At 50.2% G+C, this 138,799-nt stretch overlaps 7 protein-coding genes, 1 long non-coding RNA gene and 3 pseudogenes across 20 annotated transcripts; 8 read left to right on the plus strand and 3 right to left on the minus strand.

Annotated features, from left to right (window-relative positions):
• Positions 1–7,691: 7,691 nt before the first annotated feature.
• Positions 7,692–8,261, plus strand: LOC308521530 (rRNA-processing protein FCF1 homolog; annotated as a pseudogene). Its single transcript has one exon. The product of its transcript is annotated as an rRNA-processing protein FCF1 homolog (transcript).
• A 12,424-nt stretch (positions 8,262–20,685) lies between these two features.
• Positions 20,686–21,354, plus strand: LOC308521531 (high mobility group protein B1-like; annotated as a pseudogene). The gene has a single exon. The product of its transcript is annotated as a high mobility group protein B1-like (transcript).
• A 2,741-nt stretch (positions 21,355–24,095) lies between these two features.
• Positions 24,096–25,761, plus strand: LOC308521411 (protein FAM136A; the record flags this gene model as incomplete). Its single annotated transcript, XM_081094432.1, has 1 exon — positions 24,096–25,761. One exon carries the CDS (start codon positions 24,096–24,098, stop codon positions 24,510–24,512), a length of 417 nt encoding a protein of 138 aa, XP_080950558.1. The 3' UTR covers positions 24,513–25,761.
• A 6,014-nt stretch (positions 25,762–31,775) lies between these two features.
• On the minus strand, positions 31,776–33,039 carry LOC308521611 (glyceraldehyde-3-phosphate dehydrogenase-like). Its single transcript, XM_081094667.1, has one exon. It carries the CDS (start codon positions 32,863–32,865, stop codon positions 31,984–31,986), a length of 882 nt encoding a protein of 293 aa, XP_080950793.1. The 5' UTR covers positions 32,866–33,039; the 3' UTR covers positions 31,776–31,983.
• Positions 33,040–35,614: 2,575 nt separating this feature from the next.
• Positions 35,615–48,486, plus strand: KIFC1 (kinesin family member C1). Of its 2 annotated transcripts, none has more exons than XM_081094679.1 (11): positions 35,615–35,822; positions 41,198–41,335; positions 41,482–41,581; positions 42,091–42,144; positions 42,256–42,306; positions 42,501–42,901; positions 43,913–44,692; positions 45,307–45,597; positions 45,686–45,759; positions 45,904–45,979; positions 48,289–48,486. In XM_081094679.1, the coding sequence occupies exons 2-11, from the start codon at positions 41,309–41,311 to the stop codon at positions 48,331–48,333; spliced, it is 1,899 nt and encodes a 632-aa protein (XP_080950805.1). In that variant the 5' UTR covers positions 35,615–35,822; positions 41,198–41,308; the 3' UTR covers positions 48,334–48,486. The 2 variants fall into 2 exon arrangements, with proteins under 2 accessions (XP_080950805.1, XP_080950804.1); XM_081094678.1 differs by lacking the exon at positions 35,615–35,822 and adding an exon at positions 35,855–36,014.
• A 1,021-nt stretch (positions 48,487–49,507) lies between these two features.
• On the plus strand, positions 49,508–54,520 carry PHF1 (PHD finger protein 1). 3 transcript variants are annotated; one of them, XM_081094730.1, is made up of 15 exons: positions 49,514–49,681; positions 50,376–50,550; positions 50,642–50,723; positions 50,812–50,907; positions 51,334–51,434; positions 51,532–51,680; positions 51,855–51,950; positions 52,158–52,226; positions 52,342–52,465; positions 52,567–52,634; positions 52,793–52,897; positions 53,024–53,210; positions 53,296–53,390; positions 53,639–53,719; positions 53,881–54,520. In XM_081094730.1, exons 2-15 carry the CDS (start codon positions 50,392–50,394, stop codon positions 54,167–54,169), a joined length of 1,701 nt encoding a protein of 566 aa, XP_080950856.1. In that variant the 5' UTR covers positions 49,514–49,681; positions 50,376–50,391; the 3' UTR covers positions 54,170–54,520. The 3 variants fall into 3 exon arrangements, with proteins under 3 accessions (XP_080950858.1, XP_080950856.1, XP_080950857.1); XM_081094732.1 differs by lacking the exon at positions 53,024–53,210 and having other exon boundaries at positions 49,508–49,681; XM_081094731.1 differs by lacking the exons at positions 49,514–49,681; positions 51,532–51,680 and having other exon boundaries at positions 50,388–50,550.
• An 83-nt stretch (positions 54,521–54,603) lies between these two features.
• CUTA (cutA divalent cation tolerance homolog) lies at positions 54,604–56,753 on the minus strand. 4 transcript variants are annotated; one of them, XM_081094080.1, is made up of 7 exons: positions 56,046–56,753; positions 55,912–55,963; positions 55,449–55,783; positions 55,236–55,295; positions 55,089–55,134; positions 54,919–54,968; positions 54,604–54,816 (listed from the first exon to the last, which is right to left on the minus strand). In XM_081094080.1, exons 1-7 carry the CDS (start codon positions 56,132–56,134, stop codon positions 54,690–54,692), a joined length of 759 nt encoding a protein of 252 aa, XP_080950206.1. In that variant the 5' UTR covers positions 56,135–56,753; the 3' UTR covers positions 54,604–54,689. The 4 variants fall into 4 exon arrangements, with proteins under 4 accessions (XP_080950206.1, XP_080950208.1, XP_080950209.1 ...); XM_081094082.1 differs by having other exon boundaries at positions 55,449–55,657; positions 56,046–56,102; XM_081094083.1 differs by having other exon boundaries at positions 55,449–55,657; positions 55,848–55,963; positions 56,046–56,093.
• Positions 56,754–58,127: 1,374 nt separating this feature from the next.
• SYNGAP1 (synaptic Ras GTPase activating protein 1) lies at positions 58,128–88,472 on the plus strand (the record flags this gene model as incomplete). Of its 4 annotated transcripts, none has more annotated exons than XM_081094076.1 (19): positions 58,128–58,194; positions 61,291–61,412; positions 63,536–63,641; positions 69,574–69,665; positions 70,034–70,155; positions 71,873–72,026; positions 72,225–72,323; positions 73,950–74,576; positions 74,680–74,824; positions 75,050–75,194; positions 76,608–76,844; positions 76,956–77,157; positions 77,310–77,488; positions 78,059–78,100; positions 78,460–79,534; positions 79,902–80,075; positions 81,667–81,878; positions 82,812–82,902; positions 86,566–88,472. In XM_081094076.1, the coding sequence occupies 19 exons, from the start codon at positions 58,128–58,130 to the stop codon at positions 86,710–86,712; spliced, it is 4,038 nt and encodes a 1,345-aa protein (XP_080950202.1). In that variant the 3' UTR covers positions 86,713–88,472. The 4 variants fall into 4 exon arrangements, with proteins under 4 accessions (XP_080950202.1, XP_080950203.1, XP_080950204.1 ...); XM_081094077.1 differs by having other exon boundaries at positions 81,673–81,878; XM_081094078.1 differs by lacking the exon at positions 78,059–78,100 and having other exon boundaries at positions 81,673–81,878; positions 86,567–88,472.
• Positions 88,473–88,693: 221 nt separating this feature from the next.
• On the minus strand, positions 88,694–89,650 carry LOC308521195. Its single transcript, XR_013996146.1, has 3 exons — positions 89,453–89,650; positions 89,147–89,307; positions 88,694–88,752 (listed from the first exon to the last, which is right to left on the minus strand). It is a non-coding gene; the product is annotated as an uncharacterized lncRNA (long non-coding RNA).
• Positions 89,651–89,772: 122 nt separating this feature from the next.
• On the plus strand, positions 89,773–92,477 carry ZBTB9 (zinc finger and BTB domain containing 9). The gene is made up of 2 exons (XM_081094933.1): positions 89,773–89,921; positions 90,071–92,477. The coding sequence occupies exon 2, from the start codon at positions 90,148–90,150 to the stop codon at positions 91,546–91,548; it is 1,401 nt and encodes a 466-aa protein (XP_080951059.1). The 5' UTR covers positions 89,773–89,921; positions 90,071–90,147; the 3' UTR covers positions 91,549–92,477.
• A 16,623-nt stretch (positions 92,478–109,100) lies between these two features.
• Positions 109,101–130,997, plus strand: LOC308521532 (septin-10-like; annotated as a pseudogene). The gene is made up of 4 exons: positions 109,101–109,236; positions 124,185–124,512; positions 124,745–125,103; positions 130,908–130,997. The product of its transcript is annotated as a septin-10-like (transcript).
• The last annotated feature ends 7,802 nt before the right edge of the window (positions 130,998–138,799 follow it).

Raw genomic sequence — 138,799 nt, forward strand, 5'->3', positions numbered from 1 at the left:
TGGGAATCCTTTTGGTGCAGGGGACCACACTCCAACCAAAGAAGCCACTTGGCCAGGACTGGAGGACTTAATTTCTTTCTTAAACTAAATTTTGTTGTTGTTGTTAATCCTCACCCGAGGATATTTTTTCCATTGATTTTTAGAGAGATACGGAGAGAAGGTGGGAAGGAGGGAGGGAGGGAGGAAAAGATGCTAAGAGAGAAAGAGAGAGAGAAATATGGATGAGAGACATGTTGATTAGTTGCCTCCTGCACGCGCCCTGATTGGACTGGGATGGAACCTGCAACTGGGGTACGTGCCCTTGACCAGGAATTGAACCCTTGACCCTTCAGTGTGCAGGCTCTAACCACTAGCATACTGGCCAGGGCAAAACTAAATACTTTCATTCTTTCCTGGAAGACTCTTTATACCAGAGATTGCAGATAACACTCTGAGACCTTCCTGTGTGCATGAGAGGCTAAAGAACTACTTGTAGCCCATTGGGCTGATTCCAGGGGAAATTGGGGGAAAGGAGAACGCTGTTAGCCGATTACAATCTACAGGTCCATAGAGTCAATGTATTGCTTCAGACATAAAGAATGACAGATATGAAAAATGAGTGATATGAAACAGCAGGAGAGAGAAAGATACAACGGGTAGGAGGACAGTGAGCTGCTTGGTGGAATGGCCTGGAAAGGGCTCCGGGAGGCGGGAAAGTAGGAAAATAAACCAAAGCATTTCAGGCAGAGGGAGCGGTGGAAAGTCCCAAGGCAGAATTTTTCTTATTGTGTCTGTCTAGAACAGTGGTTCTCAACCTTCCTAATGCCACAACCCTTTAATATAGTTCCTCATGTTGTGGTGACCCCCAATTTCATTGTTACAAATTGAACATAATTAAAGCATAGTGATTAATCACAAAACAATATGTAATTATATATGTGTTTTCCGATGATCTTAGGCGACCCCTGTGAAAGGGTCGTTCGACCCCCAAAGGGGTCATGACCCACAGGTTGAGAACCGCTGGTCTAGAGGTTTATTTATTTTAATGGTGTTTTTTAAAACAAAACCTGTTCTTGGTTTCACTGGTGTTTCTCTACTGATTTTGTTCTGAACTTCATAGTTTTCTGCTCGAATTGTTCTTATTTCCTTCCTTGTTTGCTTTGGATTTAATTTGTCCTTTATTTCTGGTTTCTTAAGGTTCAGGATGAGATTACTGATTTAAATTTTTTCTTGTTTTCTAGTGTGGACGAACAGGGCCACATGCTAACCAGTCAAGCTCAGGGAAGACCTGCATGGCGGTCTTGCAAACTCAAAGACCTAAAGTAACCACAAAAGATGGTCTAAAATTAAACTTTAACTAAAACCAGTTATGGTGGGTAGTTACTTCCTAGGCTGGTGTCCTCCCTGACAAGGTCAATCTTTACCTTAACTGAGCTTATTGTCTTTTTGCATCTATGATAACACATTGAAATGTCAGGGTAACGTGTAACTTCCCTTTTTCCCAGACCCTGAGGGCACAACCAAATTCCTTTGCTTTCTCCCACCTCTCTAATCTATCACCAATGGATTTCATGTAACCCTCCTACGTCTCCGTTGATTGCAATATATAAAAATAGATGAAAAACCACCATTCTCTGGAGCACTATCCCAATCCATTGAGATTCTGCTTCCTGGCAATTGTTGACAGTTTGGCTCAAACTCACAAAAATTCTTTACAGGTTTGAATGTTTTTACGTTAACACTAATTAAATGTTCAAATTTTCATTTAAGCACAGCTTTGGCTGTGTTCCACAATTTTAAAAAAGGTTTTTTAAAAATATGTTTTTATTGATTTTAGAGAGAGAGAAGGGGAGAGATAGAAACATGGTTGAGAAACAGCAACTTTGCATGGATTAACACTCAACCACTGAGCCATACTGGCTGGACTTTAAATATTTTTAAAGTATATATATATATTGATTTCAGAGAGGAAGGAAGAGGGAGAGAGAGATAGAAACATCCATGATGAGAGAGAATCATGGACCGGCTGCTTCCTGCAAGTCCCCTACTGGGGATCGAGCCCACAACCAGGGCATGTGCCCTTGACTGGAATCAAACCTGGGACTTTTCAATTCGCAGGCTGACACTCTACCCACTGAGCCAAACTGGCTAGGGCTAAATATTTTTAAAATTGATTTTTAGAGAGAGAGGAAGGAAGCAAGAAATAATGGATGAGAGAGAAAAACATCTATTGACTGCCTCCTGCATGCTCCCTGCCAGGGATACAGTCTTAACCCAGACATGTGCCTTGACCGAGAATGGAACCAGAAACCTTTCAGTGCACAGAACAATGCCCAACCAACGAAGCCACACCGGCCAGGGCTGTGACCCACAAATTTTGATATGTGGTGTTTTTATTTTTATTCAATTAAAAGTATTTTCTAATTTCCCTTGTGATTTCCTCTTTGACCCTGTGTTATTTAGAATAATGTTGTTTAATTTGCAAATATTTGGGAGATATTTCAGATCTTGTTCCATTATTGATTTCTAATTATTTTTAGTTGTGGCTGGAGAACATACTTTTGATGATGTCAATTATTTTAACTTTGTTGACGCTTGTTTTATGGCCCAGAATATAATCTACCTTTTTTTCCCCCCTAGTCCCATTTATTCCAGCTCTGCCACCTGATCTATCTTTTTAAAAATATATAAAGGGTGTCCCAAAATTCACGCAAGAAGTAATTTTTTTTAATCTTATTTTTTTAAATATATTTTTATTGATTTTTTACAGAGTGGAAGGGAGAGGGATAGAGAGTTAGAAACATCAATGAGAGAGAAACATCGACCAGCTGCCTCCTGCACACCTCCTACTGGGGATGTGCCTGCAACCAAGGTATATGCCCTTGACTGGTATCGAACCTGGGACCCTTCAGTCCACAGGCCCATGCTCTATCCACCGAGCCAAACCAGTTTTGGCAAGAAGTAATTTTGATAGAAAACACAGGTTTATAATTAAAAATTGTAAATTTTTTTATTGATTTATAAAGTATACAGTATAGGGTAATGTATGGAATAGCATATCGGGTAAATGGCCTCCACGGCTTTGCTGGCACATATGCACTCTTTTGTTGAAATTTTCCATGACCGAAATGCAGGCAATAACAGTAATGGTGCTCGCTATCACAACATGATAATCCAGTTTTTTGTGCCTAAATTGCAAGATATGGATGTGGACGACATGTACTTTCAACAAGACAGTGCCACATGCCATACAGCCCAAGAAACAAATCAATTACTGCATGAGTCATTTCCTGGTTGTATAATTTCCCATTTTGGTGATCAGAATTGGCCGCCCAGATCATGCAAGTTAACGCTGTTGGACTTTTTTCTTTGGGGTTTTTTGAAGTCTAAGGTTTATGCCAACAAGCCCATGACCACCCAAGCCTTGAAGGAGGAAATTGAGCGCTGTATCAATGAAATTCAGCCACATTTATGCAAAAACGGTCATGGAAAATTTCAACAAAAGAGTGCGTATGTGCCAGCAAAGCCGTGGAGGCCATTTACTCGATATGCTATTCCATACATTACCCTATACTATATACTTTATGAATCAATAAAAAATTTACAATTTTTAAGACAAAACCAAGAAGGCGGCATAGGTAAACACCGGAGTTTGCTGCCTCGCACAACCACTTCAAAAATACAACTAAAAGATGAAACGGACATCACCCAGAACCACAGGAAGGCTGGCTGAGGGGAAATTCTTCAACTAGAAGGAAAGAGAACAGCATACTGAGGCTCAGAGCAGGCGCAGTGTGGAAAACACAAAGGTGCGGAGGTGCGCTCGGAGCGGGCTGGTGGCTGAGAGCTCGGTTGTCGTTTTCAATCGGGAGGGAGGCTCAGACTCTGAGCTCCAGATCCGGGCGAGTCTCTAGGGACCCGGACTCAAACGGGAGAAGCGGGACTGTCTGGCATCGGTCGGAATTCAAGGGCAGCTTTCTCTCCGAGGTTTGCAGCGGTTGCTGGGACTCTGAGAGGCAGAGTCTCTGGGGACGGGACTGAGAGCAGCCATAACTGCTCCCTCTGCTTGCCCTGTTGATCCTGTGCGACCCACCCCGCCCAAGCCCTGTGCAGAGCCATTTGCTGGATAGCCTCAGGCAAAGGCTAGATTAGCACCTCCACAGAGGACAGAAGTTTTCCCACTGCAGACACAGCTGATTCTCACAGCCAGTTGGCCTGGAGGTCAAATCCCTCTAGAATTAATTACAACAATCAAGGCTTAACTACAACAAGACTGCCCACAAAGACCACTAGGGGGTGCACCAGGAAAGCATAAAAAATGCGGAGACAAAGAAACAGGACAAAACTATCAAGGGAGAATATTGAGTTCAGAACCACACTTTTAAGGTCTCTCAAGAACTGTCTAGAAGCTGCCGATAAACTTATTGAGATCTACAAGAAATCTAATGAGACCCTTGATGTTGTGATAAAGAACCAACTAGAAATTAAGCATACACAGATTGAAATAAAGAATATTATACAGACTCCCAACAGCAGACCAGAGGAGCGCAAGAATCAAGTCAAAGATTTGAAATGCGAAGAAGCAAAAAACACCCAACCGGAAAAGCAAAATGAAAAAAGAATCCGAAAATACAAAGATAGTGTAAGGAGCCTCTGGGACAGCTTCAAGCGTACCAACATCAGAATTATAGGGGTGCCAGAAGATGAGAGAGAGCAAGATATTGAAAACCTATTTGAAGAAATAATGACAGAAAACTTCCCCCACCTGGTGAAAGAAATAGACTTACAGGTCCAGGAAGCGCAGAGAACCCCAAATGAAAGGAATCCAAAGAGGACCACACCAAGACACATCATAATTAAAATGCCAAGAGCAAAAGACAAAGAGAGAATCTTAAAAGCAGCAAGAGAAAGAAACTCAGTTACCTACAAGGGAATACCCATACGACTGTCAGCTGATTTCTCAACAGAAACTTTGCAGGCCAGAAGGGAGTGGCAAGAAATATTCAAAGTGATGAATGACAAGAACCTACAACCAAGATTACTTTATCCAGCAAAGCTATCATTCAGAATTGAAGGTCAGATAAAGAGCTTCACAGATAAGGAAAAGCTAAAGGAGTACATCACCACCAAACCAGGATTATATGAAATGCTGAAAGGTATCCTTTAAGAAGAGGAAGAAGAAAAAGGTAAAGATACAAATTATGAACAACAAATATGCATCTATCAACAAGTGAATCTAAGAATCAAGTGAATAAATAATCTGATGAACAGAATGAACTGTTGATTATAATAGAATCAGGGACATAGAAAGGGAATGGACTGACTATTCTTCGGGGGGGAAGGGGTGTGGGAGATACGGGAAGAGACTGCACAAAAATCGTGCACCTATGGATGAGGACAGTGGGTGGGGAGTGAGGGCGGAGGGTGGGGTGGGAACTGGGAGGAGGGGAGTTATGGGGGGGGGGAAGAGGAACAAATGTAATAATCTGAACAATAAAGATTTAATTTAAAAAAATTTACAATTTTTAATTATAAACCTGTGTTTTCTATCAAAATTACTTCTTGCCTGAATTTTGGGACACCCTTTGTTTTTATTGATTTCAGAGAGGAACGGAAAGGAAGAGATAAACATCAGTGATGAGAGAATCATTAATTGGCTGCCTCCTGTATGCCCCATACTGGAAATTGAACCTGCAACCAGGGTGTGAGCCCCGACCGGGAATCAAACTCAACATAGGTCAACACTCAACCATGAGCCACACGGGCTGGCCTGATGAATGTTCCATGTATCCTTGAAAAGAATGTTGGTTTCCTCTGGCCAGGTAGCTCAATAGGTTAGAGCAGTGGTCTGCAAACCGCGGCTCGAGAGCCACATGCGGCTTTTTGGCCCTTTGAGTGTGGCTCTTCCACAAAATACCACGTGCTGGTGCGCAAATACAGTGCGGTTGAAACTTCGTGGCCCATGCGCAGAAGTTGGTTTTCGGAAAGGAGATAGACGAAACAAGTATACAAGACGAGTGTGGATGGGAGAGTTGGGAGGGGTCGACCTCAGTGATCGTACCTCAATCAGACTGAGGACGTTTTTAGCAAAGGCCAGCCTAGGAGTACCCTAATTAGGTTAATAACAATGTACCTACCTATATAGTTTAAGTTTAAAAAATTTGGCTCTCAAAAGAAATTTCAATTGTTGTACTGTTGATATTTGGCTCTGTTGACTAATGAGTTTGCCAACCACTGGGTTACAGCATCATCCCAATGGGCAAAAGTTGCAGGTTCGATCCTTGGTCAGGGCACATACAAGACGCAACTAATGAATACATAAATAAGTGAAACAACACATCTCTTTCTCTCTTTCTTCCTCTCTAAAATTAATAAAATTTAAAAAAAGGAATGTTGGTCTTTCGTTGTTGGGTGGAATGTTCTAAAATGTCAATTAGGTCAAATTTGTTGACAGTGTGATCGGGTCTTTATATCTTTGTTAATTTTCTATACACTTGTTTTATCAATTACTGAGACAGGAATGTTGAAATCTCTAAATGATAATTGTGAATTTACCTATTTTGCCTTTTTGTTCTGTAAGTTTTGTTATATGATTTTGAAGCTGTGTTCGATGCAAGAATATTCAGGACTATTATATCTTCTTACTTAGTTGATTTCTTTGTTCTATTTTTTTCTTTTAATCCTCACCTGAGGATATTTTTCCATTGATTTTAGAGAGATTGGAAGAGAGAGGGAAAGACAGAGAAACATCGATGTGAGAGAAACACATCAATTGGTTGCCTCCTACCCGCGCCCGGACCAAGGCCTGGGCAGGGGAGTAGCCTGCAACCAAGGTACATGGCTTTGATGGGAATCAAACCTGGGACCTTTCGGTCTGCAGGCTGAGGCTCTATCCACTAAGCCAAACTGGCTAGGGCCATGAGTTGATTTCTTTATCATTATGTCCCTCTTTATCCCTGATAATATTCCTTATTGTCAAGTCTAATTTGTCCGATATTAACATAGCTAGCTCCTCTGCTTTCTTTTTATTAGTGTTCTCATAGTTTGTCTTCTTGCATCCTTTATTTTTAACTTAAATATGGCTTTATATTTGATGTGTTTATTATAGAGGGTTTATATTTTGATTCTTGCTTTTATCTGTGTAATATAGTTTGAAAGTAAATTAGGTAAACCATAGAGTGGGGAAAAATATTCACAAAATGTATAGACAACAAAAGACCAATATGAAAATAGGTGAATAATTTCTACAAATCAATTAAAGAAAACACAGTGGAAAAATGAGCAAACGATTCTGAGAGACAGTTCATGAAAGATGATATTCGAATGGCCAATAAACCTATGAAAAAGTACTCAACTTCAGTAGTCATCAGAGAAATTTTATTTAAAACCACAATGCAGCCCTAGGCAGTTTGGCTTAGTGGACAGAGCGTTGGCCTGTGGAGCGAAGGGTCCTGAGTTTGATTCCAGTCAAGGGCACATGTCCGGGTTGCGGGCTCGGTCCCCAGTAGGGGGCGTACAGGAGGCAGCCAATCAACAATTCTCTCTCATCATTGATGTTTCTATCTCCTCCCTTTTTCTCTGAAAGCAATAAAAATATGTTTTAAAAAACCCCGCAATACAATAACACTACTTCTCTCCAGAATGACTAAAGGAAAAAGGCAACAAGAGCAAAATGGAGGAAGAAACAGGAGTGCGGCATGAACATAGGGAAGCAAAAGAAAACAAGGAAGTATGTCACCATGAAGCAAATGCTTAGTCTCAGAGATCAGAGGCTTAAAGAAAAGGATAGATTAAAACCTAAAGAGGAAGAAAAGAGAGATCCCAGTGCACTCAAAGAAAGAAAACTCCCCCCTCCTGTGTATTCTTCACCTGTGCCCACCTTACCACATCCTGCTGGATACCAACTTTATCATCTTTTCCAGTAAGACCAAACTGGACTCAGTGCAATCAATGATGGATGTCTCTATGCCAGGTGTATCCCTTGTATAACTGACTGTAATGGCTGAAATTGAGAAATTGGGGCAGAAGTATCGAGTGGCTCTAAGGATCGCCAAGGATCCAAGATTTGAACGATTACCATGCCCACACAAAGGAACCTACGCAGGTGACAGCTTAGTACAGAGAGTAACTCAGCATGAGTGTTATATTGTGGCCACAGTTGATGGGGACCTTAAACAAAGATTCAGGAAGATCCCTGGAGTTCCCATCATGTCATGTCTAACCATAGGTGCAACACTGAGCAGATGCAGATGCTTATGGAGGCCCCGGGTTCTAATACTTAAAAGACAAAGTTTCTCTGCTTTTTTAACCAACTTTCTCTGTTGCAGGTTTATTAAACATGCTACAACATGCGTTACTGCTCCCTCATGCACTTGCTGTTATGAGCTGAGAATGGTTAAATACGTTCACTTTTTGGTGTTTTGAAAATGATATTTTGTATCATTTAAGATTTTGTTACATCTTTTTATAAATCAGATGACTGCTCACCAAAAAATAGCAAAAGTTGGCAAGGATGTGGATGAACTGGAGCTCTCATACACAGATGATGGGAATGGAAATTGGTACAACAACTTTGGACAATTTTCTGGCAGTACATAATTTTTTTAAATATATATTTTTATTGATTTCAGAGAGAGATAGAAACATCAATGATGAGAGAGAATCATTGATTGGCTGCTTCCTGCATGCCCCACAATGGGGATCGAGACTGCAACCCAGGTATATGCTCTTGACCGGGAATCAAACCATGACCTTCTAGTTTATAGGTCGACACTCAACCACTGAACCATGTCAGGCAGACTGGCAGTACGTAAATTTGAGCCTACATATATCCCTTGACCAAGCAATTCCAGTTTTAGGTGTGTATACCCAACAAAAATCCTATATAATAAAAGGCTAATATGCAAATCGACCTAACAGTGGAACTACCTGGCGCTATGATGTGCATTGACCACCAGGGGGCAGACGCTCAACACAGGAGCTGCCCCCTGGTGGTCAGTGGCCTCTCACAGGGGGAGTGCTGCTCAGCCAGAAGTTGGGCTCACAGCTGGTAAGCGCAGCAGTGGTGGTGGAAGCCTCTCCTGTTTCCACGGCAGTTGGACATCCCCCTGAGGGCTCCCAGACTGTGAGAAGGTGTAGGCTGTGCTGAAGGACACCCCTCCTCCCCTGAGTTCATGAATTTCCTGCACCGGGCCTCTAGTATGTATATAATGTCTACCAAAAAATTTACTGAAGTGTTCTTAGTAGCACTATTCATAGTAGCTCCAGACTGGAAACTACACAGATGCAATTAACAGTCGAATAGATAAATTGGGGTATATTCTCATAAAGGAATATTACAGAAATGAGAGTGGGTGAACTACAACAGCACACAACAACTGGATAAGTCTCCTTAACATGGAAAAGTCAGACACGAAATATGACATATGGTGTGAATCCATTTACATAAAATGCAAAATAATCAACCCTAATCTCTAATGTTAGAGTCAGGAGGGGATTACTCTGGTGGGTAGTGATTGGAAAGGAGTAATGGGGCTGGCCAATAAGGGGAATATTCCTTGAAAAAAATCAAGTTATGTATTTATGATATGTACGCTTTAGGTATACATGCTATCCATCAATAAAAGATTTCAATGAAGAAACTGAAAAGCAAAGAATCATAATTTTTCAGGTTTTTTAACAAAGAACAGGTCACTGATCCTAACTCACCTCCATTTCTGCTTAGAGGTCCAGCCTCTATTTTACTTAGCTGTTTATTTTCCTATTAATCTCACAATTTTATTATTTTTATCAAAGTTACTTATGCACATAGTCTAAAGACTCAAATAATTCTGTGGGGCTGATTATGGAAAACAACACAGCCCTCTCCCCACTGCCTCATCTGCCCACTTCTCATCCCCCTAATCAGTCCAACAAAATGCATTTTGGTCAGATGGATATTCGCTGTTTACCTATTATGATTATACAAATGTTACTGCATAAGCTCTCACTTTGCCTGGACCTAATGATTGCCTATTTGTGTATTGTTTCTATGTTTGAGCATTAATTCAACCCCACATATCCCCTAGTATGCACCTCTTTTCAGTTTGCTCAAACACATTCAGTTTGCCTGTCACATCTGAATGAAATTCCCTCTCAAAGCCTCTGACCAGCTGCAGTGGGGACTGGCAGCCCTCGGGCCTGCTGAGCAGCAGTGGTCTTTGGGGTCTCCCTTCACTGTCTTCCTGGGAATTCTCTCTCTACTCTCTAGTGCTGTTTCATGCATATCAAGGCATCTTCTTCTTTATCTCCTCGTTGTGGTGGAGGGCACTCTTTACAAGTTTCCTGAGAGAGGCACGTAGGAGGAGAATTGGATCCACATGCTCTCAGTGTGTCTTTTGTCTCCTTTGTTTAGGGGTCAATATATACTTGGTCACATTCACCTTGGTGGCCTTTGGCTAAAGTCAGCACATAGAGTATCTCTTGGCTGGATTTGATCTCACCTGTACTCCTGGCTGACTCAACCTCCCTCTGGCTCCAAAAAGCCCAGTGGACCCATGTTCCCCATCTAGCCTCTGACCTAAGATGTCCAAGCCACATGACTCTGTTGTTTGTTTACTGTCTTCTGACTGCACCATGCCCACGGATCGCCTGCCTATGGTTCTCAATCAATCATTGGAGAAGAACTGGAAGTGCAAACCAGACCCTGTCCCCCTGCTGGCTCACCTGTATCTGCCCACTTATCTATGTTGGGCACAAGTTTGTACCTTTAGGTGCCTGGGATGATGCTCAACTAACTGAGCCAAACTGACCAGGGCTCATTCTTACTTTTTAATGATGAGGAAGCATAAATGAAAGAGGTGGAATAATTTCTCCAAAGCCTCATAGCTAAACCCTAAAGAAGGTGGGATTCAAACCCCCCTATACCCTGTGACTACCGGCCTCACCATCCTCTCCCTACATTAAGGTGCCTCTTTAGAGAATGCCAGTACTACGTGGGGAGGACTCTATAAAGATGAGTATTTCCTTCCTTTTGGAGTTTACTTTTTAAAACAAGCTTAAATGAAAGGGATCAGATTTAAGTCCTTCCCAAGAAATGTTGTTACTGGTGGAGAGGGAGGCCCCAGCTCCCCTGCCAGGTGTTAGCAGCAGCTCACCCTGGGATGGGTCAAGAAGCCAATCTGGAGGCACTAGTTGGGGATCTCCCACTCTACTCTTTAAATTTAGGCTTTTGAAGGCTAGAGCAATGTGTGAAGAAAACAATGCCTATGGTTTGAACTGTGTCCAGCACAGACAAGGGTTGAACCTGAGGAGGGGCGGTGAAGGATTAAAAGAAGACAAGAGAATACAGCTGGGGCTAGGTGGATCTCTTGTACCTGGTTGAGGACACAGAGAGACCCAGCCTGCAAGCCAAGGCTTTATTTTATAGTCAGAGCATACAAAGCAAAACAAGGGAAGAGGTCAACATGTTTACAATGTTCTTGTGAGTTTCGTCTTGTTTTGGCAGCACTTGCTGCACCTCCCACAGCCCATTAGCTACCTAGGAAAGAACTAGGGAGGACTATAAGGTCAAGCTTAATTATGCTAGAAGGGCTCTGCCCTCCAAGCTGGGACTTGTTTGTGGCCCTGCCACAGGTCAGTCCGGGGCTTGACTCTACAGCCCAGTGATGGCGAACCTATGACATGCGTGTCAGAGGTGACACGTGAACTCATTTTTTTTAGTTGATTTTTCTTTGTTAAGTGGCATTTAAATATATAAAATAAATATCAAAAATATAAATCTTTGTTTTACTATGGTTGCAAATATCAAAAAATTTCTATATGTGACACGGCACCAGAGTTAAGTTAGGGTTTTTCAAAATGCTGACACGCTGAGCTCAAAAGGTTCACCATCACTGCTATAGCCACTCCCTACAATGGTTCATATTTTTTAAAGATTTTTTAAAATTCTAAAATGCACATTTTCTTTCAGACCAGTATATTCTTTTTTTTTTTAAATATATCTGTATTGATTTCATAGCATAGAAGAAGAAAGAGGGTAAGAGATAGAAACATCAATGATGAGAGTGAATCACCGATTGGCTGCCTATTGGCAGGGCTGGCCATCCCCCAGCGCCCCCCCCCCCACCCCCACCCCTGAGCTCCTGGGAGCTGGGTGGCAGCCTTGCCCCCGCTGCTGCTGCTGGTCACATTTTTCAGGGTGATTGGCAGGGCAATTGGCCCGGTCACAACTGCCTTGGCCTGGAAGTGCCCACTCACCTACTCCACCATCCCACCACAGTCCCTGTTCTTGTAGGGGCTCATTGGGGCTGACAGTGCCTCTACTGCTGCCTGCTGCCAGCACTGTGTCCCTGATGCCCGCCATGTTCTGCACCACCTCCTGGTGGTCAGCGCACATCATAGCAAGCAGTCGAACTCCTGGTCAAATGACCACCTGAGGGGACAATTTGCATATTATGCTTTTATTATATAGGGTAGTATTCCACGGTGTAAATGTATCACAGCTTTTTTATTCACTCATCTACTGATGGGCATGAAATTGGGCTGTTTCCAGATATTAGCTAATGTAAATTTTGCTGCTATGAACATAGGGGTGTATACATTCTTTCTGACTGGTGTTTCTGGCTTCTTAGGATATATTCCTAAAAGTGGGACCACTGGGTCAAATGGCAGGTCCATATTAAATTTTTTGAGGAAACTCCATACTGTTTTCCACAGTGGCTGCACCAATCTGCATTCCCACCAGCAGTGCACGAGGGTTCCCTATTCTCCACATCCTCGCCAGCACTTTTCATCTGTTGATTTATTGATTTGTTGGTGGTAGTTATTTTGACAGGTGTGAAGTGATAACTCATTGTCGGTTGTTTTTTGTTTGTTTTTTATAAATATATTTTTATTGGTTTCAGAGAAGAAGAGAGAGAGAAAGAGACAGAAACATCAATGATGAGAGAGAATCATTGATTGGCTGACTCCTGCACATTTCCCACTGGGGACCGTGCAACCCCAGCATGTGTCCTGACCTGGAATTGAACCCCGAACTCCTGGTTCATAGGTTGATGCTCAACCACTGAACCACACCAGTCGGGCTTTCATTGTCGTTTTAATTTGTATCTCTCAGATGATCTGTGACTTGGAGCATTTTTCATATGACTCTTGACCTTCTGTATGTCTGCTTTGGAGAAGTCTCTATTTAGGTCCTTTGCCCATTTTTAATTGAATTGTTTGTCTTCCTTCTCTTAAGTTGTATGAGTTCCTTATATGTTTTGGATACTAACCCTTTATCAGATGTATCATTGCCAAATATGTTCTCCATACAGTGGGCTCCCTTTTCGTTTTGTTGTACCTGGTATGAGGTACAGGGACTGCAGCAGTGGGTGACTTTCCTGTCACCAGAGGAGCCTGGGGAGCAGCACCAACTGCCAGGGAGACACAGGGTGAAGGACATTTTTAACCACTTGCCACGCTCTCCAGCCTCATCTCCCCACACTGTTCTGTGCTCCAGCCCTTTCTCACTCCCTCCCCGTGAAGATCCTGCCTCTGGCCTTCCTGCCCTGCTGAGTGAGATTCAGGAATGTACCCTATTTAAAATACATACATATCTACACTAATAAAAGAGAAAAATGGTAAGTGGCGTAGGACGCTACCCTTTTCATTGGCTAATCAGGGCTATATGCAAATTAACTGCCAACTAAGATTGGCAGTTAACTGCCAACAAGATGGCGGCTAATTTGCATATGTAGGCACAATGCAGGGAGGCAAAAGGGAAAGCAGGAAGAAGCCCCCTGCCACTGACAGTGATCGGAAACCCAAGGGGAGCTAAGAGCTGGGGGGCAGGGCAAAGGCAGCCCTGGGGCCGCCTTTGCCCTACCCCCCAGCCATGATCGGAGAATCAGGTGCCTTTGCCGCCCTGGACAGTGATAGCAGGCAGTAGGGGTGGAGCCAGCGATGGGAGCTGGGCACGGTCGAAGCTGGCAGTCCCGGGAGCTAGGGGTCCCTTGCCTGGGCCTAAAGCGGAGCCCACGCAGCTGCGGGTCCCCGCTGCCCGGGCCAGACACCTAGGCCAGAGGCGTCCTTCAGGGGCAGGGGCGGAGCCTGCGCAATCGCGGCCCCCCCGCCCCCCCCGCTGCCACTGCGGGTCCCCGCTGCCGGGGCTGGACGCCTAGGCCAGAGGCATTAGGCCTGGGCAGGGGCGGAGCCTGCAACCGCGGGGAGCTGGGGGTCCCCTGCCCAGGCCTGACACCTCTGCCGGAGGCCTCAGGCCTGGTCAAGGGGCCGATCCGGTGATTGGTGATCGGAGGGTGATGAGGATCAACTCCTCTGGCTGAGGCATCAGGCCTGGGCGGGGGGCGGAGCCGGGGATTGGGGGGATATGATGGTCCCCTTGCCCAGGCCTGAAGCCTGGGTCAGAGGCATCAGGCTTGGGCAGGGGGTGGAGCAAGCGATCAGAGGGAGATGGGGGTCCCCTGCCTAGGCATGATTCCTGGGCCAGAGGCCTCAGGCCTGGGCGGGGGCCAGAGCCAGTGATTGGGGGGAGATGGGGGTCCCCTGTCCAAGCCTGACACCTCTGGCTGAGGCGTCAGGCCTGGGCAAGGGGCCGATCCTGTGATTGGAGGGTGATGGGGGTCAACGCCTGAGGGCTCCCAGTATGTGAGAGGGGGCAGGCTGGGCTGAGGGACACGAATTTTGTGCACCGGGCCCCTAGTAGTTAAATATATTTCTATTCATTTCAGAGAGGAACAGAGAGAGAGATAGATAGAAACATCAATGATGAGAGAGACTCATTGGTCAGCTGCCTCCTTCATGCCCCACACCAGGGTTCAGGCCCACAACCTGGGCGTGTGCCCTGACTGGGAATCAAACCATGACCTTCTGGTTCATTGATTGACACTCAACCGCTGGCCGGGCTGTAATGGACACTATTGTACGTGCAGAGCTAAGTGTCACATCCATGATCTCTTTTACTTTTCGCCATTGCTGCTCTGTCTGCTCATCTAACTCTACGCCTCACTCGGCAAAAACTTCAGGAACAGCAGGCGCCAGGTCTGTCCTGTCCGGGCGGTCTTCCCAGCACCCAGCATGGTGGGGCACGTTTGAATTGCACTGGGCTCCATCCACATTGGCTCACAATACATGTTTTTACACTGAATTTGCATCTTCCATAAAAAGGAAGCATAAGGTTATTAAGTGCAATAACACCTTTTCTACCTACGTTTTTCTGAGGAGCAGCTGCCAAAGAAGGGAAGGTGTTTCCTAGACCAACTTTAAGGGGCGTATCTTCCCTGGATCTGACATTGCTTTTTGGAGAAGCAACGGGCCTTGTGGGAGGAGTGGCTGTCTCCTGGGAGGCCAAGCTACGCAGATGCTGGGTGTGGTGGTGGTGAGTGATGTCCCTGGCTACGGACTGGGACTGGAGCCCGGAGAGGGAAGTCTTTCGGTCTCAGGCAGGGATCTGGGAGAAGGGGAGTGTGTGCACAGACTCCCTTTAACTTATCACCTTCCATGTCCCAGCAAAGAAAAATAGAAAATATAGTAAAATACAGAAAGACACATCTATTTCTTCCGACCCAATCTCTAGTCCACTTAACTGTCCAGTTATTTCCAAGTCTGGAATGTGGCGTTTTCCTTTAGGAAACACTCCAGGACTGTGGGAAGCCACCTATTGTCTTCACTAGCAGAGAGGTGTGGACAAGGAACCCGGAAGGCTGGTGACTCTCGAAGGCCTGGCAAAAGTCAGGGCTGTGCACCCACTGTTAGTCCAGACAATGGCAGCTGAAGCAACTTTCCTATTTATTATTATGTAAATCCTTGCTGATGGGGTAGTCTGCCTGTTACTGGAAATTGCCTGCCTAAGGGCCATGGGTGGATCCCAAACCAATAAAAGGCTGTCCAGGCCTGAGCACCAGCGGAAGTCCTTCCCCTTGAGTTGGACTTGCCCGCCTGGCCCCCCTGTATTTCCAAATTATCTCTTGTCTCTTCTCTTTCATTTGTGTGCGGCTCCTCTTCCAGATCCTGAACCCCGAACCACGCGGGACGTGGGGGAACAAACTTTACACACAGGACCTCCATGTGGACCCTCGTGGCGGAAGCACAGCTGTGTGAGCAGGCACACAGCTGGAAAGGGCATTCCTGTGGCATTTGAACTGACACGTCGATGCTCCTGGCCCCTGAAAGCGCCCTGAAGCCCAATCTTGCTTCCCCTCCTCTCTCAGGTCTGTGCCTTTCGCTGTCTGGGATAAAGGGAGGGCAGGCAGAGCAAGCACAGATGATGGCAAAAGAGACCCCAGCCATCTGTTTGGCGTTAAAGTCAGGAGCTCTTTTATCTTTCTGAGAACTGAAAACTCACTGGGGAAATAATTACCAAATGGACCAAAAGTCTCAGTCAGTGTTTGGGCAGAAAAATGCAAACAGGAATTTTCCAGTGTTCCTCATCTGACCTTCATGTTCTCAAAAACACTTCAATTGATATTTTTTGGGAGGGTGATTTACTCCTTGGTCTCAAGACAACCTTTTTGAAGTAATATTTTCAAACCTAGGTATGATAACCACGTTACAGGCATTTGAAAACAGTGAAAGTTTTGCACTTTGCTTGTTTTTTTGTACTTGTTTTCTTACGCACCTGTTTCCCCCAAAACATGATTTTTAAAAAATATATATTTTATTGATTTTTTTACAGAGAGGAAGGGAGAGGGATAGAGAGTTAGAAACATCGATGAGAGAGAAACATCGATCAGCTGCCTCCTGCACACTCCCTACTGGGGATGTGCCCGCAACCAAGGTACATGCCCTTGACCGGAATCGAACCTGAGACCCGTTAGTCCACAGGCCGACGCTCTGTCCACTGAGCCAAACCGGTTATGGCCCAAACATACTTTTGAATGTACAAAAGGTGGTGGTCTTGTTCACTCACCTCACATCATAGACTTTCCTTAGTGAAGAATCCAGATAAAATAACGTTTTTAAAAATAATTTTTTAAATTTTTCAATTACAGTTGAAATACAGTATTGTATTAGTTCCAGGTGTACAATCCAGTGATTAGACATTTATATAACTAATGAAGTGATTTTTTAAAAAACTAGTACCAGGAGAACCAAGATGGCGGCATAGGTTAACGCTGGAGTTTGCTGCTTTGAACAACTATTTCAAAAGTGAAACTAAAAGACGGAACGGACATCACCCAAAACCACTGGAACGCTGGCTGAGTGGAAGTCCTACAACTAGGAGGAAAGAGAAATGCATACGGACACTCAGAGGAGGCGCAGTGCTGAAGTCAAATTCTGAGGTGCGGAGTGTGCGGAGCGGGCTGGCGGCGGAGGGCGTGGTTGGCGTTTTCAATCGGGAGGGAGTCGCAGACTCTGAGCTCCAGATCCGGGCGAGTCTTTAGGGACCCAGACTCAAACGGGAGAAGCGGGACTGCCTAGCTTCGGTCAGAGCGAGTGCAGCTTTCTCTCCGAGCTTTGCAGCGGGTGCTGGGACTCAGAGAGGCAGAGCCCCTGGGGACAGGACTGAGAGCCACCATAACTGCTCTCTCCGGCCCACCCTATTGATCCTGTGGGACCTGCCCCGCCCAAGCCCTGCACAGAGGCATTTGCCGGATAGCCTCAGGCAAACGCCAGATTAGCACCTCCCTAGAGGACAGAAGTTCTCTCACTGCTGACACAGCTGATTCTCATAGCCACTTGGCCTGGAGGTCAAACCCTCCCTGGAATTAGCTACAACAATCAAGATTTAACTATAAGACCACGAACAAAGACCACTAGGGGGTGCACCAAGGAAGCATAACAAAATGCAGAGACAAAGAAACAGGACAAAATTGTCAGTGGAAGATATAGAGTTCAGAACCACACTTTTAAGGTCTCTCAAGAACTGTTTAGAAGCCGCCGATAAACTTAATGAGATCTACAAGAAAACTAATGAGACCCTCAATGTTATATTGGGGAACCAACTAGAAATTAAGCATACACTGACTGAAATAAAGAATATTATACAGACTCCCGACAGCAGAACAGAGGAGCGCAAGAATCAAGTCAATGATTTGAAATGCGAGGAAGCAAAAAACACCCAACCGGAAAAGCAAAATGAAAAAAGAATCCAAAAATGCGAGGATAGTGTAAGGAGCCTCTGGGACAGCTTCAGGCGTACCAACATCAGAATTATAGGGGTGCCAGAAGATGAGAGAGAGCAAGATATTGAAAACCTATTTGAAGAAATAATGACAGAAAACTTCCCTCACCTGGTGAAAGAAATGGACTTACAGGTCCAAGAAGCGTGGAGAACCCCAAACAAAAGGAATCCAAAGAGGACCACACCAAGACACATCATAATTAAAATGCCAAGAGCAAAAGATAAAGAGAGAATCTTAAAAGCAGCAAGAGAAAGAAACTCAGTTACCTACAAGGGAATACCCATACGACTGTCAGCTGATTTCTCAACAGAAACTTTGCAGGCCAGAAGGGAGTGGCAAGAAATATTCAAAGTGATGAATACCAAGAACCTACAACCAAGATTACTTTATCCAGCAAAGCTATCATTCAGAATTGAAGGTCAGATAAAGAGCTTCACAGATAAGGAAAAGCTGAAGGAGTTCATCACCACCAAACCAGGATTATATGAAATGCTGAAAGGTATCCTTTAAGAAGAGGAAGAGGAAGAAAAGGGTAAAGATACAAATTATGAACAACAAATATGCATCTATCAACAAGTGAATCTAAGAATCAAGTGAATAAATAATCCGATGAACAGAATGAACTGGTGATTATAATAGAATCAGGGACATAGAAAGGGAATGGACTGACTATTCTTGGGGGGGAAAGGGGTGTGGGAGATGCGGGAAGAGACTGGACAAAAATCGTGCACCTATGGATGAGGACAGTGGGTGGGGAGTGAGGGCGGATGGTGGGGCGGGAACTGGGAGGAGGGGAGTTATGGGGGGAAAAAAGAGGAACAAATGTAATAATCTGAACAATAAAGATTTAATTAAAAAAAAAAAAAACTAGTACCCATCTGACACCATACATAGTTATTACAATATTACTGACTATATTCCCCATGCTGTGCTTTTTATCCCATGACTATTCTGTAACTATCAATTTGTACTTTTAAAAATATATATATTTTTATTGATTTCAGAGAGGAAAGGAGAGGGACAGAGAGATAGGAACATCAATGATGAGAGAGGATCATTGATTGGCTACCTCCTGCACACCCTCTATTGGGGATCGAGCCTGCAACCTGGGCATGTGCCCTTGATCAGAATTGAACCCAGGACCCTTCAATCTGCGGGCTGATACTCTATTCACTGAGCCTAACCGGCTAGGGCCCAATTTGTACTTCTTAATCCCTTCACCTTTTTTACCCACTCACCTACCCCTAAACTCCCTCCTATCTGGCAACTCAAAATGTTCTCTGTATCTATGACTGGGTTTCTGGTCTACTTGTTTGTTGTATAGATTCCACATTTAAGTGAAATCATGTGGTATTTGTCTTTCTCTGACTTATTTCCCTCAGCACAATACCTTCTAAGTCAGTTTATGTTGTTGCAAATGGCAAGATATCATCCTTTATTCGGTTGAGTAATATTCCATTGTATATGTGCACCACTTCTTTATCCATTCATCTATTGATGGACACTTAGATTGGTCCCATACCTTGGCTATTGTAAATAATGCTGCAATGAACATATGGGCGCATGTCTTTTTTATTCAGTGTTTTGGGTTTCTTGGAATAAATACCCAGAAGTAGAATTGCTGGATTCTCCTCCATCTCCTGTTATAGCCTTTGTTTAAAAGTATATTTTGTCTGGTATAAGTATTGTTTACCGGAGCTTACTTTCTTTTTTCCATTTCCATTTTCATGAAATATCTTTACCATCTCTTTACTTTCAGTTTGTGTCTTTTTAAAAATATATATATTTTTATTGATTTCAGAGAGGAAGAGAGAGGGAGAAAAAGATAGAAACATCAATGATGGGAGAAAACCATCAATCGGCTGCCTCCTGCACTGGTGATCGAGCCTGAAACCCAGGCATGTGCTCCGACTGGGAATCAACCGTGACCTCCTGGTTCATAGGTAGATGCTCAACCACTGAGCAACACTGGCCAAGGTAGTTTGTGTCTTTTGATCTGAAATGTGTCTCTATATTTCCATGTATAAGAGTATTGTTTTGTTATCCATTCAGTCAAGGTATGTCTTTTGATTTAATTATTTAACCATTTGCATTTGAAGTAATTGTTGATAGATATGTATTTACTGCCACATTATTATTATTATTACTATTATTAAAGACTACCCTTTAACATTTCTTGTAATACAGGTTTGGTGGTGATGAACTCCTTTAGTTTTTTCTTGTCTGGAAAGCTCTTTTTTTGTCCTTTGATTCTAAATGATAGTTTTGCTGGGTAGAATAATCTTGGTTGTGTGTCCTTGCTTTCATAACTTGAATGATTCCTGTCAATCCCTTCTGGCCTGCAAAATTTCTTTTGAAAAATCAGCTGACAGTCTTATGGGAGCTCCCCTGTAGGTAATTAACTGCTTTACTCTTGCTGCTTTTAAGATTCTCTCTTTCCCCTGACCAGGTTGCTCAGTTGGTTGGAGCATCATCCCATACACCAAAAGATTGTGGGTTCGACAATCATTGCAGTACATTGAGCTCCATAGAGACAGGGCCGGGGCAAGTGCGAGCCGGCCGGGCACTGGGTGACTGTGTGCTCGCTGAGGGAAAGTAATTAAACATGGGCAAAGGAGATCCTAACAAGCCGAGAGGCAAAATGTCATCGTATGCCTTCTTTGTGCAAATTGCCGGGAGGAACACAAGAAGAAGCACCCAGATGCTTCAGTCAACTTCTCAGAGTTTTCTAAGAACTGCTCAGAGAGGTGGAAGACCACGTCTGCTAAGGAGAAAGGAAAATTTGAAGACATGGCAAAGGCGGACAAGGCTCGTTATGAGAGAAATGAAAACTTATATTCCTTCTAAAGGGGAAACAAAAAAGAAATTCAAGGATCCCAATGCACCCGAGGCCTCCTTCAGCCTTTTTCTTGTTTTGTTCTGAGTATCGCCCCAAAATCAAAGGAGAGCATCCTGGCCTATCCATTGGTGATGTTGCAAAAAAGCTGGGGGAGATGTGGAACAATACTGCTGCAGATGACAAGCAGCCTCATGAAAAGAAGGCTGCTAAGCTGAAGGAGAAATGTGAAAATGACATTGCTGCAGATCGAGCTAAAGGAAAGCCTGATGCTGCCAAAAAGGGAGCTGGCAAGGCTGAAAAAAGAAGGAAGAGGAAGAAGATGAGGAAGATGATGATGATGAGGAGGAGGAAGACGAAGAAGAAGATGATGAAGAAGAAGATGATGATGATGAATACGTTGGTTCTAGCAGAGTTTTTTTTTTTCCTTGTCTATAAAGCATTTAACCTCCCTGTACACAACTCACTCCTTTTAAAGAAAAAAAATTGAAATGTAAGGCTGTGTAAGATTTGTTTTTAAACTGTACAGTGTCTTTTTTTGTATAGTTAACACACTACCGAACGTGTCTTTAGATAGCCCTGTCCTGGTGGTATTTTCAATAGCCACTAACCTTGCCTGGTACAGTATGGGGGTTGTAAATTGGCATGGAAATTTAAAGCAGGTTCTTGTTGGTGCACAGCACAAATTACTTATATATGGGGATGGTAGTGTTCCATCTTCAGTTGTCTCTGATGCAGCTTATACGAAATAATTGTTGTTCTGTTAACTGAATACCACTCTGTAATTGCAAAAAAAAAAAAGTTGCAGATGTTTTGTTGACATTCTGAATGCTTCTAAGTAAGTAAATACAATTTAAAAAAAAAAAAGATTGTGGGTTCAATCCCTGGTTGGAGTGTGTATGGGGAAAGCTGGCCCTTCAGTCCCTCATCCCGAGGCCAGACAATTCAGTTCTTTCCCTTATCCCTGGCATCTTTGGAGCTCCTGCCCCAGCACTGGAGCTCAGAACGAGTGAATCTGAGTAAGTTTGTGTGTGGGCCCTTTAAGAGGAATGTCTGGTTATCACAATATCATTGACTATATTCCCTATACTGTACTTGATATTCCCAGTTCTATTCTGTAACTATCAATTTATACTTCTTAATCCCTTCACCTCTTTCACCCAGTCCTCCAAACCTCCTCTCCTCTGCCAATCACCAGTCTGGTCTCTGTGTCTATGAGTCTTGTTTCAATTTAGTTTGTTCATTTATTTTGTCCTTTAGATTCCACATAGAAGTGAAATCATATGGCACTTGTCTTTCCCTGACTGACTTATTTTACTTAGCATCATATCCTCTAAGTCCATCCATGCTGTCGAAAATGGTACACCTGAAACCAATACAAAATAATACTGAAAGTAAACTAGTTGAAAAATTAAAAAAATAAATTAATTAAAGGAATAAAAAAGAAAGAAAGAGGAATGCCTGGACTCCAGCAGTCCTCTGGCTCACTCAGCCACAACTCTGCTGGTATTTCCAGCCAGAAGTTATGTGGACTTCCCTTCCTGGCACTAGAACCCTAGGCTGGAGGGCCTGGTGTGGGGCTGGGACTCCTCGCTCCTCAGGGGGTAACCCCGCAGCTAAAATATCCCTCCTGGTTTTTAATCACCACACGTGGGTATGGGGCCAGCCCTCTGTGAGTCTTCACCCCTCCTAACAGTCTCAAGGTGGCTCCTTTTTTTATAACCTTAGTTATAGGATAGATTTCAGGCGATTCTGAATGATGGTTACCCCGCAGTTTGGGGGTAAGTTTGATGTGGTTGTGGGAGGATGAGAGCACCAGGTTTACCTACTCCACTATCTTGCCCAGAAGCCTGTAGTAATGTGTTTTTTAAAGCAAATGTGTTACGATACCTCTCTAAAAACTATAACCACAAGAAGGGAAACTCTAGGTTTGTTTATTTTTAAATTTAATTGTTTATTATTATTATTACTAGAGGCCTGATGCATGAAATTCGTGCAAGAATAGGCCTTCCTTCCCCCGGCTGCCAGCACCCAGGACCTGGGCTGGCTTCCCTCCAGCCCCAGCTTTGTCCAGAAGGAGGACGTCCGGAATGACATCCAGTCTAATTATCATATTACCTTTTTATTATTATAGATTATTATTATTATTGTTTGTGTTTTTGGGAAACTCTAGATTTGGAATCTGACTTAGCAAGATAATACACAGTATGATAAATTTTAACAAGATCAGAGAGTTCCTAAATAGTGGGTTATTGTATAAGGTCAGTGTATAAATGTAACTTCCTATAACTTTAGGCTATAATTTCTGGAGATAGAAGTAGCTTATTACAGAGCCTACCTGACTTTATCCCACTTAAAAAAAAATTAAAATATGTTTTTATTGATTTCAGAGACAGGAAGAAAGAGGGAGAGAGGAAGAGAAACATCAGTGATGAAGAGAGAATCATTGATCGGCTGCCTCCTGCACTCTCCCTACTGGGGATTGAGCCTGCAAACCAGGCATGTGCCCTGACCAGGAATGGAACTGTGACCTCCTGGTTCATAGGATGACATTCAACCACTGAGCTCACTGGCCAGGCTTTATCACACTTTTTAAAATGAAATGACAATTACCTTTACTAGAGACAGAGCATGCATAAACCAATCTCAAAAAACCCACTTCTGCCCTAGCTGGTTTGGCTCAGTGGATAGAGCATCAGCCTTCAGACTAAAGGGTGCTGGGTTCAATTCCGGTCAAGAGCACATGCCTGGGTTTCGGGCTCAATCCCCAGTGTGAGGCGATCAGTGATTCTCTCTCATCATTTTATCTCTCTCTCCCTCTCCTTTCCTTTCTGAAATCAATAAAAAATAAAATACACTTCTCCTTGGCCAAATGTTGGTCCAATGTGCCCTGAAGTCTATCATGATACATAGCATCTGCACCTGTGCCTGTGTCTATCCTGCATTGAAAGAACTCCTCTCTACAAAGTTCTCTTGCTACATTTCCCCCTGGATAGCACCATGACTTGTAACTGATTTGAACCAAGGATGAATTACAGTCTTCTTAAATTTCTAATAATTTTTATGCCACATCTGTTACTATAGAGTCTTCAAAATTACTATTTTCAGTGGCTGCATCATATTCCACATGTTCTCAAATGCCTTTCTTTCATAGAATCCATCTCGAGCGCGGGGTCGCCATGGCGGACGTGCAGCAGCTTCGGGTGCAGGAGGCGGTGGACACCATGGTGAAGAGTCTGGAGAGGGAGAATATCCGGAAGATGCAGGGCCTCATGTTCCGGTGCAGCGCTGACTGTTGTGAGGACAGCCAGGCGTCCATGCAGCAGGTGCACCAGTGCATTGAGCGCTGCCACGCACCTCTGGCCCAAGCCCAGGCCCTGGTTACCAGCGAGTTGGAGAAGTTCCAGGACCGCCTGGCCCGGTGCACCATGCATTGCAACGACAAAGCCAAAGACTCCATAGACGCAGGGAGTAAAGAGCGTCAGGTGCAGCGGCAGCTGGAGAGCTGTGTGACCAAGTGCGTGGATGACCATATGAACCTCATTCCCACCATGACCAAGAAGATGAAGGAGTCTCTCTCCTCCATTCAGAAATAGCAGTCTTTGCCATTGGCCATGGAGGCTGAGGGCAGGAACCTGTTTCAAATGAAGAGTGCGAATGTTGGTCTTTTAAGCAGTGTAGGGATGAAGAAATTAAGGATGGCAGCAAGTTTAAGGCATGTGTCACTTGCCTCTGGACAGGGTTCTTTTATGTTTATTCCTAGAAAGTGAAATGGGGGGGAAAACTGGTGCTAAAGTTTGGGTCAGAGAGTTTTTGAGGGCCTAAATTTTATGTGGCAAATGCTCATCCTGGCAGCAGGCATTTCCCTCAAATCAAGCCAGAGCCCTCTGAGGTGCCGACAAGCTGGCAGTGTCCTCTAACCTGCCAGTGGTCTGGTGGGAGGGGAGGAGAGGTGTTGCTGTTTGTTGCCAACCTCCTGTTTACCAGAAGCATTACCACAACCTTGTCCATAAGCTGTGAAACAAAACCCATGAGGTTACTAATTGAGAAGCGGAAAAACGGTTTCTGAGTATTTGTTTTGGTTTGGTTTGGTTTTAGGTACAAGGGCATAAAGTTCATTTAAGATGTGGAGTTGAGGGAGGGAGTTTGGATAAGAACTTGAAAAGGTTCCTTTGGATAGATATCGTTTCTGTCCCAGATGCGGACATGCGTTTAAATGCTCACACATTACACCTTTCAGCTCGGAAACCTACAGAAACATGAGAGGCAATGTCACCCTGGACATGGAAGCAGACCTTCCTTCTCACTGGCTGCCGTGATGGGTCCTAAGCCTGTCTGCAGCAGAGTGACGGGACCATCTTCCCGTGGTACTCCACCTTGAAGGGCAAGAGGGTTTTGGTTGTGCTGTATACCAATATCCAGGAATAAACAGTGAGAGGGGAACTGTTGCTGCTTCATGAAGAGTTACGAAGTACTGGATTTGGGAAAAAACCTGGTTTTCAGGAATGAAACCTGAATCCAGTATCACTTAGGTAGCCCCCTCAAATAACAGAGCCCTACTGAGACAATCTTTTGGCAATAGGAAGATCAAGGGAGAAAAAAGAGGGGCAGCCCCCCATTACCAAATACCACTTTTGCCGGGCCCTTTGCAACATACAGTGTTCCTACCCCAGCTCTGGCACCTTACTGTTTTGATAAGGAGCTGCTGTCTTTTTATCAACTTATTACTTGAAATGATAAAATAGCTTGTCTGTTTGCTGTTTCAAGACTGTGATATATTTTCCTAATGGTCTGGTTTTAAAAAATAAATAAGGTTTAATTTTCCTCTAAAAAAAAAAAAAAAAAAAAAAAGAATCCATCTCACTTTACAATTGCACACTGAATGGTGTGGCTGTGTGTTTAACGTGCATCTCATAATTTGACTGTAAGTTCCCTAAGGGCAGGGCCATGCAAGTTTTGGCTCATGGTTGAATCACCAACAGCATATGTATTGTCCTAATATATATGTTATATGTTATTATAAATATATGTGAATTAAACTTTATTATATAATATAGCTTTGTCACCTTCCATCTTCCATCCATTGGTGGAAATTTTGATTGTTTCCAGTACTTTTATAAACTTTTGTGCACATTTCCGGTTTTCCCCTTAAACTAAATTCTTAAATTTGAACGCTCTATTAAGAGATGTTGGTACTTTCAAATTTCCTGAACTTCTAAGGAAAGAATTATCAATTTATACTCCCAGTAATAATGTATGAGAGCACCAATTTGACCGGAAAACGTATTTCATTCTCCTCCTTTCCTTTCAATCCTATTTATCTTACTGTGTAATATATCCATATGGTTCAAAATGTGAAGACTACCCCATGCCTGGCACACTTTGAGTTGTGTGGTCATCATGCCATCTTGGTCTTCACTTTCTACTCAGCGCTTTTTTTTTGCTTTTTTTTTTTTCTGTAAAAACAAGGAAAATTACATTAGCACCTTTTTCCAATATGAAAGCACTTAACATATCTAGCCTGCAGATGTAGTCCCTTATTCAATCTGGGCCGCCACAAAGACAGACAGAAAGCGCAGGGATATTTTTCTTTCGCATTCCAGTGCAAATCTACTCAGCTTTTCTCACCCCAAATACGTCTTTCCTTAGGGCATAAAAGGCTGATGGTGCGCCTCAGGCCTAATGGTAGTCACGGTCTTCTACTGTGGGCTGCTCAAATCTTGATGCCTGGCGACACCCCCATAATTGTCACTTGTGGATTTGGGGCAAGTGGCCTGGAGTAGGGCTCCTCCCTGCTCACTGTGCCTGCTCACAGTGGGCATGTGAGGGCCTGCGAAGCGCCTCTGCACCCTCTTCCCTAGAGCCTGAGGACAGGACCCGGGAGTCATGCAGTGTCGGTGACTCTGGGGAGAGCTGGAGGCCTTCCTCTCCAGAATGAATCACGAGTGGGTACCCCCACCCAGGACTGGCATCTGCCTTTGAATTGGTTCTGTTATCAAATAGAACTCTGAACCAAGGGAGGACAACTTGGGGGGAAGCCAACCACCTCTGGCTGGGGCCTCTCAGACTCACAGAGCTAGACCCATCCCTGGGGACTCAGCTCCTGTCCTGCAGCCACATGTCCCCACTCCTGTCAAGATGGAAGCGGCTCTTTCTCTTCATTCTTACTCAACTTGCTGCTCTCAGCTGAGACCAGACTTCCTCTGGAAACCTTCCTCCCACTCCTCACTGCTGGGAAAGGTGGTCTGACAGCATCTGTCTTCACTCCAGCATATGGCAATATTTTGTTGTCTATCTCCCCTTTACTCTCAAACTGGAAGCTCTGGGAGGAAAGACATCATGTTCGTCTCCTTTGTCAGTGTAGCCTGAAAGTCTAGCACGGTGCATGGCACTTAAGCAATGCTGAATGAATTGAACTTGAAAACTCAATGACCTATTAAAGCGTTTATAACAATTTTGAGAAATAAACTTCACTCTTTTTAAATGTACAACTCAGTGGTTTTTATTTTTATTTATTTTATTTTTAAAAAAATATATTTTATTGAGTTTTTACAAAGAGGAAGGGAGAGGGATAGAGAGTTAGAAACATCAATGAGAGAGAAACATTGATCAGCTGCCTCTTGCATACCCCCGACTGGGGATGTGCCCGCAACCAGGGTGCATGCCCTTGGCCAGAATCGAACCCGAGACCCTTGAGTCCACAGGCCTACACTCTATTCACTGAGCCAAACCGGTCAGGGCCAATTCAGTGGTTTTTAGTATATTCACAGAGTTGTTCAATCATTACCACTATCTAATTTTAGAACATTCTTATCACCACAAAATAGAAATCTATACCCATTAGCCAATCACCATTCCTCTTTCCTGGACCCTGGCAACCACTGATTTACTTTGTCCCTATGGACTTACATATTCTGGATATTTCATATAAATTGAATCATATAACATGTAGTCTTTAAAAAAAAATTCCAGACATTTCATATAAATGCAGTCACACGATATATGGCCTTTTGTGTCTGGCTTCTTTCATTTAGCATTACAATGTCAAGGCTCATCTATGTTGTAGCATGTGCCAGTACTTCACTCCTCTCTATAGTTGAATGATATTCCATTTTGTGGATATACAACATTTTGCTCATCTAAAGTGTCTTCCACATTTTTTATTTGTTTCTTTGTGGGTTTTTAAATTTTTTATTGGAGAGAGAGAGAGAGAGAGAGAGAGAGAGAGAGAGAGAGATTTGTTGTTCACTTATTTATGCACTTATTGGTTGATTATTGTAGGTGCCCTCACTAGGGATTGAACCTGCAACCTTGGCGTATTAGGACCACACTCGAAACAACTGAGCTACCCTGCCAGGGTTTTTTGTTTGATTGTTTGTTTAATCTTTGGAATTCAACTCTGTGATATGTGTATGGAAAAAAGGCTGGGAGGCAATACACCAAGATATGAAGAGTGGTTGTCCATTACTAGCAAAACAATGGATTTTCCCCCTTTAAATTGTCCACAGTGGAAAGCACCACTTTAAAAGGAAAACAATTATGATGAACATTGTTTTTAAAACTCTAAGGACGGAACAACCAGACATGAACCTCCTGAGGAGATGCAATTGAACTCCCAGGAAGAGAGCACATTAAATAATACCTCAGTCCTGGCTGATGTGGCTCGGTTGGTTGGGCATCATCTTGAGCACTAAAAGGTTGCTGGTTCGATTCCCCTGCAGGGCACATGCCCGAGCTGTGGGCTCGATCCCCAGTATGGGACGTGCCAGAGGCAGCCAGTCAATGTTTTGCTATCCCCTTGATGTTTCCTTCTCTCCCTCTCCCTTCTTCTCTTTCTAAAAATAAATTTAAAAAATTTTTTAATGCCCTGACCAGTGGCGCTCAATTGTCAGAGCATTAGCTTGTTCATCGAAGGGTCATGGGTTTAATTCCTAGTCAAGGACACATACCTGGGTGTCAGGTTAGACCCCCGCCCCGGTCGGGGTGCATGTGGGAGGCAACCAATGGAAGTCAGTTCTCTCTCTCTCTCTCTCTCTCTCTCTCTCTCTCTCTCTGTCTCTCTCTCTCTCTTTCCCTCTCCCTCTCCCTCCCTACCATTCTCTCTAAAAATCAATGGGCCCTAACCGGTTTGGATCAGTGGATAGACCGTCGGTATGCGGACTGAAGGGTCCGAGGTTCAATTCCGGTTAAGGGCATGTACCTTGGTTGCAGGCATATCCCCAGTAGGGGGTGTGCAGGAGGCAGCTGATCGATGTTTCTCTCTCATCTATGTTTCTTGTTTCTTTTTTTTTTTTTAATTTTATTGATTTTTTACAGAGAGGAAGGGAGAGGGATAGAAAGTTAGAAACATCAATGAGAGAGAAACACCGATCAGCTGCCTCCTGCACACCCTCCACTGGGGATGTGTCCGCAACCAAGGTACATGCTCTTGACCGGAATGGAACCTGGGACCCTTCAGTCCACAGGGTGACACTCTATCCACTGAGCCAAACCGGTCAGGGCTCATCAATGTTTCTAACTCTCTATCCCTTTCCCTTTCTCTCTTTAAAAAAATCAATAAAATATATTTTTTAAAAAATCAATGAGAAAAATAGCCTCGGGTGAGGACTAACAACAACAATTTTTTTTTTAATTAAAATAAACAAATAAAAGCTTTGCGATAAGAGCCTTTAAAAAAATGACATCAAAATTACAATAAATCCAATTCAGAATGTGGCACAAGACAATGCATTATTTCTTCAACAAATAAGTAGCATTTTAAAAGTGGGTGTGGTGCGGGGTGCCATGGTGGACAGATGGAAAAGACAAACCAATCAAATATAATCTGTGGGTCTTGTTCAATTCCTTATTGTAAAACCACCCCCACAAAAATTATTGGGACAATTGAACCCTGACTGGTTATCAGGTGATATTGAGGAATTTTTGTTCATTTTGCTGGTATATCTACACTAATAAAATGCAAACATGCAAATTGACCATGCCTTTGCTATGCCTTAAGCCACGCCCACCAGCCAATCAGAGCAACTATATGCAAATTAACCCAACCAAGATGGCGGCTGGCAGCTATGGAGCTGGAGCAAGCAGGAGGCTTGGTTGCCCAGTGATGGAGGAAGCCAAGCTTCCCGCCTGCCACGGCCAGCTCTGAGCTCCACTCAAGGTTACAAAGTTTCAATTATAGAAGGTAAATAAATCCCAGAATAAAAAAAGAAAACAAAAGAGAGGCTGGGAGCTTCTGTCACCGGGGGGCCTGGCCTTCCTGAAAACAGCTCTCAGCCCCTCACCCAGGCTGACCAGGAACCCCAGCGGGACTCTTATCCTGATCCGGGATGCCCTTCAAGGCAAACCAGCCAGCCCCACCCATGCACCATGCCTCTATCCTATATAATAAAAGGGTAATATGCAAATTGACCCTAACAGCAGAACGACTGGGAATGGCTGGTCACTATGACACACACTGGCCACCAGGGGGCAGATGCTCAATGCAGGAGCTGTCCCCTGGTGGTCAGTGCACTCCCACAGGGGGAGCTCTGCTCAGCCACAAGGCAGGCTGATGGCTGCCAGCACAGCCTCTCCTGCCTCCTCAGCAGCACTAAGGATGTCCGACTACAGCTTAAGCCTGCTCCCTGCTGGTAAGTGGACATCCCTCGAGGGCTCCTGGGCTGCCAGAGGGATGTCTGACTGCCAGCTTGGGCCTGATCCCCCAGGGAGTGGGCCTAAGCCAGCAGGTGGACATCCTTCGAGGGGTTCCAGACTGCAAGAGGGCATCGGCCAGGCTGAGGGACCCTCTGAGTGCACAAATTTTTGTGCACTGGGCCTCTAGTAATATATATAATATAATAATGGTATATATGTATATCCACCCACAACACCATCATATATATGTATGTATGTCATATATATGTGTGTATTTTCCAGGGAAATTACAGAATCTCTGGGATTTGCTCTAAAATACTTTTTGAAAAATAGCCCTACAAACTAAGAAAGGTTTAATTGTGTAAATGTGTTTTTGTGGGAATTTCTGAATGGGGCCATAAGAGCGACTTGGGAGGTGGGCAGTCATGTTCATCAAGGATCAGTTGGGTTGGGAACACGAGTGTGCAAGCCTCTGTGAATCCTGTGTCCCCAGCTGGGGAGAGGAGACTCAAACTAGATAGGACTTTCCTACTCTGAGATTAAGGGGCTTGAGGACCAAGCAGTGACCTTGTGGGAGAAGGTCGCAGAGGCAGAAATCCTGCAAGGCCCAGAGCCTAAGTGACACATCTTCCACAAAAGTGGACACGAGACGCTGTTGGAATGAGATGGAGGGAGGACGGGTTGACATCCTTCAGCAACCACAGTAACTTCACTGTGCACCTTGACATCTGTGGAGAAACCTGCACAGGGCCGAGCAGCAGAAAAGGCATCTGCCAGAGAAGCCAGGAAGAAAAGAAGGGGAAGGCGGGATGCAAGGTTCAAGAATATAACTTTCAAGGTAAGAAATCCTCCCGGCTTGCAGGAGTGATCTCTGGGTTGTAGGAAAAGGGCTACCTAACTCAGCCTACTCCTGCGATGGGCAGATGGGAGAGGCTCTAGCAAGACCAGGCATCAAGGGCTCTGTCATCCTGTTTAGCCCACACCGAGACCTGAGAGAGAATCGACATCTCTGCAAAGTCAGTCTGTCCCTGCAAGTACATCGTCGCTGTTTCTGTTCACTTAGATTTTCTTTAATATCTTCCAGTAAAGCTTTATCTTTTTCTCCACAAAGGGCTTGCATGCCTATTGTTAAATTTATTACTATTTTATATTTTGTTCCCATTGCAAATTGTATATTAAAACTTTTATTGCAGTGTAACATAAAGTACACAAATCAAGTGTACAGCTTCTTTTTTTTTTGGCTGGGTGCAGTGAACTTTATTGATGGTGCACGACAGAGCAGGGCTCCCTGGGCCCCTCCCCTTCTCCGGGGGTCTGGGATGGAAACGGTGGTCAGGAGATTCTCAGTGTGTCAGGGGTTCGATCTGGGGCAGGGACTCCCCAGCAGCGGAGGGCCTCTCTTCCTCTCGCTGGGGCTGGTGGTCCAGGGGACTCTTACTCCTTGGAGGCCATGTGGACCATAAGGTCCACCACCCTGTTGCGGTAGCCGAATTCATTGTCATACCAGGAAACAAGCTTGACAAAGTGGTCATTGAGGGCAATGCCAGCCCCAGCATCAAAGGTGGAGGAGTGGGTGTCACTGTTAAAGTCGCAGGAGACCACCTGGTCCTCAGTATAGCCCAGGATGCCCTTGAGGGGGCCCTCTGACGCCTGCTTCACTACCTTCTTGATATCATCGTATTTGGCAGCTTTTTCCAGACGGCAAGTCAGATCCACCACCGACACATTGGGGGTGGGGACACGGAAGGCCATGCCAGTGAGCTTCCCATTCAGCTCAGGGATGACCTGGCCCACAGCCTTGGCAGCGCCAGTAGAAGCAGGGATGATGTTCTGGGCAGCCCCTCGGCCATCACGCCACAGCTTCTCAGAGGGGCCATCCACGGTCTTCTGGGTGGCGGTGATGGCGTGGACTGTGGTCATGAGTCCCTCCACGATGCCAAAGTTGTCATGGATGACCTTGGCCAGGGGGGCCAAGCAGTTGGTGGTGCAGGAGGCATTGCTGACAATCTTGAGGGAGTTGTCATACTTGTCATGGTTCACACCCATCACAAACATGGGGGCGTCCGCAGAAGGGGCAGAGATGATGACCCTCTTGGCCCTGCCCTTCAAGTGAGCCCCAGCCTTCTCCATGGTAGTGAAGACACCGGTGGACTCCACAACATACTCGGCACCAGCATCACCCCATTTGATGTTGGCGGGATCTCGCTCCTGGAAGATGGAGATGGACTTCCCGTTGATGACCAGCTTCCCGTTCTCAGCCTTGACTGTGCCCTTGAACTTGCCGTAGGTAGAGTCATACTGGAACATGTAGACCATTGACCACTGAGGTCAATGAAGGGGTCATTGATGGCGACAATATCCACTTTGCCAGAGTTAAAAGCAGCCCTGGTGACCAGGCGCCCAATGCAGCCAAATCCGTTCACTCAGACCTTCACCATCGTGTCTCAGGGTTGTGGCTGCTGGCCCAGCGAGGAGGAGAGGCTGTCTGACGCACAGGGGAGCAGAGAGCCAGCTTCTTTTATATATGTATATATTCATGTAACCAAATGGTATCTTTTTTAAAGTTATGCTTTCAAACTGATGGGCACTGATGATAAAAATGCAATAGCTTTGTCTACTGATTTTTTAAAAATGTATATTTTATTGATTTTTACAGAGAGGAAGGGAGAGGGATAGTTAGAAACATCGATGAGAGAGAAACACCGATCAGCTGCCTCCTGCACAACCCCTACTGGGGATGTGCCCGCAACCAAGGTACATGCCCTTGACCAGAATTGAATCTGCGACCCTTTAGTTCGCAGGCCGACACTCTATTCACTGAGCCAAACCAGCTAGGGCTACTGATTTTTTTATATTGATCTTGATAAGTGAGTTTAGAAATAACCTTGCTAAACTCACTTATCAATTCTATTGAATTTTCTTTTCGCTGTTCATCCACTGAGCCACACCGGCTGGGCCAATTCTTATATATTTTTGTTGTCATTTAGTGGACTGGCTAAAACTTCCATTATTGTATTGATTAGGATTATTGAGAGCAGGCGTCCTTAACTTGTTCTTCATTTTAAGAGGAATGCTTTCACAAGACAAGTAGTAACAAGTGTTGGACAGGTTGTAGAGAAAACAACAATGAGGAATGCTTTCCGCATTTCAGCATTATTGTGATGTGTGCTACAAAGTTTTTGAAGATGTCCTTTATAAGGTTATGGGTTTTTCTTTAATATCAATGGATGTTGAATATGTTGAGTATTTTTCTACATCAATAGAGATGAATAAACTTTTCCCCTTTAATGTACTAAAGCAGTGGTTCTCAGCCTTCTGGCCCTTTAAATACAGTTCTTCATGTTGTGACCCAACCATAAAATTATTTTCATTGCTACTTCATAACTGTAATGTTGCTACTGTTATGAATCGTAATGTAAATATCTGATATGCAGGATGGTCTTAGGCGACCCTGGTGAAAGGGTCATTCGACTGCCAAAGGGGTCGCGACCCACAGGTTGAGAACCGCTGTAAGGGTCCATATTTCTCCTAACGTGTGTATGTTGTGTTTAACTTTGATAAATGCCTTTTGCTATACATTCCTTTTCAGGTTTCCTTTCTCAGTTCTCCCTCCCTACCCATCCATTAACTGTTGGGCTTCTCCAGTTTCCTTCTTCACTCCTCACTCTCCTCACAGTCAGCTCCCCTCCACAAGCAGGTGTGAATTCAGGTTAAAGCACTGGATTAGCGGGTAGGTGGCTTGAGTTTTGGTTCTGTCGGTCTCCGATTATGTACCAAGCCCTCTGCTGTTCAGTATTAAAGCCCTGTTCTGACTACTGCCAGGATTGGTCGGAAACTCCGATGACTAAATGTAGTAGAACCACGGTGCAAGGTATTCACAGGTTTTTGTTACCAAGGTGGTTACAGGTGGCCCGAGAGAACAGATAGAGCTTGTATTTAAAGCTGATGGATCTAGAATCTCTAGATCCACTCACAGTTAGTGACTCTGTTCTTGTGAAATGACACAAATGGAGCCCCCCCACCCCCTCTCTCTTTCTTTTTTTTGGAGCCGTTTTTAAATGGAGCCAGAGCAACCATTCTAGAGGAACTGCATTGCTTGTCTTGTTCCCTGAAACTTTGGACTGGGCTAAATCACTATTGTTTTTTTTTCCTTTTTTCTGTTTTTTTAAAAAAATTTTATTTTAAGAAAATCAATCACTATTGTGTACAAACATAAAGCCAGCAGGAAATTGGACATCCTGATCACAGGGACTGATGATTAGACCTTCTATCTGAAGAGAAGCAGTAACCTATCCTGCGTAGCCCAGAGTAGCGCAGCTCGTCAGCACCAACAGGACTTTTTTTCATCTCATGTAATTAGTCCGTTTCGCTCACGAAAACCGCTTGCTTTCACCCTGTAATTAGGATACTGTTTGGGTTTCTGCCTGAATCAGGAATTGCAATTCTTAGATTCCCGAGTGAACGCTTGGCTCAACTGCTTTTTTGGGCTGACATAACCTTTCTAACCCTTCAGCTAGCTTGCAGGTAAGACGTGCGAAGCACTCGACACGTAGTAAGAGCTCAGTGAGCTTGGTGATTAGTAAATGGAGACAATGCACGTGCAGATTAGTCTGAAAATCATATTAGACCCCATAAATGAAAGCAGCGACCCCACCGTGGGTTCGAGGCTCTGGCGGCCCTAGTGAACGGCATCCAGGTACGGGGGAGGTCTGGTGAGGAGTCTGCAGAAGAAAGTCCTCCTCTGAGCCTCGAATCCCCGCTGTCGAGCTTCCATGAAGCGTCAAGCTGCAGCCCTGGTCCCTAAATTTGGTTAGAAATGCCCGAAAGACCGGGGAATGGGCTGACGCGGCCTCTCACAGCCGCACGAGGGCGCCGCTCCCACTTCCGGGGCCAGCGGCCGAATCCGCGGGCGCGAGTGCGCTCCCTGCTGCAGTCGCTAGGGGCGCTCGTCCCGCCCGCGCCCGCATTGGACCTAGTGTGCGCACGCGTGGTTCCTGTCCTCCAGCGTCCCGCCCCCCACTGCGGTGACGTCCGCGCGGCGTGTGCAGGCATCGCCTGACGTAGCGGGCGGCGGCGGGAGCCTGCCTAAGCCCAGCGCGACCGCAGCGGGGGAGCGGGGTTAGAGACGTGCTGCCGGAAGTGGGACTAACCCGCCGGCCAAACTGGCAGGGCAAGGCGCCGGCCCGACGGGTGTGGCCTCGGGAGGCGGAGGGCGCTGCGATTGGCCCTCGGTTGTGGCGGCGGCGACGATTGGCCCCTGCGTGCGGAGCGAGGTGAGTGTGGCAACGGCCGTTGAAATTCAAAAGTGGCGGGTGTGGCGCCGGCTGGGTGGCTGCCGGAGCGCGGAGCGCCCGTGCTCTGCGTCGCGAGCGGGCGAGGGAACGTAGGTCCCGGGAGCCGCGGCGCCCTGTTCCCTTCGTCGCGCCCCCTGGCACGTGTGGCGGGAGCTGGTCATGGAGCCGCAGGTGAGTAGACCCCGGCCTGGGTCTCCCGCCCGGGGCCGACGGCCGCGCCGGTGCTGACGAGCCCCCGCCCCGGCCTACTTGGAGGACGAAGGTCTGTGCGGCCCCGAGTGATCGGGACGGTTTAGGAGAGAAATTGGGCACAGTGAGTACTAAGAGGCAACACTTCTGAAGCGTTTTGCTGCAGGAGGCAGCAGAAAAGGGCGTAGCTGGCAGGAAAAGCAGAGTCAAGAAGCTGTGAGGCGGGAAGAAATAGCAGCGCCTGTTGCCTGCTGATCGGAATGACCCAGGGAGAATAGACGGTGACGGCGGAGAGGCGACAGGAAGGGAGGGATTGCTGACGGTCGGACTCGGCGAGGGGCTGGGGTCTCGTGCCTTAGGCGCCGAGTAGTGGCTTTAGGAGGTTGGATGAATATCTGATTTCGTTTGTCCGTTTATTTTTTTAATCCTCACCCAAGGATATTTTTTTCATTGATTTTTAGAGAGAGTGGAAGGGAGGGGGAGAGATAGAGAGAAACAGCTGTGTGAGAGACACATGATTCGTTGCCTCCCACCCCGGATTGAGGATGGGGCCTGCAACCTAGGTGGGTGCCCCTGAGTCCTTGGGCCACGTTCTAACCACTGAGCAAACTGCTAGGGCTGAATATCTGTTTTTATAGGTTAAGTGCTCATGCTAATTGTACAAAGTTGAGAGTCGTGTCTAGCTTTATAGATGGGAGAAAAATAAACACTGTACTCTTGGAGTTGTCCTGAACTGAATAAACCTATGAACACATTTTCTGAACCCACACAAATTCCTGGGTGGTAGGCCTTTGGTAGTAGAGAGACTGAAGGGCACTGGTTATAAAAAAAAAAAAAAAATAGTGTTTGACCTTGGAAAATTTAAAGAAATATTTTTTGGGTACATTTCTGCAGGTGACGGGACCCTCTCCCCTTTATGTGTATGTACTAGTAAGCCAATGATTTGGATGTTGTGCAATTTAAGTATTCTCCTACTGATAGACATCTGATTTTATTCCTTTAAAAATGTACTGAGCCATGCTACGTAGCAGACATTGTACTAGATACTCTGGTTATACAGTTGTGAACAAAACAGATGTGTTCATGTGATGCTCACAATCTAACGTAAGGAAAGACCAATAAACTAAAATGTAAGAAGCCAGGGTATCAGGTGGTTTCAGAGTTTTCTCTATAGTGATGCTCTGCTGTGAATATCGTGAATATATCTATTGGTATCACAGGTAGTTCAAAGTCACTTTGCCAAAGCTGAACTTCCCAAAGTAGTCCTTCAGGTACTCTCAGATCTCTCCGTGTTATTTCTTACAACTGCATGTGAATCTACAATGACTTTATCATGAAAAGTTTAATTAAAAACAAAACCAGCTCTTCCTCCTGTGATCCTGATTAATGGAACCACGGCAGGTATCTTGGAGTCAGCCTGGACTCCTGCACCTCCCTCACTGCCTACCCTCTATCTCTCTCCCCCAAGGCAGCTCCCAGGTAGATCAATACAGTGGTCCCTCTTATCCAAGATTTTGCTTTCCATGATTTCAGTTACCTGTGGTCCAAAAATATTAAATGGAAAATTCCAGAAACAAATGACTCAAAAGTTTTAAATTGCATGCCATTCTGTCCATACCTATCCTTCTGTCCTGCCTGGAACATGGATCATCCCTTTGTCCAGCATATCCATGCTGTGGAGGCCACCTGTTAGTCACTTCGTAACCATCTCGGTTATTAGGTCAACTGTCAGGGTATGGCAGTGCTTGTGTTCAAGTTACCCTTATTTTACTTAGTAATGACTACAAAGCCATTCACAAAATTTTTATTATAGTCCTAGAGGCCCAGTGCATGAATTCATGCATCAGTGGGGTCCCTGGGCCTGGCCTGCGGGGTCGGGCTGAAACCGGCTCTCCGACATCCCCTGAGGGGTCCCTGATTGTGAGAAGGCGCAGGCCAGGCCCATGGACCCCACTGGTGCACCATCGGGGCCGGGGAGAGACGCAGGAGATGGGCCAGCCAGGGAGGGACTGTGGGAGGGCTCCAGGGCATTTCCAACCCCTATTGGCTGGACCCCAGCAGCAACCTAACCTACCGGTGGGAGCATCTGCTCCCTGGTGGTCAGTGCACGTCATAGCGACTGGTTGAGCAACCTTAGCTTATCATTAGCATATTATGCTTTGATTGGTTGAACGGCCTGCTGATCGGTTGACCAGACACTGAGCATATTAGGCTTTTATTATATAGGATGTTGTTAAAATTGCCCTGCTTCCTAGTTATAGTTATTAATCTCTAAGTTTTATCATAGGTATATGTGTGTGTATAGGAAAAACCATAGTATATATAGGATGCAGTACTGTCTGAGGTTTTGGGCACCCACTGGAGATCCTGGAAAGTATCTCCTGCAGATAACAGGGGCCGGGGAACTACTGTGCTTGGCTTCATGTAATGCAGCTCCTCGTTGGCCTTCTCTCAGATGGATTTCTACTTAGCATAGACCAAGCATGTCAAACTTGCACCTGGAGGGCCGCATTTGACACGCTTGACTTAGACTCTTAGAGGGCCCCTCTCTACTGAGTTCCTTGAGAATTAAGCTCTAATGCCCTAAGGCAGTGGTCGGCAAACTCATTAGCCAACAGAGCCAAAGCAAATATCAACAGCACAACAATTGAAATTTCTTTTGAGAGCCAAATTTTTTAAACTTAAACTACATAGGTAGGTACATTGTTATTAACTAAATTAGGGTACTCCTAAGGCTTAGGAAGAGCCACACTCAAGGGGCCAAAGAGCCGCATGTGGCTCGCGAGCCGCAGTTTGCCGACCACGGCCCTAAGACATCCTTTGTATCTAATGAATTAACTTCTCTTTCAAGCAACTAAAATCTTCAGAGCTGTATACATTCTTGGGAGAACAGAAAATAGATCGTCTTCTGTGGAGCTCAGTCCTCTTGTGGTGCCCCAGTTTGGAAAGGCGGCCTTAGAAAATAAGCTCTGGGAAGCAGAGACTTCATGTTCATTACTTGCCAGTACCTAGAACAGCGCCTGTTACAGGGCAGTCTGTCAACAATTCTTAGTGCAAAAATCCTTGTTGAGCCCTGGCTGGTTTGGCTCAGTGGATGGAGCGTTGGCCTCTGGACTGAAGGGTCCCGGGTTCGATTCCGGTCAAGGGCACATGCCTGGGCTGCGAGCTCGATTCCCGGTGGGGGGCATGTAGGAGGCAGCTGATCAATGATACTCTCTCATTGATGTTTCTGACTCTCTCTCCCTCTCCCTTCCTCTCTGAAATCAATAAAAATATATATGTTTTAAAAAGCTTCGTTGAATGGGTGAATGAAGGAATGATGCAGTGTCTGCCTCTGATACCCCTCATCTTCTAGTTCTATTCATTTTTCACTTTGCTCATAGTTCACTTTTTACATACAAATCTCCTCATATTATTCTCCTGACTAAAAGTCAACAGGGTCCCTCTTGCCGTCAGTAAACTCCAGGCTCTATCATGGCATACCAACCACCGCAGTCTTTTCTCTTCTGCCTCTTTTCTCGTCTCCCCACTTTCTATGCAATTTCCTCTGTTCAGCTTAACAGAACAGTGTGTCACTTGCTGAATTCATTCTTCCTTGCTTTTTGCCTGGAATGCTCTTGGCCAAAACCCATCAAGCCAACTCTTTCTCACCCTGAAGGCTCTGCCCAAAAATACTTTTTAGAAGTGTTCTCTGACACATTCACACTAGATGCCCACCCCCCTCCTCTGGGATCCTTTTAGGATAGCACTAAGTAAAGTTTTAGTGGTCTCGAATGCTTCCCTTCCGACTGTCCATGAGCATCTTGAGGGCACAGACCATAGCTATTACTCCAGAACCTAGATCATTTCCTGGCTTTTAGTAAACATTGAATGAATGAAGTAAACTGAAGGGAAGAGAGAGACTGGCCTTGGAATTAAGTTACCTCTAGTGAAAATCAAAAGTTGATCTATACACAGTGCCCTCCTGGTGGTGGGATAGGAGTAGGGTGATGAATTGTCCCTGTTTGCATGGGAATGACCTAATTTTAGCACTGAAATTCCCATGTCCTCTAAGAAACCCCTCAGTTCTAGTCAAACCAGAATGGCTGGTAACCATGGGGTGAACATAATCCCCAGGCCCTGAATTGTGCTGCTTAAAGGAGAGGTTCTTTCTTTCCCATTGCCCCCACCCCATGCCTCTGTACTTCGGTGGTCTCCAAACCGGCCAAGCTACTTGCTGGTCTTCCCTGTGCAAGTTGGCCTACTTACAGCTCATTCTTATTCTTTACAATAGGCTCATTTGCATAGTTTTCAGATGCTTAATCAGAAAGTGTGTCTGGCTTTCCATGTATGCAGGGCTAAAGCCTAAACTCCTTAGCTTGGCATCAAAGCCCTACAAGACAGTGTTTGCCTAATGGTTAAAACATGGCCCTCAGAACAGACTGTCTACGTTCTAACCCTGGCTCTGCCTTTTATTGGCTGATGACAAGCTATTTTACATCAGTACCACCTCTGGGCTGCTCTGAGGATTACGTTGATACAAATATAGCATTTAAAACAGTTCCTAATAAATGTTACCTGCTCCTCCAACCCAGTTTGCAACTTTATCTATCTTCCACTCTCTCCCTTACTATTCTCAGCTCTAGCTAAAAGAGTGTGTTGGTTTCCCAGTCACACCATGTGTGTGTTTGTTTTTGCCTTCTAAAAGAAGTGTCCATTTCTCTCTGCTTATATAAGTACTACTTAGCTGAAGTCCAAAGTCTGCCCAGCGTCTCCCTTAAAGATTGCTCCCACTTCTCCATGCTTTTTATTATTATTATTATTATTATTATTGATTTCAGAGAGGAAGGGAGAGGGAGAGAGAGATAGAAACATCAATGAAGAGAGTCATTGATCGGCTGCTTCCTGCATGCCCCCTACTGGGGATCCAACCTGCAACTGGGCAAGTGCCCTTGACCAAAATCGAACCCGGGACCCTTCAGTCTGCAGACCAATGTTCTTTCCACTGAGCCATACCAGGTAGGGCCTCCATGTTTTTTGGCTGCCATATAGTCTGTGGCATAAGAGGTACAAAGTTAATGCTGTTGGTGGTGATGTAGAGGACTAGGCTGGGGGGCCAAAAAGCAGAGGTCTTTGGACGTTTGGGTTCTAGGGTGATGTCTTAAGTGTCTCTTTTTTCCCAGCAGAGGTCCCCTTTGTTGGAAGTGAAGGGCAACTTAGAGTTGAAGAGACCCCTGGTCAAGGCCCCTTCCCGGCTGCCTCTCTCAGGAAGCAGGTTTAAGAGGGGGCGTGACCAGATGGAGGATGTCTTGGAGCCAGAAAAGGTGAGCTGGGTTTAGAAAGCTGTGTGTGCGTGCGTGTGTGTGTGTGTGTGCGCGCGTGCGTGCGTGAGAGAGAGAGAGAGAGAGAGAGAGAGAATGTAAACCCATCAGGGAGGGTAACTGTGGACCCTGTCCTTGTCTCTCCCTAGAAAAGGACACGAGGCCTGGGCACAGCGACCAAGTTTGCCACATCCCACCACAGAGCTCCGGTCCTCACCACAGTGCCCCAGGCACAAGGCCAGCCCGCAGGTGGGCTCTGGGGGGGCCAGATCAGTGCTCTCCAACTCCTTTTCTTGTCATTTTAGCTTAGTTTGAACAGGGAATATGTCTCACTTGTTCCAAAATTTCAAAGGCACAAAAGGTGTTATACTTCTGAAAAGTCTCCCTCTCACCTCTGTCCCCCAGCCACCCACTTCCCCTCCCTAGGGACCACTGTGTGTTCTTCAGGGCTAGTCTATGGGTAGTCAAGCAAATACATGTTCCCTAACATCTTTTTGCATAGATGTAGCACACTTTTCACATGGTCCCGGTCCCGCCCCCGCTCTCTTTGCGTCTCCTGGTCCAGCTTGTTTCTTGGCGTGCTCAGTAATTTCTGGTCCTGGGAAAGGATATCTTTAGGAGTTGGCCAGACCTAGCGGAAGAGGAAAGTTTTCTAGTTTCTCATCCTCAGTAAAAGCAACTGCTCTGCCCGTCGCCCAGCCAGAGTACATGCCACCCTGAGAGTGATAGCTCTTTTCCTCTGTCCCATTTCCTGACAGCTCCAAAGGTTCCCAAGAAGACAGGCCCGCGATGTTCCACAGCCGTTGCCACAGGTGATTAGCTCTTAAGGGCCCTGTGGGCTGAGCAGGGGTTGGAGTACGTGTAAAGGGAGAAGGAAGGAGGTGGAAGTTCACTGTGCTGATGTCGCCTCCCCAATTCTCTAGTGCTGAGGACTCAGAAGGCGGGCCCCGCTCTTCCTGCCCGGAAGCCTGACAGTAGGTGGCAAACATGACTGCCTGTGAGAGGCTGGGGTAGGGAAGGGGAGGTGGTGAGTACCCAGAAGAATCCATCTGTCTCTTCCCTGTCTGGAGGAGGAGATGTAGCATCAGGTGTGGAAGCCCTAAAGGTTAAGAGGGAGGAGAGATAGGGAACCAAGACTTGACCTTGGTCCTTTCTGTGCCCATCTTAGCAGCAGCTGCTCCTCCTAAGCTGGGCGGGAAGAAACCCGGCAAACGTCCAGCCTGGGACTTAAAGGGTCAGTTATGTGACCGAAATGAAGAGCTGAAATGCTACCGTGAGAGGACTCAGACCTTGGACCAGGAGAACCAACAGCTGCGGGACCAGCTCAGGGAAGCCCAGCAGCAAGCCACGGCCCTGGGGGCAGAACGCAAGACACTGGAAGGGGAGTTGGCCAGGGTACGGGCCCAGGCCGAGCAGGGCCAACAGGAGCTGGGGAACCTGAGTGCCCGTGTCCTGGAGCTGGAAGAGCGGCTGGGCACGCAGGAGGGCTTGGTGCAAGAGCTCCAGAAAGAACAGTTGGGATTGCAGGCGGAGCGGAGGGAACTGGCCACCCGGCTGGAGGAGCAGGAGGTAAGGACCAGCTTCTCACCAAATGCTGCTCCTGCTTTCCAGGTTTGGGCTTAGAATCCCTGACCACCTCTGTCCAGCAGCGTACCTATATCCTCTACCCTTCTTTAAAAAAAAAAAAAGATTGTTTTTTTCCTCCCAAAGATTTTTTTATTGATTATTTTTTTTTTAGAGAGAGAGGAAGGGAGAGGGAGAGAGAGAGACATCTATTGATTGCCTCCTGCATGCCCCCTACTGGGGATCAAGCCCACAACCCTGGCATGTGCCCTGACTGGGAATGGAACCAGCAAGCTTCGGCAAGGAACGATGCCCAACTCACCGAGCCACACCAGCCAGGGCTGTCCTCTACCCTTCTTTACCCCTCTGTTTTCTTTCTTTTTTTTTTCTTCATTGATTAAGGTATTACATATGTGTCCTTATCCCCCCATTGTCCCCCCACCCCCACCCCACTCATGCCCTCACCCCCCTGTTGTATGTGTCCATTGGTTAGGCTTATATGCATGCATACAAGTCCTTTGGTTGATCTCTCCCCTTACCCCCACCCTGTTTTCATAGCTCCTCCAATCTATGTCTCCCCTATTCCTCCATCGCCTTTCTTTCTGTATCTTTCCTCATCAAAAATCCCCATGCATTTTTCTCCCTCTTCACATGTCCATCTACTGCTTGGTGAGCACCCACTAGATTGAATAACTTGCAGTCTTTTAAATGACTCCATTCTCGCTCCGGGGATTTGGCATCTGCACGTCCCTCTTTGTGGGATGCTCTTTCTGTATTCTCGCCTTCCCCTGGCTCACTCCTATCCTTTTGGGTGTCGGCCTAGACATCATCTTCCTGTGCCTCTTCTGGATGTGCCCATTGCCTCCTGTTCCCCTACCGTGATTCCCATTTCTTATCTCCTTCTTTACCAGACTGTGAAGTCATTGGAGGCAGGGGCCACCCCACCTCCACTCCCACCCTATCATGACTTGTTCTGATTCTTGCTTTATCTTGCCCTCTCTGTTTTGTTCTGGGCAGAGGAGGCTTCAGGCATCAGAAGCAGCTCTGTCAGGTAGCCAAGCGGAGGTGGCATCTCTGCGCCAAGAGGCTGCAGCCCAGGCGACCTTACTGGCTGAGCGAGAAGAACGTCTCCATGGGCTAGAGATGGAGCGCCGGCGACTACACAACCAGCTACAGGAGCTCAAAGGCAACATCCGTGTGTTCTGTCGGGTCCGCCCTGTCCTTCCAGGGGAGCCCACCCCACCCCCTGGCTTCCTCCTATTTCCCTCAGGCCCTGCTGGGCCCTCTGATCCTCCAACCCATCTCAGCCTCCTCCGGTGTGATGAGCGGCGTGGGACCCTGAGTGGGGTGCCAGCCCCCCCGACTCGCCACGACTTCTCCTTTGACCGGGTATTCCCGCCAGGGAGTGGACAGGACGAAGTGTTTGAGGAGATTGCCATGCTTGTCCAGTCAGCCCTGGATGGCTACCCAGTATGCATCTTTGCCTACGGCCAAACAGGAAGCGGCAAGACATTCACAATGGAGGGTGGGCCTGGGGGAGACCCCCAGGTGGAGGGGCTAATTCCTAGGGCCCTGCGGCACCTGTTCTCTGTAGCCCAAGAGCTGAGCGGCCAGGGCTGGACCTATAGCTTTGTGGCAAGCTACGTAGAGATCTACAATGAGACTGTCCGAGACCTCCTGGCCACCGGGACCCGGAAGGGCCAGGGGGGTGAGTGCGAGATTCGCCGGGCAGGGCCAGGGAGTGAGGAGCTTACTGTCACCAATGCCCGCTATGTTCCTGTCTCCTGTGAGAAAGAGGTAAGCACAGATGGCACTGTGGCTGGAAAATGGGGAGGAGTGGACGGCGACGTGAGATGGAGGTGGAGGAAGGGAAGGGAAGGGAAGGGAAGGGAAGGGAAGGTGTGAGGATCAGCTGCCTATTCACTGTGGGCTGGGGACGGGTGGATCTGCCTTCATAACTGCGGAGCAGGGAGGAGAGAGGCCCTTGCTGAAGCAGGGCTGTCGCTGGCCCCCTGCCCACTGCCTCTCACCTCACTTCTTATTGCTCTCCTTGCTCACTATGCTGGAGCCATGTTCTAGCTCATTCCTGAGCCCTCGAGTCACACTGATCCCATCAGGGTCGTGGTGCTCGCTGCTTCCTTTTGCCTCTGGAATGGCGTGCTCCCTCACTGCCTGAAGATCCCCCATCCTGTCTAAAGTTGCAGTCCTCACTTCACTCTTACACACTCCTTATTTTTGTTTCATTTTACTCCTTCGCACTCTCAGACATGTTGTGTATTTTACTTACTTGTCTCTTCGCTGGCTAGAAAGAAAGCTCCCGGAGGGCAGGTGCTGACTCATGTTCATTGCCATTGCTGACATCGCTCTGTACTGACTTCCTGCCTGCTGTTGCCCTTGCTCTTCCCTCCCAGGTGGAGACTCTGCTCCTTCTGGCCCGCCAGAACCGGGCTGTAGCCCGCACAGCCCAGAATGAGCGGTCATCACGCAGCCATAGTGTGTTCCAGCTGCAGATCTCTGGGGAGCATGCGGGGCGAGGCCTACAGTGTGCGGCCCCCCTCAATCTTGTGGACCTGGCCGGGAGCGAGCGGCTAGACCCTGGCTTAGCCCTTGGTCCTGGGGAGCGGGAACGCCTTCGGGAAACACAGGCCATTAACAGCAGCCTGTCCACGCTGGGGCTCGTCATCATGGCTTTGAGCAACAAGGTGGGAATGGGGTTGGGGCAGTGGGACCTGGGGCTGACTGTGCTGAAGCCTGTCCAGTCCTAATCACTGGTCCCCCTCAACCTCCTAGGAGTCCCATGTACCGTACCGGAACAGCAAGCTCACCTACCTGCTGCAGAACTCTCTGGGGGGCAGCGCTAAGATGTGAGTGGAAGGGGCAGGTGGGAGGGGTGGTGTGGGGACTGTAATGCTGGGGTTAGGTGGGAAAGGGGAAACTGTAGAGACCTGGTCCAGGCTCCACCCGGCCACTAATGCTGGGGTTTGGACCCCCCTCTCCTCTCTCCACAGGCTCATGTTTGTGAACATTTCTCCACTAGAAGAGAACATCTCCGAGTCCCTCAACTCCCTCCGCTTTGCCTCTAAGGTGTGGTTACCACCAAGCCCAGGCCCTGTCAGGACCCCTGGGTGACTGTGGGTTTCTGCATCTGCACCCCTTCTGTCCTTAGGCCAGGGCACATTCATCCAGAAAGGACTTATAATGGCTAGTCATCTGCAGCACACACCCATCTAGATAGATTTTTAACTATTGGCTTTTGGGGATTTTTAATTAAGTTTTTAAAAATAGGTAAACTGCATAGGAAGCTATACACTACCCCATCCACCTTATTTTCCCCACCTGTCATTTTTATTATCTATCATTTTACTTATTCTAATGTCCCTCCTCCTTATATAAAAGACTTCTCTCCCTCTCTCTCTTATCTATGTTATTCTGCATTTTGTTTTGCTTAACAAGACAGCCTCAAGATTACTCCCCACCAGCACACAGAGATCATCCCATTGTTTTCACACCTGCCTAGGAACTGAGTAGAAGGACTAAAGTTTATCCACAGTTCCCTCTACTGGGCACTTGGACTGTTTCCACACTTTATTACAAACAAGGTCATGTTGACTAGTCTTGTATGTATGTCATTTCCTATTTGTTTAATTACATCTAACTATCTAGGGAAGGATGCCTTGCAATGCGATTGCTGGATCAAAAGAGACCCAGAGGTTTTTCAGACCATTCCAAATAGTGTGAGTTCAGGCTCCGAACCACACGAGGGTCAGCTGTGGCCATGGCCATGAATTCTCTAGGACAGCGGTCGCCAACCTTTCAGACCTCATGGACTACCAGTGGCCCGTGGACCACCGGTTGGTGACTGCTGCTCTAGGATACTTGTACTCCCTCCACTAGAATTAAGTCAGAAAGTGTTTTTACTGCCTGCCTTTGAAGGGTCATTTCTTTTCTCCGGTCACTCATTTTCCTGAGGCTGTAGCCCGGCGATGGATTCTGGCTTTTTTCAGGGTCTCTGGTCAGGTGTGCCCTCCTGCTCCACTGGTGCTTCAGCCTTTCTTGCTGCCGTGGAAGTAGTCAGCCACCTTGGCACCCTTACCTCGTCTTTTGCTTTGATCAGTATTTCCCTTGCTATCTGGCAATTGAGTTAAAGTTATATCAACATCATTAACACCAGACAAGATAAATCTTTAATATCCTCTAATATCCAGGTTATATATATTACGTTTACCTGATTATCTCAGAAATGTGTTTTATACATTAGGCTTGTTCTGATCAGGATTAAAGCAAGGGCCACTCAGATAATTTAGCTGAAATGATCTCTTAACTCTCTCTTTAACCTATATTAACCCCATCCCCTTTGATGGTATTTATTTGTTGAAGAAATAGGGTCATTTGTCCTACAGAATAACCATATTCTGGATTTTAGCTGATTGTTTCCTCTTTCCTCCATAATTTTTGTTGTGGGTTTAAATTTCTTAGCAAGTAAACTTCCATGAAGTGGTACACTTTCTATCAAATCATATCAGGAAGCATCCAATATCTAGTTGTTCCACTTTTAATGATACAAATATTGATCATTGGATTTGGGTGTTGTCAGCCTGATCTATCCAGTAAGAACTCCGATCGACTTTTTCACCTAGTGATTTTATCAAGCAGGGATCATACCCAGGTCTTATTAGGTAATGTTAAAATGGTGATTTTCTAATTTTCTCAGTTCTACATCTATTAATCCAGATTCTTCTATAAAATACTTCCCATCTATTTGGTTACTCTGAAATTCAGTCCCTGTAGGAAAGGCAGAATAAATGCAGGATTCTTTATCAATTTTCAGTTTTATAAATTGATACCCAGGCAACTTCTAAAGGTGACCAGTGAGTTTTCGTCAGGAGTTATCATTGTACAGATGCTTATATATTTGATACGTGTCCTTTGCAGGTGTCATTCTTTCTGATGTGCAAATTATACATCTTTGTCCATTGTGTGCTACTTCACTTTGGCTATGTCCTTTAAACGGGTCCCCAGTAGTCTTTATTCCAGGTTCATCTTGTACATTTCCTGCTCTAGACTTTAAACCATTGATTTTCCTTGGTCCCTAAATGTTATTGTTCTATTTAGCTTATTAAACATTAGTGGTGGGAGGGCTAGAAATGAAAGCTCCTCCTGTCTCTGCTCCTGTATGGGACCTGCATCTGTTCTAGGCCGTTTCACCTCTTCCAGTCCCAGGAGGCCTAGTGGAGGACTGACCGGAACTGAGGCCAGCGTGAACCTGTCCTCAGAGCCTTACTTCAGTGTTCTCTGAGGGCAGCCCTAATATTGTGGTTGGGGAATGATCGTCGGAAACCGAGTCTTGGCTGCTCTGAAAACTTTTGTATTCTGTCTATCTCCTCTGCCCACAGGTGAACCAGTGTGTTATTGGTACTGCCCAGGCCAATAGGAAATGAAGACAGATCCAGATCTTCGGTGGGGGGAAGTAGGGCCGAGGGATGCTTTATTGGGGTAGGGGTGGCGCCCTGTTACCCGGGCCTATCAAATAAAGAAAAGCTTTGTGTGTGTGTGTTTTTCCCCTTAAATAAAGGTTTTGTTAGCAGTTGCCCAAGAAGGGTATTTTTCTTATCTGTAAAAATGGGAACTGTGGATCTGTCCACGCTACCCACCATCTGTGCGTTTTGCAGGGCGAGAGCCGCCTCTTTTCTCCTTAAGCCGTACCTTGGGTTCTGGGTGGCTTTCAGCTCCCATACCCTCCCCGCTGTCCACAGCTGGAGGTGCGCCCACTGGCCATCCACAGGCCTCCCTGAGGGGTGGGAACCAAGGCCCAAGGACTGGCTGGCGCACCCTCCCACTAACCGCTGGCTCTTTCCTCCTGCCCTTTCCCGGTCCGCCCGTTCGAACGGCCAGGGCTGGCCCTGCCCCGCTGCCCATTGGCCGGCTCTCGCGGCGTCACCGCCCCGGTACTAGCCCTCTTGTCGCGCTCTGACCCGGGAGCGCGGGGCCCACGCCGGCGGCCGAGCCCCTGGCGCCAACTGACGCCGCCGCTGCCCCAAGAGGAGGGACTCGGCCCTCCCAGGTGCCGCGCGGGAGGGGTCGCGCGTGCGCAGAAGCGCGGGGCGGGGCGGAGTAGCACCGGGAGGGCGGGGCTGGGGCAAAGGCGGGAGAGGAGGGCGGGCGCTGGAGGGAGGAGGGCGTGGTGGGGCCCAAGGGCAGGGCGAGTAGAGGGCGGGGTCGGGGGCTGGAGGCGGGGCAGGACTTGGGGCGACCAGGGATTGGGGGGGCCGTTAACCGATGTGGCATGGAACGGGGACCAGTCCGGAGACGGGCTGCCGGGAGCGGGGAGGCCCTCCTACCCCCAGGGCGGGTCTCCCGTCGGAGGAAGGGGCTTCGGGGATTCCCTTTACCGCCGGGTCCGCCGGCCCGCCAGCCCGCACCCCACACAGCCAGCCGCGGGCTCCGCGCCCTCCGGGCCTGTCGGAGGTGAGGGAGGTGGGGCAAGGTGGTGCCCGTCCCCCGCCCCGGGCTCCTCCTCCCCGGGTCCTCCCCTCCCACCGCCCTCCCCCTGAGCCGGCGCGGCCCTCCCTCTCCTCCCCTCCTTCCCCGGCCGCCTCCTCCTGCCGCTGCTTTGGCTGCTGCGTCATACGCCCCAGAGCCGCCGGGACGCAGGGGCTGGGCCTGGGGACCCCCCGGCCTCCGCCTGCACGCCCCCCGACGCCCAGACGTGCCCTCCCCGCGCGGGGCTGTTGCCTGGGTCTCCCGCGTCCGCCTCTGCCCGGCTCCCGGCGGCCCCAGCTGTCACTGGTGAGGAGGCGGCGGGAGCGCTGGGGTGGGGGAGGCGGCGGGGAGCCGGGGGTCGGCGCGCGGAGCGCGGGCGGGAGAGCCTGGCCACCCTGGCGTCCGGCCGGGCCGGGCCGACTCCAGCCCGCGGTGGACTTGCGGTCCTGGGTAGTGGAGACCGGGACTGGGACACGCCCCCCTCCCGGGGCGCTCAGGGAAGTTATCTAACCCGAGGGCAGGGATCCCCGAATTTGAGGGTGACCTGACATAACCTGGTACCCGGATGATGATTCTAAATGAGACACGCGGGCCCGGGGAGCCAGCTGTTTCTACTCCGGAAAAACATCTCCAAAAAAGCTCCCAACATACATCTCTGGGTAACCCCAGTTATACCTCTAAACTGCAGGAGTGGTGACCTTTGCTTCTGCAGCCGTCGTTTCTGTGAAAATCTCAAGACCAGGATATAAGCCCAGGGGAGCCCTGGAAGCTGGGGCCGGGGCACTAGGTGGGGTGGGCTGGTTAGGGAGGGAGGCTGGTCACCATAGTTGGGAGACTGGAGTCCAGCTGAGGAGGGGTGCTGAGGGGTTTCCCGCCCAGCTGTCTCAGGGGCATGGAGACAGGGGGCACAGCTGCTTGAATCCTTGACAGAAAAATAGGCAAAGAAAATCAGGAGTGTTCCTCAGCCTCCATAACCTCCTTACATTCTACTTCTGGCCAGGCCCCCCCAGGATGCAATGGCACAGCCCCCCCGGCTGAGCCGCTCCGGTGCCCCCCCACTTTGGGACCCAGCTTCCTCTGCTCCCACCTCAGGCCCCAGGCCTCGACTTTGGGAGGGTCAGGATGTGCTGGCCAGATGGACAGATGGGCTGCTGTACTTGGGAACTATCAAGAAGGTGAGACCTTTGACCTCTGACCCGTCACCTTTCCCCCAGTCTCCTCGTCTAGTGCTGATGCCCTTTTTACCTGTGTACTCACCCACTCCAGGTGGACAGTGCTCGGGAGGTGTGTCTGGTGCAGTTTGAAGATGACTCCCAGTTTCTGGTTCTGTGGAAAGACATTAGCCCTGGTGAGACCCTAGAGGCCTGGGGGTGTGCATCCCATGGGTGACAGGAACCTGCCTAAAGGACAGGCCCTAACACTGTGTTCCCTCGTAGCTGCCCTCCCTGGGGAGGAACTCCTCTGCTGTGTCTGTCGCTCAGAGGCTGTGGTCCCTGGGAACCGGCTGGTCAGCTGTGAGAAGTGTCGCCACGGTGAGAGCACAGGACACCTGGATGGTCCAGCTCACCCTGGACATTCCCGGCTGCTCTGTCCCTTCCCTCCAGCACTGGTCCTTATACCCCCTGTTTTGGCCTGTCCCCCAGGCCACTGGTCAGGCCAGTCTCTTCAACCCTGTAACCTCAGTCCCTTCCCAACACAGAGAGGCAGCCATGGGATGGGGATGTGTGAGCTTTGCAGGCAGAGGGTGGCTCAAGTGATCTCTTAACCATATGGCTTTGAACAATTCACAACCTCTAGGAGCCTCAGTTCCCTCACCTGTAGAATAAGGGTAGTTACCCCCCTCCCTCCGAAACAGGACGATGGCCGAGAATTAAATGAGATAAGACTCTTCCTCTCCCAGGCCTAGTACACGGAGGTTTACAATTCAGTAAGTGCTCTACCTCAATGTCATTATTCAGCTTATCACCAGGACTGCCACGTTCCAAGGGCCCCAGCCCCTGGAGAGGGAGAGGGCACGTCCTGGGTCTGCCGCCAGTGCATCTTTGCCATCGCCACCAAGGTAAAGGCACCTTCCTATTGGAGCTGCCCACCCACGGCCTCTCCCAAGCCTTTTCTCGCCCTACTGCTGAGGTGGCCTGCCCCTTCTGTCTCTGCAGAGGGGGGGTGCACTGAAGAAGGGCCCCTACGCCCGGGCCATGCTGGGTATGAAGCTCTCTCTGCCGTACGGACTCAAGGGGCTGGACTGGGACGCTGGACATCTGAGCAACCGGCAGCAGAGCTACTGTTACTGTGGTGGTCCTGGGGAGTGAGTAATGCGGGGCAGGGGTTCAGGAACAGGTGATGCAGTGGTTGTGCAGGAATCCCGGGGATGGAGGAGAGCAGGGGAAGCGCAGTGCTGAGGCGGAGGCGGTCCGTGGTGAGCCGGGTGGGGGCAGTGGAGGGAGTGTCTGGAGGTCGCTAGTCCCATGTGCCCCCTCAGGTGGAACCTGAAAATGCTGCAGTGCCGGAGCTGCTTGCAGTGGTTCCACGAGGCCTGCACCCAGTGTCTGAGCAAGCCCCTCCTCTACGGGGACAGGTGAGACCAGGACAGACTCCGGGAGCCCAGAGAGCCCTCTTGATCTGCCCACCCTCTCAGTTCCCCCACACCTGCCTGTCTCAGATCCATTCTCCTCACAACCTCTCAGGTCTTGCTCACTAGTTCCCCATCCTTGCTGTGTGAGCCCTCCATAGCATGGTATAGTTTCCCCGTGTCAGGTGTATTCTCTCTCTTGCCCACATCCAGGTTCTATGAGTTTGAATGCTGTGTGTGTCGGGGGGGGCCTGAGAAGGTCAGGAGGCTACAGCTTCGCTGGTGAGCTTGACCTCAGTGTAACTCCTCTCTCACCCTACCTGCCCCAACCTCCTACTCGGAACTCCCCTGGCTGTTGTAATGCTTCCACAACCTTGACAACTCAATGCTTCTCCAGGGTGGATGTGGCCCATCTTGTCCTCTATCACCTCAGCGTTTGCTGTAAGAAAAAGTACTTTGATTTTGACCGTGAGATCCTCCCCTTCACCTCTGAGAATTGGGACAGTTTGCTCCTTGGGGAGGTAAGGGGTGGTGAAGCTTTGGAGGTTGTGTGGGAAGAGGGAGATGTGAAGAGGGGGAGGGAGCACTGCTTCTTGACCCCACCTTCCCTATTCTTCCCCAGCTCTCGGACACTCCCAAGGGAGAACGTTCTTCCAAGCTCCTCTCTGCACTCAACAGCCACAAGGACCGGTAAGCTGAAGGGAGGCCGAGAGGTGATGTGGAGACGGGAGCTGGGGAGGGCGGTGCTGCGATCCACCTGGACACCGTCTCTGGAAAGCAGGGAGGAAGGTCAGAAGAGGGGCCCTTTTCCATAACACTGACCTGTACCATTTCTCTCCTCACCCCAGTTTCATTTCAGGAAGGGAGATTAAGAAGAGGAAATGCTTGTTTGGTCTTCATGCTCGGATCCCTCCTCCTGTGGAGCCACCTACTGGAGATGGAGCCCCCACCAGGTCACTGGTCTAGGGGGGATGGGGAAATTCTCAGGGTATTAATTTAACTGGGGGTAAATATAGATGGAGGTGGGGGTCTTTGGGGTGTCCGGGAGGGGGCTGGGGGGATAAGGAGGCCTCTTACAGCTTCCCTTCAGGGCAGGGCCCTGGGGGAGGGGTTCCACGTCCCCTGGGGAAGCGCCGGAGGCCGGAGCCAGAGCCCCTGAGGAGGCAGAAGGGGAAGATGGAGGAGCTGGGGCCACCCTCAGCAGTGCGCACTCAGCCAGAGCCCCAGGAGCAGAGGCAGCGGGCCCCTCTGCAGAGGGCACTGCAGGTACAGAGGCAGAGGCAACCCCACGGGGCACATGCTGGTGTGGGGAACCCAGGGTTCTCTCTCAGTCCTCTGCTCCTACTTCTAGGCCTCAGCATCTCCACCGCCCCCCAGCCCTAACCAGAGTTACCAGGGCAGCAGCGGCTACAACTTCCGGCCCACAGACGCCCGCTGCCTGCCCAGGTCAGTGCTGCTCCCCCCTCCAGAGATATGCTGCCCTAGAACCTCTCTAATTGTCCACATCCTCTGGACTTTCTCACCCAGAATTCTCTCATTTGGCTACCCACTTTTTGTCCCAGAGAGACTTCTAGAACCAATGTCTGGTCCCCAGTATCCTGGGGATGGGGGCTCCTCAGGGATAAGCTCATTCAGGGGGAGAATGTCCTGTTTTCTTGCTTCAGGTCCTGACTTTTCTCCCTCCCCAACCCTAGTAGTCCCATCCGGATGTTCGCTTCCTTCCACCCCTCTGCCAGCACTGCAGGGACCTCTGGGGATGGTGAACCCCCAGACAGGTGAGATTCTACCCCTTTACCTGTGACACCCCTCGTTGTCTCTGTGTTCTTCAGGTCCCCAATCTCCAACCATTTCTTCATTCCTCTGATCTGCTTGTGGGCTCCATTTCTGGTCAGTCCTTACCTGTCTTACTGAACTCACAACTGCCTTCTCTCCCTAGGTCACCCCTGGAACTTCACATTGGTTTCCCCACAGACATCCCTAAAAGTGCCCCGCACTCGATGATTGCCTCATCTTCCTCAGTCCCAGCGCCCTCCCCAGGTCTTCCTAGACGCTCAGCACTCTCTTCTCCCCTGTGCCGTAGTTTGTCTCCTGGGACTGGGGGAGGAGGACGAGGTGGGGTTGGCTATCTGTCCCGAGGGGACCCTGTCCGAGTCCTGGCTCGGAGAGTACGGCCTGATGGTACTGTGCAGTACCTGGTGGAGTGGGGAGGCGGAGGCATCTTCTGAACAGCCTGCCTCTGCCCACCTCCCCATTCACACACACATCGGCACTTTCGTACCCTGACCTCTGACCTCACCTACAGCTGGGATGTACCTGGGGAGGTAGCGGGTAGTTTTCCTACTGCCCAGGTGGAATCCAGGGGAGGCGGGGAGAAGAGGCTCTCTTCTCTACTCCCTTCATGATTCCTGAGCTTTCCCCCCACCCCCCCTGCTTCCCATTTCCTTTGATGTTATTTTGTTACAGCTTTTAAAATATTTTTAAAAATTATTTAACCCCTGGGGATGGAGACTGAGGAGGGGAAGGATGATAAAGGATACTGGGCTCTGTATTATTGAAATAAAGATAAACAAATCTGGCAGCTGAGTCATTCTGAAAGATGAGAACACAGGACTAGAAGTACTGCTAATCTTCCCAACCAAATTCATACGTGACGAGAAAAGGCAAAGGCACAAAGAACCAAAGGCAGGATTTATTAGGGGCCCAGGTCAGAGGGCCCTGAAGGGAAGGTGGCAGGAACAGGGCTCGTCATGGTGGGACTGTGCTGGGGTCAGAAGCCGCCTCTGTAACCTGGTGCACCCAGCGCAGGTATGGGGAGTTCCCCTGCTCCACAGGCAAGGAGATCACCTCAGCCACTTCGTAAGGGTGCACAGAGCTGTGAAATAGAGGGGTGGGGTCATTCAAGAGTTACCCAAAGGAGCCCAACCCCACGTTACCCACCCTGACCACGGCCTGTCCCCCAGTTCAAAATTCTCACCGAACAAAATCTGTCAAAGCTGGCACCAAGGAACTTGGGGTTTTAATCATCTAAGGGGTGAAGACAAATGTGGTTGAATCCACCCATGGGGCTGATCTCAGGATCTCATGAAGGAGAGGGGTCAAAGGTCAGAGAATTGAGGCTTCACGGGGTGGGGAAATGATTCTCACCATCAGCACCTCACTGTCCTCCTCAATCTTTCCTTTCCACTCATAGCTGAAAAGGTCAGGGAGAGTTGTGAGAGCAAAGGTTTTCCCCAACGAAAAGACCGCCAGTCAGCCCCTAGCCGCATCAGGGTGACCCCAGTCCTGACTCACATGGATGTAATCTGAGGGATGAGGTTGACGCAGGCTGCCAGGCGCTTCTCCACCACAGCCCTGGAGGCGAAGAGACCCCTTCAGAGCGCTCCACCACCCGGCTTCTGCGCTGCCAGCCCAGGGTCTCCAAGCCCAGAGGCGGGCAGCGGCGGGAGGGACCTTCTTCAGCACCCCAACTCCCTCTGGTCTGCCTCTTCCCACACGGGTCCCCACCTGGCGATCTCCTTGGCGACCTTCTCATTGGGGCAGGTCACGAAGGCTGCAGAGACCGAGCCCGGAACGTAACCGGAGTCCGCGGCCGGCGAGGGCTGGGCCGGGGGGCTTCCTGAAGCCATGGCCGTCAGGGCGCGGGGCAGCGAGAGGAGGCGGGAGGCCACAGGCAGCAGCGCCGGCATCCAAAGGAGCGACAGGAGCAGCGCGGCCTGGGAGCAGGCGCTGAATTCGGTGTCTCCCCACAAACCACAGGCAACTGCACCCCAGAAACCCCTCGTTTGGACACTCGGACTCTGCCCTCCCTCTTCTGCACCCCGAAGGAAAGGTCCCTGAAGCTGAGAGAGAAACGTGAAAAATTCAGGCAAAGGCTCGATTTATACCCCCTCCTCAGGGGCCAACCTCTGGGGTTCGGGTGCGGGTGGTCCAGGCTTCCGAACCGGGAGGGGCGGGGCCGCTCACTCACCCCTCCGCCGAGCAGGACCGCGGGAGCCCGCACCCCTCTCATGCAGCCTAAGCTGGCGGAGGAGGGTTGGATATCAAAGGCCACAGTAACGCCGAGAAAGGGCCCCACACCCAGGAAGAGGGGCCTCTACTTACCTGGGAGGTAGCCACGTGATAAGAACACAACGTACACCACGTGACAGTAAGAGCTGCGCCTCCAGAGCCAGCCAATCCGGCCCTCGCATGGCCCAATTTGCCCCGCCTCCTGGTGAGGGAGGAGCGAAGGGAGCTGACCAATCCACAAAGGATCTGCAGCCGAGTACGGAAATGGCCCGCCCGTTCCCTGAGCCGACCAATGGCAAGCCTCGGAGAGCCTCGGCGGCCGTCCACTGTCACGTGACGGGGGAGGTCCCCGCGGATGGCGGTCTGTCAATGAGGGACGCGAGGAAGCCAATCGCGTTCCAGCCCTGCAGGCCACGTGATGGAAGAGATGGCGCCAGGAAAGCGGGGCTGGAGACCCCGCAGACTGGATGCGTCAAGTTGTAGAGTGGGGGGGTCATCCCTAGTCCCTAGAGGGCACCTCACCACAGACCCTACGCGCTCCCCGAGGCCCGGAGGTGGGAGGATCTGAGAAGGTTTAACCTCGGAGGGTGAAGAGAGCGCCCCCTGCCCTCTTGTTTAGGACTAGCACTCGCCTGGGATTGGGAATGAACAATGATAATCCGAGGAGAAGCAGTGTCCCTGGGCAGGGGGAGTGATTAGGCAGGCACGGGCACGGCTAGACCATGGCGAGGTGAGGAAAGACGTCTTTTAGAAGGAGACCCTGTAAATGGGGCGATGAACATCGGGCAGCAGGCGCCTCCCCAAAGCTGGAGGCAGGCTGGTAAATCCGGGAGAAGTAGAGCTGAGGCTGGGGATATGGAGAGGACACCAAGAGGCAGCGATGGTCCTTGTGTCCCTATCCCCTTCCTATTCCCTCTCCAGACTGGTCTACCTGTCAGCTTGGGTCTCCTTCCCTTAACCCGTCCCCCTAGGAGCCAGGACCTGCCCTACATAACCTCCCTGGGGCGCAGGCACATCCTGTGACCCAAAAATGGAGAGGGGCCAATGAGAGGAGGGCGTGGTGGGAGGACGAAGCAGGGAAAAGGCTCTTCCACACCCTCTACCCAGTGCTCCTTCTCCTCCCAAGGTCTAGGGCCTCTGGCCAGGGGTGGGCGACCGGCATTTCCCAGGCTGCCTCCCGGGTTCCCTCAGGCCTGCCTCTCGGGCCGGGTCTCCTCCAGAGCTCTGGGGGCCTTTTCCGTGTTTGCATTGGGGTTTCTTTCTGTTTTTGTTTTAGGGGTTTGTTTTCCTGGATCTGTAATCACTGTCTCCCCAAGGCTTTTCTAACTCTTCTTTATGAATTTGGGGTCGCTGAGTTCCGCATCTCTGCACTAGCTAAGCGTCTTCCTCCCTCCCTCCCTCGCTCCCCATCTCTAATCTCTTCCTCCCCTTCTCCCCCACTCGCACCCCAAGCCGGAGGTCTGCAGTTCCTGTATCTGGGGTCTCTGGCTGACATCTCTCTCTGCATCTGGGTCTCAGCCTCAGAGCTTGGTCCCTGAATAACCATCTGAGGCTACCGTCCAAGATTCCCGCGGCTCTGGAGAACTTTTTTGAAACCGGTGGCTCAGTTTTTGACCTTTCACCCCTTTCTCTAGGGGGGTCTGTTTTTGGGGGGGGGCGTTGTTTTTGCTTTTACAGAGATTGAGGTCTGTTTTCCTCTAGATTTTGGATTTGTGCCTCAGATTAACCTCCGCGCACCTCCCCTCCCTGGTGACAAGTATCTTTCTCTGGGTCTGGGGTCTCTTGCTCTCAGGGTCTGGGATCTGCAGCTTTAAAACTGTTCTCTCTCCAGCTCGCTCTCCCTCTCTCTGGTGTTTCTGAGTCAGGGGGTCTCTGTCTCCCTGATTCCCACTGGGTCGGGGTGGGGGCTGCAGATCTCTCTCTCTCCTCCTCCTCCTGCTCTCTCCTCTCTCGCTCACTCCCCCGCCCCCCTCTCTCTCTCTCCCGGCTGCCGCTGCTGCCGTTGGCTCCCATTCTCCTCCTCCTCCTCCTCTCTCCTCCTCTCTGCTCCTCTCCGCTCCTCTCTCCTCCTCTCTCCTCCTCCTCTTCCACCTCCTCCTCCTTCTCCCCCTCTCTCTCCCCCTCTTTCTCTCTTCTCTTTCTCCCCCGTCCCCCGCCCCCTCCCTCCCAGGCCTGATGAGCAGGTCTCGCGCCTCCATCCATCGGGGGAGCATCCCCGCGATGTCCTATGCCCCCTTCAGAGGTACGGTGGCGAGGGGAAGGGGAGGGCCGGGGGAGGGCCAGTTAGGAGGGGTAAAGGGGGGAGGGGCAGGGGCAGGGCGGAGGAGGGGGCAGAGCCGAGGCCAAGGAGGGGAGCTGCTGAAATGGAGGGAGACAGGAGGACTAGGAAGACAGGATAGGAGCAGTGAGGAAGGAGGGATTGAAGGCCAGGGGACAGGGGAGATAGGGACCGGAGGGGCCAGGAGACAGGCCTTAAAGAGGGCTGAGGTGAAAATGAAGGGGAAAGAAGAGATCGCAAGAAAGGGTGGGAAGATGGGCTAGGGTTGGAGGAAGAGCTGCAGAAATAATTTTGAAGCTAAGAGATGAGGAAAATATCAAGGAACTAGAAGGGCAGAGTCGGGAGAGGGGCTGGGAGGGAGAAATGAAAACATAGGGTTGCAAAGAGGAGCCAAGAAGATGGGGTTCAGAATATGGTGGGGGGTGGGGGGTCAGAGAATGGGATGGGATGGAAAAAGAGAGGCGGATGGAGGAAGAGCAGAGGGGCCAGATGGAGAGAGAGGGAGGCAGTGTGTGCGGGGGGAGGAAAGAGGGTCCAGATGGAGGGAAGAGAGGAGGGAATGGGTTGGGGGAGGAGAGACCAGGGCAGGGGGAGGGCCAAATGTGTGTGTGTTTGTGGAGGGGGAGGGGGAAGGCCAGTGAGACTGAGTGATGGGAGTAGGGGCAGGTTACACTGCCCGAACCTCTTTCAGGCCCTTGACCAGGACAATGTGACCCCTGGGGTCTCATCTGCTTCTTTCACTCCACCACTCTTACTCCCCTCCCCCATCTCCAATCCTTATTTCCAGTTCCCCCTCCCTCCTCTGGTGTCCATCACCTATATCTTTCCCCCCATATGGTGTCCGTTCCTTATATGGGTCCCCCTTCTGTCCTTCCCCTTTATCAGTCCCTGCTCTGATGTCCTCTCGCTCTCTCGCTCTCCCACCTTTTCACCCCCTCCTTCCTGACCCCCTTGTTCTAGTACTTCTATTAGGTTCACATCATTTCTCCTGCCCCAGGTCCAGCTGGGCCCTTCTGGTATATTTTCTTGCAGGGATTTGCCATCATTTCTACCCCCTCTTCTCCTACATCCTCCAGCCCATCCTCTATTGCCTACTCTGTTCCCCATCTTGTCACCACAAGCCTGTGCCTCCCCAAATTCCCTTCACCTCTTATCATCCATTCTTCTTTTCTTGTCTCCTCTACTTTTTGGGGTGTTGGAGATTTGGAGTGCAAAGACAGGTTTTGATGGTTGGAACAGGGCCCACAAGCGACCCCCATCTGAGCCCTGTGGGATTTCTCATCCTAGTATGCCTTTCCCCGTTCTCAGCTGTGTTCCTCTTGCTTCTGCCTCCCAGACTCATCCTCACTTAAGTCCAGACAGTGTGTGTGTGTGTGTGTGTGTGTGTGTGTGTGTGTGTTTCCAGAGTTGCTTCTGAACTAAGTTCCCTGTGTCCTTCCCTGCCCCCAGGAAGGTGCCCCCTGAAGTCTAATCTGCCTCCCCGTGGCTGCAGCCTGAACCAGTCCCTCCCATAATGACTGTGTGTAGCCACAGATTCCTCCTCTGGGGGTCCTCAGAGTCAGTGCAGTGGGCACGCTGCCTGCAGTGTCTGCAGTCTCCCAGCCTTGCTGACCTCTGGATCTAGAGAGGATTGCTTACAGAGTCTCTGAGATGGCAGCGAGATAAGTGAGAGTTTCAAAGTGTTGGGGTTTCTAGGCATCTACGTTCTGGGGATTCATCCCCGCCTCTGATCTGCAGATTGGGTAGATTTGAAGACCATATTTGTAGACAGAAAGGGGCTAGATTTTCCAAAGCTCTCTATTCAGGGTATCCAGTTGGAATGAAGCTCAAAGATCAGATCTTTTCCTGCAATAGATCCATGAGTAATTACCCTGCAAGGTGACAGTCTGATGTTTCTTCCTCTAAACGCTCTCACACTTTGATACCTTAAGCCTATTTTCTATTGTTTTGATGTTGCCAATTTGATTTTCCTCTTACTTCCATCGGGCCTGTCCCCTGCATCCCCGTGATGGTGTGCAGCTGGGGGTTAAAGAAGAGGCAGTTTGCAGGGATGGTAGCATGGGAAGGACATGGGCAACCCTTGTCTGCTGTTCTTAGAAGTTTTGTCCCCGGCCCCAGGGCCAGTCTTTGGAGCCCACTCTATGTCACAGGCCTGGATCTTCTGTTCTTTCCTCTCTTTCTTCTTCAAACTCCTCTCTGTGCCTTGGGAAGGTTCCTAACCCTTGGGCTTGGCTTCCATCCTGTCCCTGGAGACTAGGTGGGGAGGCGGGGGGGTTGGGGAGGAGTTACATCTTTGATCTCTGAGCATGAAGTGGGGGAAGAGATCAATTCAGTTTCTATTCTCATTCCCCGGCCCCTTCACAGCCAGATGCTGACAAAACCCACTTAAAGAACCAGAACTTTCCCCAAATGTTGAGCAGGGTTGGGCTAGGAGGGGAGGGAGCAGAGGCTAGAGGAAAGGCAGGAGGGGAGGCCTGCTCATGTCTCTGATCTGAACAGGTAAGCTCTCTCACTTTCTTCCTTTTCCAGATGCTTAGTTCTCAGAATCTTATGACCTACATGTTCCTACACCCCCAGCCCTTCCTTCCTTCCACAGCTTTCCTCTTCCTCCCCTGCAGGTAGGTCGTGCCACCTTCCAAGTGCTTGTCTTCTTTGGTTACTTGGTTGCACCTGCCACCAACCTGTGTGTTTTTCTTCGGTCAGTCCAGCTGCCTCCACCTTTTTATTTTTTTGAAGTGGATGGAGAGTTCCCTCACTCGTTTCTGCCTTCAAATGTACACCCTTTGTCATGCTATAATTCCCCTCCTCGAGCCACCCTTCCAGTTTCTTTCTCCACGTCGACAGAGCCCTGTGCTGATTCCTGTTCCTCTTTCCCCCCAGAAACAGAGGCTTACCTTCCGCTCTCTTAACGTTTCCAGGGGCCTCACCCCCATCTGTGATCTCAAGGCAGGTGTGGTCCCCGTCTCCCACTTGGTGGACTCTCTTATCACCCACTGTAGGCCTCTGTCTCCCAAATGCTTAGAGCCTCCCTTACTGTTTCTGTGTGTCTCTGTCCCCCAGATGTACGGGGACCCCCTATGCACCGAACCCAATACGTTCATTCCCCATATGACCGTCCTGGTTGGAACCCTCGGTTCTGCATCATCTCTGGGAACCAGCTTCTCATGCTGGATGAGGACGAGGTGAGCAGGGTGGGAAGGTTGGAAGGACCACTGGGTACCATGGGGAATGTAGAGAGAAAGATGGGGAGAGCCCTCATTAGTGAAAGGGTGAGAGGCGCCGAGAAGACTGACAAGAGTGACATCGGCAAGCGGTGGAAGGAGGTTGGCCATTGAGACTTGGGTTGGGATGTGAAAAGGGGCAAGCATGCTCACACCTTGGCTGGGGGGTCTTTGAGGGCCATGTGCAGTGTTGAAGAGGAGATGAGGTTCTGAAGATTTGGGGGTGCCTCCTGTTTTCTCACCTGCCCATATTGTGGGATAGGTTAGGATGGGAAAGAGAAACTGAAGGGTGAAGAAATGGGGATTGCTTCGGAGGGATCAGCTCCACAGTGATTCTCGGGAACCCTTCCTCTTCCCACACTGAGCAAGACTCACTGCCTCCCAGTCCTTTTCCCATCATGGTGCAGGGTGCAGGGAGGGGGGCTGGGGGACTCGGAGAAAAGGCAGGGGTGAGTGGGGTCTTTGGGAAACTGGGAGAGGCTGGAGGGTCCTGGGAGAGATGACAAAGGGCAGTGGATCTCGGTGGGGAGAGCGGTGAAGACTGGGAAGGCACCTGAGATCAGAATTTAGAGAGGCACCGAGAGGGCTTTTGGCAGGGACATCAGGAAGGGACGTAAGGGAAGGGATGCCTGGAGATGAGGGAGTTGCCTAAAGCAGTAAGAGTGAGATAGGGGCAGGGACTAGCCAGAGTGAAAGACATGACATGAACAGAGGGTTCCTGTGGGCGGCAGTAGGCATGCAGGGTGATTAGAGAGCCAGGAGAGTGTGGGTTCAGATTTGGGAGCTGGGGTCACAGTGGAGGGTCCGTCAGAAGAAATAGGGGGTGCGAATATGAAGGGTAGATGCCCAGATGTATGAGTCAGGAAGTGGAGTGACTTGGAGGACCATCTTTAAAGAGTGATAAGGTAGCTCACCAGACCAGAGAGGTGGTGAGAGATGTGCCCCAAAAGCTGTTGGGGAGGTTGTGTTTAGAACTGGAGTTGAAATTAACCAGGGTTTCGAGGGGTCTGTGGGGCAAGTGAGAGTGTGGAGAGATGGCTGGGTAGAAGGCTTTCAGGCCATGGAGTAAAGTCGAGGTATCGACTGGGGGAAGATGGTGACTGTAAAGGGAGAGGTGGTTTGGGTCGTCGGTTTTAGGCATTGACCCACGGTTTGGGGTCTGTAGGATGAATTGGAGGAACCAGAACCAATAAGAGTGGGGACTATTGTGAGGTGTGAGGATGAAGAGGGAAGAAATGAATGGGGTAATGAAGGAATGAGAGGTGGGGACAGGTTGAGGGGACTTCGGGGACTGGTGGCCAGCAAGTTGAGGGCAACAGGAGTGGCCAGAATCCAGTAGGAAGCATGCCAGGGCAGACAGAATTTGGAAAATGAACTGTGTAGGGCCACAGGGGTTGGGGTATGGAACTGGGGCTGGGGACCAGTGGGTGAGGAGGTTTCTGTAGGGGCGGAGGAGATGGGAGGGTTGGAGAGGGGTGGTTTGGGAAGGAGGTGGCAAGGGGGAAGTGGGGGTGAGGTTCAGAGAGAAGAAAGGGAAGTGAGAGGTTGAGTTGGGGGTCATGATAGAAGATGAAAGGTGAGGGGGGGGGGGTGACCAGGCCTTCCGGGGTGTGGGGAGGTTGGGTCCCAGTCTGGCCACAAGCTGGGCGGGCGTGGGAGGGAGACAAGCTGTGGATCCTGATTATAAATGCAGCTTCTGACCCCCCCCTCCCCCCCCCCGTGACTGGCAGGGAGGGAGGGAAGGGCGTGCGGGAGGTGGGAGGTTGGGAGGACAGCAGGGAGAATGGAGGACCTGAAGGTCAAGGGGAAAGTGCAGGAAGCAGCGAACTCCGGAGAGCTGAGTGGGGTGTGGGAGGATTCCCTGGAGGATGTTTCAAAAGAAATGGAGGGAGAAGAGAGGAGAGTGGGACATGAGCGAGAGAGACTTGGGAGAGAAGGGCCAGGAAGCTGGCTCACCTGGACACAGTGCCGTGGGGCAGGGGCAGCAGGCGAGCTCCCGGAAGGCAGGGGAGGTGCAGCCTGCTTGGTGGGGGAGGAGGGGGCACGGCGGCGCCCGTGAGCTCTGACACACCCGCATCCCCTAGATACACCCCCTTCTGATCCGGGACCGGAGGAGCGACTCCAGCCGCAACAAACTGCTGAGACGCACAGTCTCCGTGCCGGTGGAGGGGCGGCCCCACGGCGAGCATGGTACGGCGGCCGAGCAGCCCTGGCGCCCCGGACCGTCGCGGGGAGCGAGCTGCAGGCAGGCCGGGCGCTGGGCGGAGGAAGCCGGGGCTGAGGGCGCAGCCGGGGCGGGCGGCCGCGGCACGGGCGGGCGCCCCGCGAGCAGGAGCCTGCGCGGGAAAGGCGCCCTCCTCGGCTCCGAGCGGGACGGGCTGCGGTCACAGTCCTCACGCAGTTTCGCTCCCCTTTCCCTCGCCAACCGCGAAGCATGACTTTCCCTGGTGCTTGTAAAAATAGTCTCCTTAGATCTTCAGCTTCCTGTTCGAGTGAGCCCGCCCCAGCCCCTCCCAGGGCTTGGTCTGGGATCTTGGAGAGAATAACCCAGTTCCCGCCCTCCCCCCCGCCCCCCACGCTCCCGATTCTCCTTCCAGACCTTCTGGCCCGAGGGCCCTCCCTCTTTTCTTGCCCCCTCTTCCTCTTCTCATCAACTGCTTCTATTTTCTGCAATTCTATCACCCCCTTTCTCTTTCCTCCCGATTTCTCTTATTTTCTCTACCCCTTCACTCCATCAGACCCCCATCTCATCTCCTGTCTGTCTGTCTGTCTGTCTGTAGAGCTCTCTGCTCAGTCTGTCTCTTCAACTCTCTCTCTCTCCATCTGTCTCTTCCCCTCCCTCTCTCTTTCTGCCCCCCCTCCACCTCCCTCTTTAGTCATTTAAAAAAAGATTTTTGTCTTCCTGAGAAGTTAGCTTAAAAGGTTTCCATGGGAACAGTGAGGGGAGATGAAGGCAGAGAACAGAGATTTGCAGCCAAGGTGCAGAGAGACACCCTCAGCCCCGGAACCCCCTTGTCACTGCCCCTACCACTGCCTTTCCCCTCCGGGACCAGGGATCCAGGTCCTCCACGTCCTCCCCACCCCCCAACCCTAGGTGACTCCTTTCTTCCACCAGCTCCCCTCCCCTCAGCATCCAGGCTTCCAGTTCCTCTTCCTTAGAGAGAGCCAGTGGCCTATCGCTATCTCTTGGCTCCCTTCACCCTCCTGATAGGCCCAGAAGGCCCTTGGGGGTCAGCTCTGGGACCCTGGGTGGTTGGATGGCCAGGGATGTGTCATTGCCATGGAAACCTCTGGCCATGGGTGTGTGGGGGTAGCACATCCATGTGAGGCAAAGCCAGGTGGTGGTGGTGGCGTGTGTACAGAGAATGTGTGTGATGTCTGTTACATCTGTGTGGTGTCCATGTCTGGGAAAGGTTTGTGTGTTGTGCACGTGTGAGCACCTGTGTGTCCAGGCCAGCGTGGTCACATGCTGTGGGGTATGCTTTTCCTATGTCCGGTGGTTGGTGTCTCTGCCCACTTATTCCTCATCTGTCTCTTCCCCCGGAGTCCTCGGGGTCTGGGGTCTCTGCTGGGGGCCTCCCGCGTGTCTCCTGTGTGCAGGCAGCCATGTGTGTGTGCAGCCGGGGCTGGTATGTGGAGGTTGTTGAGCCGGAGGTTCCGTAGGGTTGGGAGGGGGTCCAGAGGTCTACATATCGGGGAGGGTTTGGTGAAAGCCTTGGTGACTGGTGAACGCCTGGGTTTTCCGGGGGATGTGGACCGTGTAGAGGGCATGGAGGTGTGCAGGGGACATAGGGCGCGCGACGGTGTGCTGGGGCCGTGGGTGTTCGAGCCTCGGAAGGGACCCGACCCCTGAGGGCATTGGAATCCAGGGCTCGCCTCTGCCGGGTGGAGCCGCAGCCCCTGGTCTCTCCGCGGTTTGGGGTAGGGGTTGTGCTCCGAGGGAGATGTTGGGAGGCCCGGCTGGCTTAGGGGGTCCCCTCGTCCCCCTCCCCCCGTCTCTCTCGCGCTGTCTCCGGGCGACGGGGCTCGTGACAGAGGCGGCCACGGCAGCAGCGGTCGCCTAGCAACGGCGGCGGGGCCCGGGCAACGGCGGCAGCGGCGGGAGCGGCGGCGGAAGGAGCCGTTCCCGCGGCCGTCACCGCGCGGCCGTCCGGGCCGTCCCGGGCCCCGCCGCCGCCCCCACCGTTTCGGGCGGTGCGAGCCGGGCCGCACCGCCCCCCGTCCCGCCGCACCCCGCCCCTCCCCCGCGCCGGGGCGGAGCCCCTCCCTCACCGGGGACCCCCCAGGGGCGGTGCAAGGTAAGGGCGGGACCGCGCCGGAGAGGAGCGCGCGTGGGGGGCGCGTGGGGCGGGGGCGCGCGTGTGCGTGGGCTCGGGGAGGGGGTGGGGAGGCCGCGGCGGCGGCGGCAGCTGCTCCCTCTGCATGTTCTCGCTGCATCTTCCGAGTGGGGGGAGTTATGGTAACTGGAGAGGGGGCAGCGGAGGTCCGCGGGGTGCGGGGAGTGTCGGGGACCGGTCGTGGCCTCGTGGGGGGACAGAGCCTCATGCGCGCGGGGGCGGCCGGTGTGGGGTGGTCTTGGAGCTCCTCTGTGGAGGCGGCAGCCTGTGTGTCCACGTTGGTGTTCGTGCTCATACCCGTGTCCCCTGTGTGTCGGTGCCATGTGCACACGGGGGCCCAGGTACTCCTGCACACATGTGCATCCAGCCAGGTGCAGACCTGTCAAGCTGTCCTGTCTTATCCTGCCTCTGCCGCGTTCCTGGCTAGGGAGCTGCTGGGCTGGCCACTGGCTTGTGGGGCACTCCGTGGCCATCCTGGTCCATGTCACCTCTGACCCTGGGCATGCATGTCCCTGGCTGGGGCTCACCTCTAGTCTTTCTCCTGTGTGTGGGGATGTGTGGCTGCATGAGCAGGATTTCTGTGTCCCTGCTGGCAGGTGTGTGTCTTTGCATGTGTGTTCCGTCATTGATCTGGGTATCCGTGTCAGTCCCCGCATGGGTGTCCAGGGTGTGTCTGGATGTGGGTGGTGTGCAAGTGGGGGAGGGAGTGTGTGTGTGTGCTCCTTAGAACCCTACTGTATATGGAACACCTTTGGACTAGGCAGGTATGAGCCCCTACTTGTCAGGGAGTGGGGACAGAGAGGCTGAAAAGGGAAGCTGAAAGTGGAGGAAAGAGGAAAAGTGGGGAGAAAGAGGGAGAGGAGGGATGAGAGAGGCTTGAAGGGGAGGAAAGAGAGCCAGGGCGAAAGAGTAGCTGGAGAGACAAGCAGATTTGGAAGATAGAAGAGAGGGTAAGAGAGCTTAGGACTGGGAGCTGGATGGAGACTTGGGAGAAGGGGCCTGGGGGATGGGGAGGAGGAATCAGGCTTGCGGTAAAGGGGTCTGTGTGAGAGGAAGGCAGGAGAGAGAAGATGGCCCCGGTTCACGTGGGCCCTGTGGGATCAGGGAGGCCACTCGGGCTCAGAGGCTGGCTCAGCGAGGCCTGTCACGCAGGGACCGTCATTAGAGGTTCCTGTCCCGGTGTAGAGTTTTGCACCCCATTTCTCTGCTCTCTGTCCAACTCTGTTCCTCATCCTGTTCTGCCAACCTCCCTCCCCTGGCTCCCCATGTGAGCTGCCAGCTGGGTGTGACAAGGAAGAAAGGCCACAGGCACGGTTCCTGGGTTAGGGGGGAGTGCAAGGCGGGGAGATGGCAAGATTCCAGGGACTGAAGAGGTGGGAGTTCAAGCTCTTGCTGTGTGCATGTGAGAGCAATTGTGTGTGGATACAGGGTGTACACATGTGTGGGTGTATGCACAATGCCTGGGTTACAGGCCTGTGTAGGTGGCTGTTATGTGTGTGCATGCGTGTATACATCGTGCTAGAATGGGTCATGGGGGCCCAGTAATCACAATACGAGGATCAGGGGTGTACAGGGGTGTGTGCTGTGCTTTCTGTACATGTCACTGCATGCGGCATTAATAACAGGATGTCCCAAGTTCCTGTCACTCTTCCCCTTTTCCTGTGTGTTTCTGCTGTTCTTAGCCCTGTGACAGTGAGTTTTTGTAAGCCTGTGTGTATGTGGCCAGCTCCGTACCTGTGCCTTATGTGTGAGCTCCTGGACCTTCGTTTCTGGTGATATGTGTAAGGTTATATTACTTCCAAGAACCAAGCGAACCAATTAGCACATTAGTTCTCCTTCTGTTAATTCTTTAGTTCCAAAGCAAAATTTGAGTGGATTTAAAGTTAGACTTTATGCCTTTGTTAGAGGAGCCTGCATCTGAAAACCATGGCTGAGCGAGGCTCCCTGGAATGAGAGGGAGGCAGCTGTACCTGAGAAATGCAGAGGCTAGGACAGAGGTATCCGGAGCCCTTAGGAGTGTTGTTGAGTGTGTGACGGAAGGGTAATGGACACATCTGCTCCTTGCTTTTTCTCGGAAGCCTGTGTCGGGGTCAGGGAAGGGCTGGGCGAGAGGAATTGTCCTGAGATGAGTTGCTCTTTTCAGGTGAATGAATGATGTTTGTGCTTGTGGGGTTCGGGGGTACCTTGACGTGGTCGGAATCCCGGTGTACTCAAGCATGTATCATGGTCGCGTGTGTGTCTCAGGGTTAAATGTCCATTTCTGTAATGTGCTGCCTACACGATTGCCCAAGGGACCCGAGCCACACGTCCACACCAGCAGCTCTCATGTGAGTGTCAGTCCAAGCATGTCCTCCCCTGTTGTGGTGCTCACACATGTCTAAGCATGCACCAGTGGGCTGTGTGGGCCTGAGCATCTGATTGTGGGTCAGCAGCACCCCGCTGCTCACAGTTGTCTCTGCACCTTCTAAGCACCTAGATCCCTGTGTAGTTTTGCACTGTGGCTCTCATATACATGTACCTCCACAGCTCAGTGTGTTTCTGTGCTGTACACATGTATTCCTGAGCGACTGACAAGGGCTCCTGTATCATAGGACCCACATTTCTGTGTGCAGATCTCCTAACGCTTGGGTTTTAGAGGCACAGGGAACTTGGGGGCTGGTTCTAGGACAGTTTGCAATTCTGGAAGCTGACAGTGAAAATGTAGCCGTGGCCCACCCTTGCTTTGGAATCTAGAGGGTTAACTGGCCGCTCTTCCGGTCCAACCCCCTCCAGCCTGTAGCTTCTTGTTGCTGTGGAGATGGTAGCCCCGCCCCTGATGCAGTACCTGCCCCCCCATTGGCTGCAGTGGTGACTGGGGCTGAGGGGGGAGCCCAGGCCTGAGCAGCCATTCTGGAACTGGAGCCGGAGCTTGGCATCCCCCACTTTCATTCTCCTCTAGCCCCTCGCCCCCCTAAATTCCCTGCTAGCAGAGCCCCAGCCTCCCTCCTCCGAGCTGCCACCTCTCGCAGACTCTTGGCAGTCCCAAGCTTCATCTGCAGTCACCTCCTCTCCTCCTCGTCTCCCTACCCTCACTTGGGAGTCCCCCAGCCCCCACTGCCCCTTTCCCCCACTCCCTGGCATTCTTCTCTTCCCTTCCCCTCCTTCCCCTCGGAGGCCCTGCCACTGCAGTGCACGTGGAACCAGCCCCTCCTCCCCTCCCCCTACCTGGCTCTTCTTTGAATTTTCTGTCCCCAGGATTCTCCCCTGGCCACTCCTCTCGGGTCTCTCCCAAGACTCCCCCCTCCAGTCCAGGGAGGGGGTCATGGGAGGCAGCCCAGGCCCTCCTGACCGACCGGGCTTCCAGCAGGAGGGGGGCAGGCGGGCGATGTACCCAGCCGAGGGGAGGGGAAAGCTTGCCTATGGGCAATGACCTTAGCCCAGCTTCCCCCCGCAGCTAGCCTCCTCCTGGGGGGGTGGGCACCAAGGACCTGTCTTCTGTGGAGCTGTGTCCTTTATTTTTGGGGTTTCACTGACGCTCTCAGCCATGCCCCTCGGCTGATTGCCAGCCCCAGTCATGGGCCTCAGGCCTCCCACTCCGTCCCCCTCGGGGGGCTCCGGGTCGGGTTCCTTGCCCCCTTCTTCCCGCCGCCAGCCTCTCCGCCGCCGCTGCTCTTCCTGCTGCTTCCCGGGGGGTAGGTGAGGCTGGAGCGAGGGGCCAGGGAGGTGGGTGAGCGCTGGGGCCAGGGGCGGAAGCCGGGCGACAGCGACCCCTCCCCAGCTCCCCTCTGCCCTTTCCTTTCCCCCAGAGTACCACCTGGGTCGCTCGAGGAGGAAGAGTGTCCCCGGGGGGAAGCAGTACAGCATGGAGGCCGCCCCCGCTGCGCCCTTCCGGCCCTCGGTGAGTGAAGGTGCTGCCAAATGTGGCCGGCTGCCCCTCCCCCCCGTCCCAGCTGGAGCCCAGGATTCTGAAAAGGGACCCGAGCGGGAGGGATGGAGGAAAGAGACACTCCCCACCTCTTTGGTTCCCCCTTCTTGGCTCTGCCCCCCTGCTTCTCAGACCAGCCCTCCCACCTTCTGCAAGCTGGTGTGTGTTTGTGTATGCGCTCGAACCCGTGGGAGCCAAGGAAGGCAGACCGGTGGCAGGGTTTTTCTCCCCTTTCCTCGCCCCTGAAGACTCCCCGTCCTCCCCTTCCCACCTTCAGCTGAGGGCTGAGCAGGTGGAGCTGACCCTGCCCCACCCGCCCCATCCCCACTTCCCTCCCCCAGCAAGGCTTCCTGAGCCGGAGGCTAAAAAGCTCCATCAAACGCACGAAGTCCCAGCCCAAACTTGACCGGACCAGCAGCTTTCGCCAGATCCTGCCTCGCTTCCGAAGTGCTGACCATGACCGGTAGGGGCTGGAGCGGGAGGGCTGCCTTGATTGCCATATGGGGGGCTCTACAGTGAGATCCGAGCAATGGGCGTCCTCTGATGCGAGGCTGGAGGCCTCAGGTTGGCTGAGGGATGTTATGGGGTTAGGGACAGGGAGAGGTCGAGCCAAGGAGGGACTCTGCTGGCCCCCAGGACTGAAGGAGTGCTGGCGCCATTGGGGAAGCCGGGCGGCGGGGGGGGGGGGGGGGGGGGGCGGCGGGCGGGGGGTGGGTCAGGGAGGAGCAGTGTGGTCTAGGTAGAAGGGTGTGAGGGAAGGGCAGAGGGTTGGAGTGGGGCTGGGGCTGGCAGATACTAATGGCTGAGGGAAGGGACAGCTGAGAGCATGACAGCGAAGGGGGAGGGTGGCACAGGTGTACTGGCGAGGGAGGGGAGCTATAGGGTTAATCCAGGGACTGAAGTGGGGGAGGGGGGAGGAAGTCCTCAGAGAAGTCCAGAGCCACTGTCACTGAGGCTGGGATTGGGGGACATGTCATGTCTGCTCCTATGGTCTGCTTCTTGGGGTTCCTCTTCGGGCTTCCCCCTCACCCAGTCACTCCCCAGGAAGCCCAGTCCTTCCTTTCCCCCCATGTCTGGCCTCCCTCGGGATTGGGCAGGTAGGGAGGTTGGGATAGGTGAGTCACACCTTCCCTTGCCCCCTCCCATGTCACCGAGCTGGATTTGGGGCTGGCAGGGGGGGTGAGGGCATGGTATTCCTGGCTGCGGGGGCGGTGGGCTGGGGGAGCGTGGCGCTGACGACAATGGAGCCCAATGACGGGGCTGCTATAAATAGCTCTGTGGAGGCTCCCACACCCGAGCTCTCCCTCCTGCTTTCCTACTGCTCTCTACTCTTCATCCCTAGCCATCCTCATACTGCTCACTCGCCTGTTCCTATTCCTGGGCCTGGGCCCCCATCCCTGGCTCCCTCAGCCCCTTTCTCTCCTCTCCCTGTATTTCCTCCCGTCTTATTCCCGTCTCTGTTCCCATGTCCCTCTCTGCAGTTGTACCTCCTCACCTTCTCCTATCCTCTTGTTTCTGCACATGCCTTTGCCTCCCCCTTTTCTCCTTCCTGCTCCAGCTCCCCCTTCCCCCAGTCCCCATTTCAGTCTCTTCATTGTCACGTTCTGCCCGCAGCTTCCTCCTATTTATTGCGAGTCCCCCTCCGAGTTTCCCCGGGCTGCTGTAACACATGACCGTAAACCCCGATTCTGCTAGAGCCCTCTTACCTCATTCATTCATTCTCTGAATTATTGGATGTTGTGTAAGCACTAGCGTGTGCCAGGCCCAGGTGACCATCTTTGCACTCTGCGTCTTTACCTCCACGTTTCCTCCCTTATTCCGAGGCTCTGGATGTTGGGGGGCACCTGGAGGTGTCCCAAGCCCACCTGTTCGCCTCTGTTCTCTGCCATGGTCCATTTCTGGGTTGAGATATTCCTCCGTGTCCCCAGTCCTCACAACCCCTTAGGTGTGACTTGAAGGCGAGGGGATTTCTTTAAGGAGCCTTGCTTCTCTCACACCCCTCATGTCCTTCCCCAGGGATAGGCTGGTTTCTTTCTGTCTGTCTGTCTGTCTGTCTGTCTGCGTCCGTGTGGGAAGGGAGTTCAGGAGGCACTTCTCCCAAGTCTCCATCCTGATGACGCAGGCCCTGGTGTAAGAGTTGTGGGGCCCTGATCCTCTCTCCTGACCCTCCCGCCCGCTAGGGCCCGGCTGATGCAGAGCTTTAAGGAGTCGCATTCTCACGAGTCCTTGCTGAGTCCTAGCAGTGCAGCCGAGGCCTTAGAGCTCAACTTGGATGAGGATTCCATTATCAAGCCAGTGCACAGCTCCATCCTGGGCCAGGAGTTCTGCTTTGAGGTATTGGGTCTAGTGTGCTGGGCGATGGAGGGCAAGGACAGAGAGGCCTCAGGAAAGTGGCCTCGGTGGGGATGTGGAGAAAACCCAAACCTTGGGGGCTGGAGGAAGGCGGGGGAGGAGGAGATGGTGGTGGAGCCTCCAGTCCTCAGGAGTCATCTCCCCTCTTCAGCCCCATCTCAACTCCACACCCCTCTCCAGGTAACAACGTCGTCAGGAACAAAATGTTTTGCCTGTCGTTCTGCGGCCGAAAGGGACAAATGGATCGAGAATCTCCAGAGAGCAGTAAAACCCAACAAGGTATCAGGAGCACAGGGGACAGGTAGAGGTCAGGCCACCGGGAGTCTGGGGTGCCCGGGGGGAAGGAGTTACGGAGCGGGGGCTTGGGGGGAGAGGGCACTGAGGTGGGGGAGGCATGGATGAAAAGGAGGTGGCTGACCCCCATTCTTCTCTGAGTCCTTCATTTCTTTTCCCTTTCTTCATGCCTCATGGTCTTTTCCCTGCCGTAGAAATCATAGACTTACGGAGTGGCCGGGGCTCCGGAGTGCTGTGGGCTAGGTCTCCTGCAAGCAGAACTGCCCACCGATCCCCTGACAGGTGCTACCCAGCCCCTGCTTGCAGTGTTTCCGTAGGACACACACCACTGTCAGTTAGTGAAGCCCAGACCTCAGCTTGCCCCTATGAAACCGGTGGGAGTGGAGTTGAACCACTAAGGTCCCTTTGGCCCACAAGTTCTACGAGTTGGTTCTTCCCAAGACTTGTATTTCCCAGGAAAAATGCTCCCAGTTCCATCAGCTGTTCTCTGTACCCCATTTTTCAGTGAGTTCACAGGCTGTTGGCCATCCTGGGGGAACTCTTGTTTCTTAAAGAATTAAACCCAAGATGGGCCTTGGCTGGTTAGCTCAGTGGTTAGAGTGCCAGCCTGAAGCCTGAAGGGTCACGGCCTTGGTGCTGGTCAAAGGCATGTACCTCAGTTGCTCGATCCCTGGCCCCGGTCAGGACACATGCAGGAGGCAACCAACTGATGGTGTCTCTCTCACATCAGTGTTTCTCTCTGTCTCTCCCATCCCTTCCACTCTCTCTAAAACTCAATGGAAAAGATATCCTCAGGTCCGGATTAGCAACAAGAACAAAAAAAAGATGATGAATGTGGTGTAACCCTGCGGTCCCCCCACCCCCGGTCCCCCCCCCCCTTTTTCGGCTGCTCATGGTGCAGGTCTCCTCAGCCTCCCACGCTCCGGTGTCAGTTGTACCCCAGGCCCTTTCACACCAGCTGTGTCGCCTCCCCATCCTGTATTTATGCAGCTCTTTTATTGTTTAAAAAATAAGTTCTGATTGTCTTTGAAGGACTTCCCAGTTCTCCCCTTCAAATTCTACCTTAATGTTTTTGGCTTGTTATTCTAGCTTTAAAATCTTTCCCAATACTGATGCCATTTCTTAGGTCTGCTGTAACAAATTACCACAAATGGGCCGCTTAAAACACAGAACTTTATTCTCTCACAATTCAGGAGGCTAAAATCCCAAGTCAAGGTGTAGGCAGGGCCTGGCTCCCTCCAAAGTTCTAGAAAGAACCCTTCCTGGTCTCTTCCGAGCTCTGTGGTCAGCGGCGGTCTCTGCATCTGTCCAGTTTCTGCTGCCACTGACCTGCCGTGGCCACCTTCCCTCTGAGTGTCTCTGGTTTCCATGTCTCCCTTCCTGTGGACGCCAGCCCGGGGCCTAGGGCCCACGCTAACCCTGGGTCACGCTCCTCAGTGTGGTCATATCTGCAAGACCCCATTTCCAGAAAAGCCCCCTTCGCAGGCTCTAAGTGAGCATGAGCTCCGCTTTGCGATTGCTGCCTCTCACGGCCTCGCTGTCTCTCCTCTCTCGATGTCTCTGTCCCTCTGTCCCTTCCCCTCTATCCGCCATGCCCACCCACCTTGCCAGGACAACAGCCGCCGGGTGGACAATGTGTTGAAGCTGTGGATCATAGAGGCCCGGGAGCTGCCCCCCAAGAAGCGGTACTACTGTGAGCTCTGCCTGGATGACATGCTGTACGCGCGCACCACCTCCAAGCCCCGCTCGGCGTCGGGGGACACCGTCTTCTGGGGCGAGCACTTCGAGTTTAACAACCTGCCAGCTGTCCGTGCCCTGCGGCTGCATCTGTACCGTGACTCAGACAAAAAGCGCAAGAAGGACAAGGCGGGCTATGTGGGCCTGGTGACTGTGCCCGTGGCCACCCTGGCTGGGCGCCACTTCACAGAGCAGTGGTACCCCGTAACCCTGCCGACAGGCAGTGGGGGCTCTGGGGGCATGGGGGGCTCAGGAGGGGGCGGGGGCTCGGGGGGTGGCTCAGGGGGCAAGGGCAAAGGAGGTTGCCCGGCTGTGCGGCTGAAAGCACGTTACCAGACAATGAGCATCCTGCCCATGGAGCTGTATAAGGAGTTTGCAGAGTATGTTACCAACCATTACCGGATGCTGTGTGCAGTCCTGGAGCCCGCCCTGAATGTCAAGGGCAAGGAGGAGGTCGCCAGTGCCCTGGTCCACATCCTGCAGAGTACGGGCAAGGCCAAGGTGAGTGCTGTGCTGGTGGGAAAGGGTGAACTGGGAGCGGGCACTTCTATCTTCGTGAGGCTGGCTGTTCGGAAGCTGACGCTTGGATTTTCCCGGGCCCCAGGACTTCCTTTCAGACATGGCCATGTCTGAGGTGGACAGGTTCATGGAACGGGAGCACCTCATATTCCGCGAGAACACGCTCGCCACTAAAGCCATAGAAGAGTACATGAGACTGATTGGTCAGAAATACCTCAAGGATGCCATTGGTATGGCCCACCCTCAGGTCTCTTCTTCCTAAACCTACCAGATGTCCATCCAGCCCTAGACCTGGCTACTCCAGACCCCAAGTCCACCCTTCCTCAGGCTTGATGCCTCTGACCCCAGAGTTTCTGGGTGCCAGCATCCAACCACCTGGTTCTGAGATTCCCCCGCCCAGCAGCCCCTGCCCCTGCCCCTGCCCCAGAGTGTGATCTGGTGGGAATTCTCCACAGGGGAATTTATCCGAGCTCTGTATGAGTCTGAGGAGAACTGTGAGGTGGACCCCATCAAGTGCACGGCGTCCAGTCTGGCAGAGCACCAGGCCAACCTGCGAATGTGCTGTGAGTTGGCCCTGTGCAAGGTGGTCAACTCCCATTGGTGAGACTGGGAACGCTGGGTTGGGGGCGGGGGCAGGGGAGCCGTGTGTTCATCTGTTCATCCATCTGTCCATCCTCAAAGAGGACTGAGGACCAGTTACGGGCAAAGCACTGGGCTGGGTGCAGTAGGAGCAGGCAGAGGAGTGAGGCCTGGCCCCTACCTTCAGAGGACCTCCCCAGGAGGAGTAGGGACAGATTAGAGCTGCAAGCAGTTGTAGGCTGTGCTAAGTGCCAAGTGAGGGTCCCCCCATGTAATACGAGGTCAGAGAAGGCAGGGCTTTGTGATAAAGCAGGGAAGGCTTCGTGGAGGAGGTGCCCCCTTGGCTGGGCTTTGAAAAGTGGGTCAAGTTCTGACGTTTGGATATGGTGGGGAAAGAAGACATTTCAGGAGAGGGCCATGGCCGAAGGTGCGCGCATGGTGAGCAGGCCCAGGAGCTTTCAGGAAGCAGCGGTTAGCACGGTTTGGTGGAGCGCATGGCTGCAGATGGAGAGTGGTGGGACAGGTGTCTGGACAGAGGGGTTAGAACTAGAGTCTGGAAGGCCTCGGTTGCCAGGTTAAGGAGTTTGAGTTCATTCGTAGGTGAGGGGCTGTTGTAGGTGATGGGCTGTCGTGAATGGTGCTGGTGCCAAGAAGTATGGTGACTGAGAAGTAGGTAGAAGAAGTAGGTGGGGGTGGGGGTGCCTGGAGCCGGGAGAAGGAAGTCCAGGGTAGTTGGGGCTACAGTTGACCAGGCAGGCCTGGGGATCAGACCCCAAGGGGGTGTGGCAGGAAAGTGGAGAAGGGCTGGGGGAAAGACCCTGCAAGGAAAGGATCAGCAGCTTTTGTCAGCGATTGGAAAGGAGGCCTGTGGCCTCACGGACAGAACCAAGGGAGTCGGTCGGGGGCCAGTCGGGGGCCAGTCGGAGGTGTGGGAGTGAGGGTGAGCCCTGTTTTACCAGAGGCAGAGTTCAAGTGCAGCATGGAGCAGGAGATGGGGCAGTGAGCTCTGAGCCATTCCAGGGATGGGTCATGCCTCATTTCCCTGGAATTCAGAAGAGTTGGGGGGTCCGAGCTCCCTGTACCTCAAGTGACCCTCCATCTCTCTCCCATCTCTGTCTCTCCCTGGTGTCTGTTTTTCTTCTCTGCTCGTCTCTCTCACACGACCCCTGTCTCTCCCACGTGTCTCTCTCCCCTCGCCTTCTCTGCGCTCCATTTCTCTCCCCTGATCTGTCTGTCCCTCTGCCATAGCCCTCTTCTCCCAGCGGCCACCCGTCTTCCCCCTGCGGCCCCTCCCTGCCTGTCTCTCACCTGTTTCCACACCCGCACCTCCTGCCACCTCCTCGGCATGCTCCCTGGAAGCTGAGGGTCTCTGGGGCTCAGTCCTGGTCTCTCTCTTTCTTTCTCTTTCTCTCTGTCTCCCCACCCCTCCCCCAGCGTGTTCCCGAGGGAGCTGAAGGAGGTGTTTGCATCTTGGCGACTGCGCTGCGCAGAGCGGGGTCGGGAGGACATCGCTGACCGGCTGATTAGCGCCTCGCTCTTCCTGCGCTTCCTCTGCCCCGCCATCATGTCGCCCAGTCTCTTCGGGCTCATGCAGGAGTATCCAGATGAGCAGACCTCACGAACCCTCACCCTCATCGCCAAGGTCATCCAGAACCTGGCCAACTTTTCCAAGTGAGGAGGGTTCGGGCGGGGTGGGCAGGGGGGTCTCCTGAGTGCCCAGAGGCCTGGGACACGGGGGTGTATGGCCTTTGGTGTGTGACCTTCGCCTGGATGCCTCGGCAGGTTTACCTCAAAGGAGGACTTTCTGGGTTTCATGAACGAGTTTTTGGAGCTGGAGTGGGGTTCCATGCAGCAGTTCCTGTATGAGATCTCCAACCTGGACACGCTGACCAACAGCAGTAGCTTTGAGGGCTACATCGACTTGGGCCGAGAGCTCTCCACACTGCATGCCCTGCTCTGGGAGGTGCTGCCCCAGCTCAGCAAGGTCAGCAGATGCCTCTCTGCCCTGTCCCAGTTGTCTGCAGAGGCCCCTGCATAGCATGTCCCCGCTGCCTGCCCGCAGCTCAGCCCCCTCCCCCTCTGAGGCCCCTGGAGAGCTGGGCACTTCGCCCCCAGGTAACAGCCTTCCCCTTCCAGGAAGCCCTCCTGAAGCTGGGCCCACTGCCCCGGCTCCTCAATGACATCAGCACAGCTCTGAGGAACCCCAATATCCAAAGGCAGCCGAGCCGCCAGAGCGAGCGGCCGCGGCCTCAGCCCGTGGTGCTGCGGGGCCCGTCGGCCGAGATGCAGGGCTACATGATGCGGGACCTCAACAGGTGAGCACTGCGGGACCCCACACCTGTGTCCTGGGACCCCACCATTCTGTTTCCAATGCACTTCACTGGGCTCCACGTGCGCCTCTGTGGGGCTGGAAAGAAAGAGAAGCAGGAGTCAGAGGACACAGTGAGGAGGCAGGTCCAGGCAGCACTAGGCTGTGAGAGCCCCCCAGAGTCAGGGGGCGCAGGCACTGTGGGCCCCAGGAGGTGAGCCAGCCAGGGAGTCCACTGCCGGCGCTGAGCTGGGGTTCAGCCAGTGCATGTTGGATCAGCCATGTGGTGTCCAACCGGCCGACCCAGAATATCTCTGTACGAGTTGGAAAGAAGCACTGCCCCAGCCCCCACGCCCCCCCCACAGACCTCGCCACGCCCAGGGCTGGGGAGCCACACGTGGCCCCAGCAGGGCCTCCTGAGCCACCGCTCCGATGGGTGGCGCCTGCCTCAGTGGCCGCTCATGGTGATGGCCACCTGCTCATTCCTTGCCTGCCTCTCCCTCCATGACATCCGTGCCATATTCCCCACCTCTCTCCTTCTCTGTCTGTGCTTGCCCCTCTTTCCATCTCTCTCCAGCTCCATCGACCTTCAGTCCTTCATGGCGCGAGGCCTCAACAGGTGAGGGGCTCTCCCCTCCCCTCCCCCTCTCCTGTCTCCCACTCCAGTGGCCTCCACCTTCCTTCTCTCCGCTCCTCCTCCATGCACCCTCATCTCCTCCACATCTACCCAGACTTGCCCCTTATCCCTCCACTTGCTGCCCCATCTCCACTCCTCTAGGCCCCCCTCCCTCCCGGCAGGGGTCTTGTCCTTTCCTTTCCCCACGTACCCCTCCCATCCTCCCTGCCTGCCCTGCCCGGAGCTCTTAGCCCTTCCCTTGAGGGTCCCACTTTCACCTCAGGGCTGTGCCAGACCACAGCGGCTCCATTGCCAGCCGCCTGGGCCTCACCTCCCGCTGTGTGCCCCTTCCCTTCCGACAGCTCTATGGACATGGCTCGCCTCCCCTCCCCAACCAAGGAAAAGCCGCCCCCACCACCGCCTGGCGGGGGGAAAGACCTGTTCTACGTGAGCCGCCCGCCCCTGGCCCGGTCCTCGCCAGCGTACTGCACGAGCAGCTCGGACATCACAGAGCCGGAGCAGAAGATGCTGAGTGTCAACAAGAGCGTGTCCATGCTGGATCTGCAAGGGGACGGGCCCGGGGGCCGCCTCAACAGCAGCAGCGTGTCCAACCTGGCGGCTGTCGGGGACCTGCTGCACTCCAGCCAGGCCTCCCTGACCGCCGCCCTGGGGCTGCGGCCTGCCCCTGCCGGGCGCCTCTCCCAGGGCAGCGGCTCGTCCATCACCGCGGCTGGCATGCGCCTCAGCCAGATGGGTGTCACCACGGACGGTGTTCCTGCCCAGCAACTGCGCATCCCCCTCTCCTTCCAGAACCCTCTCTTCCACATGGCTGCTGATGGGCCAGGCCCCCCAGGGGGCCACGGAGGGGGCGGTGGCCACGCTCCACCTTCCTCCCATCACCACCACCACCACCATCACCACCACCGAGGTGGAGAGCCCCCAGGGGACACCTTCGCCCCATTCCATGGCTATAGCAAGAGCGAGGACCTCTCCTCGGGGGTCCCCAAGCCCCCTGCCGCCTCCATCCTTCACAGTCACAGCTACAGTGATGAGTTCGGACCCTCCGGTACTGACTTCACCCGTCGGCAGCTCTCACTACAGGACAACCTGCAGCACATGCTGTCCCCTCCCCAGATCACCATTGGTCCCCAGAGGCCTGCCCCCTCAGGGCCCGGAGGTGGGAGCGGCGGAGGGGGCAGTGGCGGGGGTGGCGGGGGCCAGCCGCCCCCATTGCAGAGGGGCAAGTCTCAGCAGTTGACAGTCAGCGCTGCCCAGAAACCGCGGCCATCCAGCGGGAATCTATTACAGTCGCCGGAGCCGAGCTACGGCCCTGCCCGTCCACGGCAACAGAGCCTCAGCAAGGAGGGCAGCATTGGGGGCAGCGGGGGCAGCGGTGGCGGAGGGGGTGGGGGGCTCAAGCCCTCCATCACCAAGCAGGTAGGTGAGGCTGGGAGGAAGGCAGGGGGGAAGAAGGAAACGGGTGGGGGAGGTAGAGGTAGATTAGAGTTTGGTGTCTGAACTTACAATTTTCTCACCTCCTTCCACTCGTTACACAAGTGTGTGGGAGAGCCTGCTGTGTGCCGTGTGCTGCTCTGGGCGCTGTGACTTGGCAGTGAGCGGCAGACAAAGGGCCCTGCCCGCAGGGAGCTCGCCCTCAGGAGCGCGATAGCTTGCCTAGCATTCACAGGTGGTCAGAGCTCGAGCAGGGGAACGGGGCTGGGGCCTGTCTCCTGGCAGTGCTCGCTCTAAATGCACCCTGCCTTCTCCCACCCTCCCTCTCTGTGCCCCACCTGCCCTGTCCCAGCATTCTCAGACGCCATCCACGCTGAACCCCACAATGCCAGCCTCTGAGCGGACGGTGGCCTGGGTCTCCAACATGCCTCACCTGTCGGCTGACATCGAGAGTGCCCACATCGAGCGGGAGGAGTACAAGCTCAAGGAGTACTCCAAGTCGATGGATGAGAGCCGGCTGGACAGGGTACGCCAGCCCCCAGCCCTGCCCTGCCCTTGGCATTGCCGAGGGCAACAGCCAGGATCAGGTGGTTATGGTGGGAAGAAAAGGAAAAGACTTGACCCCCTGTCTTGAGAAGCCTTCGGTCTGTTAGGGGAGAGCAGATACGATTCTCCGTTGAGAATCAGTGCCTACTCTGTTTTGTGGGTTATACACATCATAGCCCGTCTGGGGAGGAACAGGCTCCGTGGCAGGCCCGCCCCATGCTCTTCCCCAGGGAGAACGTAGTCCGGGCCCCTGTGGCCGCTCAGGAGTGGGAAAGTCACTTTACTAGCAGCCAGCTGGTCAGTTGGGCGGGGTAGAGGGGTTGAGATGCACTGTAAGCGACGGCCGCTTTGCCCAGTCACTGCCCCATGGGCAGAGGTGGCAGAGGGTTGGTGGTGTACAGTAGTGTGTGTCGGCCCATGTGGGAAAAGGCCATCCAGACCCCCAGCTGGCGGTGGCCCAGAGCAAAAGACAGCCAGAGCTCAGCACACACAGCGGCTTAGCAGCACGCTCCCTGGTGAAGCCATTGCTCCAAGAACCTTGAAGGAGAGCGTGGCTGCAGGGTTAGGCGATAGGGAGAGAGTGCATGGCTCCAGCTTGGGGAGTAGAGAGCGGATTCTCGGGGGAATTGGGGTGTGACGGAGGAAATGTTGGGGCCGACTTAGGTGGCCTTGGTTAGCAAGCCCCAGGAGAGAACGGCCCTGCTGGCAGCGGGTGAGCATCCCGCCTCACCCAGCACGCCTGGCTGTGTGCGCTCTTCGGACGAGAGGACCGTCTCTCAGATCAGTGTTTCTGTTGGCGGTTCGGGTGAGGGACCTGTGGAGGAAGGCTCTCTCTCGCCTGGAACTGTCCAGTAGAGTTTTCTGTGGTGGTGGAAGGTTCTGTGGTCCCCACTGTCCAATATGGTGGCCACGGGCCACGTGGCTGGTGCAGTTGGGGAAATGACGTTTTAATTTTTACTTAATTTTTCAATAGCTGTGCGTGGTTAGTAGTTACTGTATTGGACAGCACAGCTCCAGGCTTTAGAGCCAGTAGGGCAGACAGAATGACTCTTCCGAGCCCTTCCAGCCTCGGAATCCCACTTCACTATCAACAGAGAGGCATTCGGAGCTTCTCAGCCCGGACTCCCCTGAGGCCCAGACCCTCTGCCCCAGGGTGCAGCCTTCCTCTCCCCAGCCAGTGTCTCTCCTTCCTGGTCTTCCCCAGGCTCTGTGGCCTGGGGTAGGGCTGAGGAGTCCCCTTAGCTTTAAATTCAGGTTGTGTCCGTGAGTCTGTGTAGGTTCCTGAGTGGGGCCTCCTATGTCCAGGTGCACATGTGAAGGCATGTATATACCCCTCGGGGTGTGGGGTCTGTGACCCTGCTCCACTGTAAGGGATCTTCAGCTCCATGGTGGGGCCTTCAAAAAAGTGGGTGTGTACGTATGATCAGGCGGCAGGGAAAGGGCTGGAGGAGGTGGTTGGGATGTCATCCTCACCCTGGCAGCAGCTGTTCTTGGCAGGCAGGGCTGGGGCGGGGTGGCGGGGTGAGGGCAGGGCGCCTCTCACAGTGCGGGGTCGTGTGCCCGGCGGGCAGGTGAAGGAGTACGAGGAGGAGATCCACTCACTGAAGGAGCGGCTGCACATGTCCAACCGGAAGCTGGAAGAGTATGAGCGGAGACTGCTGTCCCAGGAAGAGCAGACCAGCAAAATCCTGATGCAGTATCAGGCCCGGCTGGAGCAGAGCGAGAAGAGGCTAAGGCAGCAGCAGGTGGAGAAGGACTCGCAGATCAAGAGCATCATTGGCAGGTGAGGGGCGGCCCGGGGAGGGGTAGCAAGGGAGAGCTTGAGGTCGAAGAGAGCCCCCGACCCCAACTCCGGACACTGTGAGGAAAGCCCGCCCTACACTCACCCACCAGAGGGGAGAAACCCGTTGCTTAGTGTAGTCAGTGTCCCCGATGGAGGACTTGTGAAGCCCTCGGAACGTGTGCCTGTTACTGTCCAGCCGCCACTGTGTGACTTTCAACCCAGGCCATGCTGTCCACCTCAGACCCAGTCAGGGATCCTTGTCCAGAGCAGCCGCTGACCATCCCGTCCTGGGCCCCGGGCTTGGAAGGGTGTTCGGTAGAAAAGGATGCCCCTTTATAAAGTGTGCACATTCCTAGCTGCTCTGTGCAGCCCTGGGCTCCAGCGGAGGTGTCCCAGCACGGGGCTCAGTTATCCTGAGAACTGGGAGGGACCCTGGGCCTTACTCCATTCAGAGCCAGCTCCATTTTGATTCATTCTTAAAGTGTTTTTGAGTAACATTAATTAGAAGAACAAGGCTTCATTGGACACTTTTGAAAACCACTGCTCTAATTGCTGTCTGTTATGAGAAATCACCTTGAGGGTCTACCAAAGGCAGAGAGACGCTGTGATTGTAGAGGACCTCTTGGGTGAGGGGCATCAGGGGCCACACAGGAGGTGGAATGGGGGACATGAGAGCCAGGTCTTCAGCCACTGGGGGCCTGGGAGGGCGCTGCCCTGAATGGGAGCGGACGGCCTGGCGTATGTGGATGGTAGACGCTCAGAAAGCTGTCCTTAGGGGGATGTGAGGGTCCCTGAGGGGAGGGTGAGTAGCGGACAGTGGAGGGATTCTGGGGGCAGGGGCGGAGGGTGCTCGAGAGCTGCATGGTGCCCGGGTCAGGAGCTCCCTGGGCAGGTAGTGCCCGCCACTAACCCCACTGAAGCCCGTCCCTTCAGGCTGATGCTGGTGGAGGAGGAGCTGCGCCGGGACCACCCCACCATGGCTGAGCCGCTGCCCGAGCCCAAGAAGAGGCTGCTCGACGCTCAGGTGGAAATTACAATGTCATTTATCTTCTCCGTGTCCCATCCCCATCCATCCCACGGTCCTTCGTGCTCTCACTGCACCAGCACCCCAGCCCCATTGACGTCTGTCTCTCCCATTGTCCTCTGTGTGTCCACTGGCTGCCCCCAGCAGCCCCTCAGTGACCCCATCTTCATCCCATCGTCTGTGCCTCTGTCACTCCTGGCCGTGTCAGCCCCCCCCCCCCGCCCCGCTCCCCCCATGCCTTCCCGCCCTCTTTCCCACTTCTGTCCGCGTCTCAGGACCTGCGAGAACCTCGCTCTGCCCCACACCACACCCAGCTCCTGGAGCCTTGCCCTCCTGTGCCTGCTCCTGTCCGGGGCTCAGCTTCCTCAGCGCTCTTCTCGGCGGGTGGCTAGCCCTGGCCGAGCGCTGCATTTCACTAGAAAAGAGCACAGGGCAGCGTGACTGCTCGTTCCCCAGGCTCCGGGGGCCCTGGGGACTTGGGGTCTCCATCCTCTGTTCTCTTGGCTCCCCAGTTTTCCTGACTCCTGGGCAGCCCCTGTATAGTCCTCCTGGCTCTTCAGAACTTGAACCCTCCCCCCCCGTAAGCTCTCCCGCCCGCGGGTGTAAGCCCAGCCGCCTCTGGCCCTCACACCTGACCAGCTCTGCACCTCTCTGCTGCCCGCCCTCTGCCCTCCAGCTGTGGGGCCTCCCACGCACTCTTGCCCCTTGCTCTCCCCCAAGTCTGCTCACTCTCCCACCAGGCTCTTCCTCCTGCTCCGCCGGCCAGGCTTCCCACCCTCCCAGCTCCTGACCCCATGACCCCACTCTCTCCCGCTGCAGCTCCTCATCAGGTAGTTCTCCGGGTTGCTCTTTGACCACGGGCGGAGGACACAGGGGGAGGTGACTCCGGACCACTGCAGGTTGGTCACTCCCGAAGCCCACTCCCCTCCGACTCTCCACAGCCTCCCCCCTCACTGCTGCCCGCACCTGCGCACTCCACAGACCCTGCCCTGGCACCTTCTGCACAGACCATCTCCCGAGGCGCTGCCCAGAGAGAGCTTCCTGCGGCCTCCCGGTCGCTAGGTGATTCCTTCAAGTGCCAGGCATCTCCCCTGGAGGCCGTGCATTGCCAGACCACACTCCCTTCCCACAGAACCCATCCCCACCTCCTCCTGTCAGCCCCTTCCTCTTCCTCTCCAGTGTATGTCTGTCACCCCCCATTTCACCAGAGCGTCCTTGGGGGTGGGGCTGTTGGGGTGGGGCTTGTTAACGGGGAGTGGTGATGATGGGTTGGGGCACCCTTGCTAGAGGGGCTGCTCTGACCACAGCAGGTAGGTTGGGGTTTCCTCTTCCTTACCTAACCTTCGTTCTCTACCCTCCTTCCTTCCACCTCTCACCCACTTCTCTCTCCTCCTTCTTGCACCTGTGAGGTAGAAGGCATCTGGGCTCCTATGCAGCCCTATTAGGTGGGAATTAGGAGGAGCTTGTTAACTCGGGGAGGCCCTGGGGGCCTGGAAAGACTTCTGTTCAGATGTCAGGCCAGTAGGCAGGGTGAGTGGAGCAGGAGGAGCAAGAAGCCGTGACAGGTGTGAGCACGCGGACGGGCCCTAGTGGCGTGGCAGCTGGCGGTGGGCTGAGACCGCTTCTCGATAAGGTCACGGGCTCCGTGGCCATGTTGCCCCCAGACGGGTGCCAGGAGCAGCATGTTAAATAACCCCTGTTCTACTCGTCAGAGCTCACATCCCAGGTGGCTAATGCCACTCGCTCCCCCTCTCCCGCCACCCAGTGGCCTTGCAGACACAATCCTACATAAAACACTAGTCAAGGGAACCCATCGGCCACTGACCTCATTTCTGAGCGCCTTATTTTCTGTGGGCGTGGTCTGCGGCAGGCAGTGGCTCCTCGCACTGTCCTTTAACTCTGCCTGCCCAGCCTCCTGTCCAAGTCTTAGTGGTCTGTAAACAGACGCTGAAAGGCACTGGGGACCTCGCCATGGAAAGGGCTCCTGCAGCGAATTCCTTTGGAAAATGAGTAATGGCACCCCAATTTATCTACTTTCTAAATGGGGTCCATGGGGGCAAGGGGGCATGCCCGGCAGCCACGCAGAGGGACGGCACCTAAGGTTCTTTCCCTGCCGCCCGCCATCCCTCCCTTGCTGACTGGGAAGCGAGCGAGGCGGCTTTGTTTGTGGCTGGGGGTTTGGAGGCTGTGATTTGGGAGGGAGAGCTGAGTGGGAGCTTCCACCTGGAGGATGCTGTATCCTTCGGAGAGAAGGTCAGACATAACGGGGCCAGGCCTAAATGCCCTGCGGCCCAGGAAGTAATTGGGAAGCTTTTGCTAAAGCACTTCTAGGCACTGGCTGCTCTACAACGCAGCCATTAATTTAAAAGTTAATTCTGCGCCTGTATTTTATTTTTCGGTTGGCGGAAACAAAATTTATTGGGGGACAGATAGACTTCCTGCTGCAAGAGGGCGGGAGGCAGGGGCCCAAAGCGGGTTACCCTGTGCCCGTATTTGTAAAGCAAGTGAGCAACCAGGAGCCTAGTGCCTATGGTTGCCTTCTCCTCTCCCAGCAGAGGGCAGGAGCCAGGCCGAGGGCCGAGCAGCAGGGGTGATACAGGACCAGGGATGGGGTCGGGTCTGGTACCCTCACCTTTAATGGGAGCCCAGGGAGAGGGAGTGAAAGGAACGTGGGGGTGGGAAGGAATGAAGCGTGTGCGCTTCCTGTGGCTGCAGAGGTTGGGGCCTGCTGTGTCCGCAGGGCTCCCAGGCTGTTGTGTTTAGAGAGAGAGGGAGAGAGAGAGAGAGAGAGAGAGAGAGAGAGAGAGAGAGAGAGAGAGAGAGAAAGAGAGAGAGAGAGAGAGAGAGAGAGGGAGGCAGCCCTCCCACGTCACTTCCCTGAATCCCCTTCCTTTCCCCCCAGTACAGTTAAACCTCTCTAATTTGGAATGTTATATTTGAGAAGATGGCTACTCTGAATAAGTGACAAAACTGAATGACAGTGTCTATTTAATGAAATGCATGTCTTCAAATATATACAGTAAGTAAACTTCAATGAATAGGCTTTTCTCCTCGCGCCCTCAGGGAGCATGCGTTAATGAATAGATAGGACTGAAAAGTCTGTTTTCTGGTATAGGTTAAATATTCCTCCCACAGACACATTGCCACTATTAATTTGCTTAGCACACCCTTTCTTCATAGATAAAGGAAAACTCAAGCCCAGTTTTTATTCAAATTATGAAAAAATTCCAAATCCATGGGGGTTTGGATTAATGAGGTTTTGCTGTACTGCCTCCCCTTGTTCCCTCAACACAAAGTTCCGACCTTGGATGGGGGTGGGCTGGGAGAAGGCTCCCAGAGGAGGAGGTGGGCTGGGCAGGAGGAACAAGGGGTGGGCGCGGGGGAGGAACTTGCTTTTGAGCTGGCGTCCTGCCGTGACTCCTGGGTTGAAGGCCCTATTAGGAGTCTGGGGTAAGATTCCTTCTCCCTGATCCCAGAAGAAGGAACTTCTACTGAAGGTGAGAAATGAAACAGGAGGGGGTGTGCGGTGGTCCTGGGGGAAGAGGATGGGGCGTGGCCTATGGCGTGGGCTGGCTTTGGGGGAGGCCACTGCGAGGGGGCTGGCACCCAGGCCACTGCGATGCGTCTCAATAAGTCCGCGCTCTCCTCTTTGGTGTCTTGCAGGAGAGGCAGCTTCCCCCCTTGGGTCCAACAAACCCGCGTGTGACGCTGGCCCCACCTTGGAACGGCCTGGCCCCCCCAGTCCCGCCCCCCCCACCCCGGCTGCAGATCACCGAGAACGGCGAGTTCCGAAACACCGCAGACCACTAGCCCACCCAGCATCACAGACCTCCTTGCCCATCACCCCACCTCGGACAGCACCGGCCACCGGGACTGGACTTCGCCGAAGGACAGCGGGACTGCCTCCCTGAATGCTTCCTGGGGGCACCAGCCCCCCACCCCCACTGCACCGTTTCCAGGAGGGAGAGCGGGGACCCTTAGCTGCCCCTCTTTCCTTCCTGTTGGGGTGCTGCCCCCTGTGATCCCCGAGGACCCTTGCCCCAGGACACCACCTACCCCACACTGACCCCTTCACTCCGGGGTGCTATCCCCATCCTCTGCCTCATCGTTCCCCTGAGCACTGGGGGACAGACCCTCGCCCCCACCCTGGGGGTGTGGCACCTCCAAACTTTCAACTTCAGGGTGATTTTTTAGCAGTAACCAGAGCTGACAATCTAACTCCCCTCCATTGCCCCATTTTGGCCTCCCCTGTCCCCCTTGTTATGGGGAGGGGACCCCGGGTGAGGGGGCCCTACCCCTTGATTTCTCAGGAGCGTCTGGGGGGGCTCAGCACGCACAAACTCCTTCTCATCCTACCACTCTTAAATTTACTCCCTCCCCACCCAGAACCCAGATGGGGTGGAGGGGCCACCGGGGCAGGGTGGGGGCGGCAAGGGGGGAATGGGAGTTGTCTCCCCTTCCTCCCACACCTGATCTGCTCTTGGCTGGTCCCAGAGCGGGGTGAGGGGGCTGATGCCCCCCCCTCCCCCAGTGTGTTGGGTGGGGTGGAATTGAGGTTAGGGTGAGGGGTTAGGGTTTAGGAGGGTGTGTATGTTGGGGAGGACAGACTAGCTGATCTGCCCTACCATGACACACAGCCCCCCCTGCCCCTCCCCTCTCTCTTCATGGTCTCTACTCCCAGGGGGACGGGGGAACTTACTCTAGGAAAAGCCATGTCTCTCTCCCCCAGGGTGGGGGGACCTGTGTGGAAGAGGGGTGTTGGGGGCCTCTTTCCATGACTCTGTCCCCTGGGGGAGGTAGGACAGGGCTGGGCTACCCTCTCTTCTCCCCCCTTCCCAATCTCCCTCCACCTCCCTCCCTCCCTCCCGCCAGCTCCACAATTTTTCGGTGTTTCTCTGTACATAGCTCTCTGGCGGGATAGGGGAGGTAGGATGGATGGGGTTTGGGGTGGGTAGGTCATGAGAGGGGAGAACCCCCTTCTTGACACCCCTCTTCCTTGACTGCTATCCCCTACCCAGCCTTGCCCCCTCATCCCTTCTTGCGTTTGGTATTGAGACTTTGCAGACTCCACCCTTCTTTCTTTTGTATGGACAGTTCCCCTTCAGTCCCCTCCCCCTAATCACATACACCCAGCCGGGGCCAAATTTATACTTATATAAAAGTTGTAAATATGTGAAATTTTATCCCTGTGCCCTTTCCTTGCTTTCCCAACCTCAGACCCTACCTGGGACCCCCCTTTCTCCTCTTATTTGGCTGTTGTAATTATCTGGGATTTGTACTGTACATATCTGGGGTGTGTGTGTGGGGGCTGGGGGCAACCCCTGTGTACAGAGCTTCCTAGCCCCCTCCCCCATGCTACCCTCCCCACCCACCACCCTAAGGGTAGGGAGAGGCATCTCCCTACCGGTTTTATTTTGTTTTCTCATTTTCCCTCCCTACCCAACCCCCTTCCCAGCCTTCTCTACCCCTACCGCCGTCCCTTTTTCTCCACTCCCAGCCCATTTCCTTTTTTTCTGGAGTGTGTGGTGAAACTGAAAAACCATGTTTAATAAACGGAGATTGTTCTTTTATTTCTCTGCTGGCTTTCCTAAGCTGGGACCTCCAGGAGGACCAACAGGGTGATAAGACCTGCTTTTTGAAAGGAGACCCACAGCCCAGGAGGAACTATCCCCGTGCAAGACGGTCTCCTCCGGGAGTGTCACTCTCCCCCAAGCCAGACTTCCTGCTTTAGAGCAGGGTGTTACAAAAACCACACACAAAATTCAACCGAGTAAATGTAAAGATCTAATTGGCTTTATTCACTGATTCATGAATTGGGCAGCATCCCATCCAACAAATAGCTCAGCCCAGCTGCAGAAAAGAAATGGTTTTAAAGGTAGAAAGGGGTGGGAAAAGGAAATTATTGGCTAAGAACATTGTTTTAGACAAGGTCGCCCTCCTAAGCCACACGGAAGGGGTCTATCAGGTAACCCCGGGCAGAATGGCTGAAGGTTACATTCCAGGGAGGAAGTGAAACTGCAATTAGGTTAAGTAGTAAGTCTTAGTTTGAGACATGGGCTTGGCGCAAATGACTCCATTTGGGACTTGCTGTCTGTTTTTTAACAGGGTTTTGCACTGGCCAAACCCAGTGTAGCTCTCCCCTCCACACTGCCCCACTTAACCCCAAGCCAAGGAACAGGATCATTCTCTGATAAAAGATTCCAAGTCTCTATCTACAAGCATCCTTTAGAGAAAGAATTACCACCTGGCAGGCGGGCTCCGGAGCTGAGCATGGACTTTGAACCAGGAGGTCACCGGCCGATTCCCGGCTGTGGCCGGACTGTGGGCTCCATCCAGGTGTGGGGCCTGCAGGCGGCGGCCAATCAATGATTCTCTTTCATCATTGATGTTTCTCTCCCTTCCTCTCTGAAATCAATAAGAATATATTAAATAAAAAATAGAGAAAGTAATTACCTAGAAATAAGGTTTCATGGCTGGTTAAAATGTCCCCAAGCGGAATGGAGGAAAGAACATGGTTCCTTAGCGAACTGGGTTCCAATCCCAGACCTACCACTTGCCAAGCGGAGGAAACAGGAGGCAACACCCGCCTCGCAGGCGGGCTGGGCCCCGGGCGGCGCGGACAACGCGGAGCCCACTCAGCAGGCGCCCTCCTACCCTCGCCCCTTAGCACCTGGCGGGACGCGGCGCCACCGCAACTCCAGGCGCCTCACCAGCCGCCCCTCCGGCTGCGCGCGGCCAGCCCCGCCTCTTAGCCCCGCCTTCTCGCCCGCGCAGCCTATCAACACGAGGGGGGTGGGCTCCAATTGGCTGCTTCTAGCCCCGCCCGCTGCATCCGGCGTCGGCGTCGGGGAGGCGGCGGCTTCCGGCCGGGACGGCGCGGTGGCTCCTGAGGTGCCTCTCGGCGCTAGCGGCTTCCCGGGAGCTGGGCCCTGTGGGCGACGCAGGGGCGACGGAGCGGCGGGCCAGCCGGGCGGTGGCTGGAGGACCTCCCCATCTTCACGGGCCCCCGAGTTAACCCGGTTGGTGTTGGTGGGGGAGCGCGCGGGACTGGTCTGACTGAAAAGTTTCCGCGGGTCGCGGTGGGTGGGGGTAGGGAAGGCAGGTGGTGTTTGAGGCAACGCGCTCTCCTTATTCGAGCTGCTGTGACCCCCGTCTCTTTCCTCCACAGCCTTCATCCGGCGTGAGGTCCACCCCTGCCCCTCACCTCCGGGACTCGATCCCCTGGGATCGCTTCCTGTGGAGGCCATGGATACCTCGGCACCTTTGCCTCCCGTCCCACCGTCCCCGAACTGCAACCCCGCCCCACGGACCATCCAGATCGAGTTCCCTCAGCACAGCTCAATGCTTCTGGAAGCCCTGAACCGTCACAGGCTGGAGGGGAAGTTCTGTGATGTGTCCCTCCTGGTGCAGGGCCGGGAACTTCGGGCTCACAAAGCAGTGCTGGCTGCTGCCTCTCCTTACTTCCACGACAAGCTTCTCCTGGGGGATGCCCCACGCCTCACCCTGCCCAGCGTCATTGAAGCGGATGCCTTCGAGGGGCTGCTCCAGCTCATTTATTCAGGGCGCCTGCGCCTGCCACTGGATGCTCTCCCTGCCCACCTCCTTGTGGCCAGTGGCCTCCAGATGTGGCAAGTGGTAGATCAATGCTCAGAGATTCTTCGAGAATTAGAAACCTCAGGTGGCGGAATGTCAGCCCGTGGAGCGACCCCTTATCACACACTTCTTTCCACTGCATCATCAACAGGAGGTTGGTGCATTCGCTCTTCCTCTTTCCAGGCTCCTGTGCAGTCTTCTGCTTCTACCCAGAACCCCGTTGGAGGGGAGGGGAGTGAACTGGGAGAGGTGTTACAGATTCAAGTTGAGGAGGAGGAGGAGGAGGAAGAAGACGATGATGAAGACCAGGGGTCAGCAGCACTTTCTCAGACTCCTCAGCCTGCCAGAGTATCAGGGGTTCCCCACTCTCATGGGTCCCACCCACTGCCCATATCTGCTACTCCCCGTAGGCTCCCAGAGGAGGAGAGTGCACCACTTGAGCCTCCTGCCCCTCCTTCTGCAGCGCCCCCCAAAATCTTCTACATTAAGCAGGAACCCTTTGAGCCTAAGGAGGACATAACAGGAAGTGGCACTCAGTCTGGAGGAATAATGGAGGAGACCACAGTGTTTCCTAAAGGAGGCACTGAAGGGAGTGAAGAGCTGGGGTTCTTGCCGCCCTCGGGAGTAGGGGCAACCTCTGGAGGAGGAGGTCCATCCTGGAAACCAGTGGATCTTCATGGGAATGAAATTTTGTCGGGGGGTGGGGGACCTGGGGGAGCGGGGCAGGCTGTTCATGGGCCTGTGAAACTAGGGGGGACACCCCCTGCAGATGGAAAATGTTTTGGTTGCTTGTGTGGGAAGCGGTTTGCAGTGAAACCAAAGCGTGACCGGCACATTATGCTGACATTCAGCCTCCGGCCCTTCGGCTGTGGGATCTGCAACAAGCGCTTCAAGCTGAAGCACCATCTGACGGAGCATATGAAGACCCACGCGGGAGCCTTGCATGCCTGTCCCCACTGCGGTCGTAGGTTCCGAGTCCATGCCTGTTTCCTTCGTCACAGGGACCTGTGCAAGGGCCAGGGCTGGGCCACTGCTCACTGGACTTACAAGTGACTGTGAGGCCAGATACTAACTTCTAGGAAAAGAGAGCCACTGCTGCTGATGGATACTTACCCCTCACTACCATGGCACCTCAATCATGGATCTTATAATCATGCCAGGAGGATATATCATGGACCTCTTGTTCTTGGGTATGGACTTCAACCTGGCAGATTTGGAAACTCAGAATTCTCATCTTACTGCAGGTTTTTACTAATCACATTACAGAATAGTGGTTTACAGGCCATATGTAAATTGGTCACTTGCTCATAATAGACCTTTTTGTACAGGAAACCAGATTTCAGATTAGAAAATTTATTTGAAGAGAGAAGAGTTAAGACAAAAAGACATAATGATAAATGTTTCATTCAGTCTCCATGAGGAGTTACAGGAGCTGGTCTCCATCTAGGGATATGTTTGATTTAGAGTTCTAATAATTCAGGGACTGAACTCTAAGTTTTTCTTTCCCTTATCATTGCTGAAATGTGAGCAGAGTTCTTTTTTATGTACTTTCCTTGTTATGTCTTTCCAGAAGCCCCTCAGTTCATAACTTGCTTTTTTACCAGTAGATATTTTCCCAACACCTTTATTTTTGTAGTTGAGCACTTTAACAAATTGACATTCCATGTGTCATTACTAGAACCCTCTTTAATAGAGGGTATTCCTTCAACAACGTGTGCCTCTTTTCTACTTTTGACCACCACTGATCACTCATATATTGATCACAGTGATTGGAATGTGACCAGGGAACTCAGGAGATGGCCACTGACCTAAAATGCTTTCAAGGTAGCACCACTACTCTGAACAAATGGCTTTGGTCAGAGACGGGTTGAGACAGCACATACTGAAGGTTAGAGAGTAACTGCATAGTGGGACCACACCCCCACCCTTTCCATCCCTACTCACACATGACAAATAAACTTTGTTTTGGAATTGAGAACTGACAGTGGACTGGACTGAGTAATTTATGTGGGAGAGACAATGTGAAACAAGAGTTGCCAAGACTTGGGTGTGTTTTGCAGCTGGGTTATGCTGATGGGGAAAGAATGGGATAGTTTCACACTGGTGCAGAGAAAACGATTTTGGACTTCAGTGGGCTAGATTCTAGGCCCGGACCTGCCACTGAATAACCTCTGGTAAGCTACCTTATCTTTCAGAGTCTGAACTGCTACTTTTTTTTCTTCTTTATGGGGTGGTATCTCCTAACTGGTTCTCTGTCTTTTTTAAATGTATTTTTATTGATTTCAGAGAGGAAGGGGAGGAAGAGAGAATAGAAACATCAGTGTTGATAGAAAATCATTGATCAGCTGCTTCCTGCATGCCCTCTACTGGGAATCAAGCCCGAAACCCAGGTATGTGCCCTGACAGTGAATCAAACTGGCCTCCTGGTTCATAGGTTGACCCCTGAGCCACACCAGCTGGGCCCTCTTCCTTTTTGTTTTTTTTTAAAGGCCTTGGTTCACATGATCTTTACCTATAATGTTCTCCAATTTCATATGTTTTGTATAATGTTGAGTTTGCTCTACAAAGAGTACAAAGCACTGTACCAGACCCTGCTTTATACTCTGCTCTCTAGGAGTTCACAGCTACTACTGAAGCTAGACAAATAATGATAATGTAGTGTGATAAGTTCATATAGTTGACAGGACAAGTTAATGTAGTTGCACGAAGGAAACTGAACCAAGACCTATTATAGGTCAGCAGAGGTTTCACAAAGAACTCCCATGTACCAGACTAGTATGGCAAATGGATGTGGATGGCTGAACTAATGTAGAAATGGTGAACATGAGTTCAAGTCACAACTTCACTTCCCTAAAGCATGTTCCTCAAAAGGGGCTAAAAAATGTAACTTTATGGCTGAAAAGGTAAATTGTAGCTGGTATCTGTCAGCCTCTCTAAAAGAGCCATGCCATGGTACCATTAAGGACTGAACACATTGGGGAAGGGGTCAAGGCGTAGGCTCCAATCTTCAATCTATTGCAATCCCACCCACCTGTCATGCTTTTGGCACACATCCTATTGGTGGCTATATCCATTGGCCAGGATCCTCAGGTTGCAAGCAATGGAAGCTGGCTCCAACTTTATCAAAACAGGAAACTGAAAGGATGTGGGGTGGCTCCTCAAATGGGAGGAAGGGATGAAGGACCAGCCTTTGGAAGGACAAGACCTGGGTCAGATCTTGAGAGTCCAGGGAACAGGAACTCCTGGAAGTCTCTTCAGGTCATATGTTTTGGGGTGGTAATGAACCAGTCATTCTTATTTCTTGTGTCACTCAAGATTAAATTTCCCAGATGACAACTGTGAGCCTCAGATCCACCCTCTGGCCAGAGCACCTTGATCATGTGTTCCCTCAAAGTAACAGAGTGGGCATGGAATCCTCAAGGGGCAGTTGAAGTCCTGGGATAGAAGAGTAGGGAATGGTTGCTGATCAGACCACAGGAACAGAGACCCACCCCAGACCATCTCCACATGTTGCCCACTTTGGGATCCTTAAAGCCTCAGATATATCTGGTACATAATAGGTATTCAAGATTTGTGAACCTGCCTGCCCTGGCTGATTTGGCTCAATAGAGTGTTGGCCTATGGACCAAAGGGTCACAGGTTTGATTCCTGGTCAAGGGCATGTACTTCAGTTGAAGGTTTAATCTCCTGCCCCAGTTGGGCACATTTGGGAGGTAACTAATTGATGGCTCCCCCCCCCCCCCCCCCTGCTTAAAATCAATGGAAAAAATATCCTCAGGTGAGGATTAAAAAAAAAAAGGTATGTGAACCTGCCCAATTTCCACCTCTGCCCTCTAAACTGAAGGCATAATTGTTTCCTTCCTCTCCTTAATCCTGGAGCACGTTGTTATTACTCTATAAAGCCAATTACAGCACCATGTTCACCCTGAATGGTGTTCCTCAGTGGTTAAGAGTGTCGGCCCCCATACTAAAGGGTTTGATTCCCTGGTCCTGGGAGGCAACTAATGTGTCTCTCACATCAGTGTCTCCCTTCCACTCTCTTTAAAAATCAATGGGAAAAAAATCCTTGGGTGAGGATTAAAAAATACAAACAAATATCATGTCAGAGTTTTATTTCAAAAGTTATTAGGTATTGTACCCTGGCCCATGTGGCTTGGTTGGGTGTCACCCTGTGCACTGGGGGGGTTGCCGGTTCCATTCTGGTCAGGGCATGTGTCCAGGTTGTAGGCTTGGTCTCCGGGGCAGGAGGCAGTCAATTGATATTGCGCTCTCACATCGATGCTTCTCTCTCCTCTCTAAAAATCAATTTTGAAATCTTTTAAAAAGTTTTTAGGTATTGTACAGAAAACAGTTTCCATGATGAAAGAGTTTGTTTTAAACAGGTAACATACTTTTCTGCCTCTGGTCTTTCCTCCTTTAGTGGAAGAGATGTTCCTACTGTCCAAGGCTTGCCCCTCCCAGAACCTTTCCACTTGTACTTATCCCCTCCTATCTTCACTCTGTGTAGTTCCCATTGCAGTTACTCATGCCCATAGAGTTGTGAGAATACATGTAATGGACAATGCTTTGCACTCAGTAAACTCAATAAATGTTAGCTATTATTATGAAAGAACATTAGTCAGTTACACTTTTACTGGGGTCAGTTCTCAGGGAAGAATCACATAAAGAGAAAATGTTTTCAACTAAAAGGGAAAGGAGGCATACAGCACTCAGTAAGGATTAGATGTTATCATTGTTATTACCTTCTTCATAAGTGTTAGAGTTCAAGGCTCTTTCACCTTCTAACTTTATACATTCTGGGTGATTTTTATCCACTCTTCTGAGTTAAACCTTTTAAATACTGATGACTCTTAATTTCATATCTCCAGTTTTTCTGACCCCCAGACCCACTTAGATTTCTTTTTTCCTTCCTTCAACAATAAATGCAAAAGGTATCACAAGGGCTTGGGCCTTGGATTATCACTTAAGAGACAAATATTTAAACCAGCTCTGTAGACACTTCATAGACATCTCAAGCTCAACATGCCTAAAAAGCTCGACCCCACCTCCAGCCAGCTGTTTCTCTGTTCCTTCCAGGTGTAGTTCCACCATCTACCCAAATGCCCAAGACTGAAACCTAGGAGTGTTCCTGAACATGCCTCACTCCCATACCTGTCCTAGCGCTGTTTCCCAGATATTTCCAACTGATGCATTCCTTCATTCTCACTACTGCTACTATAACCTAACTCATTGTCTTCTGTCTTTCTTCCCTCTATTTTTCACTACACACAAAGGCCAGAGTGATCTTTCTAAAGCAAATAAGTACTGTTTCACCAACTTTTCAGCTTGCACCTTTCATTTGCTTCCTCTTGTTCTTTCATGGTTTCCTCACTCATTACTTTCTCCCCTACGCCTCTGCTCTTTTCCTCTGCTCCTCATCCTCAGCTCTCTACCTAGAATAGTTACCTACCTAGAAATAGCCCTCAGTGGGCTAATTCCTACTCTCATTAGTTATCAGCTTAAACATCACTTCCTCTAGAAAACCATCCTTATCCTTAGGGACTCTGCTATGTGCTCCACTAGCTCTTATTTTCCCATATCATGGGACTCTTGGAATTTTCATTATTCAGTAAATATTTGCCAGCTATCCACTATTACTCATTATACGTACGTGCTGTTTTAGGCATGGCGGACATAGCTTGCCTCAAGATTACATTCCAGTGCTGTAAAGGAAATAAACCAGGCAATGAGCTGGGGAGTAACAGAAAAGGAAGGCATACTGTGCACATTGATCTGGTATCCAAAGGAAAAGAAAGACCTAGAGATGCAAAGCTGGGCAAGGAAGGTGTTCCATTAAAGTGTTTAGCAGATGCAAAGGCCAAGAAAGAAAGGGGTTGGGTGTTTGACAAGGAGACCAGTGGACCCGGAGAGGAATGAGCTGTCTTAAGTCTGCGCTGCTGTAACACATAGACGGTGCTTATAAACAACAGAAGTTTATATCTCACAGTTCTGGAGGCTGGGAATTCCAGGATCAAGCACCGCAGATTCTATGTTGCTGCTGTAACACATAGACGGTGCTTATAAACAACAGAAGTTTATATCTCATAGTTCTGGAGGCTGGGAATTCCAGGATCAAGCACCGCAGATTCTATGTTGTGCGGACCTGCTTGATGGTTCATAGACTGTCATGTTCTCGCTGTATCCTCACATGGCAGAAAGAGAAAGGGAGTTATCTGGGGTATCTTTATAAGAGCACCCATCCTATTCATGAGGGCTCCACCTTCATGACCTAATCACTTCCCAAAGGCACCGCCTCCTATCACATTGGATGTTAGGAATTCAACATATAAATTGGGATGGGGGGGATACAATCATTAAGTCCTGCAGATGTGATTGAAGAAGTATGTTAAGGCTGGATTATCTAAAGCCCTTCAGATTGTGATAAGAAATTTGGATTTTATTCTAACTGCAATGGAAAGGCAATAAAGAGTTTAAAGTAGCCCTAGCTTGTTTGCCTCAATGAATAGAGAGTCGGCCTGTGGACTGAAGGGTCCCGGTTTTGTCTAGTCAAGGGCACATACCCGGGTTGTTGGCTCGATCTCCAGTAGGGGGCGTGCAGGATGCATTTGATCAATGATTCTCATCATTGATGTTACTATCTCTTCCTCTCTGAAATCAATAAAAATTTATTTTTAAAAAAGTAACATTTTATTTATTTTTTAAAAAAATATATTTTATTGATTTTTTACAGAGAGGAAGGGAGAGGGATAAAGAGTTAGAAGCATCGATGAGAGAGAAACATCGATCAGCTGCCTCCTGCACACGCCCCACTGGGGATGTGCCCGCAACCAAGGCACATGCCCTTGACTGGAATCGAACCCGGGACCCTTGCATCCGCAGGCCGACGCTCTATCCACTGAGCCAAACCGGTTAGGGCTAAAGTAACATTTTAAAGAGTTTCCTCTGGTTGCAGAATGAATATTGGATCATTAGGGGACAAGAATGGAAACAGGGAGACCAATAAAGCTGTTTCAGTGGTGCAGAGAGGTGGGTAAAAGCACATATGTAGAGAAGTACCAGGTGTACCGGTTAATAATGCGGATTTTGTAATCAAAGAAAACATGATAATTTCAAGAGAAACATCAAAAGTGCTTTATTCAAAGTAATGTCCATCGCTAGCTACACATTTCCTCCATCTTTCAGGTAATTTGTGGATACTATCCCGATAGAACTTTCCTTGTTTTGAGGCAAATCATTCAGAGACCCAATTTTCCACTTCTTCCTACGTTTTGAAGTGCTGCTCAGAAAGTGCATGTGCCATCGATGGGAACAAGTGGTAAACTGAAGGAGCAAGGTCTGATGAATACGGCAGGTGGGTTAATACTTCCCAGGCAAGATCTTTTAACGTGTCTTTAACTGATTTTGAAGTGTGTGATGGTGCATCATCATGAAGCAAAATTACTTTGCCGTGTCTTCTGGCACATTCTGGTCATTTCAAGATCAAAGCGTGGTTCAAATTGATTATTTGTTGTTGGTGGCGATCAGTATTAACAGTTTCACCTGGTTTAAGAAGCTCATAATATACCACACCTTCCTGATCCCACCAAACGCAGAGCATTGTCTTCTTTCTGAAGAGATTTGGCCTTGCAGTCCATGTTGATGGTTGACCTGGATCAACCCACGATTTTATGCATTTGGGATTCTCAAAATAAATCCCACTTTCATCGCCAGTCACAGTTCAATGCAAAAAAGACTTTCTTTTGTGCTGTTGAAGCAACATTTTACTGATGACTTTTTCAGTTTTCCGTTTTTTCTTTCGTTCAGTTGATGTGGCACCCATTTTCCTTCCTTTAAAATCTTTCCCATTGCTTGTAAACGATCAGAAATTGTTTGCTGAGCAACGTTTAATCGTTCTGCAAGTTGTTTTTGAGTTTAACACGCACCTTCATCCAATAATGCTTATAATTGTTGCTCTTCAAACTTTTTCAGTTGACCTGGACGTTCTTTGTCTTTCACATCGAAATCATCACTTTTACAGCGTTTAAACCAGCGTTCACAAGTATCTTGAGATGGAACATGTTCACCGTAAGCTTCCTGAAGTATATGATAACTTTTTATTCAAAATAAAGTAACAAATTAAAACTTCCCACAAATGCTCTTTTTTTTTTTTTTGGCACGAAATTTGACATTTCTAAGTGTAAAAATATCTATGAAGTTAACACCTTCAGAAATTTTACATAGGAAGTTTTGAAGCTTGCTGTCAATACAACAAAATAGCATATATATCAAATTGCATATATATCTTCATATGTGTAACTCCATCTTTTGAAAAAAATCAGCATTATTAACCGGTACACCTGGTAGATGAATTAAAACTATTATATTTGGAGGCAGGACTGACAGGACATTCTAACAGATTAATAGGGACATTGTGGGAAAGAAAAATCAAGGGAGACTTCTAGAGTTTTGGCTTGAACAATTGAACTAGAGGCCATTTAATGAGTAGAAGATGGGAATAGAAGAACTTGGGAGTGGATCCAGGTTTTGTTTGAATGTCTAGGAGTAGCCAGTGGGCAGCCCAATGTACTTGTCCAGTGTTGTTCTAGACCAGTGTATTCTACAAGGGAGTAAACACTGAATATTAGACTTTGCATGCCAAGTCACAAAATCAAGGATATTATATAATCACATAAAAATTAAAGAAAAATCACAAATTTTTTATTGACAGAATTCAAAATATAACAGTACATTTCTTTTTTTGGTAGTACAGGTCTGCTGCTTAATTGGGATTCAAAGTTAGTGTTCCCTATCATCAAAGCCAATTGCAAATGTTTATCTGTTAATGCTGATCTATAATGAGATCTTATATATTTCATCTTTGAAAATGTCTTCACACAGATAGGACTGCTAAATACTGATAACAATCCAAGAGCATATGATCTTTTTTCAATCCTCACCCAAGGATATTTTTCCATTGATTTTTTCCCCTCTCCATTGATTTTTTAGAGAGAATGAAAGGGAGGGAGGAGGAGTGGGGGAAAGAGAAACATTGATGTGAGAGAGACATGATTGGTTGCCTCCCGCACTCCCCCTGACCCAGGCCAGCGATTGAACCTGTAACCATGGTATGTGCCCTTGATTGGGAATCGAACCCATGACGCTTAGGTCCTTAGGGTGATGCTCTAACCACAGAGTAAACTGGCTAGGGCCGAGAGCATATGGTTTTAATTGAGCATATTCAACACTTGAAAGGCATTTATAGAACTCTGTTATATTCTTCTCTTGATACTTGCCTTTTATCATGACATTGTAGATAAATCACATCCAATTGATGGTTAGATGGAAACTCCTCAATTGTGAAATTAAATATAGAATTCTTTTTTTGCGCTTGCAGTGAGGTCCAGAAAACACTGCTGGGACTGTAGCTTGAGCTCAGAAAAATCTATCTGCTGCAACAAATTTCTGTGGAAATGGAGATCTTGCTTTTTGTTTTAACCTTTGATGGCACAGGAAGTGTGCATAATAGCTTGATAATATCTGCAATTTAAACAACTTTAATGACTTGGCTGCAATATGTTTCACATATAACCACTCTTTGTTTTGTAATTTTAGATTAAATTCATTAAGAAACATTACCACATCTGCAGCAAGTGTGCACTGACAGATGAATGGCTAAACAGAATGTGATATACACATAAAATGGAATGTTATTCAGTCTTAAAAAGGAAGAATATCCCAATCCTGGATGGTGTGGTTCAGTTGGTTGGAGCCTCGTCCTGTGCACCAAAAGGTGGCGGGTTCAATTTCTGGTCAAGGCACATGCCCTGTTATGATCCCAATTCCCGATCGGATGTGTATGGGAGGCAACAGATCCCTATCTCTATCTCATCTCTATCTCCCTTTCTCTCTCTAAAATCAATAAATAAAGGGAAGGAAATTCTGAAAGGAAGGAAATTCTTATATATGCTACAATATGACTGAATCTTGAAGACGTGCTAAGCAAAATAAGCCAGCCACAAAAGGACAAATACTAGACAAAGGACTGAGAGCAGTCATGTTCATAGAGACAGAAAGTAGCATGGTGGTTGCCAGCAGCTGGGCAGAAGAAAATGAGTTGTTGTTTAACGGGTACAGAGTTTCAGTTATGAAAGATGAAAAAAAGTTCTGCAGAGGATGGTGGTGATGGTTGCACAACAATGTGAATGAACTTAATGAACTATACACTTAAAAATGGTTTAGGCCTGCCCTGGCCGGTTTGGCTCCGTGGATAGAGCGTTGGCCTGTGGTTTGAAGGGTCCTGGGTTCGATTCCGGTCAAGGGCATGTACCTGGGTTGCGGGCACATCCCCAGTGGGAGGTGTGCAGGAGGCAGCTGATCGATGTTTCTCTCTAATCAATGTTTCTAACTCTCTATTCCTCTCTCTAAAAAATCAATAAAATATATTTTTTTAAAAATGGTTTAGGCCTGACCAGGTAGCTCAGTTAGTTAGAGCATTGCCCCCAATACACCAAGGTTGTGGGTTTGATCTGTTTGATCCTTAGGGCACATACAAGAATCAACCAATAAATTCATAAATAAGGGGTACAACAAATCAATGTTTCCTCTCTTCCTCCCTCTCTCTTCTCTCTCAAACCAATAAATTGGTAAGTTTTATGTTATATATATTTTGCAACAATATAAATAAATAAATAAATAAATAAATAAATAAACCACTAATGATCTAAAGGACCGAGGCATTGGGCCTTAGTGGCTGCTAACACCACAAAAAAGAAACAGCCAGACATTATTTGCTTCTTATAAAAAAACACCACCAACACCTATTAATTAGTCTGGCTCAAAATATTGAACTTGAATGTTCGAGTCTCAAGATATAACTACCAATTCACAGAAAGTGCAGAGGGCAGGGAAACGTTAAAACTACACCACTGTGATCAATCTGCAAACCAGACTCTAAGAAATACTAAGGATTTCTTAGTATTTATACTAATGCATTTTCTTTTTGTTGTTGTTGTTGTTAATCCTTACCTGAGGATATTTTTCCATTGATTTTTAGAGAGAGTGGAAGGGGAGAGAGAAACACTGATGTGAAAGAGATACACCCATTGGTTGCTTCCCACATGGGGATCAAGCCTGCAACTGAGGTACCTGCCCTTGACCATAGTCAAACCTGGGACCTTTCTGTCTGCGGGCTGATGCTCTATCTACTGAGCCAAACTGGCTAGGGTGACAATGCATTTTCTTCATTAAAAAAATTGCAAGGGAAAAAGGGATTGAGAGAAACCTATAGTTTGAAATATTTTAAAAGACATATTAACCAATTATATTGTGTGGACCTTACTTGGATCATAGTTTTTTAAAAAAATCTAAAGAAAATGTATGGCTTTTAATGAGACAACTGGGGGCACCACCATTGACTGGACATTTGATGATATTAGGAGTTACTGATAAAATTTTTAGTTATAGAGAAGAAAATTTTTTTTTAGTTGTAATAGTGTTATTGTGGTTAAAATTTTAAAAGGGCCCTTATTTTTTTATGGCATTGATTTTTTTGTGATTAGATAAATGTATCCATAGTTATGGATTGAATAAAAATGCCAAATATATGTGCTCTAGATAACTGTATAAACTAAATGATACCTTGTGTATTTATAGTCCATTTTTAAGAGATTGAGAAATAAATTCAGAAATAGCTATACTCTTTAAGAATGTCTGTTTAGGTATTTTATATTACAAATACATTCTGGTTTGTGTTCTCGTCAAACTTAATAAAACTTTCTGCTTGACTCTTTTTTTTATATATATATATATTTTATTGATTTTTTTACAGAGAGGAAGGGAGAGAGGTAGAGAGTCAGAAACATCGATGAGAGAGAAACATCGATCAGCTGCCTCCTGCACATCCCCCACTGGAGATGTGCCCGCAACCAAGGTACATGCCCTTGACCGGAATCGAACCCGGGACCCTTCAGTCCGCAGGCCGACGCTCTATCCACAGAGCCAAACCGGTTTTGGCTTCTGCTTGACTCTTAAAATAATCATAGTTCCATGTATTGATGTAGAAAGCTATCCAGCATATAGTGAGTGAAAGAAGGAAAATGCAGAATAGTATATAAAGCATGCTATGTTTTATATGAAAGACAGTGAGGATTGGGAGGAAAGATTTGCTTACATTTGCAAGAAAAAAGCACTTCTAGAATAAGCAAGAAACCAATAAAAATGGGGAAAGAAGTTAGGTTAGGCCAGAAACAAGACTAGTGTACTCTAAGACCCCTCTATGTGTACTTTGACGTATTCCATTACCTAATCTATAATAATAAAAACATAATATTCTAATTAGACTGGATGTCCTTCCGGACATCCTTCCTTCCAGACAAAGCCACAGTGGGCAGGGACTGTGGCAGAGGCAACAGAAGCCACCGGCTGGGGCGGCAATGGGTGGGGGGCTAGGGCCAAGGCCCTTGCACAAATTTCGTGCATCGGGCCTCTAGTAAAAAATAAAAGAAAAATTTTTAATTATTTTAATTTAAGCACAGATGAACCATATTAACTTGGCAACATAATCAGGTAGAGTTAATTCTAAAGATTTTACATGCTTAATTGGATGTACTGTAAGGACAAAAATCTCCAACTGAAATTTCAAGCTTTAAACCCTTAAATATTAAATATAATTGCTTAAATTTTAAACTTTTCTCAGAAGTTATATTGTTAGTAGTATTACCAATACTGAAGTTTTGAAAATACAGTATTTTCTTATAAATAGGTTAAAGGACATCAGTGATTATATTAGTAAGGAATCAATATTTTAGAATAAAAGATACACTATTATATAACCAAAGAAACTAAGTGAAAACATAATAGTATTAAAAATCAATATGAACTCATTAATTGAAATGGATGTCTGATGGTGGGGCGAAGATATATTGGCCAGCAAAAGGAGAAGGTACCTTCAGACTGAAAGATGAAGCAGGCAACTCCATAGAATGCAACGGAATTTATTACAGGGTAATATACTTACTTACAGGAAGATTGGGCTGGAGCAGACTGACAGTCCTGCAGTTTTGCACAAATTATTCTTCTCTAATTAAACTTGTAAAATAGTATAACCTCAGTACTAATGAATGACAAGGCAAAGGGACAAAGAATGCAGGACCTCCTGGTGGTCTTGTGATAGATGATTGTTTATAATCCATAGTCTTACCAGTTTGAAATTTATGTCGATTGTCATGCTATTCTGGGTGTTACTAACAATAATATTCATGGCTACATCTTAAGAAACACAGATAATCAACTAGCAAGCTTTGGTGTGCTTGTTAAGGACAGTGAGGTTGTTCAAAGACCACAGCATGAAAGGACAAAGATGGAGATGGTTTTGTTCACATTTACTATACAGTGGACTAGAAGCATGAGCAGTCCTAGTGCCCATGTTGTAATCTCTAATCCCATTCCCCATTACAACAAAGTATGGATTCTTCCAGAAATTTCTGATTCCAGGTCTAGAGCAGGCACTTTACAAGGTATATCTAGGACACTTTTTTTGTGTTAAGAAGCCAGAAAGCTTTTGAAGATAATGTCATGTCAAAAGGACCCAGGAGCCCATATGAAAGTGTCCCCACTGAACAAAGTTGTGACAATCTGAGAAACTAAAAGAATAATGATTATATTGAACACATTGAATGAATGAACACCCATTATTTTATACTGAGACTCAAAATGAGAGTAAGTCAAGAAGTCTCATTTGTTACCATTTGAGGCAACTATTAAAACAGGAACTTATTTAGAAAATTGTCAATTAAAAAATATTAAGCATTTATTTTGCTCTCCCAATAAAAATGTATTTTAGGATAACCAAAAGTCCTAGTTAATGAAGAAAAAAGTCACAGAATTCTAGTTAAACAATATAAGAGAAATAAAGGTGGAACCAAGATGGCGGTGTAGGTAAACGCCTGTACTCACCACTTCCCACAACTATATTAAAATTACAACTAAAATACAAAACAACTGTCATTCAGAACCACCTGAAATCTGGCTGAATGGAAGTCCTACAACTAGAGAAGTAAAGAAGAAGCACATTGAGACTGGTAGGAGGGGTGGAGGGGCAGAATGGGCTGGTCCGACATTCACATGTGGCATTTTTTTAATTGGGAGAGATATCTCTAAGACTTCCTGTGTCCCAGCCACACACCATACCCCCAACCCAGGGTTCCAGAGCTGGGAAGAGAAGTCCCCATAATTTTGGGCTGTAAAAACCAGTGGGATTGTGGCCTGCACATGAACTTATATGGTCTCACTTTCTCTGAGCTCCAGCTCCAGGCAGAGGCTTTGAGGGAATCCATGGACATATGAGGAGGAAATGAACTGTCTGACTTTGGGGCAGGAACTTGGGGGCAGTTTTCTTCCTGCAAGCATGGGTCATTGTTCCTGTGCTGGGACCTCCCCCATCACAGAGAAGACTGGCAGCCATATCTGAGTTTCCATCAGCATGGCCTACACTATTCATCTGCCCTGGTGATTCCTAAGCCCTGCCCCATCCAATTTGCAGCCCCACCCAAACTGTTTGCAGCTGCTTTCCCATATGAATGGCCTGTTCAGGCTCAGGCTTCAGACTTTGCTAAAATCTCTTAAACAAGCAGCAACTGCAGTCAGTGTGTCCCAAACCTATCAATAAAAGGCCCAAGACCTGGTACTAGCACCAGCCTGCTTTGCTTCACAACTGGGCCCCGCCTGGGCACTTCGTAGTAGCAGCCATCTGTAGATCTCTCTGTAGCTCTTGCCAGGTGGCCCCAGGCAATGGCTGATTTTGCATCTCCTTGTAGGCTCCAGAGTCAGTGCACCCAGGAGAGAGCTTCAGACCATACCAGATTAAAACTACACATCCACAAGCGACACACTCAAGGGGCAGACTCAATGAGCACCAAAGCCCCATAGGCTGCTCCATAGGATGTCTCCTACACAGCAGCTCTTCTACTATAGTCCCAAATGGTCCTCAGCCAATTGGCCTGGAGGTCAATTCCTCCCAGTGACACCAACAGCAATCAAGGCTCAATCTCAACAAGACTGTGCACACAGTCCACACAGGAGTGCATGTAGAGTGCCCAGCTCAGGTGACCGGGGAGAGTGAGCCACTGGGCCCTACAGGATACCTAATACACAGGCTACTCTACCAATTCCAGGAGACATAACAACTCTCCCTAATAAATAGAAACAAACACATGGAAGCAGCCAAAATGTGGAGACAAAGAAACACGTTACAAATGAAAAAAAATGGGAGCAAGCAAACTACTGGGTACAGAGGTCAAAACCATTGTTATAAGGTTACTCAAGGACCGTAATAAAAGCTTCAAGGGACTTAATGAAAGCCTCAAGGGAATTAATGAGAGCATTAAGGGACTTAGTGAGACCAAAGGATCTTAGTGATAATGTCAAAGACATGAAAAATGACCAGTCAGAAATTAAGCACACACTAACTGAAATAAGAATTTACAGGGGGGAAAAAAGAATTTACAGGGATTCAATAGTAGAGTAGAGGATTCCAAGAAATTAAATCAATGATTTGGAATATGAGGAAGCAAAAAAACACCCAATCAGAAGAGCAAAAAGAAAAAAGAATCCCAAAATATGAAAATAGTGAAGAAAAATAAAAAGAAAGTAAGAAAATAGTGTAAGGGGCCTCTAGGACAACTTCAAGCATACCAACATTTGCATTATGGGGGTACCAGAAAGAGAAGAGAGAGACCAAGATATTGAAAACCTATTTGAAGAAATAATGACAGAAAACTTCCCCTACCTGGTGAAAGAAATAGACTTACAAGTCCAGGAAGCTCCGATAGTCCCAAATAAGAGGAATCCAAAGAGTCTCACACCAAGACACATCATAATTAAAATGCTAAGGGTTGAAGACAAAGAGAGAATCTTAAAAGCATTAAGAGAAAAGCAGTTAGTTACCTGCAAGGGATTGCCCATACAACTATCAGCTGATTTCTCAACAGAAACTTTTCAGGCCAGAAGGGAGTGGCAAGAAATATTCAAAGTGCCCTAACCGGTTTGGCTCAGTGGATAGAGCGTTGGCCTGTGGACTGAAGGGTCCCAGGTTCGATTTTGGTCAAGGGCATATGCCTTGGTTGCGAGCACATCCCCAGTAGGGGGTGTGCAGGAGGCAGCTGATCCATGTTTCTCTCTCATCGATGTTTCTAACTCTCTATCCCTCTCCCTTCCTCTCTGTAAAAAACCAATAAAATATATTTAAAAAAAGAAATATTCAAAGTGATGAACAGGAAGGACTACAACCAAGATTACTCTACCCAGCAAAGCTAGCATTTAGAATTGAAGGTCAGATAAAGAGCTTCACAGATAAGGAAAAGCTAAAGGAGTTCATCACCACCAAACCAGTATTATATGAAATGCTGAAAGGTATCCTTTAAGAAGAAGAAAAAGGTAAAGATACTAATTATGAACAACAAATATGCATCTATCAACAAGTGAATCTAAGAATCTAGTGAATAAATAATCTGATGAACAGAATGAACTGGTGATTATAATAGAATCAGGGACATAGAAAGGGAACGGACTCACTATTCTTGGTGGGGAAAGGGGTGTGGGAGATGCGGGAAGAGACTGGACAAAAATTGTGCACCTAGGGATGAGGACAGTGGGGGCGGGGGGGAGGTAAGGGCAGAGGGTGGGGTGGGAACTGGGTGGAGGGGAGCTATGGGGGGAAAAAAAGAGGAACAAATGTAATAATCTGAACAATAAAGATTTACTAAAAAAAGAAAAAAAAGCTTCACAGACAAAAAAAGCTAAAGGAGTTCATTACCACCAAACCAGTATTACATGAAATGTTGAAGGATATTCTTTAAAAAGAGGAAGATGAAGAAGAAGAGAAAGATAAAAAAAATAAAAATATGAACAATAAATACATATGTATCAACAATTGAATATAAAATTAAACAAACAAGAAATCTAATGAATGCCCAGCCTGTGTGGCTCAGTGGTTGAGCATTGACCTATGAACCAGGAGGTCACGGTTTGATTCCTAGTCAGGGCACATGCCAAGGTTGTGGGCTCGACCCCCCAGTGTGGGGCATGCAGGAGGCAGCCAATCCATGATTTTTTTTCATAGTTGTTATTTCTATCTCTCTCTCCCTCTCCCTTTCTCTCTGAAATCAATAAGCATAACAAAAAAAATAAAAGAAATCTAATGACCAAAAAACCCCCCACAAAACAAACAAACAAAAAACAAATAAAAACAAAAAAAAAAGAAAAAAAGAAATCTAATGACCAAAATAAACTGATGAATTAAAAAGAATCAGAGGCATAGAGACATGGAACAGACTGACATATCTCAGATGGAAGAGAGGATGTGTGTTGGAAAGAGATTAACCAAAGATCTTATATGCATACTGGTATATGTATTATCTATGTACACAGATAATAGGGTGGTGAAGGCCTGGGGCGGGGTGGGAACCAGGTGGAGGGAGGCAATGGAAATACTTCCAACAATAAAGATTTAAATAAATAAATTTAAATTGATACAAAGAAGAATTAGAAAAACAAAATTTCTCAAAGTTCCAAAAAATTACTGATTCAGGCAAGGATCATCAGTTGGTGTTAAAACCAAAAGGTAAGTGATGGTTGTAAACACTCATCTAGAGGCAAAGTACCACCACACAATTTCCTTTCTGGTCTCAAGAGGGAACTGTTAACTGTCAATCAAGTGATCACACTGTCACCATCCTAAGCTAGGGGGTAAATCTTAGCATTACAAATGGTTGATCATGCATCTTCTAACAGAATGCAACATTAAGTACACAGCAATATAATTATGTGCCTTTATTCTTTCAGTACCTTGTATCCCAGTTCAGGTATCCCTCAGAAGATCTAATTCATTCCTAAAAACATGTTGGATAGTGAATTTTTAGGTAGTGGATGTCTTTACAGCATTATTATTATTATTATTATTATTATTATCATTATTATTGATTTCAGAGAGACGGAGGGAGGAGAGAAGTAGAAACATTGGTTGTTGCCGCCTGCCAGCCCCATACTGGGGATTGAGCCTGCAACCCAGGCATGTACCCCAACTGGGAACCGAACAGGACCTGTGGGTTCATGGGTCAATATTCAACCATTGAGCCACACTGGCCAGGCCTGTACAGCATTATTATTTATTTATTTATTTATTTATTTATTTATTTATTTATTTATTGTACAGCATTATTTTAAATGGGAAAAACACTAAAATATATATGTAATGATCAACCAGGTATTTCTGCTTAATATAAGGCCTTAAAACACCAGTTACCTAATTGGTCAACGCTTAATTGACTCATTAATGAGTTTATTTGTGCAAGAGCATAACAGGATACAAATCATGTTTTCCTTTTAAGTGCAACAAATGTGTGCTATAATGTAAATGAACAGTGAAATACTAGTAATGCTAGAGACACATAATGAAGGCAAATAACACTTAGCAATAATAAAATAAACAAGGCAAGGTTTTAAACATGGTTACTGAAGATTGCAGGTTTCCCGGGTGAGGTTTGGAGGTGAGAGGGGCTGAGGCTGTAGTGGATGCTGCCAGTTGAGCAGTGGGTAAAGGTGAATGAGCTTCAGGAGTGAGTGAACGGTCAATGTCAGGCTCGCCCATGTCCGGATCCAGGAAGCTGGTGGATGGTCTGCTTGCCTTGGCAATGGAGTCTTCAGAAGCGAATCATCCTGTGAAAGTACTGACAAAGGATGACAAGAAACTCAAAAGGGCCAAAATGGGCAAGTGTTACATTCCCCTGCTCGTGCTATGATTCCGAGAACCCTACCTAGACTGTGCTGGAAATTGCATTGTTTAATATGATTTTTCTGCTCTTGTCACGATTATGATCTTTTGCAAGCCACAGAAATCGTTCTGTCTACATGATCGAAAATGTCCTTGAAACATTTTTTGTCAAGTATTAGTGGCTCCTTGTATTAGTCTGTAGGGCTGCCATACAAACGACCACAGGCTGTGCGGCCTCAACAGCAGGTAATTACTTTCTCACAGTTCTGGAGACGGGAAGCTCAAGATCAAGATGCTGGCAAACCTGAGACTTGCAGACCACTGCCTTCTCACTGGGTCCGCACGTGGCCTTTCTCTGTACGTGGACACTTGTGGTATCTCTATTCTTATGCGGACATCAATCCTGTTGGATTAAGGCCTGCCTTTGGGGCCTCATTTAGCCTTACTTACCTCTCTGAAGGCCCTGTTTCCAAATGCAGTCACATTGAGTGTTAGGGCTTCAACACACGAATTGTGTGGGGACACATTTCAGTACATGACATTCCTCTTCTTCCAACTCAGTTCTTTCCAGTATTATTCCTCCCAATGGAATGTATTTCTTGGAAGGATCTTGATAAACTTTCCATGATCAACTTCATTTAAGTAATGTTTTTATTTTCTCACACACAGGAAGTAAGGTATTCACAGTAAATGAGATTGTGTGCCTGGCCATGTATATGTCTTTATGCTTTCACCTCTTAAAAAACTTTATCACTTTCAATATAGATGTACACTCATGCCTTTCCCTTCCCTCTCTTCTCCCCCCACAGGCACACATCTCCTAAACTCTAAGGGACCCCACAAGCCTTGCAATCAGGGGAGCAATGGGCAGTGGCAGCTTGTCCCAGGCTAATTCCCTGAACCTGTCCCGAAGGCCCTTTTCTCTGACTTCTCAGTGAGCCAAAGCAGCCCAGCCTGCGCTCACCTGTTGCTTCTTCTGTCCTAAGTCCTTCCTTGTTTCACTGTCCCCAGCTTTAATAAGCATACTCCCAAAATCACCTGGACTCCTGTGTGAACTTTTCCTGAACGAAGTCAAGAACCCACACAATACTGGCCGGCCCTGGGCAGACCCACTCAGGGCAAGGTAGGTCCCCTTGCTGGTAACAAAAGTTTATGTACAGTGTATTAGTACTTCATACATTTTTATGTATGAATAATCTATACTAATAAAGGGGTAATATGCTAATTAGGGCAGATATCTTCTGGACCACCTTCTGGACATCCTTCTGGACAAAGCTGCAGTGGCTGTGAAGGGCCCAGGCTCAGGCCAGCAGCGGGGGCAGCAGCAGGGTAATGGGGGCGGTGCCTTCCCCTGATCTGCCAGGTTGCCTCCCTCAGAGGGAGGCCAGACTGCAGCTTAGGCCAGGGCTGAGGCAGAGGCTGTTAGGGGCAATCAGGCCAGCAGAGGGGCAAGATAGGGGTGATCAGGCAGGCAGGCAGATAGATTATAGGAGATCAGGCAGGCAGGCAGGCAGGTGAGCGGTTAGGAGCCAGCGGTCCCAGATTGTGAGAGGGATGTCTGACTGCCAGTTTAGGCCTGATCTGGGCCTAAACTGGCAGTCGGACATCCCCTGAGGGGTCCCAGATTGGAGAGGGTGCAGGCTGGGCTGAGGGACCCCCACTCCCCCGTGCATGAATTTTGTGTACTGGGCCTCTAGTCCTATATAATAAAAGGCTAATATGCAAATTGTCCCCTCGGGAGTTCGACTGACAGGGAGTTTGACCACTTGCTATGACGTGTGCTGACCACCAGGAGATGGTATGGAATGAAGGAAGGCCTTGGCCAGCAGCCAGAAGGCCCCGATTGGCCCTGATCGCTGGCCAGGCCTAGGGACCCTACCCATGCACAGATTTCATGCACCGGGCCTCTAGTACATAAAATAAATACATAAAAACAATGCATTTTTATGTCTGAATAATACACCACGTTCTGTTTATCCGTAGTATAACATTTGGGTAGTTTCCACCTTTTGACTGCAGTGGATAATGCTGCTGGGAACATTGATGTACAAGTATCTGTGTAAGTCCTTGCTTCTCATCCTTTTGACTATATACCCAGAAGTGGAATTGGTGGATCATATGGTAATCCTGTTTAAATTGTTTTTGAGGAACTGCCATTTTGTGTTCCACAACAGCTGCACCATTTTACATTCCCACCAATATTTGCTCATCTTATTTTTGTGTGAAGCCTGAATTTATTTCAATTTTAAAATGCTCAAGAGACTTTTAAAAGGCCCAAAGGTGTCCAGGTTAATTTAAATCATCCTGCGGTGGTGTCCGTCAATTTTCCTTTTGCGAGGCATCAAATTGATCCTGGTTAATGAAACACCTCGATAACTCTGGTTGGATCATGGAGACTTCCTGCGACTCCCAGTATCTGTCATAAATGGCCATCAGGTTATGAATAATGAAAAACGTTAATACCCAAAGTAATCGTCTGCAGATTCTACTTGAATATCCTTTCTCATGATTCTTCGCCACCAGGCCCAGTGATACCAGTTTGAATAGCGGAGATCATGATGAGTGTCATCAGCAAAGGCTGGTATTAAATCAGCTCTTTCAGAAAGAAACCAGCAAACACCCTCCGAGATGAAACACCAAAACACTGTGCCCACTTTAAAACTGGGTTTTTTATCTTTTGGTTGTTGAGTATCCTGGATAACATGTATATATGCAAGTATTTTCCATTGTATGGGTGGTCTCATTCTCTTGATAGTGTCTTTTGATGCACAAAATTTTAAGATTTTGGTGAGGTTCACATATCTATTTTTTGTGTTTTTTGCACTGGTGTCATATTTCAGAAACCATGAACAAATCCAAAGTCATGAAGGTTTCCCCCTAAGTTAGCTTCTAAGGTTTTTATAGTTTTAGCTCTTAGTTTTAGGTCTTTAATCAGTTTTGAGTTAGTTTTTGTATATTGTATTGGGTAAGTTTCCAGATTCATTATTTTGCATGTAGATGCTTTGTCAGTGTGTGTGTGTTTCTTGAATCTGTAGTTTGATGTTTATTAATGACTGGGGAAATTCTCAGCCATTATTCTATCAAATGTTGCTTCTGCCACATTCTCTGTCTTTTCTAGAATTCCAGTTGCACCTATATAACACTTTTTACCATTTCTTATATGTTTTCTTCTGTCTTTTTGTGTTTTTCATCTTTTCATCTCTCTGCTTCAGTCTAGAGATTTTCTACGAACCCATTTTCCTGTTCACTAATCTCTCTTCAGCTGTGTCAGTTCTGCTGTCAAATTATTAAGTTATTAATTTCATTTATTGTATTTTACATTCTAGAATTTCAATTTTGTTTATTTTATATATGCCATTTTGTAAAATTCTCTATTGTGTCATCTTTTTATTTTTATTTTTTATTGATTTCAGAGAGAAATGGAGAGGGAGAGAGACAAAGAAACATCAATGATGAGAGAGAATCATCGATTGGCTGCCTCCTGCAAGCCCCACACTTGGGATCGAGCCCACAACACGGGCATGTGCCCTGACCAGAAATTAAACCATGACCTCCTGGTTTATAAGTCAAACCTCAACCACTGAGCATCATAGGCTGGGCAAAATTTTTTTTTTTTTTTATCTAGCCTTTCTTGTTCTTGGTGGGAAGGTTAGTCTGCCAGTCCATCACAGCTTAAAGAGGCAGGCCCTTCACTTTGCACCCCTTTCCTTGCTGTATTTTTCATGTTATTTCTAGCTAATTGACATCTTTCTTTAAGCGTTTGTTGTCTGTGTTCCCTCACTACAATATGAGCTTCATGAAAACGGGCAGTTGATTGTCTTGTTCATCACTGTGTTGCCAGGACCTAAAGCAGTGGCTTGTATATAGTAGGGCATCGATAAATATTTTTAAACTAGAGGCCCGGTGCATGGCTGGGGGAGGGTGGGTGTCCCTCAGCCTGGCCTGCGCCCTTTCGAAATCCGGGACATCCCTCTCGCAATCTGTGACCGCTCACCCCTACCCGCTCGCCTGCCTGCCTGCCTGCCTTCTCAGTGCACATCATAGTGACTGGTTGTTCTGGTCGTTCCGGTCGTTCCACTGTAATGGTTGCTTGGGCTTTTATATATATAGATGCTATAGTAGCCTTACAAATAAGTTGTAAAAAACATACCTTCTTTTCTTTTTTCTGAACCTGCTTATATAAACACTATAGGAAAGTGGCTGAGAGCACATGCCAGTTATCTGTTTATTAACTCTCAGCTCCAAATTCATGCTTCAGTGCTTGCTCTGCAGTAATGCACTGGACTGTAAGCATTTCTTCTCTGCAGTGAGCATGATAGAGCGGGCACAGGAGGACTACGCAGGAGGAAAGAGTTTTTCTTCCTGGTTCCAATGTAATTTGCTTTCTGCTTCTGCTCCGTGATCTATCAGCAATGTGAACATGTGTGCGTTTGGAGGCAGGGGAACTAGCCAGGCATGCTCTGCTCCAGCTGTGTGCTAGGCAACGCAGGCCCTCAGCCACCGTGAAGCCCCAGTGAGGGCTACGTGATCACGTGCTGCTGCCCTCCCAATGCAGACACAGCACACTGCCCGCCTCATGCCCAGGGTGGTGCCCTGACTCCCTCTGCGTGCCCACCCACCAGCCTCAGCTCACTGCACCCTGGAGGGTTGTTTCCTGTTTGCTTGGTGATTGCTAACTAGCTCTGGCCTGGGCAGCCCAGCACACTTTTCTGCCATCTAGTGAGCTGCAAACATACCTTCTCCATTAGGGCCTGACCCACAACCTTGGGGACTCTCCCTCAGTTCTATGATACTTTTTAGAATCTCCTTCACATCTTTATTGTTACTATCTTTTTTTTAAAAGTTTTTTTAAAAATATATATTTTATTGATATTTTTTACAGAGAGGAGGGGAGAGGGATAGAGAGTTAGAAACATTGATGAGAGAGAAACATCGATCAGCCGCCTCCTGCACACCCCCTACTGGGGATGTGCCCGCAACCCAGGTACATGCCCTTGACCGGAATTGAACCTGGGACCCTTCAGTCTGCAGGCTGATGCTCTATCCACTGAGCCAAACTGGTCAGGGCAGATCATTACTACCTTATTGTTTAACAATTCTTTACATTAAACTACACTGTTTCAATTACTACGTGGTTTCTGTCTCTTGACTGGACACCGATTACCAAAGAAGTGATACCAGGAATGTCCCAGGAAACAGACCCATGGAGGTGGGACTTGGGCTGGAGCACAGTTCCGACCTCTTTGTCGATGAAAAATGGGAGCCAGCTCCGGTTATGGGAGCATCATCCCACACATCGAAAGGTTGCCGGTTTGATTCCCGGTCAGGGCACGTAACTGGTTTTGGGTTCTATACCAATTTGGGGCAGAAAAAAAAAAGAGTTAAAACCTTTTGAAGGAGAAAGAAAGTGATTTCTAAAGCTGGTCATTTCTGAAAGTTGTAAGGTTTCTAAAGAAAGATTTGTGAAAGTTATAGAATGTTTGTAAAGAAAAATATTGAAAAGAAGTTGAATAAATGACATAGGCTGGTAAGCCAGGGTAAGTAGAATAGGGAAATTGAAATAGTTAAAGGGCAATTTGGAGCCAACTAGTAAATCCTATCTTCCCTAAACCAAGGACCCTTAAGAGTAAATTATTTGCATTTTGCCCCCCTAAACAGAGAGTAAATAGTTTATATCAATGTCCTCAGGGAGACTGATAGCAGAAATCCAATTAGTGTCATTTGCTGACGCACCCAAGGACAAATGAAGTTAGAAAATAAAGCTTATTTTGGTTAGCCCTTTTCTGAAGCAAAAGTTCTATAAATTATTATATGTTATATTAATCAGGTATTAAAAAAAGTAATCTTAGTTATAGGAACAGAAGTTTTACTTGCTTGTGTTTGTGTTTAATACCCTCTTGTCACTTTGAATGCTGTATAATCTCTTGGTAGAATGGGCTTGACAACCTTCCTAGGGCTTACATTTTAAGAAAAAGTGTTGTTGTTTCTTTACCTAGAGTTGGCTGTAGGTGATTCCAATAGGCCCTGGAATGCCTCAAGATCTTCCTATAATGGAAACTAGGGGCCAAATTAATTAAGAACTGTGTACTGGGAATCTCTTCTACTTTAATCTCTCTCAGGTTAGAAGGCCTCCTGACCCAAGGCCATCGTGAGTTTCCAGTGCATCGCCATCGACCCGAGGACTATGTTTGTCCTAATCAAGACTTGGAAGGGAAGCAAGTTGGATCCCTCCTGGGAAGGACCCTACCTGTCTTGCTTACCAGAGAGACTGCTGTTCAGACTGCAGAGGGAGGTTGGACCCATCACACACGGGTTAAGGGCGGGCACACCTCAGCTTGAACAGCCATACCAGGACATGTCCCCTTGAAACTGACGCTAAAAACTGTGAGCTGTCTTAATAACCATCATGTACTGAGTTCTGTTTGCTTTAGGGATATGACAAATTGCAGGGGCTTACAATGTGGGCCGGAGAAAGATGTACAATCTGGATCATGCTTATCCAGTTCAGTTATTGATTATAGATAACTTGAATGGCTTGGATATTTCAGCTTTTAGGTCAAAAGATTGGCTAGGACTAGATTTAGGAATAGATGTCACAGGACAAGATCCTCTAGGCCACTGCCACCAGCATGCAAATAGAAGTAGGATAGCCCTAGGCCTAGCCGGTTTGGCCCAGTGGATAGAGCATTGGCCTAGGGACTGAAGGGTCCCAGGTTCAATTCCGGCCAAGGGCACATGCCTGGGTTGTGGGCTTGATCCCTAGTAGGGGGCGTGCAAGAGGCAGCCAATCAATGATTCTCTGTCATCATTGATGTTTCTATTTCTCTATCCCTCTCCCTTCCTCTCTAAAATCAATTAAAAATATATTTTAAAAAAAGAAGCTATAAGGGAATAAATGCCTGGTTGGAATGGATTAACTATTCTGTACGCGCCCTAATAAAAGCGACTGTTACGCTTGCACGGCAGGAAGGCTAGAGGCCCAATTGGTCCCATTTCCATTCAGACAGTAATGGGGTGGAACGTGTGCTTGCCTTGTACCAGGAGGAAACCACCTGGGGAAACGCTTCCTGTGAGACTCTTGCCCTGTTGTTCCCATCAACAGAGGTAAAGAGCAAGGACCCCCAAAACGATCAGGCCCGTCCTCTGACGTAAACTATACCTCCTGCCTCTCAAAGGGGGCACAGTGCTCGGAGTTCATGAGAAATGTATCCGGATGCGTAAACGGCCGAGCATCCTCAGAAGCCCATCGTGCTGCCCTGCCGGTGCCCGTGCTGATGCCTGGTGGTGTCATGGGGACCCTGGCGTGGGCCTTGCCCAGCAGTTGGAGTGGACCGTGCCCTCTGATACAATGGCGATCCCTTTCACGTCGGAACATCGTAAACCTTTCTCAATGGACAGACAGGCTAGGAAGAGGAGAGAGTCCGGGGGCTCCTTTGGTCCCCATATACACACAGATCCCACTGGGGTTCCAGCAGGGGTGCCATGGAGTTTAAGGCTAGAACTCAGACTGCTGCCGGGTTTGAGTCTGTCCTGTGTTGGTGGCCACTGTGAACAAGAATATGGTGGATTGGTTATAGTGTCTAGAACCAGCAAAGGCTTGTTAACTACAATTGAGACACAGCTAAAGGATAGTGAGCAGCTGGGTGCCAGCAGCAGGATGACCTGCAGAACAGGTTGGCCTTGGATCTGATTCTGGCAGAAGGAGGAGGAAGGTGTGTCATGTTGGGGCCAGGGCTGCACATTCATTCCTGACAACACGGCACGCGGACCGTCGCTGAGCCTAAGGCCCCGGCAGCTTTAGTGCCGAGTGAGCTGGAGCCGGGACCGAGGCTCCTTCTCCGATTCCCTGGGCGACGGATGGAAAGTGGACGGCGCGATGGTGTCCACGTCACCCCTTTGATTGGGAGCTACAGTGATGGGAAGTCACATCATTCCCATGTCTTATCAAAGTCAATGACTGCCAGCCGAGTTTGAAGAAAAGAGTTTAAATAAAGAAAAGGGGGGAGCCCTAGTCAGTTTGGCTCAGTGGATAGAGCGTCGGCCTGCGGACTGAAGGGTCCCAGGTTCGATTCTGGCCAAGGGCACATGCCTGGGTTGGGGGCTCAATCCCCAGTCGGGGGCGTGTAGGAGGCAACCCATCAATGATTCTCTCTCATCATTGATGTTTCTATCTCTCCCCTCTCGCTTCCTCTCTGAAATCAATAAATAATATATATTTTTAAATAGTCAAAACATTAAAACACACACAAAAAAACTCGGAGAGAAGGTAAGTAAATCGAAACAGGACTTGCCTGTATACTGTGGCTTGTGCAGGTCACCTTCATTCTCGAGTGACGGCTTCGCTGGTTAAAGTGCCAGCTGTCTCCCTCAGAACTGTGAAGACAGTGTCCCTATGTCTTCTGCTTTTCATGGTTGTTGTTGAGAAATTTGCTATTTGTCCAGGCATCGCTGCTTTGTGGAAAGCATTTGTTTTCTTCCTGGTTTCTTTTCAAATATTCCTGCACCCCTGAGTTCTTCAGCTTCTCTCTGATGTGTCTGGGTGAGGTGAGGGTTCAGGGTATCATGGGATTCCTTTCCTGAGACGGAGATTTCTTGTCCAAAGTCAGTTCTGGAAGATGATCAGCCATAATCTCTTCTCACCATCTCTTTATCTGTTTAAGATCTTAAAACAGTGCCTGGCACACATTAGGTGCTCATAGACAGTTGTTGAGTAAATTTGTAAATAATGGGAATTTTCTACATTCCCCCCTCAGCCTCTCTATCCTCTCCTGCCAATTTTTTCAGACATTTGTTAGAACATCTCATTCTGTTCACCATGCCTCTTCCTCTCTTTTACACATTTTCCATCTCTTTATCTTTCTGTACTGTATTTTTTATAATTTTGTCATTTATCTTTCAGTGCCCAATTCTAACCTCAGCTACTTCTAATCTTCTGTTTAACCCATCCATTGAGTATATAATAATCATTTGTAATTATTGACACCTGTGTGATCTTTTTTAATTGTATCCCATTCATTTCTCATTATTTTGATTACTTGCTTTATAACTTCAATAATTTTTGTTGTTGTTGTTCATCTTCACCCAAGGATATTTTTTTTCCATTGATTTTTAGAGAGAGTGGAAGGGAGGAAGGAAGTGGGGAGAGAGAGAGAGAGAAACATCTATGTGAGAGAGACACATGGATTGGTTGCCTCCCATGCTTGCCCTGACAGAGGCCAGGGATAGACCTGCAACCCAGGCACGTGCCCTTAATGGGGACTCGAACCTGCAGTGCTTCCGTGTGCTGGCTGACACTCTAACCACTGAGCACACCAGCCAGGGGGACTTCAATGCTTTTTTAAAAAAATATTTTTATTCATTTCAGAGCGGAAGGGAGTGGGAAAGAGAGAGAAACACCAGTGATAGAGAGAATCATTGATTGGCTACCTCCTGCACGTCCCTCACTGGGGATTAAGCCCTCAACTGGGGTATGTGCCCTGACCGGGAATTGAACCGTGACCTTCTTCTGGTTCATAGGCCAGCACTCAACCACTGAACCACACTGGCTGGGAAAGGACTTCCATAATTTTTCACATACTTGTAGCTTGAATCTTGTAATTTCATTATATGAAGTGCTGGAGGGTCTAACCCTGCCTGTTTGTTATGTAAACAAACTCTCATTCACGGTGGATTAATTCCTCGTGAGTTTTCTGATTCTGAATTGTGAGTTCTGTCCGTGGCCTTGGGATAGACCTTCATAGGCTGTGGTGAAGATCAGATAAATGAACTCATATGAAGGTATGTCTCAAGTCCAGGTGAAAATAACATCACAATGAAAAGAATCTATAGAGGGTGAGAACAGTCTACCAGCCATGCTACGTGTAAAGACAAAAACAAGACAAAACCCCATAGAGTGACATGCTTAACCATCACACTCCGGCAGGAATTACACAGGGAGTGGTATTAGAAACTCTCTTCCGTGGACCAGGCACGTGGCTCATGTTATCTCCAACCTTCATAACAATGGCCGGGGGGTCCGGGGGGGACAGTCCGTTTCACACACAAAACTGCAACAGGGTCATCAATTTACAGCTCACTGGGGAAGCCCATAACCCAGATCTGAATGACTGTAAAGTTCATGCTCCTTCAAATCCACCCACTGTCCCTCAGAACTGTTATAGGGGGGAGGCGGGAGGGAGAAACTCACCATCATTTGTGCTATTTTTTCCTAGTTTCCGTTTTAATTTAGGCCAGTTACCCTAATAGATCATAAAAATGTGTTAAAATATTAACAATAAAGGAAAAAAGAATGTATAAAAGTACAAAAGAATTGCATTTAAGTAGAGACATTTTAGTTTTTAATTTTCTTTCATTTTTCCAATTAGGATTTTTTTGTGTACAAAAAAAAGGCAATTAACAGGAAGCTTACTTATGAGAAACCTCTAGGGTTCCCAGAATCCAATAAAAATGTATCTGAGCTGAGCTGAGCGTTCCAATGTAACACAGCAAACCAGTGTACATTCCAGCCCTTAACGAGGAGCTTGTGCCTGTAGCTTTAACAGAAGCAATTTTACTCAACAAACCGGAAACATTAAGGCTGATGGGAGGCAAGATGTTTCAGTGGTCAGGCCTGTGACCCAGGCGCAGGCAGGCTGCTGGGAGGTGCCGGAACGTTAGGGCCTGGGCTGTGGCGCGCTTCCGAGGATGAGGTTCTGACCCGCCAGGGTGTTCAGCAATTGCCAGCTGTGTTAAATATCATCCGCATAAAGTACACCTCGTGTTTGGAGTTAGGTCACAGCCGTGGGCAAACTACGGCCCGCGGGCCGGATCCAGCCCGTTTGAAATGAATAAAACTAAAAAAAGAAAAGAAAAAAAAAAGACCGTACCCTTTTATGTAATGATGTTTACTTTGAATTTATATTAGTTCACACAAACACTCCATCCATGCTTTTGTTCCGGCCCTCCGGTCCAGTTTAAGAACCCATTGTGGCCCTCGAGTCAAAAAGTTTGCCCACCCCTGAAGGAGATCTGATTTTTTTTTAATCCTCACCCTAGGACAGTGGTTTGCAACCTTGGCTGCACATTAGACTCACCTGGGAATCTTTTTAAAATCCTGATTTCTGGGCCTCATCCTCCGGAAATTCTGTTTCTTTGTTACTAATGTTGTGGCCCCACCCCATAACAAAGAAACAGAATTTCTGGAGGATGAGGCCCAGAAATCAGGATTTTAAAAAGATTCCCAGGTGATTCTAATGTGCAGCCAAGGCTGGGAACCACTGCCCTAGGACATGCTTAGAGAGAGAAAGGGGGAGGGAGGGAGGGAAAAAGAGAGAGAGAGAGAGAGAGAGAGAGAGAGAGAGAATGAGAGAAACATCGATGTGAGAGAGAAACATTGATTGGTTGCCTTCTGTGTGGGCCCCAATGGGAGACTGGACCTGCAACCCAGGTATATGCTCGGACTGGGAATTGAACTGGCAACTTTTGATGCACAGGACAACGCTCAACCAACTGAGCCACTCCAGCTGGCCTAGGAGACCTACTATTAACAAGGTAGGTTCAACTCACTGTTTAAAACATATGGTTGGCCCTAACTGGTTTGGCTCAGTGGATAGAGCGTCAGCCTGTGGACTGAAGGGTCCCAGATTCAATTCTGGGCAAGGGCACATGCCCGAGTTGTGGGCTGGATCCCCAATAGGGGGCGAGCAGGAGGCAGCCAATCAATGATTCTCTCTCATCATTGATGTTTCTATCTCTCTTTCCCTCACCCTTTCTCTCTGAAATCAATAAAGATATATATTTTAAAAATATATAAATAAAACATATGGTCTGAGCCCAGGCCCTCTCCCTTGGGTGCTGAGGCCTCCAGCCACTCCAATGGCCCTCTGCTTCCCCCGCCCCCTGCTCGCCCCTCCCCTGGCTCGCTCCTCCCCCAGTCCATGACTTCTGAGCCTGCACAGTGAATCTGTATTTGGTTTACAACCTGGGGCCGTAGAAGGAACACTCGCTTTGCAGTCAGACCAGACACATTTCTACAGCACACTGGCTTGTATGATTTGGGCTTTTTGGTCTCACACGGCAACAAAATCTGGTATTTCCTAACAAGTATCTGATGATGAACAGAGAAAACATTCCTTCTCTACCTATGCCTGGCCGTGTTGGTTTTGACAGTTTGCCTGATCAACTGGTCAACAGATCCATTCAGCAAGGCTTCTGTTTTCATATCCTCTGTGTTGGGGAGGCTGGAATTGAAGAACCAGTGCTGCCTGGCCAGCGTGGCTCAGTGGTTGAGCATTGACCTATGAACCTGGAGGTCAACAGTTCAATTCCCGGTCAGGGCACATGCCCTGGATTGTGGGCTCGATCCCCAGTAGGGGGCATGCAGGAGGCAGCTGATCAATGATTCTCTCTCATCATTGATGCTTCTTTTTTTTTTTTTTTAATTAAATTGTTATTGTTCAGATTATTACAGTTGTTCCTCTTTTTTCCCCCCATAGCTCCCCTCCTCCTGGTTCCCACCCCACCCTCTGCCCTTACCCTCCCCACTGTCCCCATCCATAGGTGTACGAATTTTGTCCAGTCTCTTCCCGCATCCCCCACACTCCTTCCCCCCCCACCCCGAAAATAGTCAGTCCACTCCCTTTCTATGACCCTGATTCTATTATAATCACCAGTTTATTCTGTTCATCAGATTATTTATTCACTTGATTCTTAGATTCACTTGTTGATAGATGCATATTTGTTGTTCATAATTTGTATCTTTACCTTTTTCTTCCTCTTCCTCTTCTTAAAGGATACCTTTCAGCATTTCATATAATACTGGTTTGGTGGTGATGAACTCCTTTAGCTTTTCCTTATCTGTGAAGCTCTTTATCTGACCTTCAATTCTGAATGATAGCTTTGCTGGATAAAGTAATCTTGGTTGCAGGTCCTTGGTATTCATCACTTTGAATATTTCTTGCCACTCCCTTCTGGCCTGCAAAGTTTCTGTTGAGAAATCAGCTGACAGTTGTATGGGTACTCCCTTGTAGGTAACTGACTGTCTTTCTCTTGCTGCTTTTAAGATTCTCTCTTTGTCTTTTGCTCTTGGCATATTTTTGGATTCTTTTTTCTTTTTTCTTTTCTGGTTGGGTGTTTTTTGCTTCTTCGTATTTCAGATCTTTGACTTGATTCTTGCCATCCTCTAGTCTGCTGTTGGAAGTCTGTATAATATTCTTTATTTCAGTCAGTGTATGCTTAATTTCTAGTTGGTCCTTTTTCACAACCTTGAGGGTCTCACTAGACTTATTGAGGATCTCATTAAATTTATCGGCGGTCTCACTAGATTTCTTGAGTGTCTCACTAAGTTTATTGGCGGTTTCTAGAAAATTCTTGAAAAACCTTAAAAGTGTGGTTTTGAACTCTATTCCAGTAGTTTGCTTTCCTCCATTTCTGTCATTTGTGACCTGTTTCTTTGTCTCCGCATTTTTTATGCTTCGCTGTGTCAATAGAGTGGATTTCTGTGCTAAGTGTCCTATAGGGCCCAGTGGCTCAGTCTCCCCAATTACCTGAGGTAGACACTCTTGGTGCACCCCCTTGTGGTCTTTGTGCACAGTCTTGTTGTAGTTATGCCTTGATTGTTGTAGGTAACACTGGGAGGAATTGACCTCCAAGCCAATTGGCTGTGAGAATCAGCTGTGTCTGCAGTGGGAGAACTTCTGTGCTGGAGACACCCCTCCGGGGCAAGACTTGCTTCAGTGGGGCTTTGGTGCTCACTGAGTCTGCTCCCTGAGTGTGTCCCTTATGGATCTGAGGAGTTGTAATCTGGATGGTCCCACTCTGACTACTGGGTACACTGGCTCTTGGATTGCTAAGGAGGTGCTAATTTCGCCTCTGCCTGAGGCTACCCAGCAGGAGCTCAGCTGTGAAGGAATGCAAGCTGCTGTGGGGCCTTGGTCCAGCTGCAGTTGGTTAGGTAATTTTCATATTGCAAAGGGCCAGGCCTTTCATATGCAAAAGGTGGTGCACAGCTTGGGTGGGGCGGGGTCCCAGGGGATCAATAGGGCGGAGCAAGCAGCTATGGCTCCCCTCAGAGGCCCTGTTTCTCAGTGTCCTGGTAATCGCTGCAATCACCTCTGAGAGAAAGCTGCCCTCAAGGTCCTACTGATGCCAAACAGACTCTCCCCGTATGAGTCTGGGTCCCCAGAGACTCGCCCGGAACTGGAGATCAGAGCAGTCAGGAGCTTGAGACTCCCTCCCAATTGAAAAAGACAACTGTGTCCTCAGCCTCCAGCCCTTTCCGTGTGCACCTCCGTACCTCTGCACTTTACTTCCACACCGCACCTCCTCTGAGTCTTGGTATGCTTTTCTCTTTCCTTCTTGTTGTAGAATTTCCACTCAGCCAGCCTTCCTGTGGTTCTGGATGATGTCTGTTTTATCTTTTAGTTGTATTTTCAAAGTGGTTGTGCGAGGCAGCAATTTCCGGTGTTTACCTATGCCGCCATCTTTGTTTCTGTCCCATCATTGATGTTTCTATCTCTCCCTTCCTCTCTGAAATCAATAAAAATATTTTTTAAAAAGAAAAACCAGTGCTGATTGATATATTGTTTTGTTTTGTTTTTGTGTGTGTGTGTGTGTATTTTTTTAAATGTTTTTATTGATTCTAGAGATAGGAAGGGAGAGGGAGACAGAAACATCAATGATAAGAGAGAATCATTGATTGGCTGCCTCCTGCACTGTCCTGCCATTCTCCCCCCGACCCCCCCCCCCCCCACACACACACACACACTGAGGATTGAGTACACAACCCAGGCATGTGCCCTGACCGGGAATCAAACCATGATCTGGTTCATGGGTCTACACTCAATCACTGAGCCATACTGGCCAGGCTGATATTAAATTGATTAGGGTGACATTGGTCAATGTGAACATATAGGTTTCAGGTGTAGATTTTTATATTACAAGATCTGTATATTGCACTGTATTGAAGATCATGAATCATCACTTTTTTACCCACGTTAGACTTAAAGCTCAGACATATGAACTCCAAGAAAGCAATGTTTGGTTGAAACTGACCATTGTGAATACAGTAGGATTTGGTGACCAAATAAACAAACAAGAGAGCTACCAACCAGTAGTTGACTGCACAGATGCTCAATTTGAGGCCATTTCCAAGAACTGAAGGTTAAGTGTTCTCTCTTTACCTGCCACGAATCTCGCATCCACACGTACCTCTACTTTCTCTCACCAACTTGATGTCTTTACCATGAAGAGCCTTGACAGCAAGGTGAGCTTGATAGCAGTGATTGCCAAAGCAGGTGCAGTTTCTTTTTCTTTTTTAAAATATATTTTTCTTGATTTCAGAGCGGAAGGGAGAGATAGAAACATAACAATGAGAGAGAATCATTGATTGGCTGCCTCCTGCACGCCCCCTACTGGGGATCTAGCCCGCAACCTGGGCATGTGTCCTTGATGCAAATCAAACCTGGAACCCTTCAATCTGCAAGCCAACGCTCTGTTTACTGAGCCGCACCAGCCAGGGCTAAGCAGGTGCAGTTTCTAAAACTTAACTACAGAAGTTTCAGACAAGCTCATGAGTGAACTGGCCCTCACTGGTGTCTACATGCCCATTCCCAGCAGATGATGAAACTATTGCTAAAGTCAGTGCTCTCTGCTTGCTGTGGGGGGAAGTATGGATAAGGTGAAAGTTGGAAATGAGATGGCCAAAGCTGGCCAGCACCTGGGGTGTTGCACAAGTGGAAAATGAAGACCGCTGCGACTATAAAGCCCCAGGAAATGCTCAGTGGTACCAACACGAGGATCTGTGCGAACAGGCGCACACCAGCGCTACGGACTGTGCAGGTGTTGCAAACTGGAGGACGCGGGCTTCCCTGATGTGGGCCCAGAGAGTACGCCGCTCAGGCCTCGAAACCTACAAATCCAAGGACACCCATTTTATAGGAACATCTGAGGAAGGAAGGAAGAAAGGAAGCAGATGTTTGTTCAGTAAGGAAGAGAGAAAGCAGCCATGTGCAAGAAGTGGGGAGAGTTGCAGGCCAAATCTGAGCACCAAAAGAGGGTTCATCAGGAAGAGAGAATGAAACTTGAAGAGAAGAGTAGACTTTTAAAAGAAGAAATAATTTCTTTCTCTAAAGAGAAAGCTACCTCCATATACCCTAAGATTCATGAAACACCAACCAGAAAGAATGTATGCACCCCTATGTTTATAGTAGCACAATTCACAATAGTTAAGATCTGGAAACAGCCAAGTGCCCATCAGTAGATGAGTGATAAAAAAGCTGTGGTATGCCTGGCTGGCCTGGCTCTGGGGTTGAGCGTCGACCTATGAACCAGCAGGTCGCGGTTCGATTCCCGGTTGGGGCACATGCCCGGGTTGCAGGCTTGATCCCCAGTGGGGGGCATGCAGGAGGCAGCCGATCGATGGTCCTCTCTCATCATTGATGTTTCTCTCTCTCCCTCTCCCTTCCTCTCTGAAATCAATAAACACACACACACACACACACACACGTGTGTGTGTGTGTGTGTGTGTGTGTGTGTGTATAAAGCTGTGGTACATTTACACCATGGAATACGATGTAGTAATAAAAAGAAGGCTCTCTTACCCTATGAGACAGCATGGAGGGACCTGGAGAGTATCATGCTAAGTGAAATAAGCCAGTCAGAGAAAGACTAGTATCACATGATCTCAGTCATATGTGGAGTCTAAGTAACAAGATAAACTGATGAACGGAGTGGATCCAGAGAAGTAAGCATGCAACAGACTGACAAATCTCAGAGGGAAAGGGGAATGGGGGATGGAAAAAGACTAACCAAAGAACTTAGATGCACATATAAGGACAATAGTTCAGTGAAGGTCTGAAGGGGGGGTGGGGGGTGGAGGGGGTTAATGGGGAAAAAGAGGGGGAATATCTGTAATACTTCAACAATAAAGATAATTTTTTTTAAAAAGCTACTTCCAAGATATACCAGAACAAACAAACAAACAAGATATAGCAGAACCAGACCTATGTGCAATCCGTGGGAACCTGAAGAACAAGGGCCCTAAGAACTCCATTTTATGTAAAGCAAGGGTTCCAGGTCACAGAGGTCACCACAAGCAAAGGTTACTAAAATGTTGGAAGTTCTTGCCGTTTCTATTTGCTATATCACTTTCTCTGTGCCTGGAAAATGGCACAGTTCCGGCCATTTATGGAAAAATACTTGTAAGGACAAGGTCAGTACGTAACCCAGAGTGGGTAACCACTACTGTTGGGTTTTAAGGTGAATGGAGATGGTTTCTCCGCCGCCCACTTACTGCGCCTTTGCAGAGAGCTACAGGTCAGAGCAGTGCCAGCGCCTAACTCATCCGTATCACGGCCGATCACATTATACTCCAAGATGAACCTTTAGGTGTGCACGCTAAACGTAAAATTTTGGGAATATGTTTTAAAAAGTATTATGAACCTGAAACTCTAACCTCTCAATAGTCTTACAGAACTTTTTATTTTTTTTTGACATAATTATCCAGTGGTAACATGATCCTAAGCTTTTGTATCAAATTTTAGATAACATGATGGCTTTTCCATGCTTCAGTATGCCTTACTGAGGTTGATGAAACAAAATATGTCTACAAGTGAAAACATCCAAGTATATATAAGCCTTTTTGCTAGTGATAAGTACTTTTGAACCTGGGTGCTATCATAGTATTTCCATTAGGATATATTATAAACTTGATGCTTAAAACTATGTCTTCCAGAGAAAAAAAAATAAGAAGAATAAATCATGTTATTAAAAAATATTTCTTGCCCTAACTGGTTTGGCTAAGTGGATAGAGCATCGGCCTGCAGACTGAAGGGTCCCAGGTTCAATTCTGGTCAAGGGCATGTACCTTGGTTGTGGGCACATCCTCAGTGGGAGGTGTGCAGGAGGCAGCTGATCGATGCCCTCTCCTTTCCTCTCTGTAAAAAATCAATAAAATATATTTTTAAAAAATTTATTAAGAAAATAGCTATGGACATCTGAGTATTAAAGATATAAAATTAAATACTGTCTACCTTAAAAAAATTTTTTTAATTGACTTGAGAGAGAGCCTGGCCAGTGTGGCTCAGTGGTTGAGCATTGACCCATGACCCAAGAGATCACTGGTTTGATTCCCAGTCAGGGCATATGCCCCAGTTGTGGGCTTGATCTCTAGTAGGGGCCTGCAGGAGGCAGCCAATCAATATTTCTCTCTCACTGATTTTCCTATCTTTCTACCCCTCTCCCTTCCTCTCTCTCTAAAATAAATAAAAACATATATATTTTTTAATTGACTTGAGAAAGATTTGTTGTTCCACGTATTTAAATGGCCCCGGTGAGGCTGAGACGGACCCGGTGAGGTTGTGACGGCCCCGGTGAGGTTGCAATGGCCCCTGTGAGGTTGAGACGGCCTCTGTGAGGCTGAGACTGCCCCTGTGAGTCTGGGACGGCCCCTGTGAGGCTGAGACGGCCCCTGGGAAGCCAAGAAAAATACCACATGATCTCACTCATTTATGGATAATAAGGACCATTATAGACTGATGAACAAAAATAGATACAGAGGCAGAGCAACATGAGCAGACTGTCAAACTACAGTGGGAAGCCTGGGGAGGGCTGGGGGGGGGTAGGAGATCAACCGAAGGACTTGTATGCATGCATATGAGAATAACCAATGGACACAAGACACTAGGGGGTAAGGGAGGCCGGTGGAATGTCAAGGGGTGGGGGGAAAGGAGACATGTGTAATACTCTTTGTAATACTTTTTTTTTTTAATATATTTTATTGGTTTTTTACAGAGAGGAAGGGAGAGAGATAGAGAGTTAGAAACATTGATGAGAGAGAAACATCGATAAGCCGCCTCCTGCACATCTCCTACTGGGGATGTGCCCGCAACCCAGGTACATGCCCTTGACCGGAATCGAACCTAGGACCTTTCAGTCCGCAGGCCAACGCTCTATCCACTGAGCCAAACCGGTTTCAGCCTCTTTGTAATACTTTAAGAAATAAAACAAAATTAAATTTTAAAAAAAGTAAATATTTTTTAAATAAATAAAAAATATAAAAATATGTATTTTTATTTCAGAGAGGAAGGGAGAGGGAGAGAGAGAGAAAGAAACATTAATAATGAGAGAGAACACCCCCCACTCCCCCCCCCCCCCCTGCAACCCCAGCATGTGCCCTGACCAGGAATCAAACTGTGACCTCCTGGTTCATAGATCAACACTCAACCACTGAGCCATGCCAGGCTCCATATCTAGATATATAAAAGACAAACGACCAGAACACTGGAAGGACCAGAACAACTGGTTGCTATGGTGCGCACTGTGGCTAGCCAACCAGCCCATTGTGGGGGGTGGCCTCTCCCCCTGGACAGCCCTGGCCAGATCGGGGGTGCGGCTGGCTCGTCAACCTCCTGTGGCCCCTCCCCTGGCTGGCCCAGCCCCTGATTGGCCCCCCCTGATTGGCCAGCCAACCACCCGTGGCCCCTCCCCTTGGCAAACCCTACCCCCAATTGGCCCCCCCAAGCCCGATCAGGGGTGGGGCCGGCTGGCCATTTGGCCACATCCCCTTCCACTTTGCTGGTCTGGCCCAATCAGCCCCCATCAGGGCAGGCCGGCTGGATCCCACCTGTGCATGAATTCATGCACTGGGCCTCTAGTGTGTCTTAATAAAGCCACTGCCAATACCCCAGGGCATTCACCCCGTGCAAGACTGGGATGAAGGCCCTCACGCTACTCTCTGCAGGGGCCTGTGCAAAGGTCAGGACCCAGGGTCAGTGCTGTTAGGTGCGATTGCACAATGCACTACAGGTGCCTCTCAGAGGGTCGTACTCCACACATATCCACAAGCATTGCCGGAGGATCCCAGCTCCCGGATGCAGCCAATGTTGAATATTTCCCACCTATTGTCTCTTTAATTGGTATAAAGTGGTAATCTCATTGACATGAGTCTTTCATTTCATTTATCATTTCTAGAAGTTCAATTTGGTTCTTTTAAAAATCTGTCATACCATTTTTTCTAGTTTCCTGTTTCCTGCAGATATATTCAACCTATTTATTTTTTACAATATATATTTTTATTGATTGAGGAGAGGGAGCGGGAGAGGGAGAGAGAGATAGAAACATCAATGATGAGAGAGAATCATTGATCGGCTGCCTCCTGCACGCCCTCCACTGGGCATATGCTCTGACCAGGAATGGACTGTGACCTCCTGGTTCATAGGTTGACGCTAAACCACTGAGCCATGCCGGCTGGGCTCATCCTACTTGTATTTCTTTAAAATAGTGAACTTATTTTATAATCTGTATCAGACAGCTCCAATATCTAAAGCCTTTGGATGGGGTTGCCCCTAGGCCATAGGACACCTTTATGCAAATTAGAAAAAGCGACCCTTCTTCAAGCACATTTTTTTTAAAAGTTAGAATATTATCACAAAATCTGACCATACCTGCCAGGGAGAACGCCAGCACTCTGGTGGCACCCACATGTACCCACACTGTCACCTACTCCAGGACCCAGCGCACAGCTGCTGATGGCCACCCTCTGCTACCACTGCCCCCAGGCGTCAGAAATCGGGCTTCTGAGGCAGCGGGCCGGAGCCCAATTTCCTTACCCGAGTTACCTCTGACTATATGCTGCTCATTACACTCGGACAGTTATTCCGGCCGGGGTGGCTGAGTTGGCTGAGCGTGTGCCGAAAGGTTTTGGGTTTGATTCCAGGCAGAGCACATACCTGGGTGTCAGGTTCAGGCGGGTTTCATGCAGAAGGAAGCCCATCCATTTCTCTATCACATCTCTCCTCTCTCTTTCTCCCTTCCTCTCTCTAAGCCTGATGTCAGGTGAGGATTAAACAAAATAATAGGAATAATTTGAGGGCCAGAAGATGGTAATTTCCCCCACAGAGAATTTGTGTTGGCTTCTCCCAGGGGCCCAGGGCATTTCCAGGCTGAGCTACCCAAAGTCAAGGCTTGGGAACCCCTGGACCCCCAGGCACACAGAGGCAGGCTGCAATGCTGGCAGGGGGTCCACTTCTGGCTCACTCTCACCCAGGTTTACTGGGGGGAAGGGTCTCCTGGTAGCCCTCCTTCGCCTTGGGGCAGGGCCTGGCTGCGAGGGAGCCTAGCCACCCGCAGGGACCATGGACAGAGGCTCACCTCCCTGTGGGCAGAGGTGGAGGGAGTGCCCTCTCCGCTCCCAGGCCCCTGTGACCTGAAGTGAGGCTGTCCCACCTGTCAGTTCCTCACAGAGGGTGCTGTCTGTCACAGGCCAGCCTGCTATTCCCAGGGTTTCAGCAGGAGGGTTGCTGGAGGGAGTGTCCTGCTATTACCACGAAGAGAAGTCGTGTGGTTTTAATTGCATTTCTTTGATTAGCGGTGGATCTCAGCGTCTCTTCTTACGGTAGCAGTTCCAGTTCGCTCTCCTGTGAAATGCCTATGCGCCGCGGCCCTCTTCCGGCTCGCTGCTTTTCTCTCTGACTTGCAGGTGTTCCCGACAACGCTAGCCACTAATTCTGTGTTCATTTTATAGAATACCTTTCCTAATCGGATACCCATCCAGCCAGTACCTCTACGGTGCTCTTTGCGGGACAGAAATCCTGGATTTGGATGCGGGAAAATTGAACATATTGCTCTCCTCGGGCGGTTTGAAATGTGTCGGTGTGGCCCTGAGTGAGGGCTCCAAGCCGCTCTTCCGCAGCGCTGGGCCTGCGCCCTGTGCTCCGGGCTGTTCCCCGGGGCGGCGCCTGCCAGCGCCCGGGCGCCCCAGCCCTGCCAGGTGCTGCTGTGACCCGCGTGCCCGCCGCTGCATAGGAAGCTGCTGCAGATCTCGGGCGGGTGCAGCTCTGCCATCTCCATCCTGCTTCTGCCCGCGTGCAGGCTGCCAGGTTATTTTTGGACACTGATTCTGTCATCCAGCGCTTTGGTTGTCCTAGTTTTTGCCACCGGAAACTTTGATAAATATTATGTCATGCACGCCCCTGTCCAAGGAACTGGTAAGAGGCGGGACGAGAGAGGACGAAGGCCCGAGCCCTGGAGGGGACCTGGGCTGGGCCCCTCGGGCCTCGCATTCCACCGAGTTCCTGCGGAGATGGCCCGCCTGGCCGCTCAGGGCTGGGAGGCAGTTGCCAAAGGAAGAGAGGGCTCGCCTTCGAGGCCCCAAACGCGCCATAGCACCATAGTCCGCGATAGAAACGCTGCTTACCCGCACCCACCGCGCTTTGGCTTCACAGAGCGCCCTCAGGCTGGGAGGGGAATACACCTACTTACCCGCAGGCCACCTGCGCTCCCGGCTGCCCTGGGCTTATGGGAAGTAGTCAAATGCTTTGCTGAAATTCGGGCGCACCGTGTCCACGGTCCTCGGAGGAATTTCACACAGGAGAGCAACCTGGGGCTGCGCGGTGGGAATGCGTGCAGCTCCCCATCACGCGTTCTGGTGATGTGCTCAGCGGCGCTCTGCCTCAGAGGCCCGCGGGCTGCCTGCTGGGAGGACTCATCAGGACCAGAGACTCAAGAACAGGAGCTGAAGTTCTTGTTTATTGCAGGAGGTACTTACCCTTCGCCCAGCAATTCCGGGGAGCCTGGGGGCGCCCTCTTCTGGGTCCACTGCTCGAGATGGCAATGCAGTGTTTCCACCACGGGGTCCTGCCCCGTGAATGAATTATGGAATGCATTTAGCAGGTGGTGACAGGCAGCCTTTTAAATAAAATAGAATGAATAGAATGCAAAGTGTTTGGTAGGTAGTACACTGTAGGTAGTAAGGGTACGTACATACTGTTTTATGAAATTTTCCTCTCATTATATATAACTAGAGGCCCGATGCATGAAATTTGTTCAAGAGTAGGCCTTCCTTCCCCGGCTGCCCCAACCGGCTTCCCTCTCAGAGGGTGGCCCCGCCCACTCACCTGTCTGTGAGGCACCATGGGGTGACGGCCACCGACCAAATGCGTTGCACCGGCCTTGGCTGGCCTGGCGCCAGTAGGTGTCATAGCATGGTCCTGTATGGTTGTCCTGATGGTAGTTCTGCTGTTCAGCCGTTCAGTTGATTTGCATATTATGTTTTTATTATATAGGATATGTATGTGTGCTGGGCTAAGATCTAAAATATAGGGTGTCCCAAGTGAAATAAGCCAGTCAGAGAAAGACAAGTATCACATGATCTCACTCATATGTGGAATCTAATGAACAAAATAAACTGATGAACAAAATAGGTCCAGAGACATAGAAGCATGGAACAGACTATAGAACCTCAGAGGGAAGGCAGGGGAGGGTGGGTAGAGATTAACCAAAAAACTTATATGCGTATGTGCACAACCCATGGGCACAGACCATAGTGTGGTGAAGCCCTGGGGGTGGGGGTGGGGACAGGTACGGGGTGGAGGGGATCAATGGAGAAAGAAAGGGAGACATCTATAATACTTTCAACAAAAGATAAGCTTAAAAATTAAAAAAATGGGTGTCCCCAAAAACGTATATACACACTTTGAATAATTATAAAAGTGTTTATTAAAATATGTTTCATTTTCAAAATTGAGCTATGAGCTGTATTTTTGGAGATACCCTGTACATCTCTTACTGTGGGTCTTGGTCAAATTTAAGTTTGAAAGTTGCTGACATAGTGATTACATTCGTCCTCTTGAATCAGCTACAACCGGCTTCAACTGTGTGACTTTGAGCAAGTAACCTACAGGAATTTCCTCCATAAAACAAGATGGTAATACCTACCTCTTTGGGTTGTTATGAGGATAAAATTAAGTACTAAGTGCAAATTGGCCAGTTCAGCACCTGGAATGGAAAGTGTTGGGAAGATGTGGTTATTGCCAACGTTGTGATAGGGGGATTTATAATCTGATAGAGCACCTAAATTAATCTGAAAAAATTATCACTTTATTTCATTATTTTTAAAAAATATATTTTTATTGATTTCAGAGAGGATAGGAGAAGGAGAGAGAGTTAGAAACATCAATGATGAGAGAGAATCATTGATCAGCTGCCTCCTGCATACACCCTACTGGGGATTGAACCCACAGCCCTGGCATGTGCCCTTGACTGGAATCGAACTCAGGACCCTTCAATCCACAGTCTGACACTCTATCCACTGAGCCAAACCAGCTAGGGCAATCATATTATTTTAAATCTTAGAACACATATACTTATGTGAATAGGGGGTTAAGTTTTTCTTAAGTTTCCTTTCCAAGGCCTGTGCGAAGTGATTGAGGAGTGACTCAGCTGCGAATCCAGCCAGCAGAACCGTAAGCAGGGTCAGACCCACCCACCACGAGTCAAAACATCGTCTCATCGCGGGTGACGGACAGCAGCTGAGGTGTGGGGACCCCAGAGCGGCAGTAGCTGCGCGCGGTTCCCAGCCTCGCCGCAGCCCCGTCCCCTGGGTAGTCCTGGCCCGCACCTTGCTGGGCGGGGCAGGACTGGGCGCTGGGCAGCCGCTGCCTTCCCGGTGGGCTGGCCTCTCAGCAAACGCCTCCTATGACTCGGCCTGCCTTCGCCATTGGACGCAGCGACAGGCCGCCGCCACCGGGTTTCCCGGGAACCGCGGTCACCTTCCCGGTCTCTAACCCTAAAGGGGAGCACCGCCCTCACTCGGGTTCGGCCAGACAGAAGCGGGGTGCAGCCGGCCAGGATGTGCTGGGTCTGCCCCCGCTACCCGCCCCCGCGGCTTTCCCCGTCTCTCTGTTCCTCACGTTTCCTGCGACCGACCCCTGTCGCCCTGAAGCTGCGCCCTGCAAACCGGGGCCACGGCGGCACCCGCACGGGGATGGCTGTGCTCGGGCCGCCGCCCGCGGGCCTTGGGCGGAGGCCTTCCCCCCACCCCCCGCGAGCGAGGCGTCGGCGTCACCCCTGCCCTCCCGGCCCCCGGACCCCCCGCCTTCCCAGCCCTCTGCCCTCTGCCCTCCGCCCCGCACAGCCTGCGGCCCCCCGCCCTCTGCCCTCCGCCCCGCACAGCCCGCGGCCCCCCGCCCTCTGCCCTCCGCCCCGCACAGCCCGCGGCCCCCCGCCCTCTGCCCTCCGCCCCGCACAGCCCGCGACCCCCGCCCTCTGCCCTCCGCCCCGCACAGCCCGCGGCCCCCCGCCCTCCGCCCTCTACCCCGCACAGCCCGCGGCCCCCCGCCCTCCGCCCCGCACAGCCCGCGACCCCCGCCCTCTGCCCTCTGCCCCGCACAGCCCGCGGCCCCCCGCCCTCCGCCCTCCGCCCCGCACAGCCCGCGGCCCCCCGCCCTCCGCCCTCCGCCCCGCACAGCCCGCGGCCCCCCGCCCTCCGCCCTCCGCCCCGCACAGCCCGCGGCCCCCCGCCCTCCGCCCTCCGCCCCGCACAGCCCGCGGCCCCCCGCCCTCCGCCCTCCGCCCCGCACAGCCCGCGGCCCCCCGCCCTCCGCCCTCCGCCCCGCACAGCCCGCGGCCCCCCGCCCTCCGCCCTCCGCCCCGCACAGCCCGCGGCCCCCCGCCCTCCGCCCTCCGCCCCGCACAGCCCGCGGCCCCCCGCCCTCCGCCCTCCGCCCCGCACAGCCCGCGGCCCCCCGCCCTCCGCCCTCCGCCCCGCACAGCCCGCGGCCCCCCGCCCTCCGCCCTCCGCCCCGCACAGCCCGCGGCCCCCCGCCCTCCGCCCTCCGCCCCGCACAGCCCGCGGCCCCCCGCCCTCCGCCCTCCGCCCCGCACAGCCCGCGGCCCCCCGCCCTCCGCCCTCCGCCCCGCACAGCCCGCGGCCCCCCGCCCTCCGCCCTCCGCCCCGCACAGCCCGCGGCCCCCCGCCCTCCGCCCTCCGCCCCGCACAGCCCGCGGCCCCCCGCCCTCCGCCCTCCGCCCCGCACAGCCCGCGACCCCCGCCCTCTGCCCTCCGCCCCGCACAGCCCGCGACCCCCGCCCTCTGCCCTCCGCCCCGCACAGCCCGCGACCCCCGCCCTCTGCCCTCCGCCCCGCACAGCCCGCGACTCCCGACCGCGCAGCCGCGGGAGGACACCCCGGGGGCGGCGGGGAGGAGCGTTACTGTCGCCGCAAGGACAGTGGCCTCGCTGGGGTCTCACCGCAGCGGGCGCGGCGTCCACTCTCCCGCGAGCGCGTGTGAAACAGGAGAAACGTCCGCTCTGTCCCTGGAGGCGCAGGGCTGCGGGGGGGGGGGGGGCGGGATGCAGGCGCCGAGCTGGCGGGGACCCACTGCCGCCGCCGCGTTCCCCCCTCGCGGTGGCCTGAAGGGGCCCGAGGCAGCGCCCGGGAAGCCCTTCGCGTGGACAGGCCCCGGCTGGGGGGCGGGGGGAGCCTGGAGGGGGCATCGCTGTGGGGACGACAGAGGCCAGTGAACCCCCCCTGCCCTCAGCGACTCCGGGAAGGCGGCCACCCTCCCCCTAGCCCGCCCCCCCACCCCACCCCCTACCCCGCACCCCCACCCTCTACCCCGCACCCCCACTCTCTACCCCGCATCGCGGCCTCCACTCAGAGCCTGCGGGTCGGAGCTGCGGGACCAAAGCCCTTTCGGATGCAGAGGCCGCTGGTTACGTCTCCCCTCCCGTCTCCCCCATTTCAGTCCCCACACAGTGAGCTGGCAGAACAGGGCACCCAGCTCACTTAAGGGGACGCCTGGCCAAACCTTTTTTGAAAAGATATTGTCACGTTTCAGCCCGAGTTGGAGCGCGTCCGCCCGCCCCCCCCGCAACCTCCTCCAGGGGCCACCCCTGCTGGGTGACGGCCCGGCCGCCCGTCTCCCCCCCAGGGAGCGGCCTGCTCGGCCAAGCCCCTTCCTGGCACCTCGGTTATTCCCTTTGGGTCAAGGCCGCAGCCACCAGCCCCACGCACACACCGTGTCGCTGCCTAGGGAGGCCCGGCCAACGCGCCGGGGGCTCCCCACGGCCCTGCGGGCGCCTCCGCCAGGCGGGCCGCTGCCCCGGTGCCGGAGCTGCCTCTTCCCGGAGGCTTGTAAACGATTTGCAGCGGAGGACCAGTTTCTCTGGCGGCGGGGAGGACACGCATGTTTTCGGGGCGCTGCCTCAGTGCTGGAGGGAACCCGGTTTCTGCAAGCCGCAGGGCGGGCTGGCCGTGGCCAGGGGGCAGGGCAGCGCGAGCCACTGCGGGCTGTTCCCTTCCACCTCCCGCCCAGCTTGTGCGGCCTCCAGGCGTCCAGAGCCCCTGAGCAGGGCGCCCGCGGCAGCGGCTTTCCGGAAAGGCAGGGTGACCGGGGCTGCGACCCAAGTGCTCCTGCTCCGCTGAGGACGGGTGCGGGTGCCGCATCCGCACGGGAGAATAGGCCCTGGCTCGCGGCCGGCGGGTGTGGCCCGTCCTGCCCTCTGGCTCCAGGCTGCTGGCCTGTGCACTGCCCCTGCCCCAGCTCTCCAGGACCAGCCAAACCTCCGCGGGACGAACGGCGCCCCTGCAAGAGACGTGCCCGGGCCTACCCCGGGGACCTGCGGGTGTGAACTGGTTTGGGAAAAGGGCGTTTGCAGCGGTGATTAAGAATCTTGAGTGGGGTCATCCTGGGTTAGCAGTTGAACCCTAAGTCCAATGACAAGTGTCCTAAGACACAGGAGGAGACACAAACAATGGCGAGTCCATGGAGATGGAGGCAGAGGATGGAGTTGCACAGCCACACAGCAAAGAACGCGTGGCCCCGAGAGCTGGCGGAGCAAAGGCCTATCCCCGAGCCTCAGCGGAGCGCGCCCTGCAGGCCCTGGCTGTGGACACCTGCCCCCCGGAAGTGTGAGGGAATGTGTGCTGTTTGATGGCGCTTGGTGGTGGTTGGTGATGGTGGCCCAGGGACACTAACGCACCACCAGTGTCCTTCCCAGTCCTGCTCTTCCCCACCCAGCGGCAGCACCGGGGGGGCCGCCCACCCTGCAGGCGCCTCCGTCCTGCTGCTTCCTGCCCCTACGGGTGCTTGCACAGTCCTCCCCGCTGGAGCCCTCGCTCTCCCTGCCTTCCACACGCTCAGCCTCCTGAATCCCCTGCTGAGAGCGCCCGGGCCCACCGCTGTAAACACCACCTGGCGGCGGACACTCGGAATTTACCCCGCAGGACCCCGCGCAGTGTGAATCTTTACGCAGGAATCCCCCAAGTTATTTATTTATTTTTAAGTTCTTTTGTTAATCCTCACCCAAGGATATTTTTTCCTAGATTTTAGAGAGAGAGGGTGGGAGAGAGAGAGAGAGAGAGAGAGAGAGAGGGAGAAACATCAATGTGAGAGAGACACATCAATTGGTTGCCTCCTTAACATGCCTGGACCAGGGCCAGGGATAGAACCTGCAACCCAGGTACACGCCCTTGACTGGGAATCAAACCTGTGACTCTTTGGTGTGCCAGCCAACACTCTAACCACTGAGCAACACAAGCCAGGCCCGAATCTTCATTTTAAGTGTATTTACCGCATTCCCCCTGAAGCACTTTAGTATCCTATCCTGCCCTTATAAGCCCTGCGGCTGCTGAGTGACGGGGCTAGTCATTCAGCTCCTCCGTGGCAGAACCTGGTCCCTGGATCTCCCACGTGCCCCTCCTGACCCCCTGACCAGGCAGAGAGCCTGCACTCCGCTCCGCCCCCTGGGACTTCTCTGCAGGTCGGGACTCTGCCCTGTGAGGCTTTCTCTCTAGAAGGGGCTGGCAAGCAGGCGCCGTGGGTAAGGAACACTTTCCTGGCTCACAGCCGCGCTCATTGGCCGTCCGTGCTCCACCAGCAGGGCGAGCAGCTGCGACAGAGACCCAGGGCCCGCAGACCAACATGTCCACACCTTTACGGAAACAGCTTGTCCACGCAGCTCTGGAACATTCGAATGAGCTACAGTGGAGGCTTCCCCCGCCTTGTTGTTTGCACAAGCTGTTCTACAACGGCCCTGGGATCGAGTAGGGGGTGACCTTCTCCTGCGTTCCCACTTCGCACACTAAAGGGCGCTGACATTGTGCGAATTCCACTGGTCATGAGGGTCTCCACCGTTAGCCCTCCGGTCCGAGAGGCTTCGCTGCCTGTGCTCCCGGGGCCTCCCCAATCTGTGAGGCTCTTTCTCTCCTGTGGCCTCAGGTGGGCCTGCGGGCCTGGGGCTGGCGGCGATGGTGACCGGGCTGGTCCCTGAGGGCCTCCCACTCTCCAAGGGCAAGGCCTTTCTCCAGAGAGAACCCTCCGGACGAGGGCTGGGAGCTCGGACACGCATGCGCTGCTCCCCACTGTGAACTTGGTGTAGTTAGCGGAGGGGTTCAGGACGGGCCTCAGGGATATGCGGATTGTTTCCAGCTAAAGGCCACCCCTTCCTTCACCACCTACAAGAACTGGAATGGCCCTAGCTGGTTTGGCTCAGTGGATAGAGCTGCCTGTGGAATGAAGGGTCCCGGGATTGATTCCAGTCAAGGGCACATGCCCGGGTTGTGGGCTCCGTCCGCAGTAGGAGGCATGCAGGAGGCAGCCAATCAATGATTCTCTCTCATTGTTGATGTTTCCATTTCTCTCTCTCTCTCCCCCTCTCCCTTCCCTCTCTGAAATCAATATATATATATATATATAAAAGAACTTGAATTAAGGGCCTTGCCCATAATAAGAGATTATCAGAAATAACCTCCTTTGACCTGCCTACGGCAGGGTAAACTACTAACCACTAACACGTGTTCTCC

This window comes from Myotis nattereri (genome assembly GCF_964212035.1).
Source record: "Myotis nattereri genome assembly, chromosome: 6".
In the NCBI taxonomy this organism is placed as follows: Eukaryota; Metazoa; Chordata; class Mammalia; order Chiroptera; family Vespertilionidae; genus Myotis; species Myotis nattereri.

Coding starts and splice junctions, on each gene's coding strand:
- ZBTB9 (XM_081094933.1), top strand. CDS start 90,148: ATGGATACCTCGGCACCTTTGCCTCCCGTCCCACCGTCCCCGAACTGC.
- KIFC1 (XM_081094678.1), top strand. Junction 42,902..43,912: donor CCCGGCTGGAGGAGCAGGAG/GTAAGGACCAGC, acceptor TGTTCTGGGCAG/AGGAGGCTTCAGGCATCAGA. Junction 45,760..45,903: donor CTGGGGGGCAGCGCTAAGAT/GTGAGTGGAAGG, acceptor CTCTCTCCACAG/GCTCATGTTTGTGAACATTT.
- CUTA (XM_081094080.1), bottom strand. CDS start 56,134: ATGCGAGGGCCGGATTGGCTGGCTCTGGAGGCGCAGCTCTTACTGTCA. Junction 55,296..55,448: donor GTCGCCAAGGAGATCGCCAG/GTGGGGACCCGT, acceptor CTTCGCCTCCAG/GGCTGTGGTGGAGAAGCGCC. Junction 54,817..54,918: donor GCTTTGACAGATTTTGTTCG/GTGAGAATTTTG, acceptor TCTATTTCACAG/CTCTGTGCACCCTTACGAAG.
- LOC308521611 (XM_081094667.1), bottom strand. CDS start 32,865: ATGGTCTACATGTTCCAGTATGACTCTACCTACGGCAAGTTCAAGGGC.
- PHF1 (XM_081094730.1), top strand. CDS start 50,392: ATGGCACAGCCCCCCCGGCTGAGCCGCTCCGGTGCCCCCCCACTTTGG. Junction 51,681..51,854: donor TACTGTGGTGGTCCTGGGGA/GTGAGTAATGCG, acceptor GTGCCCCCTCAG/GTGGAACCTGAAAATGCTGC. Junction 53,720..53,880: donor GATGGTGAACCCCCAGACAG/GTGAGATTCTAC, acceptor TTCTCTCCCTAG/GTCACCCCTGGAACTTCACA.